This window comes from Phoenix dactylifera, chromosome 5, assembly GCF_051530095.1.
Source record: "Phoenix dactylifera cultivar Ajwa chromosome 5, Ajwa_hap1_PhDact_Kaust_v1.1, whole genome shotgun sequence".
In the NCBI taxonomy this organism is placed as follows: Eukaryota; Viridiplantae; Streptophyta; class Magnoliopsida; order Arecales; family Arecaceae; genus Phoenix; species Phoenix dactylifera.
In genome coordinates this window covers 24,927,056-25,068,622 of record NC_143194.1, presented here as the reverse complement: position 1 = coordinate 25,068,622, position 141,567 = coordinate 24,927,056, and the positions used below count along the sequence as shown (strand labels likewise).

Here is a 141,567-nt window from a genome sequence, read left to right as displayed (position 1 = left end):
TAGGAATGTAAATGCCACTACATTCCCTTTTGTTTTATGTTATAAACCACCTTTAATTTTAGGCAAATATATATTCAAGTTCCGAAACCAACTCAACAAAAGCTTACAAGGAAAGTTTTTTACTAGCTATGCCAAAATTATCTAACTTCTGACAGGAGCGGTCCAATGTATTTGGAGGGCTAAGGCTGTTTTGTCTTTGAGGCCTTTCCTGCAGTGGGCCGGCCTAAGATGAACTCACAGGGGGGTATTTTTCTTTTCCATCTTGTCTTTAAGGCCTTTTCTGCTTTGGGCCTTCTTTGAGCTGGGATCTTAGGCGACCGTCTAAGTCGCCTAAGGATTAGGCCAACCTCCTTCTGACGTACATAAAAAAAGAAAAATCAGCATAATACCTGTAAATCCTTTGAAAAAAAAGCCAGCTCTCTTCTCCTTCTCCTTCTCCTTGGAGAAAAGAAACCCTAGCTCGTTCAGCCAAGCTTCCAAGACTCCACGGTCGGAAAAGCTTTGGTAATGAGCCATTATGACCAGATTAAGCCAACTTCAGAGCCAAGGTTTGATGATGAAATCAAGTTTGGATTGATCCACTCTTCGATCTTCTCGAAAACTAGCCCATACTCATGGTTTCTCATAAGTTGGCCGAGACCGGGTGCGGCACCTCCAACTCTCCAAGCAAGGGATCAAATTGGCAGCACAGGTGGGCTGCACTTAATTGCCCAAGAATTTCTTGGCTAATTGTTAGACTTAAAAGCAAGTCGAGGACACAATGGGCGTTACAGTATACCGCGAATTTGTGATCAAAATGTAAAGAAGGGAACGTAGATTTATCCCTGTTCGGACCAAAGAATGCGACTGCATCCATTGACCCATTTAAATACAAAGCTTATTAAAAAAAAACATAAAATTAATTGGTAGACAAAATGCATGCAAACAAAAACTGCATGTCCGCGTGGAAGTGAAATCCTTTGAATTTGGTGCTTCAAATGCTAGAATTCGGAAATATTTCGATGTATTTTAAGGTCCGACATGCTATGGTTTGTGGAAAAGGATGCATATCTTCCATAAGTTAAGACAGAAAGAATATATATATATATATATATATATATATATATATATATATATATATATATATATATATATATATATATATATATATATTATGTGTGTGTGTGTGTGTGTGTGTGAGAGAGAGAGAGAGAGAGAGAGAGAGCCCCCATCGTGCACGTCTAAAAACTATGGAAGACTCTCTCCCATAGCGTAACTCCAACTGTCAATTTTATGGCTATATAAAATTTAGACGCCCATTGTCATACTTATTCTATAACTGTCAATAGGCAACATCAATTTATTCACTTATCAAACAATTAAGTCTTGTCGGATCCATCTGCAACGTGCTCTAAGCTCGCATAAGCTGTAGCCATAGCTCGGCATTCAAAAGACAACCATAGGTTTGGTTCTGACGAATAAGCATGCAATTTGGGTTGGTGTCATCCTGAGCCTATCTACCCATCCCATTCATCGGTTAGAATTAGGTTGAGATCTTATAAATTTGAGCTGGACTTGAGCTCAAAAATCCCAATTTAATCCTAAGTCGAGCTAGGTTAGAATTGACCTTTAACCTAACACTTAATTGACTCAGCTCAACCCAACACTATATATAAATTATTGAATAAAATGTATATTAAATCTATATTTATGTTTTACATAGATTATTTGCATATTTTATATGACTCTCTCTCTCTCTCTAGTTTTATTAAATTATGTCTAAGCATGTTAATGAAATCAATTAATGATTGAAACCTTAGTCCAACAACTACCAATCCAACAAAAAATATTCCAAACATTTTTCATATCTAAAGTTTCTTTTTCAGCCCATTTAACCCGGTTCACAAGATCTAATCCGACCTGACTTGACTAACTTGATCCAACTCGAATTTTAGCTTAAAATGGGTTTGGATTGGGTACTTGGGTCACGGTTAGGAGGTATAAAGGGTCGGCTAGATTAGGATTTGCCCTTCGTCCAATCCAATCTTCAAGTGTCCGATTGCCACTTATGCATAGTGAGGGTCCAAGTTGTTTTCAACACAACGCTTGGAACCAAATTGTCAATTTACCAAGATTATCTATGACTTTCTGATAGTTCTATTTACTAGTTTACTGAGTTTGCTGTCAAAGTTGTGCTCATTAGGATCTAGAGGATTGTATTAGAAGACTCAAGGTGCTCGCTCTTGTCGATATTTCAAAATACGAACTTCCGCATATCAAGTATGTTAATGACAACATGCCCTATAGTTTGGCCTAGTAACCCTACCTTCAGTACCCTCCCTTTAATTTCTATGAACTTTTTGTGAGTAGCTTTTATTAAGAATTAATACATCAAATTATAAAACATGCCCACGTCAGAGTGAGGCATGCCAATCTGCAATGCATGAATCATTCTTGCAATACATGGGTCAATATTTGCAATATAACTTCGAATTAAAGAGGATACAAACTCTTCTTTCATTTTTATTTTTCTCTCTTACCGATCATTAAACCTCTTTTATGAATGTTAAACCCTTTTTATTTTTATTTTCCTATTTTTTCATTAACCTCACTTTTCTCCCTCCTTTTTTCTGGGGACTAAACGAGTTATTGGGCAGAAGTAGATCAAAGTCGCTTTTTTAAAACAAACTTCCATCGCCCCCTACTGTTTGGTCCATGAATACAAGTAATCGAAGTCAAAAGCAGATCAAAGTCGCTTTTCAAAATGAACCTCCATCCGCCCCCAACTTTGTGGCCCATAAATTTAAACAATCGAAGTCAGAAGTAGATCACAGTCGCTTTTTTAAAACAAACTTTTTTCCCATAAATATGAGCGATCGAAGTCGCTTTTGGCCTGAAATCCATTGTCCCACTTTTGACCAATTTGTACCAAAAAAATCTAGCTTTAGCGACTTTAATCCACTGCAAGCAAAATCAATTAAATGTGGCGAGAGAAGGAATGCTGACTTGATTACGATCACTACTCTCTTCGGTAACTTATTCTTTAGCGAGATTTTATGAATTTTTGCGGACTCATGTGGATTTACATACTTGATTCATCTTTGGTGTCTAATTTATGGATCTATGATTTGTCCCTACTCCCTAGCGTCAATGCTAGGGTTTACGTGGTTTCTTGGCTTGACTCACAAGTTTGGGTGTTGGATTTATAGAGAAATATTGAACGTGTGGTTTTCCTCTGTGATCTGAACTTGGTTTTGCTTCTGCTGGTCTCTCTCAGTTTTGGGGGAATGTAATATTGGGAGGTAGTTTGTTTTTTTCCCAACCTCCCATGGTAGATGGGGATTTCTCTTAATGTTGTGGAGAGAACTCTGTTTTGATGCGGGGAATGGCCTGGAATTTATTTGGTGTTACCGTCTTATCTCCATCAACCTAACTTAATATCCACTGGAGGCTTGCCCTGACATTTTTTTTTCCATAAAGAAAAGGCCGGACTTCATAAACTTCGATTAAATAGCACAAATCAACTATAGCCCTGCAGCAAAGTAGAAATAAAGGTTAATGGTTCAATGAATTCTGTTCAAAAAAAAAGTCAGTTTCTCAAATGCAAGAAGGTTAGGAAAATTATAACGTACTAGTTTTGGGTTGGTTTGAGTCTTAATCAGATATTTAATGATCTTTATCAAAGTCATATTTGGAATTGAAAGTATCGTTCAATCTAAGTCAATTTCTCATAAATACGACTTGGATTGGAATATTTTCAAATTGGTTAAAAATGAAAAGCAGGTCGATCTATATGCAACAAAACTTGGGACCCACGGATGCATATTAACATATAACATACTTGGCCATCAACATGTTGAATCTTTATACATTCAACTGCACCGCTCTTGTTATTTTATTTAAAAAAACTATGAATAATAATAGAGTCAAAAAAATTACCGAGTCCCTTGGTGTTTTAGCCTAGTCAGTCTGCGTAAGTCTTCTTCTTGGCTACATCAAATCTCACCTAAGTAGGTCGTGGACCGGATTGCTCCTAGGTTAAAAATCTAGACTAGGTAGATCGGGCGCCTAGGTTTTCAACAAGTTGGCCAAAATAAATCTGGCCTATGTTGAACAAATTGCATGCAATAATTTGGCATGCACGGGAAATTAATTAGTAGCTAGATTTGACTACCATATATCTAAGCAAGATCGAGCAAAGCACGGTTCAGCCTATCTTCAAATTTCACGTTCCGAATTATAACATACAATCGAAATACGAACATGCCTACAGCCAAAATAATATAGAGATGTATTTCTTTGATTACCGCGTCTGCAATTAGTTTGTCTCCTTCTCGATCACCGCCCACATTTTTTGAACTAGGGGAGCCTCTCTTCTTGCACCAACTTGCAGCAGGCCAAGGCGGAACTTCTGCTGCATCCAAATGTACGTCCGTTCACACGGATTTGGTCTGGTGTCTACGGTTTCTTCCCGTCCTAGGCATGGTAGGCTTGTCGGCCAAGTCCTTGCTGGAAAAGACCCACCTACAATGCTTCAAAAATTGTGATACTGTCGCTTCTCCATTCTTTATTTCAGAAGTAGTCCGACCCACTGGACACTCAATTTCTTTAATATCTTACTGTTAATAAAAAAAAAATTGTAGCTAAAAAGTTTGATTTTTATTAGCTACGATAGTATACTTGTATACACTTGATATGAAATCAATATCCTTTCATCAAAGAGATCAATATCTCAGCATCAAAAATAATGATAGAATCCATATAAAGAAAATTTCTATAAATATGTATATAGTTGATAAAATCAAGAAATAAGATTGCATGGTTCGTTATATTTTCCAAATTCAGTTGCATGGTTGGTCCACAAAAATAAGGAATGATTTTCATTATATGAGATTATATAGCCATCCCCATATGGAGTAGGGAATATTCCTCCAGGAGTCAGTTCCGGCTTTTAGATCATCTATTTCCATGGACTATAGCCTCGCACGCAGTTAGGTGAGAACGGTACGAGATGGATTGGAAAGTCATCACATGAGGCTATCGAATTATCAAAATTATCATGATGTTCCCTGGAAAATTTCAAACTCCGTATCACAAACGGCCCCACGGTAGAGCTAAAAGTTCGGCCAAACCACAGTCAGCAGCTGTTCCTTCGGGATTTACAGTACATCTGTGAACAAACGGTCGAACACTTGCATGACCATTTCTATGGGATACCGACATTCATGTTTGACGAATGTTAGAGGCAACAGCGCTCGCCGAAAGCCATCATCCTTATTTTACCAAAGAAGCCTTTGGGCTTTTGCGCATTGAGATGGACTCTTCCAATTCCGTGAGAGTTGCCTGCTAGGGTAACTACTAAGCATATCAATTATAACCCATGACTTTTAAAACTGTGTGCGGACGTGTATTTAGTCCCACATCGGTTATTCGATGGATAGATCTTGGATGCTTATACAGGATCAAGGAACCCAAATAATATCTTCCGACTAGTCATTTTGGGTGAGGTCATGAGTTGTTATAAATGGTATCAAAGCGGACCTGACCCATAACCAATGTGGACTAGGGGACATTGCAGCACGGATCCATTACGGCTGATCACGGGCTAATCGTGGTGTTTGTGATTAGATTTGAATAGATTTAAACCTTTAGCCTGACGAGAATGTCAGAACTTGAACGAGGGGAGTATGTGAGGATCCGTGCGGACGTGTGTTTAGTCCCACGTCGGTTATTTGCTGGATAGATCTTGGGTACTTATACAAGATCAAGGAACCCAAATAATACTTTCCGGCTAGCCATTTTGGGTGAGGTCCTGAGTTGTTACTTAAATAGTATCAGAGCGGACCCGACTCATAGCCTATGTGGACTAAGAAACGCTGCAGCACGAATCCATAGGGGCTGACCATGGGCCGATCGTGGTGTTTGTGATTAGATTTGAATGGATTTGAACCCTTAGCCTGATGAGGACATCAGGGCTTGAACGGAGGGAGTATGTGAGGACTCGTGCGGGTGTGTGTTTAATCTCACATCGGTTATTCGATGGGTAGATCTTGGGTACTTATACAGGATCAAGGAATCCAAATAATACCTTTCGGCTAGCTATTTTAAGCGAGGTCATAGGTTGTTACAAAAGCTATAGAAGAAAGATCTACGTCTAATGTGTGTTTAACATCTTCATGAACTCGAGCAATCACCACACCTGACCAGCAACAAGGAACTGTGATGGTGAAACATTTCTTGTCACCTAGTTTAATTAAGCTCCAAGTTGGTAGCATGCAGAGATCGAATTACATCGATCCAAATCTGAAGGCAGAGAAGATTTCAAAGTTGTAGTTAAAACATTGGATCATCAAATTTTTGTTTTAAAAAAGAAGCTCCTTCTGAAGTGATTTTTTTTTTATTATTTTAAATGGATGATGTGATCACAAAGACTCATATGCTACAAATATAAACACGCATGGAAACCTTTACAATCCCCTCCCCACACCTTGGGTTAGAGAGAGCTAGATGTCTCATCTCTTTTTTAATCTTATCAAAAAAATTTTGTACCCCTAACGGAATAAAATTATCCTTAATCACAACCTGACATGCATCAAACTTGTCAAGATCTAACAAATAGCAGTATTCAGAGACGTAAAACATGAACAGGCTTGGTCTGGTCCACACTTGGCCGACATAAGCCATCAGATGCGTGACTTGCGCTTTGAGTGGCCCCAGGAAAACTGCTTGGCCACAATAATTATTCTAGTCCCATCATCAGAAACTATGAATTTTAGTTTTAACAGCTCGAGCACAATAATTACATTATTCTTAATTTTGTTTAGTGTATTTTTTTCGACCTACGTACTTAGGAGTATATCATACGAAATGACACATTGTATTTGGAACCCAAGCTTAGCAGAGCGTAGTTGATGCTGGAATCAGTCCGTCTACACTGTGGGTTGGGTTGAGCGTACGAAGGCCGGCCGGCCCGGCCCAGGTCAATGTACGTGGTTAAGAGCATGCATACAAGAAAACGACAGGCGCAGCAGGTTATGACGAGTCCACCGTCATCCCCGCTGACGCCTTTTTCCTGCCCATCGGTCGCTACTTGAACGCTATTACCTATTAATAGGTGCTTAAAGTAGGGTGAGGACCAGCGATAACTTTTGATATCTAAAAAGCAGCTCTTGCACCAAATGTTAAGGTGCATTTTAAGAAGTCAGCCTTTTATCCATTAACTTTGACATAATTTATATATCTGGGTTTTCTTAGCTGATTCAGTTCCTGGAAGAAACATTCTAAACCCTACAGGCTTATCTGGGATAATTATATGACCGACTAGGCCAAAGTTACGCGAGGAAGGTTTATCCATCATTTGAGTTCTTCTAGATGGCGACATCCGGATGATCAAACCGAGTTCATATTAGAACTTTCGATCGGTTGGATTTGGATTGCCGATTTGCAGACCCCAAATTCAGTTTATACTCGAGTTTTGTCAAAAGATGAATCCGGGCATCATCCACCTTATTGATTCAACAAAACTTCTCATATGAAATTGGGCGAAAATAAATCCAAATATGAACCTAATTAAATCTGAATAAACGAATTACTTAATTAGATGAATATGATATGTAAGAAAATAATAATTAAACAGCATACAGACTAAATAAAGAACGTATTCTGCATAAGATTTAATTAACAAGCACAAATAAACTATTATGATCAGCCGCACATAATAAAAATTGATATTAAAAACAAATTAGTTTCTCAAATTCAAGAGGTATTGTGCTTTGCGATTGGTTTGGGTTCGGATCTGGTACCATATTATTCCTATTCTATTCATATTCAAAATATAACCTAATTTAAATAACTATAACGCAGATTGGAGTGTGTTTCTAGATTGAAAGCGGGTCAATCTAATCCACTTGCGACCCATCGACATCGATTCACGTACGCCACATCCATAGATCCATCGAACCCGATCAAAAAGACGGAACGCTAGGCGACACCTCTTTTCTTTAATTTATTATTTAAGTTCCCGTGGCGAAAGGCCTAGTTAGCTGCCAACTTCTGACAGGTTAGGCAAGACACCCGACTTACTTTTGGCATGGCGATCAAGTTTGGATAAGTCCGTATCTTTGCCGACCTAAAAGCCAGCCTACTGCCCGAAGATCCTCATCTTCGAACTTTCTAGAGTTTAACTTTATTGAGAGTATTCCCCACGGCCCATACAGAGTCAGGGTGGGATTTGTGGCCAAAAATTCTAGTTTTAAATTGGGGGCAGCTGAAAATAGGCGTATCTATGATGCCTTGATTGCTGAAGTAGAGCCGAAGGCTACATAAAAGAGTATCATCTATGTAAGAGATATTTTGAGAGCGGACGGCATCCAGTTTGAGGAAGACTCAGGCGATGGTTGGCTAAATGCAGAAAGAACAAATGACAAGAGAAAAGTAATTGGTTGGGCCGCCTTTCAAGTTGACTATGCGTATCAGAAGACACGAATATGGTGGTTGACTAGGTTGCTTTCTTTTTTTCTTTTTTTTTTTGGTAAAAAACGGCTACTCATTCATATAGATCTAACATGAGTACAGCCTGCCATGTCCGTAGAAATAAAAGACAACAGAGAAGAAGGAGCGTCTACAGTAGACGTCCACAAAACATCCCCGAAATGCCGGGCCACAAAAGAGGCGACCCAGTCTGCGGCCCTGTTCGCCTCTCTAAATACATGACCAATCTGGAAACCGACCATCATCTGAGCCATCCTCCGAGTCTCCCGAATGAGGGGGTGACCGTCGCCGTACCTGTCCATCCCCCGGATCCAATCGATCACCACCGCAGAGTCTCCCTCGAGGAACACTCGCTCGGCGCCAAGGACCTGCCTGGCATAGGATAATCCCTCCCAAGCAGCCCGTAGCTCCGCACCAACAACTGTAATCCCAGGTGTCCGACGCCCACCAGCAACCACCAATCTACCACTGTGATCCCTAATCACAAAGCCGACCCCTCCAGTCAAACCGTCTAGTGACCTACTGCCATCGAAGTTTACTTTGAGATAGCCAAGGGGTGGGGGTACCCAAGAGACAGTAACAAAAAGGGGCGCTGAAACAGCGTAAGGAGAACCCCAGGTGTCCCTGGCCATCCCAGAAGAAAACTCAGTGGCAGTCACCATAACCTCCCTCGCATGTCGTGCCGCTCTGTCCACCACCATCCTCGGAAGCCCCCGCCTCCCCTCAAATATGCCTACGTTCCTATCCAACCAAATGTGATAAGACAGGTACGCCCTCATAATCCCCTCTCCTGCCAACCTGGGCCTACACATGGAATCTCTCAGCATCCGCAGCAGATCCTGCGTCGAGACTACCGCATCAATCAAGGGAACCGAAGAACACTGCCATATCTGTCGAGCTCTAGGGCACAGTAGGAGAACATGCTCAATGGTCTCTACGATATCACCACACGTCTCACAAAACTGAGATACCCCCATACCACGCCGAGCAAGCAAACTCCTCGTCGGGAGACATCCCCAAGCCACCTTCCAGATGAAAAGTGCCACCCGTGGGTGAATCCGTAATCTCCATATCCACCCTCCCACGATCTGTCGCGCTGGCGTCCTGCAGAACAACGCACAAAGATCCCTGGCCCTCACCCGCGACCGCCCCGTCGGAGTCCAAAGCAGCCTATCCGACACCCCTCCAGAGGGAATTGGCAAGGCCAAAATCAACTCCGCCAACTACTCACCAAACACCTCCCTGATCAACCCCACCCTCCAATGACTCCCCTCAGAATCCAGCAGATCCCTGACCCTGCACCCAGCTAGTCTCGCAGAGTCCACCATGGTCGGCATACGACATATCGGCCAATCAGTCACCCAGCTATCCTCCAGCACATCTATCGAGTGCCCGTCACCAATCACCCATCTGATCTCCGGAAGCACCACCATAGCCCTGGCACACATCACTCGCCATATCGGAGAGTGGTGACGCTCCATCCGCCCCCCAGGCACCAAGACACCATATTTGGCCCTCATCAATGAGGACCACATACTCTCTGGCTCAAGCACAAATCTGGCTGCATGCCTCGCCGCTAACACCTCCCGTCTCGTCATCAAAGACTGCACTCCCAGCCCCCCGGCACTGGTCGGCTGGCAAACACTCTCCCAGGCCACCAAGTGGATCCCGCCTCTGCCGCTCCTCCTCCCCCAGATAAACTCCCTGAACAACTGCTCAAGGGACCTCAAGACTGACACCGGAATATCGACGTGGGATAGAAGATAAATAGGAACAGATGAAAGTACAGAACGCACCAGTACGATCCTCCCCATCATAGACAATGAATGAGACTGCCAGCCCTCCAGCCTGCGTCTGACTCTAGTCACAAGGGACACACAGTCCCTAATCCTCAGACGTCGGCCACATAAAGGTACCCCCAAATAAGACATCAGGCCCCCCTGTTCTCCCACTCCTAGAACCTCCAGTATAGGTTGCTTTCTTCATTGTTCAGCATTTTAGTAGTTGTTTGGGAGATAGATTTGAGCTCCTTTTTTTTTTTTCTTTTTCATCTTATTATATTTTCTGGCTTGTATGGGTGTATTTGTACTACAGTTATATGATGTATCTATATTATCAAAAAAAAAAAAAAAAAAAACAGCCTACGGGCGTTAGAGACAAAGATCAACGTCGCCTTTGGGTGTTCAAACCCATGGTTTTGCACGAGTTGGCAGAAACCAGGTGCGGCATCGTCAGCCAAGGAGAGAAATTGGCAGCCCAACACACGGGCTAACCTTCTCTGCAAGTGGATGACACTATGGTCCACGTGGGCTGCAAAATACCACAATTTCTGACCCCAAATCATCTTGTTCCCCAGGAACGTACTGTCGACATGTCTGAGTCCGGGGAATGAGACCCATTTTTACTCAAGCTTGCATGGCGAACATTGAATTGATGGTCGCAATACATGCAAAAGGAAACTATGTATGGCATTCCGGCCCCAGGAATTTTGCACACATATATTTGGCATCCGTACATGTCTCGGTGTATTTTATGGTCCTACTTGCTAGCCTCGATGGAAAGGCACGCAATCAGTATGGATGGAAACAAAAGCATCCAATAGATTTATATCATCGGTCGGCCACATTTACATTACAATATATATTTGTTGATTCCATTTAAGGGATAGCCGGATAGCGGATTCGGAACAGTCTCTCATGAAGTAATCAAGTTTTGTAGGGTTCATGTCACAACCTAGGATCTCACATAAAATAGCTAGCTAGAAGGTTATTATTTGGTTCCTTGATCCTATATAAGTACCCAAAATTCACCCAGCGAATAACCGATATAAAACTAAACACACGTCCGTACAGGTCTTCACATACTTCTCTCGTTCAAGCTCTGACGTCCTCGTCAGGCTAAGAGTTTAAATCCATTCAAACCTAATCACAAACACCACGATTGGCCTGTGGTCAGCTCCAATAGAACCGTGCTGTAGTGTCCTATAATCCACATGGATTATAAGTTAGGTCCGCTCTGATACAATTTGTAACAACTCAGGACTTCACCCAAAATGACTAGCCGGAAGATATTTATTTGGTTCCTTGATACTATATAAGTACTCAAGATCCATCCAATGAATAACCGATGTGGGACTAAACATACGCCTGCACGGGTCTTTATAGTCCATAAGTAGCATCGGCCACGTCTGATTAAGCTGAAGTAGGTTCTCACTATCACAAATATTGTTTTATGAGGTCATGCTGACATTCCATAATTTGAGCTACCCCCATAATAAGGGGGCCAATGAAGATGTATCTTAAGTACCAACAAAAAGAATATGGTCTTGTAATGTGATCTAGCAAGTACATAGCAGCCTTACTTTCATCTTACCATGTTTAACCACAGTGGAATCATATGATCACTGTTCTATCGGTCTTGGCAAATTGTCATGACGTTACTAAACCACTGAGGAATGGCATCTCTATGTCTCTCTTTTTTCCTTTTTTTTTTTTCAATTCTGGAGTCATCCTTTTGAATTATCATCTTGTGATTTTGTAAAATACGTCTTATATGAAAGAATAGATGCCCCACAAGTCAATCGCAAATTTATATTACCAAGGATTTTTCTTTGATTTTCCAAATCATATATGTGACATTTGATTATAAATAAAGGCATTGTGCTTCATCATATGCTATTTCTTATATTTGTGATGAACCCCTTAGATTAGGGCAATAGTTTTAGGGCTATGATGAGATTATACTAGTGTGACCTAAAACCCTAAAATCCTAATCTTAAAGATTCCTAGTCGTTGGTACATTGAGTTGGGGATCAATGCTACCGGCAAGACTGGCACATCTAATGTATGCTCGATGCAGAGGGTGATTGATCTCACAATCACTTGTGTGGAGACACTAATACAAAGATGTAGGTGTTCATTAGAGAAATGAATTCACTAAATTGACCTGTCAAGAGAATATCTTATGGAGTCTTACTTATATGTCTAAAGATGATTCTCTTAGTGGGAGTTGTGCAACTAATCCTTTGACCTAAGATCACCATGGTATCTTATGCACATGAATCCATATTTTAGTTTATTCTTATTCATGACAATATGTTGTGCACGGGGTCTTCCGAATATGGTGAATTGTGTACGAAGGTTATGAGTAGGTCGACAAGGAATCAATCACTTCTAGTAAGAGAATACCGCATCCTATTTATTCTAATCATATGATAATTCAGAAAATCTTTGATCAAAGTGGAATGAAAATTATAAAGAGGTTCTAATATTTCATTATTCGAATTATCATTAAAAGATTGAGAGAAACATGAATTTGTAATTGATTTTGACATAGATCCATACTCATATACATATTTGGGATGCAGTTTGATTGAAAGATTGAATTACACGGTAACTTGCCATTGAAGGGTATATTTGGTATTTCTACCAAATTTCATATCTTCCGGATAGACATGATACATTGCTAGATGTCAATCTTGTCCTGCAGGTTTGATCAAATTAAAGAGTTTAATTTGATCAACAATTAGAAAGAATTCTAATTGTTAAATTCGGGTTCGCGTATTTTTGGAGCTAAATCGATTAGAAGAGTTCTAATCAAGTTAGTTCAACTTGCACCCACACCTACTGCTAGCTAAATATGGAACCAAATGGGTCGTACATAAAAAAACTGATCAAGAGTCTAATTAGATTAGATCATGTTTGCAAGATGAATATGCTAGCACGTGTTGCAAACCTTAGCTCCTGATTCGACTTGGATTCAAATCTCATTCGAATTGGATTCGAATTTGATTCTTGATTAATCTAATTTGATTAGATCATATCCTAATATGGGTTAGCCAACAGTTGGCACCTAATTGGCTTGGTTTGAGTCTAATTGGATTAGATTTGATAAATCATTCATTTTTGACTGTTAGATCTTCATCTACCGTTGGATGAAGACATAATGGTGAGTTGATTTGAACCCAATAGGATTGGGTTAGATAGGGTCTTTAATCATGACCATTTGATCTTCATCAGCCATTGGATGAAGACATAATAGGATCATGATGAGGCGCCTTGGATTGGAGCCCTTGGATCATCATCAAACCGTTGGATGATGACATAACTCCCCTCTTTGATGGCGCCTTTAATCTTGGCCATTGGATCATGTGATGATGCATCAAAAGGAGGGAATGATGGCGTGATGGGCTGATGGCGTGAGGATGATGGCGTGAAAGGAGAAGAGCGCTTGAATTAAAAGAGCGTATCATGAAAGCGTCTCTAGGTGGATAAGGATGAAATAACTAACTCCTTATCATGATACGTCTCTCTTTCTTTATAGCGCCCCATCCTAGATACGCCTCCTCATATGAGATGCTCCCCTTTGGATCATGCATCCCTTGATGGATGAATGGATGGGATGCAAGCATCCCCACGCCTATTATAAATAGGCTTGTGCTTCCGGTGAATTCCAATAAACCGGAACTCTAGAATTTCAACTCTCTCTCTTATTCCTTCTTTCTTACAAGACTTTTTTCTTTCTAACATCTCTCTCTTAGGTTGTCCTAAGCCAAGACAAGAAGGTCTTCTTTAGGACAAATAGCTTAGAAGGAGATTTAGAAAAAGGAAGAAAATTAGAAAGGAAGGAAAGCAAGATAAATCGGAACTCTAGAATTTGAACTCTCTCTCTTATCCCTTCTTTCTTACAAGACTTTTTTCTTTCTAACATCTCTCTCTTAGGTTGTCCTAAGCCAAGACAAGGAGGTCTTCTTTAGGACAAATAGCTTAGAAGGAGATTTAGAAAAAGGAAAAAAATTAGAAAGGAAGGAAAGCAAGCCATTAGAGTTCTTTGGAAGAATTCTGCATCAAGGATCAAGTTCTTTGGAGCTAGAGTCTTGAACCCAGTTTCCGTGTGGATCAACGTTGGAGGGTGAACATTTGGGCACCTAGTGAAAATTCTGCATATTGGATTAATGTTGGAGGTATTCTTCTATTTTTGTATTTAATATTATATTATTTGATTGTTACCATTAAGGTGATCATGGCTTAATAGGGTTTAATATAAAGAAATTTTATTAAGAAATTTTAAAATTTCTAGCTTCCGCTGCCCCTAAATGACATGATAAAACCCTACATTATAGTGGTATCTTTTTTTTTGTTTTTACTTTTAAGTTGTCAACTCATGATTTTTAGTTGATCTCCCATGAGGCATTTTGCAAGAGGTCGATCCTGTTTCGATATAAATGATTACTTAATATATAACAATATTTTTAATACTAAAGATATAGAATAAAATATGATAAATGTGACAAATAATATTTACTCTCTGAAAAAAAATAAAAAAGGGTTAAAATTCTTATTAGTGGTGGAAAGGATAGTCAAATAAAAAGAAATAAAGATACAATTTTAACAAATAAAAGAAAGAAAAGAAATTTTCTAATAGAAAAAGTAAAACATAAATAATATGAAATAGTTAAAAATAGAGAACATAATGAAAAATATTTGTTTAATTATGAAATAGGAAAAGAACCAAATTTAAGTAGCACAGGAGACCTAAAATGTCAATCTACCGAAATACAAAAATGAAGTATAAAATCAAAATTTATTAAACACAAAATATTTTTTAGCAAACAAATACAAGATATTTAAAATATAGATGATTGGTAAAATATTTCATAAAAAGAAAAATAATACATAAATTAGCAAAACAAAAAATATCGAATAAGGATTGTGTAAAAAACTAGGGAAGAAAAGGATTGAGACATTATAGAAATACCAAGGCGGTGGTTTGGGTTATGTAGGTAAAGAGGCTCGAGCCTCATAATACTGAAAGAGAGAGGGAGAGAGAGAGGATAAGAATTGATAGCACTCGAACAATCTTTCAAGGTAGAGAGAGAGATGGTTGTAAATGAAGAAATAAATCTTTCTTCCACCTTTATCTATATAGTTAATTTCTTTTTAATAAAGTTTTATATGAATAATTAATTGATATTCCATCTGAAGTCTAATTTGATGAGCCAAGAATCTCCCAAGATATTTTAGACAATAAGCCTTAAAAATTATAATTGGTTAGTTCTTCTAATGGCAGACGCTTGAAATCCTCCGCAGGCTTCATACTAATGACCTGTGATCACGAACCATTGACCTAGTCAAGATCCAATCAAGATATGGACAGATGGACACTGTAACAACTTTACTGCATGCCTGTACTGCACTGTCGGTCGCTGGTATTCTCGTACGACCTTTAACAGTTCTTTCTTTTTATTTCCTCCGGCTCTCCTCTCTCTAATTTGTCAATAATTCCTTTTATAGAGGGCATTGTGCAACGTACGACTTGACCTCTTTTGGCATCTACTTTAGCAGTCGGTTCTTTTTTAACTTGGATTCACTGCTTAGATAGATCGTGTCTCGCCTAGCGAATCTCGCGCTTCCAATTCCAAGTTATGATGTGTTGCACCACCCGGCCAAACTCAAGTCCCAGCGAATGCACCAAAAGGTCACTTTTCTCAAAGACCTTTAGCAATAAAAAAAAACGGAGGAGGCTGATCCCAGTGTCCGACCCAAACAGCTGGCATTGGATTCCTTTGATTGAATGTTTTCAGACCTGCCTCACTCTCCGCAATGTAAATTCATTTTTATAACCAGATCTATCCAAATGTAAACAAAAATTTAAACATTTAGCTAATATTTATATCTATATTTATCTTTATAAAAAATAAATATAAAAATAAATCGATAACTATTTAATCTATATTTAAATATTTAATTTTATAAAGTACTGATAGTTTTTTAAAAATAAATAATTATATTAAAATATTATTAATTTGATTTACCATCCATATATATTTGATTCTGTAACCATAAAATTTAATTATCTGATTTATATTCATAGTTTGGATATTTGATTTATATTCGAATTTATTTAAAACAAATATTAATATAAATTTTTATGATTCAATTGGCGTCTGTATTTATATTCGTATTTATTAAGTAAAATAAATATAGATATGGATATATCAGTATTCAATACGGTCTGATTTTAGCCTTATTAATTCATTTATTTTTATTAATTGTTAAAAAAATGCTCTTTGGGTCAGCAGGGCCTTCAAGCATCCGAAATACGCTAGGGTTGTAAATGACATAGCGTTTTAAATTAATATATTCTTTAATTTTAATATCTTATTGCGATTTTTGCAATTAAGTATATATATATATATATATAAAATAAAATATTGCGATACTAGCTTACCACCATCAACTCGCATCCAATTCTGCCATTAAAATGACCTCATTGAAATAACTTGGAAATTTCAAAAATGATATAAAAAAATTATCAATAATGAGCCAAAAAAAAAGGAATAAATGAAGTTAAATGAGAAATAAAAAGCTTTTTTCGGTATCTTCCTCCCGAGGAGCCCACGGTGAACGACTCCCCCAACAATGCTCTCGTACGTGGCGGCACCGGTCCGAAGCCACCATCTCTGTCGACTTCCCCAATCGGGAGCCAGCTTCCGATGGCTCCAAAGAGGCAGCAGGAGGCAGCGCAAGAAGGACGCGCGGCGCCTCCGCAGCGACAGCGGCTGGCGGGGACCTGCCGGTGATCCTGAAGCAGTAGCGACAAAGATCCATGGGCTCATGCTCTGTGGGCAACGACGACTCCATCCGAGCGTCCAGATCTAAGAACCCCGCATCGGCGTCGGATAACGCCGCCACCCGAGAGCCCACGACAGAAGGGGACGATGAACGGTCGTGACTTTATTATTTTTGATTCGATTTTAGGAGCATTTTTTTTTGAATTTTTTTGTTGAAATGATGGTGAGTGGTCCCATGCTTTGAGATCGGACTATCTGAACTGAACTTGTAATAAGAACCAAAAGTTTTCGTTCTTTCGGATGGATCGATTTTGTATTATTTTTTATGTGCCATTTCCTGTAGACGCTTGCTCAAATATTAGCTTCAAAATGACAAAAGCTAATCTTGTAGTAATGTTAGAAGAGAGTTTAACTTGGAAGAAGGAAGATGTGGAGGGGGAGGGAGTTGGGAGGGGGGTTTGCATAGTAATAGACCTTAGTTGATAGAAAGAATATTTGTCGGCCTAACCTCGAATTATACCGAAGTTCCTGATATCGGTATTCATCGAGGTACCTAGCCTCGGTATTTGACTGAAGTACCATGTGCCACCAAGGTGGTAGCCCAGTTGGAACGGAGCGTTTGCTTCCAACCAAGTGGTTCCAGGTTCGAAACGCGCGGACGTCGATTAAATTCGGGGACCGGATGCCCCACGCCTGGACACGGGGTCTGGAAGCGCTACTGGCCGGCTGGTAGCCTGGGTGATGCCAGGTGTGACGTACTCATACGGAGGGTCGGGTCGGGTAACCGAGCCGGCCCACGGGTGGGGAGGGTATGAGTAAAATAGGTCGGGGTGCCCAACACACGACTCGGTCTACCCGCATCGAACATGATTATTAGTAGACGATTAATACACACAACTATGATTCTGATGATAGTTACGCTACCTCGGCCATAATTGCACGGCATAATTATCACTACATGCATAATATGAAAAGTCGTTACTGTGCACTTATTATACGACAAGTCATTATCGTGCAGTTATCATACCCTCTGATAATTATCAATAGATATGTTTTTTTTCACTTCTTGTGCCTCTCTAAAAAAAACTCTCATTCTTCCACCATTTCTTTAGAATTTGACTAACTTGAGCATTAGAAAATTCGTATCGAAAATTTTTCTGCGTAGTAATAGATCTTAGTTGATAGGAAGAATATTTGTCAACCTAACCTCGAATTATACTGAAGTTTTTGATATCGGTATTCATCGAGGTACCTAGCCTTGGTATTTGACTGGAGTATAATCTTGTTCCAGTTAAGCAGGAAAGAAACACCACGTCTCTTAAAAATCATTAGTAGATGATTAATATGCACAACCATGATTCCGATGATAGTTACGCTAGCTCGGCCATAATTAGTAGATGATTAATACACACAACCATGATTCCGATGATAGTTACGCTAGCTCGGCCATAATTGTACAACACAATTATCACCATATACATAATGTGGAAAGTTGTTACTATGCAGTTATTGTACAACAAGTCATTATCGTGCGGTTATCGTACCCTCTGACAATTATTGGCAGGTATGTTTTTTTTTATTCATTTCTTGGCCACTCTAAAAAAAACTCTCATTCTTCCACCGTTTCTTTAGAATTCGACTAACTTGAGCATTAGAAAATTCCAACCAATTTTTTTTTTTCCTGTAGTAATAGACCTTAGTTGATAGGAAGAATATTTGTTAATCTAACCTCGAATTATACCGAAGTTCCTGATATCCGTATTCATCGAGGTACCTAGCCTCGATATTTAACTGGAGTATAATCCTGCTCCAGTTAAGCAGGAAAGAAACACTACATGTCTTTTAAAAATTATTAGTAGACGATTAATACACACAACTATGATTCTGACTCTGACGACAGTTACGCTACCTCGGCCATAATTGCATTTCACAATTATCACCACAAGCATAATATGGAAAATCATTACTATGCAATTATTGTACGAGAAGTCATTATTGTGCAGTTAATGTACCTACTGGCAATTATCGGCAGGTATGTTTTTTTATTTACTTTTTGTGCCATTCTAAAAAAATTCTCTCATTCTTCCACCGTTTCTTTAGAATTCGACTAATTTAGGCATTAGAAAATTCCTACGGAAAAATTTTCGATAAGAAAACTGCGTTTTAGGTCGGATTTGCATTGAGAAGAACAATCATCTACATATCCACCATTCGCCAGTTCAAAATTTTTCCCGGTCAAAGATACAGCGGTTGCCTTGGGATGCCATCGGCAACATTAGTTACACAAGGTCGTTCGTTGGGCGCAGGAGTAAAACCCTTCTCTTTTTTTGCTAATGTGAGTAAAACCCTTTTCACTCCGTACCAACAAACGTGACTTCTTCCCAACTATGAAAACGTTGTTTATACGGAAAAGAGGGCCACGAAAACGCTGCCAGCCGCGGTACCACAGTTGCGAAAGCGAGTTTTCATGGTCCAAGGTTATAAATGTGTGGGATTTAGCGAGATCGTATTATTCCCAGGGACCACGAGTGTTCTTCGTTTTTCGGGTGCGTTCGTCTTCGGTTAGCTAGAGTACCATAGAATTGGATTTGGCTGATCTATCTCCCAGTATTTCAGTGCAAGTGTGACGTATGCGTTGTGCGAACAAAAAAAATTAAATCAGAACTTTACATTTTGACGTGGAGGAACTCTAAACTAACACGAGAGCAAAGAAATAACCTTGATTTAAACTTGAAAATCAAGGTTAATGAACATTTAAGGTGGTCGACAACTATATATGTCTATTAAATCAGTTGGTCGATAGGTATCTCTTTAATTTCCAAGGGCTTGCCTTTGAAGAAGGTTTATGGTTCAAATTAATCTTGGGAGTTGCTTTTGAGTGGTGCCTTGTTGAGGATTATTTGTGCGTTTTCATTCTCTTCGACATGATGCCGCACAACTTTTAGAGCTCGAGACAGTCGCTTGTCTGGTTTCTTGCCAACCTCGATCGTCTCTCTCTCTCTCTCTCTCTCATTCACACCAAATGCGAATAGAGGCATAATTCCTCTCAGAACCGTTCAATTTGTTTATCAATGATACCATATGATGAGAGCGTACTTACTAAAGAAAAGAAAAGAAAAGATCGAGTAGAAGCTTTCAGTGGTCATAGGACTTCGGTGGAAGGGCCACATCAGGTCGGCTCTATATATGCATGTTTCGCCTCTTGCATGTGCTTAGCACGTAGGCACATGACTGTTTAAGAAGTGATCATAGTCTTCTTCAGCCAACTTGCAGCTAATTATTAAGTGATTAATTTATCTTGGTTTTTGTACTATAATATATATATATCTTGAAGGCTAACATCGCTTCGCAGTGCAAGTGTTGTTAAAAATGGGGGCTACGTGGTTTGACCAATGTCCATAGGCTGATGATGTTGCTTTGATGTCCCAACCAGCAATGGAAAGGACTATATTTAATGCAGTCGGTTACTACAATGCTTACGAAATATATTCTACGTGTTAAGCAACCTTTCCAAAGATAGCCGATGGTAAATATGCTTTATATCTCTAGATGCACCTAGGGATTCTCGAGATCTATGATGAAAATTATATTATAAAGCTCATGCAAGATTTAATAGGAGACTCGGTCATTCATTTCCTGGTGGAAAGCCTTCTATTGTCAATGGTCCTTTTAAAGCAGACAATCCCTCCCGTAGAGTTGAAAACGTGGGGCAAACTAATAGAATTTAAAAAAAGAATATGGCTGCGAAGACTTTTGACCAGCCAGCTACTAAGCAACTTAGGCCATGCACACTGCCTCCTCCAAGTTGCACCTCATTGACCTAGCCCAACCAACTACTTGTATTATTTCGTAGCTAGTTTGTCATTAAAATAAAGTATTTAGGGGAAACAAAACCATGTGTCGCAACTTGCGACCTCAAAACCTGGGCCGTTCTTTTTTGTCCCCTAGCTCCCAGTTTCCCTCGTGCTATAGTTTAATAGCCGTTCCTACCAAGTGTTAATTGATAGATGTTATACTTGACCAACACTACCGCTATGCGCCTTATAACAATCAAAAATGGATTAATTTCCCATCGCCTTAGCTGGCTCATGAGGTGATCAGGCTCATGCTAAAAATTCTTTGATGCCCTAATGTGCGATTTAAGCCTCTCCAACACGGTTAGTTCACCAGATTTGCATTGAAAATTTGCTGGTAGCTAGTTTTCCAACTATTGGGCATGCGGTCAGAATGTAGAGTTTATATATATGTGTTTCCAACGCATTAATTTTGCCAGGAATACCGCATTACGTACATGCTGATCATTGATATCCCGATTGTCTGGGGATTACGTAATCTCCCTCTTCAACGTTTGAGTCGTTTAGTTTTGATAGCATTTTTTATTTCTCTCTTAATTATTTGTGTCTACAAGCGCACACACACACAAAGAGAGAGAGAGAGAGTAGACACAAGCACACCAAAGTTTTATTGAACCGGAATGGATTTTTGATAACTTGAAAAAGATGAATAGAATGTTTTTTTCAGTTTAATATCTGATGACAAGGGAAAACATGATTCTGCTTTTGAATCTATATATGCATTCATTCAGGCCCATGTAGATCTCTGTCCTTAATTAGTACCAAACCAAAATATCAGTCAGCTTTAGGTTATTTGTTCTTGATTTCCTTGTACCCTCTCACCTGCTGAGATCTCTACATATGATAGCAGAATCCTTTAATTGGCGAATTTTGTTAAAGAATCTTAGATTTGGAGCGACACAGCAATAAGTCGTTATGGATTCAATTACAAGTACAACAGTACCAGCTGCTTAGCCTGCCAATAGAAGTTTCTTGGTGTGATAGCACCAGGAAGAAGGAAATAGCCTTTAAACTCATTCTAGATCACAATTAAAGGATTCAAGGTAACTGCGTGCTATCGTACCGTTGCTACCGCAAAGGTTCATCTTTTTCCCCAACTGTTACACAATGTACACTTGCATGATATTAGAGTACGTATTACAATGTATACACAGAGCTAGGGACGGGATAATAACTTCCTCTTTAAGTAAAGCAAGACAATTGCAGTACTACAAAGCTCCTATGCATTGCTTCTTAAGGAACTGTTCCGGTGGGAACAGCTCCATCTCTCTCACCCTCTTCCCTTCCGCACCACCATCATTACCACCACCAGCAGCACCACAACCCACCGGAGTTCTGAAAATGTTAACCCCAAATAACCTCACGACCTGCACATGCGCCACCGGCCGACCAGCGAAAGCCGCCGCCGCCGCCGCCTCTCGCGGCTTCCAATCGATATAAAGCTGCTTCTCCGGCCCCCTCGACCGCCAGAAAGTAACCACGTCCCCAGCTTTCAAGCTCTTCTCCTTCACAAACCGGCTCCATCCTTTGGTCAGCACGTAGCTCTGGCTACTATTCCAGTAGGAGTAGCGAAACCTCCACACCTTCCCGCTCACGTCCTCAAAGTTGAGCAGCATGCCGGCGCTGCCGCTGCCGATCTCCATGGGGAAGTGCTTCTCAGCGTGCTGCTTCGGTATGACCAGCCGGTTCAGCTTCCCCACATCGCTCGGCGTCACAACCTTATCGAATAATATGTCGCGATCTGACACCGACAAGCTCCGCGGGCTTCTCTTGCCGACGATGCTCCCGATGGCCTTTCCAGCGCGCTTGCTCTGCCGGAGCTCGTCGCAGAAGGTGTGCTTGCGCAGCATGTCGACGATCTCCGCCTTGGAGTGGGCGGCGAGGAAGGCAAGCTCCGCTGCGCCGTCGTCGTCGTTCTCCGAGAGGGGAGTGAAGTTGGTGACGGCGTCGCGGCCGCGGAAGCGCTGGGCAGCGACGTCGTAGGCGCGGGCGGCGTCGGCCTCCTCGGGGAACGTGCCGAGCCACACGCGCTGGTGCTTCTCGTAGATCTGGGCCCCCCACCGGCCGTTGGGCTGCGGGACCACGCCCTTGTACTGGGAGGAGGGCAGCTTTCGTGACTCGGCCTCGACGCCGGTCTCCGGTGTCGGGTCAAGCACGACGCTGCAGGCGCCGCTGCCCATGCGGTGCAGCGTCGCCGGCGCGGGCGTCCGTCTCTTCCCGGACTCGTTCGACAGTTCCTCGACGCAGCTGCGGTCCATGGATGAAAATTTTTCTTGAGATGGAAGAGAGATTGGGTTGGAATACGTATAGAGAGAGAGAGAGAGAGAGAGAGAGAGAGAGAGGAGGAGGAGAAACCAAGGGCAGGGGGTTTGAGCTCGCTTTGGTTGTAGACTTGGAGAAGTGTGGCTTGTGGTTAGTACATTTTATGGGGTTCATGGGTCAACCGGAGGGGTGGTGGAAACCGGGGGGGAAGATTCACGGAAAGGGGAGGTGGCCTCCGATCCATGGGTTTGGAAGTGTGGGATAGGGTTGATTTAGATATGGGTGAGGGCAATGAGAGTGGGACCCCAGAGGGGCAAGTTGGTGAGGAGAGGGGATTCACATGATGTGTGGACCTAACTTCATTTGTGAATGCATCCCCCCTGGGCCTTGGGGCTGCTGATACGAGTGACCCCGACACGGCTTTCTCTGTTGCTGCCGAGTACGTGCTTTAATAATTAGGTAGGAATACCATTAAGTGCAAATAAATTATATAATATTGATGCAACACTAATTATACGGCATTTTGCTCTGCTGGATTTTAATGGTTCGGCTATGGTGTTGTGGGGTAACCCTACGGGAGGGTTCCCCACCTCTCCCCCAACTCCCCCGCCCGAAGGGCATGGCTCTCGGGACCGTTCGTGGTGAATCGCCTTCTTGGACTTTCTGTCGGCAAAGAAATATCTTCCCGTAGGTTACATATTTTCGCATTACATCTTCTGAAATTCTACTCTACATAATGTTTCTGATAAACTTTTTCTGAAAAGAAAAGAAACAGTTATCACATGAAAAATATAAAGGTGGGCAAGGAAGATAATGATCAATAGGCAGGCAACACAAATTTCAGCATAAGATGAAATATATATGCTGAGAATATTGATCATCATGAGATAGTAATATCGAAATATTTCAAATTAAAATTATTGAAAATCAAATCGACAATTGAAAAAAGTGTTGGATGCAAGAGATTTGCACATTGTGGTTCTGGGATTTGGATCCTCTCAAGCTTAGAGAGCAGAACTCAAGAGATTGGTCTCAGAACCATGGCTATCTTTTGTTACACGACAACTATCATGCACCAGGGTGAAAAATGGGCCTTGCTGTACTTCAGGAAGGTTCTGAACTCGTGATCTTTTCACATGGGATGAGGCTTTTGGTAAAACATGGAGGTGCAAGTGGGTCAGGCAGGCCGACGCTAAAATCCAACCCAACTTAGACTTGATTTATACTCATGGTTACTCGTAGTCCAGGCATCGGATCCAAATTAGGACAGGAGATCCAACCAAGTTGGTTGTCGATTGCACTAAACTGAATCCAAGCTATTCAAACTTGAGTCAAGCTAATTTTACTTGTACAAATTTAGTTCATAAATCTTGATCTAGGTTTAAAAACTCAAATCTAATATGGACCTAACCTAAAAGGAGATTCGACCCGACTCAAACCTATCAAACAATAAGTAAATCTAAGTCAAAAACTTAACATAACTCTAATTATGGTTGGACATAATCTAGAACAAGCAAGATGTGAAACTGAATATGAAAAAGAAAAGATAACTCAAATAGGCTTATCTAGCATTAATGTTCAATTTCATATGCATATTTCCCATTCTCTTGCTTGTAATAAAGCCTCTCTATTGTCGGTTCTACTAGCAAACGAGAATGAAAGGTTTGCATAGATCATTGACCTTGCTCACTTGGCCTCATGATGAAAGTTGATTATCGCCCATTTTGGAAAGAGCCATGCATCCTGAGGCCAGATGTCAAAAGGATTGGATTTGCAGCAAGTGAAAATTTATACTACCTTTTCGTATGGACCCAACCTACCATCTCATGCTCGATGGAGATACAAATTCTAAATGCAGCAAACAACCTAATCATCCATAACTTTGTAAACTCAATCAATTTCATTTAAAATATGATCAAACTATTCCCGTCAAACCTATGGCTAATAATACCCGCAATTCATTGTGAATAGGATAAGTGACTCAGAGAGAGATCCTATCACTCCCAAGGTTGCAAAGAACGAGAAATATAAATTTTGATAAAGAAGAAAAGGGGAAACCCAAGCACAACTCTCTCTCTCTCTCTCTGTGGGGAAACAAGAGGAAGCCTAGCTTATCCAGGTGAACATAGGTTAAAATCCATGTTATTAGTATCCAAAATCTAGCGACTTCACCAACTCAACCTTCTAGCAGCCCTAGCACAAACAAAATCTTATAAACAGATTTATTAGGATTTCTAGGCATCTATAGAGTGAAGCCATGAATGCTTTTAATTCCTTAACCCCCGTACGCTCCTCCCTCCCCCCTTCTCACTCTAGTTTTCCTCACACTCCCATTAACCTCAGTCCCAACGACTTTACCCCACCACCTTTAGACCCATCAATGTCACTGCAACCCCCTCACTATCCGCCTATTCCCCTCTTCTCTAGGTCGGGTTTCCACACTGTTCCGTGTAATCTTAGCCAACAAGTCTCATCTCCTCCTTAAAAGTTCAACTTTGTTGATCAGCCAGAAGCTCAGTGGTGAACCATGTAAAACTGACCTCAAGCTCTTATTGAAAAAGAGCCACCTGACCTCACCCTTGAGAATACATTTCAATTTCTGTAAGTATGCGACCTTTCACAACAAACAGAGAAGAATCAGAACTGTCAAAGTCTCGCAAAAATCTCAACAAAAATTATAATGTATGATGGAATTTAATCATATTCAATATATTACTTCCATTAACGCCCGGAGCGATCGCAGTCACAGGTGGAGTCAACTCTAGCATATAAATAGTCAAATCTCAACAAGAGGGATCCATGGAGAATCTAGGAAAGTAGTGTGCTCCACCTGATGAGAGGTTTTATGAAACCAGTTATAATTTTCACTCAAGCTAACAGAAACACAATATACAGTTACAATGCCCACACTTGGTCCTGTCCAACCATTTAGCCCTCTTCTCCAAACTCCTTGGTGAATCTCTCGTGCACTTCAAGGTCAGCTTTGCTGACTGTAGGTCTCTGCCTGGCCAGTACTTTATCGAAGTCTGTCCTCGCTATTGGTGGTGGAAGAATCTGTTCAATCACTCAGGAAGAAAAACATCAAACAACTATTTAATCATAAGAGCCAGGGGGCATTTGCCTGAAAAAGCACCGTGGGTTGAGGTTTTCAGTGCACCTTAGAAGCAAGACCTTTTGTAGCAAGATCCTGCATTGTGGTCTGTACAGCTCCAGGTTGTTTTGGTCCACATGGCATCCACATACCATCGGGGGTCTCAATGAAAAACATGGCATCTTGAGTTTTGCGGACCGGTTCAAAGAGTACATCCTTGACCTGTTGGTGAAAAGCAGGTCAAAACTAATATTCGGAATTGCTTATGGATGGGGACCAACTCCTCGCAGAAAATTCTTAAAGGCCATTGGGAACTGTTCCTACTTACACAAACAGAAATATCTGAACCCGAAAAACCTTCTGTTCGGCGAGCCAAGTTCTCAAAATCACTTTCCCTCAAGTTGTGAGGGGTATCTCCCAGATGTACCTGTATAATCCAAAAAAATGAAAAAAAAAGGATCACATGAAGTTACCGGAGGAGGACTTGTAATGTGAAATTCACCTCAGAATGAAATATGAGATTAAAATAAAAAGTGGTTCCCAACATTAGGCAGGACTAGCCTTTAGCCTCGTATCTACAATACCTTGAACATATGCTGCCTAGCTTTCAGGTCAGGAAGAGGAATGTAAATCCGCTTGTCAAAACGCCGTCGAATAGCCTATAATTCACAACAAGAAGTGATACTATAAAACAGCTGTGGTAACCCTAAAGAAATTCATAAGCGACCAAATTTGGCAGTTGAGCTTAAAAGATTAACTAAGGTTTCACACAACCTGATCCAAAGCACATGGAGTATTTGTGGCAGCAAGAACAAGAACTTTCTGGTCATTGTTTCCTACACCCTGGAAGACTAAGGGATTCAGTAAGTAGCAGAAAACCAATGACTAGCATAATGACTCAACCATATTTTACATTGCATTGTAATATGACAGTTCTAACATACTTGAATATGAATACAAATATTAACAAGTGAAATAAAAACAACTCTGCACACATCATTTATCACCTACAAGGCAGATGATAAGTGAATTTGTCAATTTATCAGAGTCATCAGGGCCAATTCATATTACTCTTTTAACAAAGGCCCATATACAACAAGCTGTTAGGTTCGAGCATAGGAAATACTGATATGACATATGTACATTTCACAAGTGAACGCGAAGAGAACATACAAATATTTGATCCAAAAAAGATTTGTCCACTGTAATGCTTGTCATGTCAAAGAAGCTAAAAAGTCAAAATAAGTGAAAACAATTACATTGTGACAACCTAAGGCTGAAAACAGATAGAATACCGGTATACTCATATTTGTATCTACATTTTTCAACGAATATGGATATGAAGATGGGATATTAAAGGGATACCAGAATCAGTAACCATTTTTGTTTTATATGGATATGGATACAAATTGATATTGAGCATATGCATATTCACTATGAATAGATAAGAATATAAGTTGGCTATTATTTATATCCATATTTTTCTATACTAACACAAATATAAGCCAGATATCGTTTGGAGCTAAACTGAATTTTTAGCATAATTCAGTAATGAAAACTAACATCAATTATATAATCGTAAAGGACAAGCAAAGAATTCACTATGCAGATCATACACGATACACAGGTAAACAAGGATTTATGGTTACTAAACCAACATGAAGATCGACTTGGTCAAAGATCAAAACACTAGTTCGACCGGATTGTTTTAAAATATTAAATATCAAAATTTAATAAGAATAAAAATATAATACGAAAATATTATTACTTTTTTGCATCAAATATGATTATGACTATTTAATTTTAGCATAGATAGCAATAATAATGAATTATCTATTCTTAGAGAGCTTGCAAGAAAAAATATATATGAATATAGAAATACATAGAAGTAAATTTTAAATATTTCTAACAATAAGTTTTGAAATCATCATAAAAAATGAAATAAAATATGATCATTTTTCATTTTTATCAAAGAAAAATATTTTTTAATAAAAAAATTAATGATTAAAATATGAAATATCATAATATACATCAAATAATTATTTAGTGACCTGAATACTTGTGGATAAGTTGCATAAGATATGAATGTATGTTGTAACCTGGTGGTTGGAGCTTACAATTCAATGTAGAGATCACTGGGTTGAATCCTGGGTTATATAGTTTATATCCGGATTTGGATTTGAAAAGAATTTAATCCAAATTCAGATCCAGAACCGCCAAAATTTGTAAATAAACATCCGAGTTCAGATCCAGATCCCGGTCGGATATCAAAATTTCTATCCGAATCCAATCCACTTCGGATATGGAAACTAATGTAGTCAGATAAAATCTGACCCATGTTCAATAACTGAGAACAGCTGCTTTAAGAGTTTCCTAAAAGTTTCAACATATTTTTTCTTGTGCATCTGTGCTTGCTTTTCTAGGCATCTCTCGCATTGTTAAAAAAGAAATATTTTTCCAACAAGCCCTGACCCCACCTTCCAAATAAAATTAAGAATACTCCTTTCCCATGCATATGCATTGCACGTGCAGGACTCTAGTTTTGATAATGCATGAGGTGTTAACAACCATGGAAGTTAGTTAACATACACAATTGAATAACAACCAATGCCCAAAAAGGATGTCTGAATATCTTTGTCCTAATAAGTAATTGGAGTTGGGGTCTAAAAATTATATACAATTCTTAATGACTTATGTGATTAATATGTCAAAAAAAAATCCAAAGGGAAGATCTTCTCAACAGATTGTTTCTGATTGATGATCCTTCTAATCAATAGACACAGGGTGACACAATCTTTCACCTAAAGTTTGCCTGAAATTTCTCATCATACAATATCCTATCTAACTTTTTAACATGATCCTAAATCTTGATCACTTAATTTACTAACCTTGATTACAGATGCAAATTGCATCCATCTACGCTGGAGGTCAAGGTTGAGCAAATTTTCATGCCAATAACCTTGCAACATAAAAGGTAGCACTGGAATGTAAACCCTCCCTGATGTCTGCTTGTTAAAATTAGTGTTATTGCTTCCAGTGAGAGATAGCAATTTCAGCTGCATTAGTATGAAAGAACGAATTTTTGCACTTTCAACTTGATAAAATTTCAGTTAGCAATTGTACCAATGTCATTACTGGTTGAGCTTATTTATAAAATTAATTAATTAATTAATTACTTAAAAATGGGAGTGACACAAGTTGATGAGAAATGATTTAACTCAACCAATATTTCTTTCCTCACATTGTTACAGCTGCCAATAGTCTTGCCAATGAGCTTGCTAGACCAATGTCCGTAGAAGCTTTCTCTATGTCAGATACTTACAATTGATCTTTCATTCAATAATCTCTTCCTTATCAACTAATTATAGCTCAGTTATGAATTATTCAAAATTAATTAGAGAACCTGCCAAAATATGCATAGCTACATTCTAGACAAAATTCTGTTGATGCTAAATCAAAAGCTCAGTATTAATCCAAGCAACAGATGACCACAGTCACAAAAAATATTTAGTCTTCAGCTAAAACTAAACTGAACTGTTAATTGAAGCCATCCATGGCCTAGAACCTAGGCTAGTAGATAATGAGTCACTTAAGGTTCAGTGCGATTACTAATAATTTATGAACTAAAAAGTACAATTCTTTACTACGATGGCATAACTTATGACTATACATCTCACAGATGTAGGAAGTATGAGAAAAGTTAGAAAGCTCACACAATAAAAATAATATCATGAAACAGCAGATACAAACAGATCATTCATTATTAGAATGATGGAGTTACTATTGAAGCCTTGAAGGGTTTTGTCCCCAAAATATATGGAAGTCAGCTAGATAGTTTCCAAGAATTAAAAAAATCTCCCATGACCATAGAGAAGCAAACAAATCTATAGACTTCTTTATAATACGATAAATATAGTCAAAAAACACTGATGACATACTCCAGAATACCAAGGCTCTGATGTGATGTAATTATGAATTTTACCAATAAATTTTATTATCTTACATTCTATCTCAAAATTACAAATTTAAAGAATATGAGCTGAGCTAGTACATCTAGTTTGTATTTCTAATCTTGGATGACAGTAGACATGCTTGGCCCATAGATAACAGATTTCACTGAGTCTTACAAATAAAATTATTTAGCTGCACATCTCCATATTCCCAGAACCATTTACATGAAAACAAAAATGTTTCAATCTGGGATTAGAAATTCCAGATAGCTAGGCAGAGTTGAATAAATGAAATTGGCTTCAATCCTGCATTCCTCTTTATATGCAAAACCCAACCACTACTTAGCCTATGTTTCTACAGAGCACTTATTAATAGCAGAGCACACATGCATCTAAAGCATGTTCATGCAACATGATATCAGATGAAAAAGGTGAAGATTATACTTCAGTAGAATGTCTATGCAAACTCAAGTACTCATTCCTCTTGTGCAGATAGCCTCATTTCATGCTAACAACATAGAAACTACATTACACAACAAACTTGATAACATCAATACCACAAAATAACATTAATTTAATTAATTTTACAAATGGCACAACTTGAAGTGGATGTTATAATATCCAGGGCATATCATTGTTCTCATATTACCTGCATCTGGACTAGAAGTTCAGTCTTAATCCTCCGAGAAGCTTCACTTTCATTGCCTTCTCCACGCTGACCACATAAGGAATCAATTTCATCTATGAAGATAATGGAAGGAGCATTTTCACGAGCCATTTGAAAAAGGTTTGAGACTAGCTTTTCACTTTCACCCATCCACTTTGAAACTAGATCTGATGAAGATATACTGCAGCATATTATTCAGCATTTGTCAATTAACCTCCTGAGTGAAGACAGTTTGAGCATTACATTAAGGAGCATCTAACCACAAATAAATAAAGTACAGATATCTAAATATTTGTTAAACTACAAAAATGCCTACAACTCAATGCTTCACAAGATAAATCTGCATTCCATAATAGGCCCAAACATACACTTAAAATTACTGTATGTACGTGCCAATCATGTAGTTATTATTCATTAATGCACGATGAGATACATTTGAGCGGATGCATATGTATCTTACAATTCCATACACACAAGCACTAGCTAGTCAACCTGATGGATCTATACTTGGCCTGGATGATGATGCAAGAGCTCTCCTGCAGGTCAAGCAGAAAGCAATTAAAATCTAAGACATAGGTTTAAGTTTTAATAAGCACAACATAGACCGAGCCTACAGAGTCATCAACTTCAACTTGCCAGGTCATCAACCAGATCTTTGAAATCATCATTATGTTCAACATGAGTCAACTCTAACAGGCGCAACCTTGGTCTAGATGTGCCCAAAGAAACCATGACAACAGCAAAACCATACAATAATTCGATAAGCATGCAGCATGTCGGGCACTTTGATGTTTTACATCTCATGTGCTACCTTACTGCAAAATCTTCCTTCCGATAAAACCCCAATGTTTATTTTCTTGAGCATGCAAAATCTACCTTATCATTATTGTGCAGCAGATTGGGGCTTGGTTTTTGCTTTGGTCTGCTTGGTACATAACCATTCTGGTGCAATATGAAGCAGCAAACCCATTAAAGATCCAACATACACCAATTCCACCAGATGTTTATTTTATTGAGCATGCAAGCTAGTTATTGTGCTGCAGACTGAGGCTTGGTTTTTGCTTCGATCTGCTTGGTTGGCCATTCTGGCGCAATGTGAAGCAGCAACCCCAGTAAAGATTCAACATACACCAATTCTGAGTACAACAGGACTTGGTTCAACTCATTGAAAGTTTAACCAATCCATCCTGCTAGCATCTTGCATGTGGTTGTCAGTGCAAGGAGCATCAACCCTTTGAGCCAGGTTATCATAGGTTGTGTCTAGGACTAATGACCACCAGCATATCAAACAGGACTAACCCAGGACTCATGTTTATAGCACATCAAGCTTTAGCGCAACTAGAAAACAAGTCCACAAAATTTGAATGCAAGCTCACATTGCACGCTTCTCACAAGAAAAAGTTCATGTTGCATACAAACTGGCAATTGAGGTGCAAGTGAAGTAAAGCATCACATATTTAGCACAAGAGTGTAGGACATCTGCTGGCCTCAGAACCTGATAGAGGTCTGAATGTTTACAAGCTTGATGCACGAGAATACCTATGTTGAAGGCCTATCATGCGTTAAGAGGTCGGACGAGTACAAGATGTGAGCCTAACTAAGCTGCACACAACAATTGCCAAACATGGCATAGCTTTATTGAGTGCCTCAAGCCATATTCACTGACAATTCAAATGTTACAAATTTACTAATTTCTTGGGATACTTACTCTAATGCGGTTGCACTTCAGAGAATCTAGCACAAATTCAAGAGCTAGTTCCATAAAGCTTAAGGAACATAGGTGGGCAGATTTATTTATAGTGGAAACACAACCTTGATCGCTAATTGCATGTATAGCCAGCCACATTTGGTGATACCACAACAATCCAACTTCAAATATAATAGTTATTAACAGGACAATTACCTCGACATGAACTATCAGCTTAGAATTATAGCAAACTCCCAAGGACTCGCAAGAGGAAACCTAAGCTGAGGCCATCAGGGATAACATCAAGGAGGACTTCCAAAAAGGGATCACAAAGCAAAACTATACAAATGACAAATTACTTTGGCAATTTAAATTTGGGAGTAAGCCAAAATTACCCAAAGGGGCCTTTTGCTAATAATGTTGCATGACACCAACACAAGAAAGCCAACAAGAATGGTAATGTTGTGATCCCTGACTTCAACCACAAAGCAAAAAGACGGATTTGTCTGCAAATATAATAGTGAGCTCTAGGTCACAACAACCACATCTCTTTAGAATTATTTAACTTGATTCCAACACTAATGCCACAATATCTGTCATGATAGAGCTTGCCAAAAGCTGATTAGCTATGAATTATGACAATGGACCATATTGCTAAAGGAAGTCATTGACAAAAAAAGAAAAGAATTCTTGCATTTATAGGCAAGACCATGGCCACATGCAGTCCATGCTTTTAATATAAGCAAGAACTTGGCACTTAGAGATCAAATGAACATATGCATTTTTGCAAGCAAATTGAGTCAAACAAGATGATAATTATTCAAAAAAAACTGGAAAAGCATACTCATTAAAGTCAGTTAAAATGGGATGTGCAAATGTAATAATAATTACAACTTTCTGTCTCTAAATGATGTATGGCATGGTAAACTAGAGCATCTTATCTACAAGGTATCAAAGAAAAAGGTTTTGGTATAAATAGACTGTTGAGAGTGATGTGTCTACAATTTATCCAAGTCATACTCTAAGGACATCAAGGCATAGTTATTACATGATTTTCATGCACCAGATGTTGATAAGTTCAAGGATAAGAGAAAAGCAATATTTAGTCACACTTGTCATTGACTTCTGAATTTCTAATGTCTTAGTCATAAATAATTAGATAAATATAAACACTACATAATTAAAAAGGAAAAAAATCATTGACCCCATATAATTCAAACATGGATAACAAACTAGAAAACTCTCTCAACACTGAAAGTCCAGAGAAATTGATTAGAAGACTTCTGCATGAAGCACAATATTGTGCATGGTATTAATCCACCATGATCCCCCTAATTTAAAAATGCAACAAGTTTTTTTTTCCTCCCTTTGTTCAACTAAATTCAAAACACTATGGGCAACTAGGCAAATCTAAATTTTGTTACTTGTACTAAAAGTTTGCCACTCTCAAGTAGCTGTCTTCAAACAAAACAAGCATGTTTGTTCAATGTAATAGGGATGCCATATTAATGCATACACTAAGTTTATGAATTTTGTTCCAAAAATACTTTGATTGACATTTCTATAGGGGCTCCAGCTTAAACCACAACAACTATCTTAGGCATTAGATGAAAGATACTCGGGTTTAATAGCCACAGAGATCTTCAGCTGAAATTTCCACACAATATTCACCCCAGAAAACAGCAGCTTTCTTTGGATCAATCTCTATGATTTTCTTTTTTAATATTTGCCACAGATTGAGTACTTGGAGGAAAGTGTATGCATTTTCTGTTAACTATGAATTTACTGTCCCTGAAATTACAGGCATCTAGTTAATTCACAGCAAGATGGGAGGATATGTACTCATCTTTAGGGGGTGGGGACATGACTATTACAGGGTCATGGTCATTGAGGTGACAAAGGCAACATCCACCAATTGATATCCATCATCAACTACTCAGTTATCCAAAAGTTGAAATATAAACTTCATTCATGTTTCCACTAAGCATAAATGAATGATGTGGGAGTGGATTTTGTAGTCTGCATCATGTCTTTCTACTGTTGTAGTAAATTGAAATACAAAACTATGCCTAGGATCTACTTATGTGATTCATAGCCTTTACTAAATGTTGAATTTCATTTAATTCTCCTGAAGAGTCTTTGTTTAAATCTATAGCTGGAAAGTAGATGGTTGCAGGTTGATATCTGTGAATCTACTTTAATTTTTTAAACTTTTTCTTGGGCAGCTACAGTATTAGATACACCAAAATAAGATCTCACAAGTTCTACATACTTGCCAATATATCCAAAAGAATCAACTTTTTCTAGCCGAAGACACTTCCAGCCTGGGTTGATAATTGTTCCAACAAAATGAACATGAATATTAATACTACATACATGTTCATATATAGCATCAACAAAATGAATTTTACGACATGAAGCAATAAGAAACTAGTAACTGCTGGAAAAAAAAAAACTTAAAAAAGCAACCATGTAGCCTAAAGGAGAGAACAAAAAGGAAAAGAGGCCCGTATAACAGCAATCATCAATTAGAGCATTTTCAGCTGGCTGAGACTCTATGAAAAGCAGCACAGGTTCTCCTTCCACCACAAAGAAGAGAAAAGTGAAGACAATTGACTACAACTTCTCACACAAATTATCAAGACAAACATAGAGACTTGAACTCTAATACAGGTCCTCATACTTTAGTTAATCATCATACTTAAACAACTTATGAAAATTGATATACAAAACTTCCACAAATAAAATTTGTTTATGAATGACATCTCAATAGGAAATTTTAGCAATAAAATGAATGTCTTCCAAGAGGAAGTTATGAGAACAATTAGAATGACAAAAAAAAAAGTAAATTTTTTGAGCCACTCCCACAAGAAGTAGGGGACTCGTGACTATGAAGTGAAAAACCTTGTCGAGAAGTTTAGCTCCTCCAAAAGCTTCTATTGAACCTAGAATTTCAGAAAGAGAACAAAGTAACAAATGATATAAAACTACGAATGCACCCATGTTATATCTTTTCTTTGAAAGGCATTGGACAGACAAAATCAAGACAATATATATCTTGATCTATAAACACAAATACAAGGTAAGAGTACCTACCAAAATCAAATTGATAATATGAAATCCATGACTAACTGCAGCATACAACCACAGAAGTTCTAAAGTGGTGTTTGGTTGTGCAATGAATAGGGAGGATATCTTCTAAAATGGGGGGCTATCCCCTAAATTCTTGTCAAACACCCAAAAAAATTGGGATTATACTGAGCCGTGGAGTATATCCCACCACCACATTATAAGTCTTTTCCACCAATATAGTGCAGTATAGACTTATCCTTATTCCCTTCAATTGCCATTTTTCCCTTATCCACTCTAATAAACACTCAAAAAAACAAAACGACAATTTTGTCTTTGCGACGAAGCTCAATGAACGTTAAATGCAGCTAATTCTCTCCATTATTCCCTGCACTTATTCTTCAACCAAACATCAAAACATGCTTAATCTGCAAAATAAGCCTATTCCTTCAACAGTGCAAGGGATATCCCTCCCCCCACTTATTCTACAACCAAACACCACCTAAGAGCATACAAACAAGAAATAAAAGCAACAATGATCAAAGTCAGAAAAGTGATTGACTGAAAAGCCAAGCCGTGTAAATGCAATAATACTTGGAAATAAAAGTTAAGGTTCAGATGGCATGTAACATCCCAGAAACAGATAATATCAGGTGTTGAAAAAAAATACAACCACCATAATAGATGCTATTTTCTTAGATCTCTGGAAATGATAAGTGTTAGGCTAGACAAACAACCTGAAGAAAGTTGAATCTGCCTCTGTTGCAACAGCCTTGGCCAAGTATGACTTTCCAGTTCCCGGCGGACCATACAAAAGAAATGCCCTCCATGGCCTTCGCTTTCCTAAGAATTTCGTAAAAGAAAAAAGACATGCTATCTGATTAGCTGAAAAGTATACATATTCTATCAAACAGTTTGATAGGTAACTTGTCAACTGCATACTGAAATAAGAAGAAATAAAATCAATTGTAAAGGATGTAGAGAAGTGAGATACTAAATTCACAAAAAATAAAGCAACAAAATTATATGGTTTAAGCACTGAAGAAGTAGGCATTCAAATTAAGAGTCAGAAATATGAAAGGGTTTCTGCATGATCCATACTAACATGTTAACATGGAAGATGACAAATACGATTTCAAACATCAAGTTCTGCACAGTAGTTTCTTCCCTGTCCGACATACTGATTTTGAACCATGGAATGCCGTACCGGCCCGTACCGGCCCGTACCGGCCGGTACGTACCGGTCCGGCCGTGGACCGGTACCGGAACGGATAAAAAACCGGTATTTCCCGGTTTTTTATCCGAACCGGCCGGCATGGGTGCGTACCGGCCGGTTCGGGCCCGTACCGGCCGGTTCGGAGCCCGTACCGGCCGGTACCGGCCTCGTACGCACCGGTACGATTTTTTTTTTTTTAGAACCACAGCGCCGCGCGCTGTGGTTTTTGAAACCACCGCGTACCGGCCGGTACGGGACTGGTACCAGCCGGTACGTACCGGACCGGACCGGTACCGTACCGGTCCGGCCGGCCACCGGTACACCGACCGGTACCGGTACGGCGGACCTTGTTTTGAACAAATCCAAAAACAGGGCTCTAGGTAGGAAAACTTTGCTCCTCATAATCCCACTTTTGCTAACCTTGATATCCATATGTTGCAATTAAATTTGGATCTTCACATAAAATTATCGATCTTTTTTTTTCTTAACATTAGCTAAATTTCTAACTCCAATATGAAAAACTAGACAAGCATAAAAGCCTTGCTATAACTCTTGAAATAAATCAAGTTAATATACCAATAAGGCTGTCAAATGAACAAACTGTTTATGCACAGGTTCATGTTTGGCTCATAATTCAGCTTGATACCAGCTCGTCCCATTAACAAACAAGCTAAACAAGAGCCGGAATTTTGAGCTCGAGAACTAAATGAGATGAACAAGAGCTAGTCCTAGCTCATTCTCTTCATGCCAAAAAGCTTATAATATAGACAAATCAATTATGCAGTCATTTCCCTGAGTACATTATAATCATTAGATCAAAATTTAAAGGCAGAGATCAATTGGATAGTTCTCAAGATGCCACAATCCACACATGAGCTCCTCTTTCTCTCAAACAGTTCACAGCAGCTGTTGTACCCTTCTATTTCCCTCCAGCCCTCCGTGACTCCAGTCTCTGCGTAGCCCTCTCTTCCCTCCCTTGCCTCCAGACTCCACACCATGACTCAATCTCTTTCTCCACGAAATCATCTCCCTCACCATGGAAGCCCACATTCCTTGATGCTGGCCTTTAGATCCTCTGTTTATCTTTGCGATTGTCCCAGACTTGAGGGTGGCAAGATCAACCTGTGGAAGTTTGATATAGTGAAGGAGCTGTTTTATCCTCTTCCCACCACCCTTTCTCCATGATATTCTTCCCGACATCTACTGCCTCATTCGTGTTTGGCTTGTTTTCACCCTTATGTGCCGATATAAAAAGACCCACAAATGGCATGATAAGATAACAGCATTTCCCACTAATTTATAGAACTCTAGAGCTAAGAGTCATTAATAGATGCCTTTGATAGTTCTAGTTTAACACGTGTGCATGCATTCAACAAATTTATCATACCAACTAAATTCATGCAAACAATCCCAGAATTCAACAAAATCATAGCATATTTCAATTACTCTACACCCATTTGCAGTATCATGGGAAGCTCGTGTACTGCTATAACTATGGGAAGGTCATGCACTGCTATAACTGTGGAAATCTTACACACAATGGCTTAACTTGATTCTTACACTTTGGTCCATCAAAATGCCAAATTTTGCCATTATCATGCCTTCTAACCCTTCTATGAATAATGTCAAATTTTGCCATTATCATATATGTGTATCATGCCTTCTAACCCTGTTATGAACGTGCATGCGTGCGTGAGAGCGAGAGAGAGCAAATTAATAGGGAAGAGCAAGCAAGGCTATCAAGATGGTTGGATTCAAAGTATTATAGAGTTTATTTTAACACCAGACCAATGATTTCATTTCCCATTTAACCAGTTAGATAATTATATAGCCACTAAAAAGGGGAAATTGAAACATACCAGTAAAGAATTGAGGGAATTTGACGGGCAAGATGACAGCCTCCTGCAAGGCCTGCTTGGCGCTCTCAAGCCCCGCGACATCGCTCCACTTTACGTTGGGCTTCTCCGTGATGATCGCCGAGGTGAGCCCCGCCCTGAGCTTGGACTGCTCCGGATCCTCTCCATCCCCACCGCTGTTCTCGTCCTTGGGCTTGGTCCTGGGCCTGGTGGCCACGGCGGCGTCCCCGTTGGCGGCCGGTCCGGGGCCGCCCTCGTCGAGCACGGCCCGGATCTCCTCGGCGCGGCGGAGGTACTCGGTGAACTTCTGGGTGATGGCCTCCTTGATCTTGGGGTTCTTTTCATATTTGAGGTGGGTCCGGAAGTACTCGAGGGCGTTCATGTAGAGGGGGAACGCCTTGACGTACTTCCCGGCATTGTCCTCCTGGACCGCCTGCTTCACGTACTCGATCGCCTGCTCCTTGAAATTGCTATACATCTTCTCTCCCTCTCCTCTTCCCGATCCAAACGCATGCGCTCAATTGCCCAGTCGATGGGCGAAACCCCCCCCCCCCCCCCCCCCCCAAAAAAAAAAAAAAAATGAAAGGAAATCAACCAGTCTTTGTTCCCCGATCGCGATAAGGAATCGAAACCCTCGATCGGAGAGGAGATCGATGGGAGAATTAGGGTTTTTTTGAATGGGAATGGGGGTTTCGTAGGGTTTGACGAGGGGAGAAAAGAGGGGAAGAAGGGAGAAGAGAGGAGAACAGGGGAAGAGAGAGGCGGTGGGGGTACGTCTAGATTGAAGGTGGGCGGATGGGAAATTCTCAGGTGAATCAAGATTCGGTTACCGCGTTATGAAAGCCACGCGAGATATATTTACGCATAACATTTATATGCGGCCAGAAAAAATAAACGATACTGGGCTCACGTTGTACGTCACGTTCATATAGAAACAATATGCGGATGCCGGTACCAAAAAAATATGAAGATGAAAGCCAAATGAAAATCAGTCGGCGCATAAAATGCTTTTGCTGACATGCTTCTACAAAAACAATTATGCGGAATGGGCATCTGGAACCATAGGGTGCATAAAATTCTTATGCAAGGAGTATCTATATAGAAACATTATGCGGATGCCGGTACCAAAACCAATGACGCATAATATTCTTATGGGGCTAAAATAGGCGTAGACGATATAATATCGGAACACTCGAACCGGAAGCGATGTACGCAAAATGAGAATCATTGGGCGCATAAAACTTCTTATGCGAGGAACGTTGTCCACATAGAAAAAATATGCAGACACTAGGCGCTGAAACCAGGGACGCATGACATCACTACGAGATTTCGTCCGCATAGAACATTATATGGATACAGAACGTGGGATCCATAAATTCTTATGCGGGAGAAAAATCTGCATATAAAATATAATATGCGGACCCTTCGACCTGAGCCAACGTGCGCATAAAAGTTATATACGGTTTCCCGTGCGCACAGAAACTAATATGCAGACATCACAACATAAAAACTTTATGCGGGCGAAATATGCATAGGAAAAAAAAAGAGGACACCGGGCAAAATATCAGTCGCGTGCATAAAATTCTTATGCTCCCTTACGTCCACATAGAAAGTGTATGCGGAGAGGTTCTTGGAATCCATTGGGCGCATAAACATTCTTATGCAAGGAAAAAATGTCCACATAGACAAAATATGCAGACACAAGGAGCCTGAACCCATGGGACGCACAAAATGTTTATGTGAATCGTCCGCATAGAAATAGTATGAGGGTACGTGGCAGACGCCGACTTGCGCATAAATGTTATATGCGGTGTATGTCTGCATAGAAAGAACTATGCGGACATAGAAGTATAACACTTTTACTCACATAAAATGCTTATGCTCCCTTAGATCCACATAGAAAAGGTAATGAAAAAATTTCCGCATAGAAAAATATACAGAGACTAAGGCAGCTGTAATGCGTGGGGTGCATAAAATCTTATGCGGATTTCGTCCGCATAGAAACAAACATAAGGACATCCTTGGTAATTTTTCGCGTATAAAATTCTTATACGGACACAATCGGCATAGAATACGTAATATGCGGACATCTGAACCCTGAAGTCCCGACGCGCGTAAAATTCCTATGCGGAAGCAAGTCCGCATAGTAACAATATGGGAACGTCCGGGTATGAGGTTCACGATTGGGGATGAGGAGCTTCCACGGTTGCAGCGCCGGCAGCACCTCCGCCCACCACGCCACCATCCTAAACTCGGGCAGGCACTGCCGGGGATCTCAATGACAGAGAGCTCCTCATAGTCTTCCGCCGCCGCGGGTTCCTCGTATCCCCCATCCCTATATTTAGGTCGCCGGCGACCCCATCCAGAGATCTTTCTCTACAGCACCTTCTTCGGCTTCCTTCCTCCGACTCCAATGCAGCGGGCGGAATATGGTTCTGGTGCCCTAACGCTTTCAGTGAGCCAAAAATCTGGTTAGGTTTCTAAATATTGAAATGCCGTAGATCATCCTGTTTATATTTAACGCCATGTGTTCTGCATTTGGAGGATGACGTATAGATATGTTGACACCAATGACAACTCATCATTCTTATTAAATATAACGAGAGGTCAACTACATAAATCTAGATCTGGTCTGCTGCTTCATAAATCTTTTTCTGATTACCGCTGTATCTTGAGAAAAACCTGGAACCTTAGGTTTCTTATAAAATATATTTTTTTCTTCTGATTTTGTGTGATATCGAAATTATCTAAAACTGTTAAAAACCTTTCCCAAACAGCAACTTTCATAAAATTCTGCAGATATTTTGGAAAATATTTTTACTAAAACTACATGACCAAACAGTACTTTAAGGTTGCTGATAAAAGTACTGCTGATCAGTATGATCATCTACTAGCCTCTCAACACTGCAAGTCGGTTGTAGGAGTTACCTATAGAGATGAGGCTTCAGATGTCACCATTGTAAATCAGCTGGAATCAAGAGTTCAAAGTTACTAGAAGGATCTTCTTCTCCAAATCTTGTCAATTAATCCATGTAGTGAGAATTTTGAATTGGAGATATAAATTATTTATCAATGAACCCATAATTTTCTATTCTAGTTAATATTTAACAACGTCAGTAACTTTGCTTCATCATATTGGACCAAAAAGATGTTTAATTATTTTATGTAATTGTAGATCTCTTAAAAGCTCTAATTACAATTGAAGTTTCTTGAGGAAAGAAAACTTTGTCCAGAATCTTAAGAAAAATAGTTCGGTGGCTTTATTTCCTAATATTAACTAGAGTAAAGTCCGCGCATAAACAATATGATCGGTTATAGAATCAAAGTTTTACACTATGAATCTTTGTTCTGCTAATTCTTAACCTTCTCAATCTTCTCAATATCATTTTTGTGCTTTTGGAGCTGACTTCAATGAAGTTTTGTGCTTCTCTTTCAATCAGATCTAATAGTTTCAAAGTCCACTGACTTGGCTTGGACCTGTATTTCAATTTGTCATCCATCAGCTGTTTGAATTCTAACACTCTAATAAGGATATGGTTGTATGCTGTATTTGTTTTATCACATGGCTTTACCATATATTAGAGTTTTACAGAACTATATTTTGTGTTTTTTACTGTCCAACTTGATTGAAGCCTATTTTATTTGCACAGTTAGTGTTGGTTCTTGTTCAGACAATCCCGGTAATTTCGTGCTTAACTTCTTTAACTTGTGGAAATGGCAAAGGTTGCGAGCTTGATGTTATAGTAACTAAATCTTTACCTTTCATCATTAACCATTATCACAGTAATACGTAATCAAATTCTACAACTTTCCATGCAGAAAATTTATACAAGATGATAATGAAGGAGATGGAAGATGTGTCTCTTGTATTTCATATATCTCCTACTCAGCATGGGATTTGATCTTTCTTACAGAGATTGTAGCTTCACTCTTGAGATGGCTAAGACATATGGCAGTTTGGCTGCGGCGAAATGCTACTCCTCAGTCCTGTTTAACCTTTTCGGAACTCTGCAATATCTCTCAGTTAGGCTAACCGCAAGCCTTCGGAACCAACCAGAATTGGATTTCTAGAGCATGCACTACTTGTCGATTTTTGAGGTCGTCATGGGTTTAATTACTTGTTATTGAGATGCTTTATTGGCGTTCAGCTATATTGTTGAACTAGGGTTAGTATTTTCAGGTATGTGTTCCAGGTCCTAGATACCATATGTCATATTTTGTGTTCTGGTTTTTGGTTCATCTTATCTATTACTTAGATCTCGACATATATGATTTGATGTTTCGTGGAATGCTTATATACATTTGATATTACATATTTTAAATTATTGAATGATGCTTTTCTTTTTCAATTTTAGTCCTAAGCATGTTCGCCGTATTGGTCCGAATTGGGTGGTATGGAGTATACCGTACTATACCAGTTCGGTATCGGTACCCGGTACGGATGGCATACTGATATTTGGTATATCAAAAAAAATTCCGTACCATACCGTACTGACACCGTACTAGTGTAGCACCGGTAGAAGTCCGATATCGAGATAATGAACCTTGGTCCTAAAAGTGCATATCCTATGTATCTAAGTTGGTTCTCTTTTTTAACCCATACATATTATATACTTGTGGAATCTCAAGTTGAAACTTTACAACTTCCCTGCTGCACACATTTTCTTAGGGGAAACCAATCAGTGGTCCACTACTGATCACAGTATCAATAGTCTGGTCCACTACTTATCCAATAGAATTAAGGGCCCGTTTGGTCCTAGAAATATGATTCCTGGAAAGAAGATTCTTAGGGCTCGTTTAGTTCGCGGGAAGCATTTTTCCTCCTAGGAATACGATTCCTGGAAAACATATTCCTAGGAAGAGGATGCCTAGGAAAGTACTTTTAGCATGTTTGGTTGACCATAGAAAAATGATAAATTTTCAAAATGCTTATATTTGGTTGACCATCCACTTTCCTGAGAAAGTTATGTATAATTCCTATTATACCCTTAATAAAAATTAGGTCTTTAATGCATCTTTAATGCTGAAGGGCTTTTTTGGGGAAAAAAATTAAAAATGGAGTGATTCCTGCCTCATGGAAAAGAAATTTTCCCATGTTTCTCATGGAAAAGACTTTTCCATGAAATGTGGGAATCATATTCCCATGGGAATACAACTTTCCTATCTCTCTTCTTTGAAAACTCTAACTAAATAAGAAGCATCTCATTACTTTCCCGTTGACCACACTTTCTTCCCTTCTTTTCCAGCGAACCAAACGAGCTCTTAGGAAGAGAATGCTTGGGAATGTACTTTTGGCATGTTTGGTTAAACATGGAAAAGTGACAGATTTTTAGAGAGCTTATGTTTGGTTGACCATCCACTTTTCTGAAAAATATATATATAATTCCTTTTATACCCTTAATAAAAATTAGGTCTTTAGTGTCTTTTTAATACTGAAAGGCTTTTTTGGAAAAAAATAAAGATGGAGTGATTCCCGCCTCATGGGAAAGACTTTCCTATAAAATGTGGGAATCATATTTCCATGAGAATACAACTTTTCCAACTCTCTCCTTTGAAAACTCCAACCAAACAAGAAGCATCTCATTACTTTTCCGTTGACCACATTTTTTCCCCTTCTTTTTCCGTAAACCAAATGAGCCTTAAAGGATTTCGCCATGGCTTTTGCCATGAGTTGCATCTATACTAGGGCCGTGTAATCTTCCTGGTTATTTTTGTTTGGTTGGTAGGGGAGACTGATAATTATTATTCTGTTAAAAATAAATGGCTGTAGGTCAGTCCAACCAACCAAATAAGTTTATTGGATAATAAGATTCCTTATCTTGATAATACCTATTAGCATATGACACTTCAGTTTCAGGTAGTGCAACAAGTTGACACAATCGCCCATGAGGTCGAAAAACTTATGAGAGGAGAGTGGGGAGGTTATAGCTAAGAGCCTCTCTACCAAAGTCTGTTCTAAGTTGACATGATTGCCGGCAAACTTTAACCTCCTTTCGCAGCCCCAAGTTCTTTAAATCAGTTTGATAGAACAACACCTTTACCATCCAATAGCAGCTGGATCAAACTTTTCTTGGTGCTAACCATACACCCTCATGAATACTGCTTGTTCTTCTAGCATAAACATCAGGATCTTAGCCTTTCAACCTTGTATACAGGACCAGTATCCTGGAAAATTGCTGTTGCTGCGGCCATGGCCAAATCTATCCACATCTCTCCAGCGATTCCATGGAAATATTCATCACCTTGCTATTTCTCTTCTTGAATCCCCAACTGCATAGCAAAAGAAACCTTTGCCTTTTGTTGTGGGGTAGAACTGTAGAAAGAGAGGCCAAAAGGCTTGGAAGCTACACAATCTTGCAACACAAGCAGGCTGATATTAAAGGAGCTTAGCTCCCTTAAAGCAGACTAAATCCAACTCTTTCTATCTCAAGTTGATCAGATTACTTGTACATCCACTTACTGGAGGTTTGCAAGTTCTGCTAAAGCTTCTTACCGGTCGAAGATTCTTACAGTACTCTTTGAATCATTTTCCTGCACCGCCTTTGTTCGATATAGCAATTAAGCCGTCTGCTTCCAAACTATTAATATAGTGTTGCATACTTGCATTAACTTCCCAGTCTTCAGCCGATGAAAATATTCAGGAGTTGAATCTTCTCTGATCCGTTTACATCTTGCCCCCAGTTCTGGTGCTTCCATGAGGTTCTGTCTTGCCATGTTAATGCATTTATTCTGATTGGTATTTCTAAGTTTTTTTTCCCCACATGAACTAGTTAAAATTAATGAAAAATAAATGGAAAATTCACTCAAGAAGCACCATGGTCTAGTCTGGGTGGTGTAACCGTTAAATTATCAGCCTGCAGTTTATTAGGTCGCGCAGCATATGACAATTAATCTCCATGTCTGACCCAAAGAAAACATTCATTACAGCAAGCATGAGTCCACAAAGATCCAATAACAAGATATCGTGAGACGAGGTCAAGAACCTTGACAGAGGAATTGTTAAACAAGGTTACAATGATTCTGGAACATTCATAAAGTAGACCAAATCATACAGCACTTGCAATGATATATAACCAGTTGACTGCTTTTTTCTTAACATTTTTTGCGCTGAATTTAAATTCACAAAGGGACATGAGAATTGATACCTAGTTAATGAGGTAGTGAAATATAAAGATTTTTCTTTGCAGGAAAACTTGACTTGAAGATTCAGCCTGATTTAACTGTTTTATTGTTATATGTGTTCTAGAAAAATAAGAGGACAGATTTTCTTTAAAATTGTGCAGAGCATGTAAAACTGGGTATTATAATATAGGTTCAAAAGTTCACATCTTTTATCAATTTTTGTTAACATGCAGAAATCATTCTGTGTTCCAGATAGGCACATTATGTGATTGAAGGATGTTGACTTGGTCACCCTGGGAAACTCTCTCTCTCTCTCTCTCTCTCTCTCTCTCTCTCTCTCTCTCTATATATATATATATATATATATATATATATATATATATATATATATATGCTTATGAGCTGTCAACCTCCGAATCAATATCGTCTCTATCCTCTGCCTGAGAATTTTGGTTCATCATAAACCTCAAACAATCACCCTCTTCAAGCTCCCATTGCTGCTTCAGTTCATCGATGGCTTTGGATGCAGCAGCTGCAACAGCAGGGTTGCTATCTTGGGCCAGTCTCTATGTAAAGAACCAAAAAACGTCATTAGTTTTTTTCCTTGATGTCGCATATAGAAATAATAAGCACTTACTTGTAATGCCCCCATGCCAGCATTTCCAAGAATCCACATGGATGGGGCTGCTGCTAGTGCATTTGCTAGAGCTTGCCTACAAATAAATAACATGCACATGAATGTCAGTCATTGCAACTTATCCTCAAGAATTAAGGCTTTGGTTGCATCCTTTCTTTTTCTTTCATCAATGAAATGGTGGTGATTTTGTCACCTTCGATTAAACAAAAGGGAAGAAGAAAGCCAATGACACGTATAGGTAAAAATTTTGTATTAAGAAGCAAATTTCTATCTAACAAGATCAAGGTAAACTGCAATGGTTGTAGTATAGTGATATTCTGTTTCTGCAAAACATGTATTAAATTATTTTGAATAGTAATTTGGTCATATATTTGTCAACATATTTTATATTTATGGTTAGAATAAAATTCAGACAACCAAACTTTGCGAGGAACCTAAAGTTAATGAATATAGTGAGAGTTGAACTTTACTGTTATGTTACAAGGTATGAAAATCTTTATTGTTTGCATTTTATGTGCAATGAAATTGCTAATTGCACCAATAGTTGCTCCTCATGTTTCATAGGTGAACTCCAAAGCAAACAAAGTAACAGATTGCTAATTATACTAATGCTATGGCAAGGAAAGACATTTACTAGAATACAATTGCACCTATCTTTTAATATTTTATAGCATTCATGATAAATAAGTAGTGAACTACTTGTTGTTCTCTGGCATCATTGAGGTAATACAGACAAACTGACAGACACTGGATAAAATTTCACACATGGCTTTCATATGATTTGTAACTTACACATCAAATATTAAGATGTGCCTGTATAATTTCCAAGGCAAACTTTTCCAAAACCATTATATCAAGGCAAATTATTTATTATCTAACATTAAATCATCATAAAGAACTTTACCAGAATACAACTGTGCAGTAATCTATCTTTAGTATTTTAAAACATCTGCAAATTAAAATATGGTGAACTCTTTGCTCTTCTCTGGTCTGAACTCCAAACAGAATGTGAAATAACTGACCCTGGATAAAGTTTGGAGAGTTATTCTCATGGGGGTTTGAACTATCTTATGTATCTTGTATTTGGAAAGTACAAGTTGTAGTTCAGTATATATTTCCAGACTAAGGATATCATGGAAAAGTTGTTACGATGCGATATTAAATGAAAAGAAAGGACAATTAATCCTGTTGGCTGAGAAGTTTTAGAATTATGGATCTTTGTGTTTTCACATATCCAATTATTCAATCAAAACAGATGACAGGAGGATGACTTTTGATTGATTGATTGATTTAAGGATAATAGCCCCATAAAAGTAAAAAGCAACATACCTTGTATTAACATCAGGAGAACTTGAACATTCAGCCAACAATGAGACACTACCCTTCCCATCCATTGCATCAAGATCAATAAGAGTTGCTACTAGCAATTCAAGCTTCCAGTATGAAAACCAAAATCGAGAAAATAAGCAAACGAAGAAACTACAAACAAAACATAAATATTGGCCATATTAGAAAAAATCACAGGAATGCACCTCCTCAGGATTGGTGTAGTCAATCCCATCTGCTTCAGACAAGGCAGATGCCATGCTCCAGTATGCTTCCTAAATATCAATGAGAGAAGCATGTTCACTGTGAATTTAATATAATAAATCAAATAAACAATGAACACATTAAACTAGAAGACACCTCTATGGCAGTAATACGATCAGTAGAGACCTCCCTGGCAAAGAGATCAAGAGCTTTTCCATTCTTCTCGAGTGTAATAAAACCCATCATATCATTAACAGAGAAAGAACCTTGCTTTGGAGGCCTAGAAAATGTAATTTCATCTTTTAAGTAATAAATAGTATATACACAGCAGATATGCCAAGGAGAGCAAGGAGAGACTGCGAAACCTTTCATCACAAAGAAGTATAAATTCATTCCAAGTCATGAATTAGAGTCTACTTGGCCTTGGAATATAATTTTTTAACACAGATAAAACCCAAGAAGTCAAAGAGCTTACCGCTGGTGTAACTTGTTCACCATCATGTCATGGATGTTCCTAACAAACTGCAATGCCCCCGACCCCCCACGCCCCGAAAGAAAAGGTTAATGCATAATCTAAAGAAACTTACTATTTCTAAGTATTCAATACAATATTTACTGAATGGGTTTTGATTTTGAAAAGTGCCTTAAGATTTTTGGGCATATGGATATCATAGACATCTTCCTCCTAAGCTTGGAACCAAAATTTGCTATTAATTATATGAAAATAATTGCAACTCTAAGGTTTCCAACTTAAAGGTTGAACAAATAATGCTGGTCTATGTGGACCATATCAAGTATATAATAACGGCAATCAACAATAACAACAAATGAAGCACCAACAGTTAGAAAGTATTAGTAATATATATTAGATAACATCTCTGCTAAAACTTGAATGTTAAAGCCATCAGTTGATGCTAAATTGGGCATGATATGGACCATTGAATGCTAATAACTGACTCCAGCACTAAATCATCATATTGGATCTACTAGAATCAGACTATGTCTTCTACCTTCAGAGCCATAAATGCATCTTCCATGGCACGTCGCCTGACAACAAAGTCAGCTCGCCGCAAGTCAGCCTGGCAATAGATTAAAAATTGTTGAGCAATGCACACAAATCAAGTGCCAATGATTGTGAGCTCAGTTGCTTGGCACCTCTCCCCTAAGGGTTTGCCCTTGGAGGAGGTCCAAGGTTTAACTCCTGAGTACTGTTCAAAAAAAAAAAAAGAAGAAGAAAAGCACACAGATCAAAAAAAAAAAGAAAAGCACACTGATTAAATTATCATTAGTAAAAAAAGTTGATGGTAGTTACTTACTTTGCAACAATATGAGCGCATACCAATACTTGGTATGCCAAACCAGGTACCATATTGGTCGTACTGATACTGTAATAGAATAATACCGGTATAGGATCCAGTATCGAGACAGCGAACTTTGGTTAGGACTCTAGCTAAAAAGATTTGTATATGCATGCCAAGCTTATTAATGGTACTCCTGAATCGAGATGACATTCACTGAAGGTAAATTGACAGTCTTATAACCATGTTTGCTTTAATTCTGAAGGATGTTGTCAAATTTATTTCTCCAGTATACTGGTCCTGCATTTGGTGTAGGTACTTGGGTCGTTCATTTAGGTCTTCAATATTATGCAGCATAATTTCGATTACTGTTCAAGATAATCACCATGTAGCACACTTCATTTGGGTCTAATCTACTTTCCTATACTGGTTAATCATATTTAAAATGATAAACAATTGGTTTTGCGGACCTTAAGTAATCATTTCATAGCAAGCACCTGCAGCAGGCAGGCCACAGTTTCCAAATGCAGTACTTGACTGCCACCTTCTTGGAAGTTGGAACTACATTTGACATGAATGCTTGGCTGGGAACCTATTATATTTCATCTATACTTTCCATTGTGACTACCAGCAACATTGGTGTATATATATTATTGATATCATTCCTTTGATTATTTGTATAGTGGTTTGCTGTAACAGCAATATTAACTCCACCATTAATTATATTATTAGTATATATGGCTATTACTATTGTTAGTGGATTGATGTGAGTGGATCCATGTGTTAAATTGTACGTAGAGCATGGAGGAACACACACTCATATAGTGGGAGGTGTCTCACCATCCTGGTGATCTGATCACACATTTCAACTTTTGTGTTTGATTACACTTCCGAGTTATTGCCTAAAGAAAAGTGTGTCACATGATTGCTTCCTTCTGCAAGCTTTCCAAGTATCAAGGCATCAGAGCTTGTCCAAAACAACTTCTCTGTCTTTGACTTATATTGGGCATTTTGAGTAATCATCCAGTCTCTTGAACTTCCGATGTATCAAAGAGATCATACTGCCTGCCATTCATAATCTTCATCAGCCAATGTCAACCACTGGATTGCTGACATAACTGATTGTATGGTTAATAATCTTCTTGGTGCTTTGTTTTCTCCTCTTATAGCCAAACAGAAATGAGTTGTCATTGCTGACATAACTGATTGTATGGTTAATAATCTTTTTAGTGTTTTGTTTTCTCATCTAGTCAAACAGAACTGAGATTGTGCCCATATTTTCTGCAGAATCACTGGTGTTTTTTGTTGCATATACAGTAACCAGAAAGCTTGTCGGAGCCAGATTTCCCTAGTTTGCTGGCCTCCTGCTCTCAAATTGGAATGGAGGGTTTTCCTGTAAATCTCTCAGCCTTTTCTTCTCTTGTTTAGAAGATTATACAAGTAAATGAGATTTTTGATCTCTTTCCTTGCCACTTGAAATATTCCATGCTGCTTCTTTGTCAAATTCCATATGTGCTTCTATCACATTTGAATAAGGGATTAGCAAGCAAAGCTATTTTGTAAGTTTGTATCAACATTTTACATATTCAAAGAAAATGTTTTTGATCAAATATACCAAGATTTCCTTCATTTACCTGGAAAAATCTGTAATTGTAGTATTATAACTTTCACTACTAGTTCCCAGATGTGATGAGCATGTAATAATATATCTTGATAGTACGTTTGCCACTCGCTATTTGTTGTTATTATTGGGGGAACATGCAGGTTGGATCATCTTGAGTCACCTGGTTCCAGATCATTTCCAGTTGAGATCATGAATTTTCATCTGTGGGCAAGTCTGTCGCTGGCAGTTGTTGGCTCCGGTCAGAGTCAAGACTATGGTGTGGTATAGGAGGCTGACTGTACCCAATCTAATTCATTACTACCCCGAACTTAACACTTGGACAAAACTGAATGAAGAAAAGGATTCATATAGAAGCCCAAAATTGTGGAAACAAATCAATTTCACATGGAATGAGCCACTTTTCTTGCTGAATAATTTGACAAACTTCTCTTTGATGCTTTTAAGGAAAACTTACTTAACTAATGGAGCATTACAAGCAATTATGTGTAAAAAAGAAATAGCTAAACTCATTTCACATGGTTGGAATCTTCTCATGCAGAAAATTGTCGGATACGGCACTTGGGATTACTTGTCTATACTGGGTTAGAATAACATATATTTGGAGGACCCATAATGCATTTTCCGTGTCAAGAGATTCGTCTAAATGTGTCGTAGAGAAGGCTCCTCACTAGCTTGCACACCTATGAAGCGCCCACTTAGGCTTGCTAACCCAAATGTGTGAGCATATGGAGCAACTAATGATGTTACAAATATTTACTTCATAATTATAAAGTTTTATCTACTTAAATGAATATTACAAGCACCTTTGAAGTAGAACATCAAGTCCAACATCTTCCACGAGAACAAGTAGTTAATGGATATCACCCTCTAGTAAACTTTAAATTTTATGAGCTCTTCAGTTTTTATTAACTAGCTTGACCAAGTTGAAATGTTTATCACCTAACTAACTAAAATGTATATCACCTAACTAACTTGGAATTATGGTCCCCTCACTTTTGAATATATAATCTTTGATCATTAGAAAATGGTTTTCTTTTTCTCGTAAAAGCTACTCATTTGGATTTATAAGTAAATCCTAACTTTGCAACTATATGAGTGATTGATATTCCCTTCAATTAACCAAGTGCCAGCTATACATACCTTGATCATTTTATCAGTTAACTCGTTCTGCAAAATGGTTGGACAGCAAACAGCATTAAAAAAACATAGCAAACTTTTTTCAACTTTTCCAGGCATTCATTAGAAAGAATATGGATTGTTTTTGTCCTTACATTGATGACCATGCCCGATACAAACCCACATAGCCAATGACATGTTGTAAAGATCACCCTTCTCAGTTAACTTGGTTTCAGTTTATCAGTAAATAATGTAGGTTATCTAAGCATAAATTCTTAAACGAGTGACGTAACAAAATTGAGTCGCTTAGCAGGTAGTAAGGATTTGAATCATCAAAAAGAAACAAATGTAACATTTAAAATGGTACCTCTAGGGCCCCATCACTCCAATGCTGATCAGCTGCTCTCTTCAATTTAGACTGAGCTTTATCCTTTAAGATCTGCATGTGATATACGAAGGCAAAAGTTGCTTGCATGTAGACCATAAAAATTGTATTTAGTTCCAAATTTAGTACATACTGTGGCTATATGGTGCAAACGAGCAGCTTTTTTCTTCACATCATGGTCAATCTTCTCGGTATCCTCCCTTGCACGAGCTTCCAAGCATCATTCATATTTAAGATTTCAAACTAAATTTGTAACGAAAAACTCGAAGAAACTAAGGTCGAAAATCATAGCTAGGACTATTAACTGTAAACAGTTTGACTTTCAGAAATGTACCATCAAGCTTCAGAAATCCCAATCCAAGAACTGCAACATCCTGGCGTGCACGATTATTCAGCCTTGTTATCCCACTGGAAGCATGATCGTTGTTTAAATTTATGTACACATGCCAAATGTAAAGATGCATAACATTAAGAAAACATGAAAGAACAATACTGAAAGCAACCTATAACATATCATTAGAAGATTCAGCATGTTCTGTGCACATGAATTAAGTTAATGTGCACCTATCTTATTTCAAGGTTGTAAGTACTGATTCATATGTTCAGGTGTACAATCCGGCCCCATATGACACCAGCACAACAAAGGCTCAATAAGCGCCCATATCAATACATGGTGGGGTGTTATCCCGACTCCAACAATACACCATGTGCATGAATGGGTCTGTACCATACTGCAACGGTCCCTACCAGTAAGGCACTAGTGTAGAGTCTAGTACCAAGACTTGAATCATTGTCTTACTTAACACAGCATCTAAAATGACCAAACTACTAATTCATGATTTGTGATATAATGAGTGAATAAAGAAAGGAACTAGTCATGGAAACCTCTAGATTCACAAGGTCTTTTGGAAGATTATTATGTGTTTATTTTATTTTGGCAGAGAATTGGACGTAGAACCTAAGTTAAAGTTACTTGTTCAATGGAAGCTCTAGATAGAGATGCTAGAGCAAAGCTGCACAGTAGTTGGCATATTGTGGAGAAGACTATGATCTGAATTCCTATTCGAAAGGAAAATGATTGATGAACAACAAATGAAGCTATTTTATTATAATTTTGAATAATACCGTGAAAGCAAGATAATGTCATTGCGTGCCCTTTCATTTACAAACTTTGCATCATTGTAGACAAATTTACAAGCTTCAGCTAAGCCTCGAGAGGAGTATCTAGAAATGCTTCCAGGCATGACGTGATGATCACACGATTGAGGAGCATTCCCTCCAGCTTGCTCACCTTCAAGCTGACCGCTGCGACAAGAAAGAGATTGACTGTTTTTTAAACCAATATATAATCTTAAGAGCAATGACACATTTACCAATTATATGGAAGGAATTAGATCTCCAATAGTTGTAGAGTGTGTCAAGCTAGGAGAAATATCTTTGCCAAACAATCCTTCAATTAAGTTCTCTTAGATGTGTTCATAATGCAATGCATACACACGTAGGGTTGAAAAAGAGACTTTTGCATCCATCAGAAAATTCAAAAGAGGTTGCAAAATGAAAATCTAAGCCATCATATGTGATCTACAAGGTCTAAAATGCCAAATAAGAAGTCATATTTTGGAGAACATTTGCCTCTATATCAAATTCTTCCATGCTAATAGTCCTAATGGCACCACACAATTGTTTGATTTTGAGATGACTTGATGTCTAAACAAAGAGTCTGTACGAGTTACAACCGTTGATTAAAGCCATTTTAAACCACATGGAACATATAGAATAGTTTAAATTTTCATGGTGCAATCCCCATCTTTGAATTTAGCAGTCCGTCAAAAAACCCTCGCTTCCACCCTGTTCATGTGTATATGCAAACACAGTGCTTATATGTAAATGCAATCATATTTATCCAAAGAAAGAAGGTTCTCCAATGAACAGATGATCAGTTTCATGATATTATTCATTCTCAATGGAACTTTTTTTTGGTGACTTTAAGTAAAACAAAAAATTCTGCATACATAGTGCTTAAGTGAATTTTAAGAGATAGTGTTTCTACACGACTTTCTTTGGTCCAGAATATCTTTAGTTAATGTGAATGTCTAAGTCAAATTGCTAAGAGGCTGTAATTTGTTAGTCAAGTTGGAACATACATGAAAGAAGTCCAGGATCCTTTGTAAACATGTATTCAAGTTATTGTTTTCGTAACAACCTAGGATCTAACCCAAAAGAAATAGCCAGGAGGTGTTCTTTGGCCCTATATAAGTACCCAATATCTACTCAGTGCGTAGCTATTGTAAGACTAAACACACATTTGCACAAGTCCTCACATACTTGATACTCCTCCCATTTAAGACCTAGCGTTTCGCCAGGTTAAGGATCCAAATCTATTAAAATTCAATTACAAATATCACAAATCTAATCATAAATATCACGGTTAGCCCGTAGTCAATCCAAATGGGCCTGTGCCGCAATATCCCCTAGTCTATATGAAACATGGGCCAAATTTGCTCTGATACCATTTATAATAATCTCAGGACCTCACCTAAAAAAAACTAGCTGGAACTCCCAGATTTGTTCTAGACCAAGATCCACCGTACCGACCGTACCAGTAGATACCGATACTGGTATGGTTCCGATTCGTATCGGTTTAAACGGGTACCGAACCAATACCTTTCCGCGCCACCCCCCCCCGGTTCGTACCGGCGTAAACCGGTACCGAACCGGTACCTTTCCGCGCATATGCGCCGCCCCTCTCCATTAAATGCCACTCTGTGGCATTAAATATCCCGCGAGGGCTCGCAGTTCCCGCGAACCAGGGAGCCACGCATGCTCACGGTTCCCAGCTTGCGGGCGCCGTTCCCTGTGCAGGGAACCGCGCACAAGCATGGTTCCCAGCGCGGGGGGCGCCCGGGCGTGCTGCTGCACTTGGGCCGGTGCGAACCGGCCTGGTTCGCACCGGTACACAGTGTAAATTAGCTAGTTCCGGCCCTATAGGGGCCGGAACCGTTTTTTCCAGCCGAACCGTACCAACTGGGGCCGGTACCAGTACGGTATACGTTGAACCCGCCTAAATCGGCCGGTTCAGCAGACCATGTTCTACACAAAGTTGAGAATGAGTAATCCAGTCTGCATAACAAGTTTGCATTGTGGGTTTACTGATTTCTGAAAACTGTTCTTATTCAATGTATTAAGAGCATTTATCCTTGATCTCAGTGTTACCTAGAAATTTGGCACAAGCAGCATGTTAAGTGTTCCACAATTTCTGGACTTTGACCTCCAAAGCCCAAATAGAGACAACCGAGATAACTATATCTAAAATAATGTACATAATGTGTATATATACATATGCTTGGATTCGTAGATAGGAAAGTTGCTGCAGCAGATGGGAGTACGGTTGTAAGGAAGTGAAACCCTTTAAAACTTAGAATAAGGTAGCACTTAAAGTGGTACAAGAGTGACTTCTTCAAGAGATTCCAAAGCAACACACTAGGTATATATTTCCATGTAGTACATGCATTTGTGTGTACATGTATATCACAAATAAGATTGCTTGACTAGTTCACAGTAGTTTATATAAAAAACTATCTTTCACATATGTATTACTAAATAAAAAGATAAGAAGGGCCAGCCACTTTACAAGAAGTCAAGACGCTTCAAATAAGTATCATTCTTGCCCCTTTCGCATGTTATAGAAATCACTAAGTGCCAAATTTCCTGCCAACACTATCTTTCTAACCTCTTTACAAACTTTTTTACTTTTAAGCTTCAATGGTATGGAGAGGGTGAGCCTGGCATAATGGAAAAGTTGCTTTATTGTGACCTGGAAGTCATGGGTTTGAAACACGGAAATAGCCTCTACAAGCAGGGGTAAGGCTGCATACATCTAATCCTCTCCGGTCTCCAAAACGGTGGGAGCCTCATCCACTAGGCTACCTTTTTTGTGCTTCAGCAGAATGCCTTGTTATTTCCACCTTACAGCGAAGTTATCTTATTGATTGACCAGTGGACCTCCAAGTGAAGAAAACTATTTCCTTCAGACATCCCAAGAGGTAGAACCTCTACTTACAATATTGTAAGACATTCTGCCATTGGTAACAAGCCACCTTATGCTTGGAAGCTTTTAGCTCTCACTACTCTTGTTTAGTATACTTAATGCACACATTCATGATTGACCACTAGGCCTTTTGGATAATTTTATGGCTCTGAAGCTAATAAATCTGAAGACATGACCTTTACATCAGATCCAGATTGTTAAATCCAGTTCTACATAAATTCATGTTGAGTGTATGAAGGGATTAGTCAACTTTCAGTCAAACTGACGAAGACGGTAGATATTAAACAGTACACATCATTACTGTGTTAAAGAATAGTGATGAAGCTTTCTGTTGCAAAATCAAAAAGATTTTTGCAGAGATATAAATCAAATGTGAAATTTTCAAATAACCTGTGCTGTTGTCATGCTTTTTCATCATCAAAAATATGTACCACTTTTGTTAGATCTGCCAAATCAAATATATTACTTTCTGGCGGTTGCCACATGACCAAGCAACAGTTGTCTGAAATACTAGGATGCAATATCTTGATTATTTTGTGAGCATTAAATATCTTTCTTTTCATTACTAGACAATTCAGATTAAAATCAAATTATCAGCTTTGTTGATGGATAACATTGAAAATAAAGATTGCCAATAAAGAATTCTAATCCAGGTGAATACATAACAAGGTGGAATACCATGAGTCACAACTGCTGTTGCTTCAAAATTTAATTTGTTCTCCTAGGTTTATTATGATGCCAGTCAATAAGCTTGACTAAGCTTTCATATATTATTAATTCTTTTACATATATAAGCTGTGTAAAGGAAACAACATGGACTTCAACATTTGTACTCTCATTACTTTCAGAATATGAAGTTACCTTGTACCATCCTAATGACAACAATAAATGGTTGATTAGTAGAGGAGGACAATAAGTCATACCTAGAAACATCTGTGTAATCTTCAGAGTTCCTTAGACATTGTTCAGCTTCACTGCTACGAGTACCAGCAGAACAGCATAAAACTATATGTTTTCTGGAGAGCATGTAAGAATAGGGCTTTCCATCGATGTTCCAAAAACTTTCAGAAGAGACAAGTCTCGCACTGAAATAATGTCCTTTACTTGATTTCCTCAACTCAACTTTTTGGCTCATAGGATTGGATCCAATATGATGTATTGATTTTGAAAATGAACATAAAAATCCACATTGCTCAGTAAAACTGGCCCTATCAATAGCTACTGCACCACCAGAAGTCTTGCTAGCCATAAGTGCCACTAGTTGCATGCAGATAATACACAAATAAATAAATCAGGCATTTCCAATGTTTCAGAATAGAGTTTATGTCCAAGTTAATATTTGCAACCAGATTCTTTTTACTGCATTCAAACTTCATATTCCATGCTTAGCCTGAAAAAGACAAAAATCATTGGTCATATCTTTCAAGTTTTTCTGGAAAATGAAACAGATATGAACATATAACATATGTATAGAGTGCAAAAGCATAAAGGGCTTGTTAGTTCCGTCGTTAGTTTTAGGGAGACAGAATTGTCAAAAACCCCTACTGCATTCACTATTTCCTTCAAAGAAGTGATTCTGTTGGAAGCTTGGTCTAGATGAAAGAGAAATCAGATAATCACCGAAGATGATCGCCTTTACTATTACCTAATCTGTAAATAGTTCAGTTTTTTTTATACAGTTGTACATGCATCAAAAATCAAAACTATTGCATATAACATAATATTAAGCATAAAAACTGCTGATATTTATGTGGGGTTTCCTTTAAAGAGTTAACACAATATATCGAAGCATTTAGATAGCATGTGTTTTGTAAAAATGTTGCATCTACAAAAACAGCTACAAAGACATTTACATGTTTCAGCAATATAACATGAAGATATTAGATGCAACTGTTCATTTCTGAACACAGTATGATTTTTTTACCATACATGGAAAATCCTTTTTTCTTGCCACCTAATTGGCAGGAACAGCGCTCAAGGTAGCCCACTGTCTAGAAAGCATGTCATTATAGAAGTTCCTGGAAGCACCAGTCACCTTCTTCGATAGCAGAAAATGTAGATCAGGAGATATCAGCCTTCATGATTCCCACAATCTCTAAGTCAAGCCCAAACTAGCCTATGATTTCATGGGACAACTCGTTCAATCAAGTGAAGATGTGCACTATTAAGAATTACCTTGTATTCGAATAGTCTATGACACCAAACACAGAACCATCTCTGCATAACCAACAAAGTTGGTTCACAGAGATTTCTCCAAAACTAGTTTCCTGAGACCTAAATAATTATAGCCTGAAGGGAAATCTTACTTTGCTCAAGCTTTTATCAAGATCTGCTTCGAACTTTACTTCAATCATGACCTCTATTTGCAACTCTGGCCACTATCATCTAATGAGGACACATTATGAGCCATGACATGATATCTAATTCAAGAAATATGTTGTCAGGCTTATCTTTTCAAATACATGTTCGCCATCCAGATCGCTGCTTTGGAGGATGAAATCAAGCAAATAATGTGCTTGTACTTATGTTCAGACATGATCTGTCTCTTTGATCTCTCTAATAAGAGACTACACTCAATATAATAGTTCTTATTTGTATTACTTTGTGTTCTGTTATAGAGGATTCCTTGATCCTGCTAGAAATATGCCCATTTTAGCAAATTTAAACCTCAAAAAAGTCATCTCAATTTTGAAAATCTATCGAATCGTTACCCTAAAAAAATTCTAGAACAACAAAAATAAAGTCTTATAATAGTAGCGTGACCATGGACAATGTGAAGCCAGTTCCATAATTAGATGCATACAAAAGAGTCTTTCATGCAAAAGCTGCAATACATAGTAGTGAAGTAGAACAGTAAGAATCCAAAAAAATATAGAGAGAGTAACTCCAGACCTCAAAAACGAAAGATCTCCCTCGACAACAACAAAAAATACGGAGCGAATTTGTGACGCCATCATCCTTCGAAGTTGTCAGTGTATCTACGGCTTCGCGTAAACTAAAATTAATTAATAAAGAAGGAAGCGTGGCTCACTTATATTCATGACACAAATTCTAATTCCTATTCGACAAATTTTGCTGGATGGCCTTCAAACAGCCAGAATTTCCATCGCATTTTACGAACATGGTCGAATTTAAAATATCTCGGCACTATTTAGCATGAGATTGACCAGGAGTGAGGACAGAATACGCATATATGGGCAGTGATTTTAGGATCTACCTTCTTAGAGCACGAGAAAGAGTTGAGGGAGAGGGAAAAGGGAGACGCCTGGCCGAAGTATAGGAAAGGGGAATGAATAGTGAGGCGTGGATGGAAAAGTTTTGGCGAGAGAGAGAGAGGGAGGGAGAGAGAGATTGGGAGGGAAGCAGGGCCACAAGTTCGGCATGCGGCCCCGCGCGTGCCACCGGTCTATGGGTTGCGACGGGCATCCGAATACCTCCCACTTTTCTCGCTGCCACGGTCCGGCATCCTCGGCCACTAATGCCACACGGCAGGACCGGTAGAATTTGGTTCACACAATTCTCTTGAACCGGACCTGAATCTATTTTTTGAGTCAGATTTCAATCTTGGCTCCCATTCCAATATTTTCATCAAGATCTGAGTCGATGAATTGGAAAATGGTTGTCAAATGTTCTTTCGTCCAATCAGAAGGAACTATTTTGGTGGGAATGAACCTCAAACTATTAGTAGGTCGGCAGCTATTAATATGATATTGCCTATCTGATTAGTAGCATCTATTTTTCGGTATAATGCAATCAAGCCTACCTACGTTTCCAAACAAAAGCTCCGTGCCATATCACAATGGGGGATAAATTCTCCGGCCAGCTTCTGTGACACATGTAGAACTTCTTCACCAAAATTGGCCCCTTTTTTTTTCCTTTTACGTTACTTTATTTTACATATTTATTTGCTTATTTTTGGATATGTAGGGTGGGGGTGGGAAACCGTTCTTTGAAGGTGGGGTGATGATGACACTACGGCTAATAGATAGGAATTTATAATTCGACCTATTAATTCAATTCGTGAATCATCTGCTTTAAAAAGATTAGGGTTTAACATAAATGAGTTTGGGTCGTAAGTAGGTCAACTTGTTTAACATGTTTATTAAATGGGTTGAATTTAAGTTTAAATCTTTGACTTGTTTAACTCATTTTGATTCGTTTAATAATTGGGTCAGATTTTGATCCGGTCTATTTAACCTGTTTAAAATCTGTTTAATCTGTTTAAAACCTGCTTAACCTGTTTCTGATCTGTTTAACTCAACCCGCTTAATCTGTTTATCCAGTTTAAATTCATCTAATCTGTTAAAAATCTGTCAAACTCGATTAACCTAACTTGACCTATTTAATACATGGGTTAGTGGGTTGGGTTGAGTTACATATTTAATAAACAGATCGGATACAAATTTAAAATTTTAATCCATTTAATAAATAGGTAGGATTTGGGATATCTTTCTTTTCCTCATTTTTCTCTGGATGAAGACCATTTGTCTTCTCCCTTTAGGTCTTTGGCGGATTCTTTTGATATTTGTTCTTTCTATAAGCTGTGGGCAAATAAAATCTCTCACTAGCCTCTCCATACCACATAAAAGGAAAGACGGGAAAAAATAAAGGAAAGCCGGAAGCCACAGCTTTTCTATCTCAAGACAGAAAATATCTCGTCCGTCGGTCGGCCCCAGCATGGAAGATTGGCACTCTCCCCCAGCGCAACGCTGTCCACATATATTAGACGGAAAATAGGGAGTTAAATACCCCGCAAACTCTCGAAGGCCAATTCTATTTCCTTCCCTAGTTCCAACCCACAACCACAAGCCACGACTCGAGAATTCCAGTTGCAGTGAAATGATGCCTCTAGTTGTTTCATTGTTCCCTTGGTGTCACCAGCACTCCCTTTTGATCATCTCCTTCCTCCTCCCCCTGTTCTTCTTCTTCTTGCTGCCGTTCTTCTTAGGCCAAAACAAGGTTATGCAATCAGAAAGGAGAAAGCTGACCTCGCTTCCCACCCCGCCGAGGCTTCCTGTGCTCGGCAGCCTCCACCAGCTCGGCTCCGCTGCGCATCGCTCCTTGCGATCACTCTCCGAGAAGTATGGCCCTGTGATGCTCATGTACTTTGGCTGCGTCCCCACCGTCATCGTCTCCTCAGCTGAAGCAGCTCATGAGGTCATGAAGACGCGCGACCTCGCCTTTGCAAGCAGGCCAAAGTCGAGCATGGCCGACAGGCTTTTATACAATTCCCACGATGTCGCCTTCTCACCCTATAGTGAGTATTGGCGGCAGGTGAGGCGAATTTGTGTCCTCCACCTTCTCAGCCTCAAGAGGGTGCAGTCATTTCGCTCTGTTAGAGAAGAGGAAGTGGTGCTAATGATCGATAACATTCGCTGCGCCGCCTCCAACATGCAACCTGTGAACCCTAGCAAGTTGATATCCACCTTAACCAGCGACATAGTCTGCAGAGTAGCTTTCGGGAGGAAGTACTCTAAGGAAGAAGATGGCGGTAATACGTTCCGAGAAATGCTTAGGGAGACGCTAGAATTGCTTGGAACGTTTCCTGTGGGGGACTTCATTCCACGGTTGCGCTGGGTTGATTGGTTGAGAGGACTGGATGCAAGGGTGAGAAACACCGCCAAACAAATAGATTGTTTCACTGAGAAAATAATAGAGGCCCATCTGCATGTTAAGAATGATGGAAGTGATGATCACAGGGACATCTGCGACTTCATCGATGTTCTGCTTTCCCTCGACAATGATAAGAATGACGGTTCCGGCATTTCCCTCGGCAGGGACAGTATCAAGGCTGTTACTTTGGTAAGCCCACTGTGTCTCCTCTTTGTTGCCCTGGCTAACGTATTTGAAAATTTTAGCAGTGGTAGTCCACAATTCAATATCTTTATGTTGACAGGATATGTTTGCTGGTGGCACTGACACGACATACACCGTGATCGAATGGGTGATGGCGGAGCTTGTCAGGCACCCGAAAGACATGAAAAGAGTGCAAGAGGAAGTGAGAAAGGTAGTTGGATTAAAAGAGAAGATAGAAGAGGAATTGCTAGGTGAGATGCACTACTTGAAGGCAGTGATTAAAGAGGTTTTAAGGTTGGACACACCAGTTCCTTTACTGGTTCCCCGGGAATCAATCGAAGATACCAAGTTGCAGGGCTATGACATTCCAGCAGGGACTAGAGTCATGATCAATGCTTGGGCAATTGCAAGGGATCCCAGATCATGGGAGAGGGCCGAGGAATTTTGGCCTGATAGGTTTATGAACAGTTCCTTTGATTTCAGAGGGCAGGACTTCCAATTTATACCATTTGGTGCTGGCCGGAGAGGCTGTCCTGGCATTGCCTTTTCGATCCCCGTCGTCGAGCTCGCTCTCGCCAATTTGTTGCATCATTTTGATTGGGAGTTGCCTGATGGGATGAAAGAAGAGTCACTGGATATGAGTGAATCTGCTGGAATTACTTCACGTAAGAAAGTGAATCTGATTCTTGTGGCAAAACCTCGAATTATTTAAGTCAGTATAAACTACTCTACTTTACAGTACTGTACTTTCTTTTGGCAGTCTGCTAGGTATGTTTGAAGTTCTATGTTTACGAAGACCCATGTCGCATTTATGGCAAAGACTAAACTATTATCTATAAATATATCTGTTGTCCACATACACGATGCCGCTGAGATTCAGATTGGAAATTCTTTATTTGGGAACGGCGATCATGTTTTGTTTGGTAGGAGAAATCTGATACCTATTTACAAAATAGACACAGACCTGAAATAGGCTATGCTAACCATCTTATCCGTACTTTTTTTTCAGGCATAAGCAAGTTCATATCTATGCTAGAATAACCATATGGCCATTCTTTACATCATTTTTTTTTTGCTCGTTCTAGATTGTACTCATAATTTTAATTTTATATTATTAATTATATTATAAAAATATCTAATATAATATGATAATCAATATTGTGATTGTATATCTGAATATATTGTGTATGTACTTGACAATAAGTAAATAACCACTACATATTCATAATTTTCCTTATGTATACAAATACTAAATAATATGATAATCCATACTATACATATTTAAGAATAAACAAAATATTAATATCATTAAACATGAGAATAAAATAGTATAATATTATCGATGGTGTTAATAATAACTACTACATAATTATCATAGTAATATTTAAGAGAGTATTATTATAGTATATATATATTTATAGTTTATATATATATAGTATTTATTATGACATAATATTAACATAATATATTTAATATTATCATTATGTTCAAATATTTATATTACAAAACAAAATACCATAAAGGAATATTAATATTACAATAACATAATATTTATATCATATTTTTTAATAGTGTAATATATTCTACTACAATACTATAAAATATTATTATTTGATATTAATATTGTATTCAAGATATTATTATAATAAAATTATTATATAATAATATTATACTCAAATACTAATATTTACTATTGATGTTATCTCTATATTCCTGGCCCTTCTCCTCTTAAAAATTGGTTGAAAAAAGAGGAAGGGGGAAGGGGACCTTTCCTATCTTACTTCTCTTTGCAATTTTTTGCTTTTTTACCTTTTTGATGTCCAACATCTCTCTCAGTTTCGAGTATTTACAATAGAGTATTATGTTAAGGGATTTGACCCGTTTCTTTCTATCACATACAAATTGATATGCATTACAAAGAATGAGACTACATATGTTTTTTAAATCTTTGGCCATTATAATTGCGGCAATAAATAATTATGTACTATCTTCTATCAAGAAAAAGGAAATCGCTTGTCATACATGTGTAACATGTTATATCAAGATTCAAGAGATATACTCGGTCAAAATTTTTTTCTAAAATATAAATTTTCATTTTAACCGGCCTAGTTGCAGGCTCAAGTATTGTTATATCGCCTCAATTGGTGCATGAATCAAATCTTTTAGAGCAAGATAGGGCATTATAGAACTCGAAAAGTTACTCGATTCAAAAGAAAATATCCAAATTGAATGGCATACAATGTAGTTATAACTTTCGGATATTTAAATAAGCAATGTAGCTTCTGATGCAATGGATATTGCTCTTGGATGCTAACCTACTCGAGGTGGCTTGGTATGTAGTGGGTCTATTAATGATTCTTCTAGGTCATATAAGTTAGGGCCTCAGAGATGAAAAAAGATCTTTCAACAACCAAAATGTGGTGTCACGATGCAGATCAATTGAAGTCATCAATTCTTGTTCCTTGTAAGTTGCAAAGGCCAATTTCCTAGCCAATTGTGTTGAAATGGATCACACAACTCCATGTAAACTAAAACAAGGAGCATTAGTTATATGAGAAAGTAACAACAACGATGGTTGTGTGGTGGAGGCTTGATGGTAGTGGAGACATTTTAGTGAAGACGGTCAGAACATTAAGGGTGGTAGTTGTGGTCACAGCAATGACAATGATGATAAAAATAGTGTTTATGATAATGGTAAAAAATAATTTTTTTATTCTTCAAAATCATGAAAGCAAGAATTTCTTACTGTTATTTTTCAAAAAATAATAAGAAAAATCTTAAAAATAAAAATAAAAGCAATAACATGACATATTTTTCTCCTGTGTTTTTTGTGATTTTACTTTTGAAAATAAAAATACGCTTTTTAAGTTTTGAAAGAATTAGTAGAGAGAAGGGAAGGGAGGGGGTGGGGTTGGTTGGCGGGGCCATGAGAAGTTGGGAGCGAAGTTGGGCCGTGAGTTCAAAAGTGCCGCCAGAATCAATTAGGTGGCGAGGTTCCAGTTATGGGAGCAAAAAAGGAACCAAACAGCGGTGGACAATTGGAAACAAAGGGAACCAACTCGCTCACGTTGGTTTGGTTCGCAAAATTCTCTTGACTCGGATGTTGAAGCCAAACTCCAGTCTTGGCTGGCATTTCAATATTTAGGTGGAGATCCATACTGGTGAATTGAAATTAACAGTCAAATGTTCTTTATTCCAATAATTAAAAAAAAAATCTTAGTGGAGATAAATCTCAATTTATTAGTAGCTCACCGAGGTGATCCATGTTTAAGATTGGTCACCGATACCGTCCTCCACAAGGCTGTGAGTTCAATAGTTCCCCATGTGCATGCAGTATACTGTGGTCTTTAGGGATTTGACCACATTGCATGGACGGTATGCAATCGACCCCATCACGTTACTAAGAGTGCGGCTTCAAATAAGTTCTCAAAGAAGAATGAGCTAATTTCTCCAACAAATCATTATGTGTGGTGTGTGCATGTAAGGTTGATTAGTAGTGGTTTTAACAAGGCAAGATATAAATGTTAGAATAAGGATCTTCTGCTGTGACCATTAAGAGATGGATGGCCGCCAAATATCTAAAGACGTGTGTTGTTTGATCGCCGTTCATCTTAGGCTCTTAGCACAGACTATACCATATAGGATCTTGATTGTATATATTCTGTTTCTTTAGATTTTGCAGCCTACACACATGATACTTCTATTCTCGTGCTGTATGTGAGAATTCGCATGGACGTGTATTTAGTTTCTGTTATGTACTCATACGTAATTCCTCTTGAATGATATCATGGCCATCCATTCTTGTGTGTTTTACCATCACGCATCTACATCACCAATGTAAGTTTTTTCCTTGGAGATACCATTGCTGAAATACGCGTGTTCCGAGAGAGATTTCTTGGCAGGCTGGCTAAAATTTTGTAGCTGGTAGCTGTTTACACCATTATGTATGGTGGAAACTTTACTTCCCGGGGCGTCTTGCACGGTGACTTTGGGCCATCGAATTCGAATTCTTTGCGGCAGGGAGGGCGCGGAAGCTACCGTTTAACGAATGCAATGCAAGCAAGGTGGCTTGCTTGCTCTCCGCCTACCGCGGCGTTGGCGGCAAGGAAGGAGGCATTGACTAGACCATGCACGAAGTACAACAGGCATTCGGGAAGCGCATGTTTATCTATCACAGAGACAGACGGTTGCAGCTCGTTATGGGAATCCAACTGATTGCGCCGCGTGTCATACAAGGCGTGCAGCCCTTACGAAACAACGACTTTTTTTTTCTTCAACATCAACTTACACCAGCCAGGCATGGGTGCAACCAACAAAATCAGAAAAAAAAAAAGATGACAAAGATGTTGGGGCACTGATGCACCCTGGTTCCAGATGAATCCTCCTAAGTGATGGGCTGCAAATGAGGCTACTCAATCGGCTGCACTATTCGCCTCCCTATAGACGTAAGTGGCTCACGAGAGATTATCCTCGCCTAAGAGTCTACGAACATAACAAAATAGCAAGCTCGAACTCTCACCAAGACCCCTACCCTGAATCTACTTTATCACCGTCGCCGAGTCTCCCTCAAGCAGGATGCGGTCCACACCCGCCTCGCATAGGTGACGCCCTCCCATGCAACCCAACGACTCTTCGAGATGGATGTTATCACCACACAACGAGATATACCTTCACCACATCATGTGGAAAAATATCGAGTCCCTTTGCTTTTTTTTTTTTTTTGCTTAAAACGAAAAGGGGAAGGGGGGAGGAAGGGACAAGCCCACCCCTGCGTAGCAGCCCCCACTGCCCCCCCCCCGCCAGGAGAATGTTCGATGCGGGCAGAAATGACCGTGTGTTGGGCACCCCGGCTGGTTTTACTCATACCTTCCCCACCCGTGGCCCGGCTCGGTTACCCCTCTGGGCTTCGGCACGAATACCACGTGTGAGTACGTCACATCTGGCACCACCGAGGCTACAAGCGGAGCGATACGCTCTTCCAGACCCTGTATTCGAGCAGGGAGCATCTAGTCTCCACAATTTAATCGACACCTGTGCGTTTTGAACTCGGAACTACTTGGTTGGAAGTAAGGCCATGCTCCCACTAGGCTACCACCTCAGTGGTAGTCCCTTTGCTATTTAGCCACAGATTTTTTACCTCAAAATCAGAGAAGAGCCAAAGAGCCGTTTGGAATATTTCCGCTGGCGCCACGCCGACCACGTATACTCCAACAAAAATCATTTGGCGTGCCAACCACATGTATCAGAACAAAAATCATTTGACGCAGGTGGGATTTTCTATTTTATTATATATTTTTTTAGTGAGTATCTTAAAAAAAATCTAAAAGTTATAGATTCTTTGAATTATCAGTTTTATGATTTAAAAAATAATATATGCTAAGTAAATTAATTATTTAGCAAATCAATATATATATTTCGATAAATTAGTATATAATTTCTAGAATATATTATTTATTGTAGTCAAATGATATACACTTAGCAAATTAGTCATTTAGCGACTCAAGATACTTTCAAACAAATTAGTATACAATATTTAGAAAATCATATTTACCAATACAAACTACATAGCCGGTGATACACACTCATCGATTTTTTGATACATACTATAAGCTTATCTGATACATATCTAGCAGTGATCAAATATACACTTTTAAGTAAATCGATATACAATTTTTAGAATATATATTTTATTAATATATACTATATGGTCAGATGATACATACTAAATAATTTATTATTTTATATTTATTTTTTTAAAAAAATTGTAAGAATGATGGGTAGTAAAAATTTTAATCTTATTTAATTTTTAGTTTTTTGCTTTTCACATGGGTGCCAGAAAAAAATATGGCAAAATAAGAGACCAGTTCTATAAAATATTCTATAGTACTGCCTGTATAATTTTTGTTCCACGTATCAGACCCCACCATCCCCCCCGGCCAAGCTGTCCAAGACCAATGCGATTTCCTAGTCCCAAAGGACAAGGTAGAGTTGCAGGCTTCCAACCGCCGCAAAAATGGTGTCTCTACTCGTTCCATTTCTCCATCGGTTTCACCAGTACTCCCTTTGGATCAACTCCTTCCTCATCTCCTTTTTGGTGCTCTGTTTTTTCTTCTCCGGCCAAAACAAAGCTCTGCAATCAAAGAGGAGGAAACTCACATCGCTTCCGTCCTCGACAAGGCTTCCTGTCGCCGATATAAATTTCTATTTTCTGAGATTCTGTTGCTCAAGTACACGGCTCAAGTGAAATTTCTCAATTAGCAGCTAAAATTTTTAGTGCTGGGTGAGCGCTCATAAATTCCTCCATGTATGGTGGAAACTCTATTTTCCATTGTGCACATGAGGCGTCATTCATGGTGGACACTGAAACACCATGTTTGAGCTGCGGTGCACAGGTTTGCCTGTTGTGTCACCATTCAGCAGGCCCATGCGTTTAGAAAAGGAGAGGGCTTCCTGTCACAACCCCGCCTACGTGGAACACGTGAGGCACTCAGTACCCACGTAGGGGCCATATGAGAAGGGAATACAGGCTCTCCTATTAGATATTGTCCGATTTTGGAGCCCACATGCGGGCACATGCGCCACATAGATCCCACCCCAGTTTTGTTTTCTATCCAAAACGCATTGCAGGATTTGGAGACACCCGCCTCATATGCTCAGGCTCTAGAACAAGCACACGCGCACACGCGCCGCTTAGACCCCTCTCCGATTTTGTTTTTTTTATTCAAAACGCGTATGCAGGATTTGGAAACACCCGCTTCATATGCCCAGACTCTGGACGAGTCTAGCCGATATGGGATCTTTAATTCACCCACCCTCGGACTAGAGCCGTCGTCCTTACATGGGGACCACATGAAAGAGGAACACGGGGCTTCCCTGCCAGATATTGTTCGGTTATGAGGCTCCCACGCACTGCTCAGACCCCTCTCCGGTTTTGTTTTCTACCCAAAATGCGTCTACAGGATTTGGAGACACCCGCCTTATATGCCCAGATTCTGGAACGGGTCTAGCCGATGTGGAATCTTTCGCTTCCTTTTCTCTTATTTTATTCTGGATAAAAGCCTATTTGTCCTCTTTTGGATCTTTACCTTATCCTTTTCATATTTGTTCATTCTATAAACTTTCGGGTCAAATGAAATCTCTCACTGGCCTCTCCATACGGCATAGAAGGAAAGATGGAAAATTCAGGCACGGCTTGCCTATCCCAAGTCAGAAAAAATCCAGAAGCTTTAGGCGTAGGGAAGCTTGGCATTCTCCACCAGCGCAGCGCCGTTCACATATATTAGACGGAAAATAGGGAGTTAAATAGCCCGCTAACTCGAGGGCCAATTCCATTTCCTAGTTCCAACCCACAAGCCACGACTCGAGACTTCCCGTTGCAGTGAAATGATGCCTCTAGTTGTTTCATTGTTCCCTTGGTTTCACCAGTACGCCCTTTTGATCATCCCCTTCCTCCTCCCCTTGTTGGTGTTCTGTTTTTTCTTCTACGGCCAAAAGAAGGCTCTGCAATCAAAGAGAAGAAAGCTTACATCGCTTCCCTCCCCGCCAAGGCTTCCCGTCTTGGGCAACCTCCATCAGCTCGGCTCCCTCGCGCATCGCTCCTTGCAATCGCTCTCCGAGAAGTATGGCCCTCTGATGCTCTTCCACTTCGGCCGCATCCCCACCGTCATCGTCTCCTCACCTCAAGCAGCTCAGGAAGTCATGAAGGCCCAAGACCTTGTCTTTGCGAGTAGGCCAAAGTCGAGCATGGCTGACAGGCTTTTATACCATTCTCATGACGTTGCCTTCTCACCCTACGGCGACTACTGGCGGCAGGTGAGGCGAATCTGCGTCGTCCACCTACTCAGCCTCAGGAGGGTGCAATCATTTCAGTTGGTTAGAGAAGAAGAGGTAGCGGTAATGATTGATAGCATTCGTCGCGCCGCCTCTAGCACGCAACCTGTGAATCTTAGCAAGTTGATATCTAGCCTCACCTACGACGTAATCTGCAGAGTGGCATTTGGGAGGAAGTACTCCGAGAAGGAGGGTGGTGAGAACGGCGTCCGGGAAATGCTTAGAGAGTTCACGGCGCTGCTGGGAACGTTCCCTACGAGGGACTTCATTCCATGGCTGGGTTGGGTTGATTGGTTGAGAGGCTTGGATGCAAGGGTAAGGAACACCTCCAAACAGATAGACTGTTTGATCGAGAAAGTAATAGAGGACCATCTCCATGTTAAGAATGATGGAAGGGATGTTTATAAGGACAGCGGCGACTTCGTCGATGTTCTGCTCTCCCTCGACAATGACAAGGATGACAGCATCGGCAGTTCTCTCGGCAAGGACAGCATCAAGGCTCTTATTATGGTAAGCCCACTCTGCCTTACTTTGTCCATAATTCCTCAAGAAAAGAAGAAAAATTAGTAGTAGGAGTTCATAATCCAACATTTTTATTTTGACAGGATATGTTTGCTGCTGGTACTGACACGACATACACGGTGATAGAATGGGTGATGGCAGAGCTTGTCAGACACCCGAAAGACATGAAAAGAGTGCAAGAGGAAGTAGGAAAGGTGGTTGGATTAAAAGAGAACATAGAAGAGGAATTACTCGATGAGATGAACTACCTGAAGGCAGTGATTAAAGAGTCTCTGAGGTTGCACCCGCCAATTTCTTTACTAGTTCCCCGGGAATCCATCGAAGATACCCAGCTGCAAGGCTATGACATCCCAGCAGGGACTAGAGTCATGATCAATGCTTGGGCAATTGCGAGGGATCCCAGATCATGGGAGAGGGCCGAGGAATTTTGGCCTGATAGGTTTTTGAACAGTTCTGTGGATTTCAAAGGGCAGGACTTCCAATTTATACCATTTGGTGCTGGCCGGAGAGGCTGCCCTGGCATTGGTTTTGCGATCTCCACCATCGAGCTTGCTCTTGCCAATTTACTGCATCATTTTGATTGGGAGTTGCCCAATGGGATGATAGAGGAGTCACTGGATATGACTGAATCAGCTGGACTTACTGCACACAAGAAATTGAATCTGATTCTTGCGGCAAAACCTCGAATCCTTTAAGTCAGTTAAACTGTATTTCTCTATGCTGTATTTTCATTTGGCATTTTATTGATTACATTTCGATCATGGGTTCCATGTTTCGCATTGTATAGAAAAGAACGACTAAACGTTGCATGAAGCATGGCTATGGTATATAATGGACTTGTTATCTATTATTAGAGAGAAAATGCTGAACTTATTATCTGCAAATATTTTTTAGATCCGGTGCTTGTGGATACATGATGCTGGTGGGATTCAGATCGAAAAACTTTTTCAGAGAAATATTGGTATTGTTTAGATTGGAAAATTATAGGTGCTTATTTGTATAAATATTGGTATTGTTTAGATTGGAAAATTATAGGTACCTTTATGTTTGATTTTATATATTTTAAATTTATCTAGTCCGTATGTAGGATGCCGTAAAGCCTTCTCTATTTGAACCTATCGAAAGTTTAATTACACTAGTCCTTATATGCACAAATGTTTGAAGAAATGGATGTTGCTACATTTACTCAATAATCTCCACATAGGTATCACGCATGGCTTATAGGTAGTTTACTATAGGCTGAAATGACGGCTTTACATTTAACACTTTAGAAAAATGTGATTTCAACAATTTTCGGTGAGAATTTGGTGGAGAAGAAGCATTTTCCTAAAGAAATACTTAAATTTCTGGAAAAGGTAGTACTGGTAAAAAGATTTACATGAGCTAATTACTAGGTTATAGTATTAAATGAAGCTGGAAAATAAATTTAGGAAGAGATAGAAAAACCAACAAATTGCGAGATCTACAAAATAGTTACATGAGTTATGGTGCATCCTCGATCTAATTTTTGTCATCATTTCTCTAATATTTTTAAAAAGTTCAACAACAATGTCAGTACTCTATAATCTCACAAATCTCATAGCACAATAAGGATGATGCTTAAGTGCATGGCCGGTTAATTTATCACATGCTCCTCTCATGTAGTCCCTCTCCTCTTCGTTGCAATGAGCATATCTCCTCTCTCAAACATCTTACAATACTGCCTTCTCTTCTATGCCTTTACCAAACCTCCTTTTTGCCAACTTTGATGGTTTAGAAAAAACATAATTGAACAAATTTCAATGAGATTTTAAGAGAACCAAAGAAGTTTCCTAAAGAAATATTTATTATCCAAAAAAGAAATACTTGTAAAAAGATTTACATAAGATAATTACTAGCTGATGTCATGAAATGAAGTTGGAAAATAAACTTATGAAAGATAGGGACAAAACAACATATTGTGAGATCTATAAAATGCTTACATAACTTCTAGGACATTATCAAATCCAATGTTTGTCACTAATTCTCTATTGTTTCGAAAAGGACAATGACATGGTAAGTACCATATAATCTCATGAATCTTACATGCATAGTAAAGGTAGTGGTTAAGTGGATAGTCCATTAATTCATCACCTACCACTCCCTCCCATCTAGTCCCTTTCCTTTGCTATGCACTGCCATACCTCCTCTCCCATGCATTGTCAAACCTCCTATCGTATGCCTTGTCATACCTTCTCCTTGTCGACTTTAAGATTATTTTTGGCTAGCTAAATCCCTATTCTATTCTGGTTTCTTTTTTATCTTCACACGTCCCTCGTATTTATACTCTTCTCATTTAGAAACTTTTGTTTGTTGAAGTTTTTCTTTATTTATATAAATCGTTTATATGTATCAACTTACAAAAATTGATGTTACGAGTAATGGTAATCAATTGATGCTATTTTTTTTTTCTTTATTTTCATCATATATGATGGCTTATAATTACTATATACCATAACTATCATTATCTATATAAGGAAAAAAATTTAACCTAAGGCTTGATCAGACAAATAAGAAATTTTTTTGTTATCAATGATTAAATAGTGTCCTTGAAGTGAACCATGTATTTTTACTTAAACCAGCTAGGATTTGTAGTTAAATAATGAAGGCATACTTGGATCAATCATGATTCACTTGAATTTCATGATTTTCTCGACCCTCCGGTTAGAAAATGAGAAGAAAATTATATTGGATGCTTGGATCATGGTTACTAGTACATTTGCTTTGTGTCTAGGTTTATAATTCATATATTATTTGGTTAGGACTTTACAAACATAGAGGGTCATATTTTTGTCTTCTTGATATATAGATTAAATCCCATCACAATACATGATTTTTTAATTATAGATATTTTTAATTATGTAAATCATCATAAATAGTATGGATGTCTAATTTAAATGATTAGTTATTAATTTCGGAGCTCAGAGGAATAGATATTTTTTTCTCTTAAAAGAGCCGTCCATCTTAATAGAAAAAAAATCCAATTTTATTAAATTTAAATTAATCATTAATTATAATTTATATCACTGAGAGCCTATTTGATTGTTTTTATTGGATTAGGCTGGAAATCCTATATAATTTATAGATTGGCCATTCGTTTAAGTATAGCCAAGCAAATTCCATCCAATCCAAAGTGCAAAGGAAGATTTTTTTAAAAAATATTTTTTTTTTAAGTTCAAAAATTAAAACCTGGATAGGTTTTTAGGAAATAAAAATTAGGTAAGCCAATAAATCTGATGAATTTTCAGCTCAACCTTCTATATATATATATATATATATATATATATATATATAAGTAGTAGCTATTTTGTACCTCGGAGGTTCTGCAGCCAGGCCAGTGAGAGAGGCTGAAAGGGGAAGCAGAGATGGCGTCGCGTCGGTGGGCTTACTTCCGAATAATGACAGGCACCGTCCTTGGTGGAATCCTCGGCTTCTACGTCATGCACCGCGTCGAGACCAGCTACAAGGCAGCCCTTCTCTTTCTCGCTTTCCTTTCAGTCCTTCCTAAATTGATGGCTTTCTTGGATTTCTATACAGAGAGAAATAGACTTCTTCATTAACCTTCTTAAATATCGTGGGTTCTTCTGGTCCAGGAGAAGATGAAGGAGAGATTGATCAAGTACGAGAACGAAATGAAGAAGAGGGGACAGCTTGAACAACAAAAGGATCAGTCAGAGCTCTTATCGGACTCTTAAACCTTTCCCAACGCTCAAATTCCTATGTCTCTTTCAATTTTAAGCATGCCTAATTTTCCCCCATAAGTTTTGGGGGATTTCAGGATCCAGCGGTATCAAGATTTAAGGTAACTTCTGCTTGTAAGCCCGTGTATTTGGCATGGGGCAGGAAATTTAAATATTTGAGTATTTGCTTTTGATTTCTTTTTGTTTTGTTTTCATGGTTTGGTTTACTTGGTTGTATGTGCCGCCCAGAGGATTAAGTGGAGTAGGAGCCGATTTTTTGGGCCTTCAGACCTAGTGACAAACATGTGGTGGGTGCTTCAAGTTACTTCTCGATCAGAGCTATCGATAGGAAATAAAATGTTGTTGTAAAAATTTGAGAACTGTTGAATCTGGGGTTGATGGTTTCTGTTTCTGTTTATAGGAAGCCGTATTGACATGGGGAGCATTTTCTGCTTATGTTGGAATAAATCCTCTTGCCTGCAGTGACTCATACTTGGCAGGTTCGTGACATTGTGCACCTACTGAAACCACTTAGAGATTTAGGCTTGCAAATATTTCTTGCAGCCAACCCTCAACTCGTAGACCACTTGTTTGAGGTTATGTCTTCAAGTCCCTCCATTTCCCTCCTTAGTAGGAAAATGAGATCATCTATAGTGTTAGTTTAACAAGGAAAAAACAAAAGAAGTAAGGTGTAGAGGGGACAAGGAAGGGGCTGCATATGGCGATCTTAAATCCGTGCCATAAGTTTTGTGGATTTATTCTTAGCTAACGTAAATGTGGAGCAACAGAATGACTGGAATCCCATTGACGTTTAATTTTCCCTTAAAAAAATAAAATAAGCTATGATAAGCCTTAGGAGCTTCACTATTAAAGTATGTTGCATAATGCCGTAATCTGATTCAATCTACATTATCTAATCAGATCCAAAATATAGAAGAATCTTTACTTTCTCTTCAATCTTATGTCAATGTTCCTCATGCACAACTTGGAAAAGTTCAACTGAATTTGATGACAACCAAAACAAGACTTTTCAGTTGATTTTCATATTTCATGCATGGAGATATACTTTTCTTTCTTACAGTTACATCTAAAATAAAATAATAATTAAACTTTACATTTTTGCCTCGTAAAAGAAGAAGGATAAAAAGCAATATCAGTAATTGCCTGGTTTTCATAATTCATGGCCATTAATTTATCAAACCTGAAATACCATCTATTCCATAGCATTGTGCCATAATCGCTTATTCCATCAGAACCTTTACCTTGTTTTCAATCTTATAACTACATCTGCCCCCCATGTTCCCTATTTTCACTCCTATAAGTGATTAAACTACCTTCAACAAATGAACAAGAATTTTCTAGTTGATCTTACATATGAAGGTCTTATTCAACATGGATTAATTCTTGATGTTATGAGGACAAGTCACCTAGATACGATATTAGTGCACCTTTAAGGTGACTTGGAATTCAACAAATTGCATCCCAATGTGGAGCTTCGAGAGTATGAGAATTCAGTAAACTAACCATAAGAGCTTTATTTGGTTGAGTGGTCATTAGGTAGATGACTGTAAGTTTCATCAGTTGAAGCTGGTTGGTTTTATTGATAATGTCCAAGTATGGTGGAATATTCATAACTAGTGTCTAGATTACCATTTGAATAATTAAATTCAGCAGAAGATTCAGGCTCATCTTGATATCAAGAGCATTTCTATATTCAGCCAGGGGAAGGTCATAGTCTATTGACAAGGATCTATTTTTGTATACATGTATTTGTAGGAGCATCTCTGGTTGGTCTTCAGATGTGCTAATGGTCCAAAACGGATTATCCTTTATGTACTTCCCAGTTCTCATGAAGACGAGATTCCTGCGGTATAACATATTTAGAGATAGGTTTTCTAAGGTGAAGATTTTAGAGATTTGTCTATCATGTCAGTTGCATACAAGATGAGCCTGAAGATGTTGGAGTTAGCATTAGAAGCTTTAGAGATGGTAGTTATGTATATTTGGAAATGTCTGGACATTGTGGGATTGGTAAATGTATTTGACTGTCTCAGCTACAGGTTTTTCCACTAATATATCAAACTTTGTTATACAAGTGCCCGTAGAGATCATGAGTTCTGGGAACCATTTGTGGGTTGTGCTGGAAGACAATCTGGTTTCATTGAAGGTGAATTTGTTTCTTGGAGATAATGACCCCCAAATTTTAGGTTAGTAACACCTTTGTTTTTGGAAAGATCTTAAGAAAGCAATATTCTCTTAGGCATTATTGAATACCACTAAGATGTTTCTAGGTAATGATTTGACTCCACCTCATTTTGGAAGCTAATCTAATAGTTGTCTACATGTAACATCCAGGAGGACCTGCTCTCAGTTTTGGTATCTTTGAGACTGCTTCAATAATAATGACTGCTGATAGAAGATTTGAACAGCATAGGGCACCCGTGTCAGTGAATTTTGTGGCTGACAATATGGTGGATTGATTGGAGGTTGCTGCTCATGGTAAATAAGTGAATCATTACTGTGCTGCTCATGGTAAATAAGTGATAAATATTAAATATTGATTCAACTTGATCCATACTTTTCTTTTTATGCGCTCATGGAAATTGTAGGATGAGTCTTTTTTGACTGGGTTAACCTTGGGGTGATGTAGAGCAGAACTACAGTTTTAGGACGAGGCATCACATGCCAACCATGAATCAAAAGAATTTTGAGGTTTATGCATAATGGACTAAAGGCTTACTTGAGAGCTTGGTGGTAGAGGTCTTTCTTGGTAGAGATTTAATCTTTGTGCTCGTTTCTTGGATACATATTTTCACTGCAAACCTATCTGAAAGATATCTGATTTAATCTCTGTTTTGGATGCCTTTTTCATTTTTTTTCCTGGTTGTCTTGAAATGGAGCTCCTGTGGCAAGTTAAAGATGTCGGTGAGGGCGGATCTATTCGTTTTTGCCTGATGTATGATATTTCTGTGTTTCACCTTCTAAAACCAGGGAAATGAACTTCAGGACATCCATTGAACCTTAAATTGTACTGGTCATATGGAAATTCTTGAAAGACAAACGTGTCTTAATTTGCTTTTGTTTTTAACATTGTTTGATACCACAAGGAAAAGTTTGTCCAGATATTGATGCGAATAAGTTAGATATTCTATCTGTATCTTATTTGAAATGTATAAATTTGTTTGCAGACTTGGATTCATTTCTATATAGTTTCCAATACATGTCATTCCTTTCTACCACGAGCAAATGTTGGCAGAGAAACACTTGTATTTTTCCTGAAGAGAATCACAAAGTTTGGCTTTTTACTCGTGAGGAATAAGAACAAACTCTGGGTTTTTTGCTTCTCTTCAAGCCACCAGAGCTTCAATAACAATACAGTCAGGACATTGTAAGACCTACAACTTAATGTTCTAGATTTAAATGGCATCAGGTCTCAAACATAAATCTTGATGTATCATCATAATAGCATTTGGCTATGCAACTCCAATTGGCATGATTCTGGATGCTCTAAAAAGCACTTTTCAAGGGCGTTTTTTTGCAATTTATTGATAACCTCAAAGTTATCCGCTTGTAGCTTCTGCACCCTTGCATGCCAAATGGTCCCAATCTTGCTGGTTTGCACCTGCACTAGAGATCTTAAGCAGTATCAGTCTTGACAGACGATTACAACATTTGATGGAATTAAATTTGGGAACTCCAAACCGTAAGTTGTGCAGGACCTTACTTGATGGAATTATCAAACTTGGAAGCTATGATTAAAAAAGATCATCAGGGAAAGCCTGGAATTCATTATTAATATCCTGCAAATCATCATGGAAATGACTATGGATCGGTACATCAATCAAACTATGCCACATACTTGCATGCCCCTCAATCAATCAATTTGAAAACATACTTAAAAGAGCTCCAAACAATTTAAAAACGAGAAGTAGGGAAATGGTCAAAGACTTTGGGTGAGACATCGGCATTGTTAGGGTGTGATCTCCCAACCACTACCTCTCTACCTCGTCGCCTTCGCCACACCATCCAAGCCTTGCTGCCTGCCCCATACCATCACTGCCTTCAATATTGCCCATGCTATATTGCTGGTGCCGCCATCACCGCTGCACTGTTGTAGCCATTGTCGCCACTTTTATCATATTATTGCCATCCTGGCTGCCTCCATCATGTCACAGCTGCTACTACCTCTTTCGCAACCATCAATATATTTATATTTTAAAATAATTAACTATATCAAATATATTTATATTTAAAAGTTAAATAAAAAATATAATTTTATTTTTTTATATTTTAAAAATAGAAAAAATGGAAGTGTTGCTGTTGGGAATCGGTCTGTCTTAGACGTCGAGCAAGTGTTGTGACGGTGCTGGAGGACTCAGTGATTGGCTGCTTTGATTGTATTCGGTTGAGACTTGAGGCAGATGACTGTTGTTGAAATTTTGGTCCGGTGGCCGTGCTCCGTCTTGAAACAGCACAAACGAAGAAGTTCTCTTGGCGGAGGGTATCCGGTGGAGATCCTCTGATGCCTAAGTCAGAATGATGCTTAGAGAACAGAATAAAATTTTTTGGGGTCTGTCAGGGCGTCCGAGTGCTTACTTGGAAGATCTCCCAAGAAGTTGGTTGTATAGGCGAAGATGAGAACCTATCACTTTGGAATTCAGGCACGTGGGTCGGACGGGATGGGCTAGTCTCTGCACATTCCAGGGGCGTAAAGGTTTCGCATTTGGATCGCGCTTGTATGTTAAGTCGGAGGGATTTCATAGATCGTCTAGGATCTCGGCTAGGATATCGCAGCTATAAAGAGTTTTCAAAATTCGAACCTGCACTTTTGGGCGCACTACATGGCTGCACCGGTTGATGGTGTGCCGGCTTCACGGCGAATTTTGGTTGGACGGCCTTCTGAGAGCTGTGACCGTTCCCATGCACATCACAAAATAATTCCAAACTTCTTGCAGTCGATCTTCGACAATGCATGAAATAGGCAGATCGCCTAGCTCGCGATGGCGATTTTAGACGGTCTTCTTCGTTGGTCCCTTTGTTTCTCTAGTACAAGACAAGTATCCGGCGGACAAAAGCCAGCACTGATGGTTTTCGCGACACCGACGGTGGCCCCACGACCATTTCGGGGGGTGGGACCCACAAGCGTCTACCTCTGCGATGGGATTGGATCGCGGATCGCCTGCGGATAAGGGGCGAGCCACCAGATTCGCGGTCCCTTTCCTTCTTGCGGTCTCATGGCACTCTTTTAGCCCAACCACTACTTTCTTTCCGAAGAAAGAAAAGAAACGAGCGGACGAAGCAAGTACGAGATGGTCATTCTCGCTAAAACCCAGTTAAAAGCTTCTGCTGCTAATTATTAGTTCTTAGCAAGTGAATTGGTGAGCCAAGCTGGTCTGGTTAATTTTGTTGTATTCCATGTTTTTCCCCCGCTTTTTGTATTTATTTGTAGTTTATCTCCATATTTTGCAAGTGGTGACTCTCTCTCTTGTTGTTCTGATGATCAGCCAGTTGTTCTTCCTTGCACCTTCTCTGTGTTTAGGTTGATTTGGTATGTTTAGGTGAGTGGCCAGGACTGCCGGAGAACCTTGATGGGGTACTGCTCCTACTCGTGAATTCAAGTCTCTAAAGAGACTTATGAATCGGTAAATTAAGTTTATGATCCATTAGAATGCAGAACATATGCTGTAAGGACACAAGCACAGACATAAGGTAGACCAGGGCTTTTATTACGACTATTTCAGGTTGTAATGAAACTTGGTGGTTTGGAGTATGATCATGCCTGGAGTGGATTGATGATTTGAACGTGTGGTTCCTTAAGATAATCCACCAAGCATAATAATACAAAGGAAGGAAAAGAATCGGGTAAATAAAAGAAGCTTTTTGTAAGTGATTGGGGGAAATCCTGTAGCTTAAACTGAAAAGGAAAGGCATGTGCTGAATCTTTCTTTCAGTATGCGTCAAAAATTGTTGAATATTATACATGGACATTTAGAATGATCTGTTATCCTCAAAACTTATAAATTTGTTGAAAAAGGTTGTCTTTTATTATAAAGAAGAAGGTCATTCAATTGTATAGAGTTGTCAAGATTGGTTCAGACTGATTAATTTTAGCGAGTAATATTCCACTTTATGCTATATTGTTATTAACTATGAAAATGTGGATGTTTGCATGTAATGAAAGATGAATAAACTATCCGTTTGTTACCATGATTTTAAGAAGGCACAGCAAAGCAGTTATGGCTTACATAAAACCTTTCATTCTCCTTGTAAATTATGTATGCAGATCTGGGTAGATTCTGTGGCTTCAGTGCAAACTTAGATAGACCACAAACATTCATGGAGATCTTGGTTACTGATATCATCATCATGTTGGCTATTTCAGATACATAATGGCTATGCTTTCCATATGTTCAATAATGTCCTGTAAAGACCAGGTTTATCCTACTGGGAAAGTGATGGGACAGAATGAAAGAGGATTGGCAGACCATCATCTTTCTGTTCATATGGCATGCAAATGTTTTTCACCTTCTCTAGTTAATGAGACCGGCAGAAGATGGAATGTCTTACACCATGCTTCTGAGTTAACTTTGAAAGGAAAGAAACAACAAAGAGTTGGTGCATATTGCCTGTTTCATAATTGGTCTGTTCCATTTCAGAATTCTCTAGAAATACCTTTTCCCAAGGTCTATAATACAAACAGCCATGAGAACAAATCTAGTTCAGGACACGTATATCAGAGAGACCAATCCTGTTATGATTCTTCTGCATTAGAAGCATGTAATACTGAGAGGCAACTGAAGGCACTGGATTCTTATTTTAGCAAGCTCGGTGATGACATGGTTGAGCAGCTTAGCTCTTGCATGTCTACAAGCAACCCTGACACTCTGTCTGATGAAAAGGAATATAGGAAGGTGTCTTCTTCTCAATGTGAAGGCAAAATGACAGACGTGATTGAAGCAAGTGGTGGTTACAAAACAAGGATTGGATTGAGTTTGTTAAAGAACTACTTTTCCAAACTAAACACTGGTAATTTTTTGTGCAATTTGTCATGTACTTATGGACATCTTATAGAGCAATTATTAAGAACTTGGAAATTGAAGCACATATTTATGATATGCTGCTAATGCATACTTTCATCTTTTTAACTGACTTAGTTATTCATCATGTCGTGGTTGACTTTATAAATCCTTCATTATCACTTTTCCTACTAAAAAATAAATCCTTGGTGTAGTTCTCACGTTTCCTTTCTTAATACCATCATCTACTTCGCAAGGATTCTTTCTTCTGAAGATGGAACCTTCCTCACATGTTCATGCTCTTCTCCTAATTAAGCTTAGCTATTGTTCTTAATCATTATTTTATTACTGTACGTTCTACTAGCGCTATTCTATTTTTCAAATTTACTCAATTCTTAACTTACTGCTTCCTATTTAACCACATTCTGTTTGTGTAGGAATTTTTTTCTTCTTCTACTAGGTAATCTTGAGATAGGCTGCACTATGTGTGCAGTCATATTTGCATGTATGTATAAACTTTAATTCCTTGTGGGATGTGTGGAATCTGTCATAAGGCATCTTAAGTAAACAGGTTCTTGTTTTAAAATTAACTGCTAGAAAAATGTTCAATATCTCATAACTATCCATATGGTTTTGGAAGGCAATGATTTGCTAAAAAGATTTGTCCTTGCTTATATGAAATAGATAACCAAGAGTAATGCTATGGGGACCTGCTTTGCACACACAAAAAGTTCTTCCTTCCATATTGCACGAGGGGACCGCTGTGTCTCGCAGAATTTGTTTCAATACACTGCAGTGGATGAATGATGAAATGCCAAGCCAGCATTATGTGGGCCTGAGAAAATTTTTATGTGCTTTATAGCAAACATCATAACAAACTCCAAGATTATAGGGAGACAAATTTTATCCGAATTTACTAATCCCCTACCCCATTTTCACTGAACATAAACATGAAGGGGAAATGTATATACTGAGCCAAATCTAGAAGTTTATTTATTTATTTTTATCTGGGGTGTTGGGTGTTTCAATTGCATAACCCATGAAACATCTGACAGTTCTCTTCATAAATCATCATGATTGAGAATTATTTGAACCCTGCAGATACAGAGAAGAAATTTGATCTAATATATTTACAATCTTTAATGAACCGATTATGCTAAACCAAATCCTAGTTTTAAGAGGAACGAGGTGTTCACAACGGAAGGATGTGAGTTCATACTAATAGAAATGCCACTGTGTTCTTCATGCTATCCAGTGTGATTCATCTATAGATCTTTGTTATCCCTTAGTGTATGTCGTGCCAAGGCTTCTGCAATTTCTTTTTGTTGTTATTAATCAGATGTTTGCCTGATATATGTATCTTAATTTTTTTCTCGTCCAGTAATTATTTTGATAAAAATAACTGACTCATAATACTTTCTCTTCTAACAGAAATTGACACAAGGAAAAGTACTTCTATTTCTGATGAAGAAGCATCAGCAGGAAATTCTATGAGACCGCCAGACTCCAGTATTGGGGAATATAATGAAAAGAAAAGCATGATTGAAAAACCAGATGTTTATAAGCATTATGAGAGTATGGACAATCGAACTGATCCAGGGATGTTTGGCAACGAGAATATCGAAGGCCTACAGACAAATGACGAAGCTTCTGACTTGTATCTAATGTGTGTCCTTTTGCCAAATTTTTGCTTATATTTGATGCTAGTTTTCTTCTGAAGATTTAATTCAGCTTTGAGATGTATATTATAGAATAAACGAACTGAGGTAACACAGCTCTTGCACATAATAAATATGGTAGATAGCAATGTTTCAAATACTGCCAGAATGGGACGGTATGAATGGTACTGTAATGTTCCAGCAGCTTTCTGGCACCGGCATACAGTGTGTTACTGTGTCGGAATGGGACTGTGTCAATACCTGGTACCATAACATTCTAGTAAAAAACTGGTACAGGATCCGGTGCTGGTATCTGACCTATGAATTGTTCAAGGTTTTCCACTGGCAGTGTTTCTGGTCTGATGTATTTTGTTTTCTTTTTCCCCCACCTCATTCCACTAGCATTCTTCCTAAACTTTCTTTCATTGTGGTTCTATATATAGATGATGGCAGAACATATTCAGATAGTTTTCAATTTACTGGCTGACAAAGATTTGTTCGATGAATGCAGAAGTTTATTGGCTGGAATAAATATTGCAGTTTTCTTATTTGAGATAGCAAGTCCAATTAGGAACTCGGATGTAGAGCAGTTGTCACTCCCTCTGATCTATGGGGCAAAGATAAATAAATTAATCCTTCTCGGGGAGTGGTGGAGACTACTGACACCAATGTTTCTGGTACAATTTTGAATTGGCTCATGCTCCTTAATCTGCGTCATGAACTTTTATACTTAACATACTGCTTTTATGTTTTATGTATTTGATTGTGTCTTTGTTATTGCTGCAAGGCTGTATTCGTGACAAAATTTTCCCATGGATATCTTAGTAATATTTATTATCTAGCTAGGTTTCCTGCAAATTTTAACGGATATGATGGAGTTCCATTGACCTAATATGATTTTTTGAATTAAAATGCACGGTTGCAATGAAACAAGGACGAAGATTCGCACTGCAGTAACAGTTCTTGTTTATTTTAGATTGAATGCAAACATTTTTGCAGCTTTCAGCGAGTTGGGATAATAACTAAATATAGGTAATGAGATTTGTTGAGGAAGGAGAGTTTTCATATGGTGTGAACTGTGAAACCTTGTGAAGTAGCCAGAGAGCTGGTTGGATTTTAAAATTTTTAGCAAGATGGTGATATCAACTTAAGAAAAGATCGTTATATGCTTATTATGCTTGTGAAATGTCAACATTTTCGTAGTTTAGACATCAGCTCAGTTCTTGCAATTATGGAAGTTATACCTACAGTGTTCCTATGTTAGTCAGAACTTCTGAAAAAACAACCCTGAAAAAAGTTAAACCATGGTGCTTCAGCATAAATTATAGGCCCATTAGAGCCTTTCCAGGCCATGCAAATGGCAAACGTGTATCCCTCACAAGTCATCAGTCCAATGGCACTGCAGGTTGGGCTGCAAGTACTGCAGCTGATCATGGGGAAGAATGCAATTGGATGTTCTCGTTCCCATCGAACTTCTGGACCTTGTTCTAGCTAATAGTGGCAGTTTAATTTTTCAAAGAGTAATGTAGCACCTCTTATGTAACCCAAAAAAAAAGAAAGAGCCTTCATCATTTTTTTTTTTGTGGGTCAGACTGAACTCACAAATATTAATAAGTCACTGAGAGACCTATAGAGGTAGCCTTATCTTAATAAGATCTACTAGTGTTTTATATAATGTTCACCATCTAGAATTTCCAGTATTACTTGCTAAAGGTATGTATAGTGGACACCTGTCCAGCATCCTAGTGTGGCAGGATGGCATTTCACTTCTTTCTGAGGGTGAATCTCAAGCACTAATCTTGACTTCAACTCTTACACAAGATCGGATTACCAAACTTGACTTTCATGTGGAAGAGGAAGTGAGTTTGGCATCCCTATCTGTCTCACTGCAGGATAAGTAGGCAAGGTACCCTGCAATATTGTTTGGTGGGACAGACAATTAGCTAATAAAAAATCTATGTCTTGAATTAGATACAACTGTTATTAAATTTTAATAAACTTGTATTTTTTTGTGGCCTAGTGATCAATAAAAATCTTGTTAAAGAGAGAAATTGTCTGAAATTGGGCACAGTAACTCCTAGATCCTAATCACTTCTAGGTTTGTTCTAGACTTCAACTCAGAGAGAGAGTGAGATTGCTCAGACTGTTAATTTAACATGCTTTGGGAACTGGACTTGCCTCAAGTATACTTCAAATAGCTCTAGAAACCACTAGAATCCAAAATACACAAGAATAGAGATAAACAGTACTAGGATTGACATAGGTCCTCCGAAAGAGCCTCTGGTTTGCTGCGGTTTCTACTTAAAATATGAGTTGGTGAGTGACACAGGAGTCTTTACAACGTTACCATAACCACCATTGGCCATAAAAATATCCAAGTTTGAGTTTTCCATGAGCCATACTTGCTCTAGAGGGACTAATCATAGTTTTTGGGAGTGTATGAGTCAATTAGCTGTGCTTTATATTAAAGTTGTTCAAATTGAGGACATAGTGGTGAAGGACTAACTTAGATGGTAAGGGTTAGTATAATAGTCATTTGAGGAGAACCCATCAAGTAGAGGAACTCAAATTTCTTTTGGAAAAGCAAGAAAGAGATGCAAGGATGCACTTAATGTCAACAGGAATTGCCAGGAAGAATCTAAAAAAGAAAACTTGCAATTTCAGTGGGTATAGCTCACTAGAAATGATTGATGAAGATATATCTATATAATCCACACTAAATATTTGGATAGGCCTAATCAAGGTCCGCCGTACCGGTACCGGTCGGCGTACCGGTACCGGTCGGCGTACCGGTCCGAACCGGTCCCGTACCGGTTCTTCAACAATAAATTACCGGTACCGGATTTCACGCTGATCCGGTACCAGTCCCAGGCCAGACCGGTACGTACCGGCCCATACCGGCCGGTACGGCAGACCATGGGCCTAATCACTATGTTTATGGCTTACCTTGCCAGGAGTCCAATGGCTGTGATATTGACTAGCTTTGCCAAGTTATCATATTCGCTGTAATCATATATTTCTTGATCTCACCATCTAATTAAAATTTGTCTACCCATTCTGATGTATTTTTAATATTCATTAGTTTTGAATTTCATTTTTCTGTTACCCAACACCAGTATCATATGGATTACAGTAATATCCACAATGGATCATTTTTTTTTTTTTGGCAGCATTCAGGATTTCTTCATGTTGCTCTTGGTTGTTGGGTGCTTCTTACTTTTGGGCCTGAAGTTTGTCGAGCGTATGGCCCATGTACCTTTCTCCTGATATATATACTTGGAGGAATTTGTGGCAATTTTACGAGTTTTATCCACACTCCAGAGCTAACTGTTTGTGGGACAGTAAGTTCAACAATACCTTACCTCACTATTGCGCTATGATTATGTTAAAGTGAATTTGACACCTCTTTGCCAATATCTACTGTCTATATCTCATATGCAAGCTCTAATTGCAAAGACTCCTGTAAGTAATCCCCTTCCTTTTGTGATAAAATAATTAGTTATGTATCTTAAGAACAAATAATAGTTTGCAAACCTCCTCCTCCTCCTCCTCCTCTGCCTTTGTGATGAAACAATTACTCATGTATCTTAAGCACAAAAGTTAGCTACCAAACCACCTACTCCTTTTGTGATAAAACAATTACTCATTAGTCATGTATCTTAAGCACAAACAATAGTTTGCAATCATGAGAGAAAAAAAGGGGGCTTTGAGGTACTGTTGACAATTGCCCTCATCCTCTTGTCATAAAACAATTAGTCATGCATCCTAAGAACAAATAATAATCTGCAAGCATGAGAGAGGAAACTGGCATTTGAAGTTCATTGTTGACAAATGATTCTTTTTGTGAGCTTCTATGAAAAATCATATTGCAATTGGATTTTCATTACTGAATTTTGGACCCATCTAAAAAAATTAAAGAGGCATTGCGGGCTGGTTACTTTGGCAGGGTCCAAATGGTCATTCACCCACTTAAAATATTCACTTACTGATTTGACTCTATTGTTAGAACATGTCTTGTGAAGTTTTCACTCAAGATCTGATTTGCTTGCCACATCAGACTTCACATTCAAAAGGCATACCTTTATTTTTTTTAATTGATATGATCAGCAGAAGATATAAACCATATCATATGGCTCTACATTTTGAATAAACATAAAATTAATTCTGTAAGATCTCTAGTCCGATTCTAGCTCTACACCTAAAATAAGGTTTGTTAATCCTGCTACCATATGAAGGGTTTGACATTGGCTTGCAGAGCACCACCTTTTCAAGTCAAATAAGCCATTATATATGTAGAGATTATATTCTGGAACTGACCAGCTGTAATATGAATTTCTATCCATGCATATTCTGACATATGATTCTGTACGGGAAATGCCGATATAAAATGTTACATTATCAATTTCTATTGAATTGGTATCCATTTCAAGGAAGTTTTGCTGATAGACTTAATTGAATGATGTTTTTCCCATCATCGGTTGCCCAACCAGTTAGGCATAATGTGCAAGGTCCTGCGAGGTGCATTAAGATATGTAACACGGGGAAAAGTGGAGTAGAAAGGAAGGGAAAGGTTAATTATGTCAAGCTAGAGCGAAGTGCAGTGTGATCACTCACTCTGTCTGGTTTTGTTAAAATGAGATGTGTAGTGATGAAGTATCCTAGATGTAATGTGTTGCTATTTGTTTTAAAGCAATTATGGTGCGGGCGGGTCTCTCTCTCTCTCTCTGGAAAAAAAAAATCACTCCTCTGCAGGCAAGTTTGTTTGTGCGATACTGTGGTGGGCGAGGTTCAATAGCATTTTTCCTCAGGAGTGCAGTTGCTATTTCTTTCAGAACACCAAATGAATATTTATTAAATTCAAACTATGGTGTTGTTCATATAACCAATTTTGCTGATGCCAGGGTCCGGTATTTGCCGTAATTGGAGCTTGGCTTGTCTATCAAACCCAAAATAAAGAAGCAACTGACAAGGAGGTTTCAGAAAGTATGTTCTGGAAGGCAGTGATTGCCACAGCTCTGAGCTTTGTCTTGAGCAGCTTTGGGAGAATTGACGACTGGTTAGCTGCTATCCCTTTTGCATTATACTTCCCATCCAGTTTTCTTTTTGATTGCATTTGTTATGGTTAAACCAATTACCTATGGTGATTATAAATCCTTCTGCAGGACACATCTTGGGGCTGTCATTTCAGGCGTTGTTTTTGGCTGTTTCACATGTCCAGGCTTGGAATTGGATGATTCATCTTCGAAAAATGGGCAGAAGGAGGGAATTGCTCTTGTGCAAAGAAAGTCTGATCCGTGCAAATCACTGATTACTTTCACCATTTTTGTACTTGTATTAGCTTCCTTGGTTTTCTTTTATGAACCAGAGCTTGAGATGCTGGAAGTTGATGGCATCGTGTAGGAGTGTGCTGGTTTGGATGGTTGTATTGATACACAGGCGGGTGATTTTTAGGTGGTCATTGTCATAATGCAGCATTAGTCCTCTTAATAGTCTTATGAGGTCGTATCAGTGTTCTCCAAAGAACGGAGTACAGTGAACTTAAATCTCTTTTTGAGCAAAAGAATGAACTTATTTCGGTTTGAAGCATTGCATGGTAATGGTTTAAGAATGAACAAAAAGTGGATCCAGGCTAACTAAGTACTATAAGATATGTATCAAGAATCCTAAGTGATACAGGGCATAAAGGAGGTGGGGGTTAGGTTTAATTAGTTGAATCAGTTCGGGCTGACTTGCTTGTCATGTGAGAGTTGCATGGGCATGGCACCGAGTGATAGCTTTGAGTGGTGTTATCGGTCGACTAACCTATGATTCATGTGGGCTAAAAGATTCTGCAACATAATTCTTTTTGAGACCTTAGCCATGAGCCATCCATGATGTTTATGATTATAATTATGATTGAAATTTTTATCCTACTCAGAATGTTTTGATTTAAACAAGGAAGAGTATGTTAGGATTCGTGTGCATGTGTGTTTGAGTTCCATACTAGTTGTGCGTCGATAAGGTCCGATGATCTCAATTAACAACTTTTGAGTAGATTTTTTTTTGATGAAGTTTTGAACCGCTATAAATGGTATTAAAGATGACTCGGCCTATATCCATGCATAACTAGAGAAAACAAAATCATTACAAATGGTGTCATGATTAACCCGACTCATGATCCATTTATGATGAGGACTTTGCAATCTAGGATGGTGCATGAAGCGATCATGGTATTTGTGATTTCAGCCCCATATTGACCTATTATGATGATTGTGGTTTCGGTCCCACATGGACTGTGCTGCCGAATTCATAATTCCTCTAATCACAAATATGTCCCATATTGCAATCAATTGCTGTTGTCTATATATTAATTATTACATTAATATTATTTTTTAGTAATACTATGATAATCATCATATTAATGTCAATTAGAGTCAAATGATTAATGCGATTCATCGACCATCGTTTCTTTACGTTCAACAAAACAACACCACAGGTTGATTCATTACATGCTCGATAAGATTACTTAAAATAACAAAAATATGTATCATCTATTGCTTCGTATTATTTACAACTGCTGCAAATAAACTTGTACTTTCCAGAAGTGTTTTGAGGTCCAAATCAGTCTAAGTCCCCTTCTCAACATAATCGTCAATTTGAGTGATGTCAAGAATTATTTCCAATCCGCTTGCTCGCAAAAACCTGCGACAGTTTAAGGAAACATCAATCGATTAGGAGATCTTTGGACGCAAACTATGCTTTTGAAATCATAAAAGGCAACGAACCTGTCTCGAAAAACTTTTGCCATGGCTCGACAGCCACCTATAACCGAAGATTGCATATTTATCGCAATGTCTGGGTTATGAACACTCTGACGAAGGTGTATCCAACCATGCTGCCCGTGCACCTCATCTGAAACTCTTGCCCTGCCATTGACATGTTCGACAATATTGGAGGACTTAATTGAAAAAAGAACAGGTAAAATGTTATTAAAGTCTCTGTTTGTTATAATTTTTTATGAACCTTTTCAGTTTTCCTGTAATAACTAGTTGAAGAACTAGTGATGAAGTGATACCTGTACATATGTGCATCAATGGCAGCTGGTATATCATTAGAATCAGCAAGGCATCCGTCGCTCACCCAACAATCTCCACAGGTATCAAGCTCCCATCCTTGAAGGTGGCCCCACTACAACCCATAGAAAGATTTCTTTCAGAAAAAGAGTGGTGAACTTGTACTCTGTTGCAGATTGCACTGATTTTGCATTGAGAGATTATTTGAACTTGTACTCTGTTGGAAGGAGCAAATAGAAGGGGTAGGGTTGCACCTCAATGTACTTCATGAAGGTCTCGACTGCTTCGGCGCCCTTCTCCTTGGCATACTTGGGTTGGGTCAGAATGTTCATCCTAAGCTCCACCGACTCCTCGGGTTCTTCAAGTTCTTTGAGGAGACTGCCGATTCCTTCATCCAATCCGGCCAATTTCATACGGACCATCTCAATTATAATTTTTACCACCAAGTATGCCCCTGCAAATGATTAAAACCTCATCGATATAATTACAAAAGATCACAATAACCTATATCGTCCATAATATTTTTTTATTATTATAATTATATATTAATTTATATTATTTTTTTATTAGCATGATCTTGTTAGAGCGATTTTAAGAATCACATAACAATTTGTATCAATTAGTAATATTTTTTATTATTAATGTGATCCTATATCAGCCTATATTATATTTTTTATATAGGATCTGTATACAAATACACACACATGACGGAATAGAGTAATAAAATTATTTTTTATTATTATTTTATTTTTCATTTTTTCTGCAAATATTTTAGCTGTTTTTTAAAACCGGGTTAGGTAATAATTAGATAATAAAACTCCCGGTGAAAACAAAAATTACTGCGGGCGATCTAGATATGCAAAGGCAGAGGATGGTTTAATTTGTGCAGTACACGAAATACTTTAAGTGTCGTTGTATGATAAGGTATCCAGCAGTGGCCAATTCGTATGATATCTTCATATTCGTGCACGGCAAGCCTGCAGTAATTGGAGCAATGGCAGTACGACTCTCAAAGTTGACTCTCCTACCATCGTCGAGGAAGTGATTCTCTTTGAGGGCGGCGTGGCCGGTGGTCTCCATCATGAGGTGCGTCTCCACGCCGTCCCGGTTGAGATGAACCCCCTTGTCGATGACGTTCCGGTACCCCACCCGGTAGAGGCAGTGGTGTCCCCCTCTCGCCGTGATGAATCGTGTGAGCGCCGCGCTGGTCCTCGCGTCCGTCACCACCGTCGTCCCTGGGTGCTCCGTCAGCACGATCGCCGCCATCAGCGCGATCAGACGGTCGCCGTTGATGGTGGTGCCGCTCGAGTCGACCACCCCGCTGCGGTCGACGTCCGTGTCGAAGACGATGCCGAGGTCGGCGCCGTGCTCGAGGACGGCGGCGCGGGTGAGGGACATGGCGATTCGGTCCTCCGGGTTGGGGATGTGGTTGGGGAACATGCCGTCCGGCTCCAGGTGCAGGCTGCCGAAGGTATCCGCGCCCAGCTTGTCCAGGACGTTCCACGTGAAGAAGCCGCCGGAGCCGTTTCCGGCGTTCACTATCACCTGCAGCAGTTTCGTGATCAGAAGGTTGATGAGGAGCAGAGCAAATGAGGGAGATTCCCCAATGCATCGATCCCACCTTGAATCCCTTGAGAGGGGTGTGGTAATGAGAAGGATGGTTAATCCGCTGCATGATGATCGTGCGTAGGTGCTGTGCATAAGCACTCATAAAATTCACTCGAGTCGCCGCCGGTGTCATGCCGCCGCCTCCTCCTCCTCCTCCGAGCTCCATCTTTCTAGCCGTGTACTTCCGGGCAGCTCTCTCGCAAATCTCCTCCACGTCGCTCGAGCTCAGCCCTCCTTTCCTTGTGAAGAACTTGAGCCCGTTCCGAGTGTACGGCAGGTGCGACGCTGTCATCTGCAATCACCATCAACCACCATTGCCATCACCACTCATCAACAAGAAAATGCAACGTCCAACCGCACACCAAACTAGAAAAATACCATAATGGAGGCATCGTAGGCAAAGCCAGGCAAAACAGTGCTCATGAAGCATGCCGGAGTCGTCGCCAGGCCCATGTCGAACACCATGCACCCAGCTCTCGCCAGCCCGGCAAATACTGCTGCTCCAAGCCTTGGCCCCGATATGCGAGGGTCTCGGCCGACCGACACCCGGATCTTTTCATCCTGTCCTTGCTCCTTTCTTGAGTTCTCTGATATCCACTCTCCAAAGCTCTCTGCAATGGCCTCGACTGCCTGCGGTGTGAGGTCCACCGTGCGTCCCTTCTCACCTTCGAGTGCAACGCCACGCACATCAGATCCATTCTGTAGTCTTCTAATTCGATCGCCTTCTTCGTCTGTGCCGACGACTCCGATGCTCCGGTCCGTGCTGGTCGGCGATTCCAGCCGGCCAGCTGCAGCCTTCTGAGTTCGTCCACTTGGGTACTTGAATACATTAACACTCCTGGGCGTATTCGCCGGTGACGGAAAGATATTTCTCCAGGAGTTGCATCGAGGAGTTGGCAGTGAAGTGGAGGGAGCAGCTGTGGCCGCCATTCGCTATCCTTGGGGGAATTGAGTGGAAGCCAGGTCTCGGCCAAGAAGTCAGCGATATCTCTCCGCTGGATGTGAGCCAACCAGTAACGTAGGCTATATATAACACGCGTATCCTTTTTTTAAATTTTTTTGGCACAATGTGTGTATCTCCTTTGCGCGCGCACAAAAAAAAATCTCTCTGCTCAAATCTATATCACGCATGCACCCATTGTTTGATATTTTCTTTCCTGGATAGATGTCCCGAGGTTCTGAGCTGATCTTTTTGTTGTTGTTCGTCGGGATGCAGAGAGATAAGAGTTAGAGACGGCCAGAGTGATGTGCTTTCTGAGGTTGAAATTCAGAGCAGAGAGATAAGAGTAAGAGAGAAAGGAGACAAAAGAGGAATATTTGACCAGTCCAGAACTGGCTTCCTGTTCTGTCTCGAGATGTGTGAGACATGAGAAAACGTAGAAGCCTTTGGTCCGTCCAGTGCACCATCTTACGCACCTCAAGATGCGAACGCAAGATCATCCATCAATTAGAAACACATTTGTTCCCCCAGCAAGAATGGAGACAATCCGTCATCGCTCGCCAAAGAGCAATGGAGGGGAAAGTGGGAGAGGGGTTGGCCACGGCAACTGATAATAATGTGAGATTTTTTTTTGTTGCCCACGGCCACCAATGTACATTAAAAAGCCGAAAGTATGGGGCCCTCCACTTTTTTTTTTTTTAATTTAATACAAGGGTGGCTGACACCCCTACGGATGTAAATGTGGTTTACAAAGCCAGAAACCAAAAGGGTATGTACTCAAGGGCTCCCGCATATACACGTAGTTCATCCAGACGAACCTTTTAAAATGATGAGCAGCAAAGGCAGCAACCCAGTCAACGACACTGTTTGCCTTCCTGAAAACATGCATGGCCTGGTAGGAGTCACACTCTCCTAGTAGGCTACAAATATCGTGTAGTAGCGGCCTCTCCTTAGCAGCGCCTCCTCGACCCTGGATCCACTCGATCACTGTGGTCGAGTTCCCCTCGAGGAGAATGCTGTTCGCACCTAGCACTCGTTTCGCATAAGAACACCCTCCCATGCAGCTCTGAGCTCGGCACACACAACGGACGCATCAAAAATTCGTCGTCCCCTGCTGCCGCTAGTTTGGTGTCGTAGTCTCTGATGACGAAGCCCACACCTCCGCAGGTGCCTTCCTCGCCTTCATACCCGCATTCATACCCACAGTATGTGAGCCGCCGTTGCATCAAAAATAATAATAATAATAATAATAATAATAAAGGACCACCCATCAATCGTGCCTACCCTTGCAGTGAAGGTGCATCGGAAAGATGGCGTGCCAACATTGCCCTGCGTGCATGCTCCCCTAGGTCCAAAATAATTGTACATCAAATCTATTTTGCCAAAATTAAGCAATTGTCATCATATTAATAATAAAGCCCCCTACTAATTTACCATGCACAGATAAATCCACCTGCATTTCCTCTTGGCGTCGTGAGAGCTAGTGCATCAGTAGTACCGAGTATCAACACTCCATAACTCGTGCAATCAAGGCCTGCTTTCCAGGAAACTCCTTGTTATTTCATATTGTGACAGAAGGCATTACAAACACAGCACACAGTGGATAACCACAGAGAGAGACGCATATAAGCAGAAAACACAACCAACTCATATCACACAAAATACGATTACGCACAGAAGCAAGAGGCAGCACCACCATTTGTGAAGACTACTTTTGCTGCAGAGATGAGGGGATCAAAAACTGTGGAAGAATGTCCATTTTTTAGCATAGTCCATCCCTACATTTATTTTCTCAGCTTGCTCTCAATTATTGCAACAGTGCCAGCTATAACTAAAAACAATCCACCCAACAGTCAAACACATTGTTTCAAATTAAGAGAGATTCTAATGCAGGTTAAGGAGAAAAAAGAGTGAAAAAGCAAAAAGAAATTGGCTACATGCAAAGAGTTGCATTACAACGGCACCTCATACACAAGACTCAAGCTTCCATTATAGATAGATATATCTGAAGTCAGCTGTTACCTTCTCATGCATCTAATCCTGATATACAAATATACAGCACACACATCCCTTACAAGGCTGTTTTAACATATCCTAACCAAGCTAAGAGCAAATGCTGTCCATAACATTACAAGTTCGCCTGATATCGGATAGAAACTTATAAGCCCCTCGCACCTGGAATGCTGATCCATTGCAGCTGCAGCTCAACTTCACCACATTCCACATTTCTGAGTCTTAGGACGAGATCTTGAATGACCTTTCCATCTGACCAGTAGATCAGACTCTCCTCGGCTAAGCAATTTTGCCTGTTAGGTCTGACCTTAGTTATAATGGTGCCATTTGGAACACCTTCAGGATCCATCCTCACAGCCTCCAGAAATGGTTGGATGTCAAACTCCGCATCGCCCATGGGATCATCAAAGCTGAATGTGTCCTTATCATACACTTGCTGGATCGCATTAAAAGAAGATGAGGGATGATAATCTTTAATAATTCATATCATGAATGCAGTGATCACATTCATGGTAACAGTGATAACCGAAAAACAACAAAACAATAACCACATATATATTGGGCAAACACGCAGGAGTATCACCATATAGCATTATGTATGCTCCTAATTTGAGTTATTTTTCACAGAATTAAAACTAAAAAAGAGGCATGCAACCCAACTTCAGCCCTTTTTAAGCTAAGAAGTCCAGCCAGCAAATAAATTTCAATTTTTACCTCCGTAACGAGGTTGAGAGAAATAGTATATCTTCTGCCTTAATCAATTAATGCTGGCAAAACCAGAGGACAATCAAATTGAAGGGTCAACTCCAAACCACTACTGCCAATTATACTCGATAGAAACAGTTATTCTCTTATTTTGATGAATTAAGGAGGATCGGAAATTAAATCAGTTCTTATTTCCTGGAAATTAAATTAGTTATTCTTTGTTCAAGAAAATGGTGCCTAATACCAGTTTTCTACCTCAAGGAATTTGGGCAGATCTCTGCCAGGAGAATGAGGAAGAAGCAGTGAAGGTTTATCCGTATGATTCAAGGATCATGACTTGGTGGTAGATTTTAAGTAGGAAATATGAGAGAGAGAGAGAGAGAGAGAGAGAGAGAGAGAGAGCACTTCACCAGTAATATTAAGCATCGCTGATAACAAGTAGGTATCAATATCACCATAGACTAGATATCTCACTAAATTTTATATATGTGCCTAGATGTTTAGCAGTTCTTGAATTGAATATGAAGATTAAGAAGTGTAAAAAACAGCCACAAAGATTCATATAAATTCCTGCTACTTTTGCAACTTGTTTGTCCCTGGCATTTTATAAATGATTTCTTCCATTTACTTAAGTGCTATACTATTTCTACTATACCTTGTTTTGAATGTTTGGTGTTTTTATGGCTGGCTGTTATTGGATTGTGCTGTATCACACATTGTAAATAAATGGTATCAAACGATACACCACAATTGGCCATACCAAGTTATACAGGCCATGCCGAAGCATACAGTTTAATACTCTTTGTTGATTCCGTGCATGATGCAGTTGCTTACCATATCGGCCAGTCATAGAAACCCCAAACTTACAAACAAGGCAAAGTCAGAACAGCATAGCACCTAAGTAAGTGGAAGAAATCATCTATAAAATGTCAGATACAAACAAGTTGCAAAAGTAGTAGGGACTTACATCAATCTTTGTGGTTGTTGAGACTTCTGAACTATATGAAATCACAAATAGGACAAACCTCCTTAAATAACAATACTTCAATTTTAAAAGGGCTTGATGGAAAAAAAACCATTTAATTACTTGCAAGAAGTTCTAGATTATAATGAAGTATCAAAGCTTTTAAGAGAGACTCTGATCATCTGAATAATAATGCAATATGCGAAACCAATGCAAAATGCCAACCTTTAATCCATTCACTTCTTCCAGAATTTTATGCATGTTAACCTACATATGTTAATATAACTCTTGATTTTAAGTTTTCTATTAAGATATCACAACTTCAATGCAATTATAACCTACTAAAATGCTCAAAAATAATGTTTGCTAAGAATGTCTTTATTCATGACCTAATTAATAAAGGCTATACTACTGAGTTAGCACAGACAAAATTAGAAGTCAAATCTTCACTAATATGAATAAGCAGATTTACAAGTTGGTGGCAATAAATGGATGCCATTGCCATATTTGCACAGACCAAAGATATATCAGATATTGCTAGATGGTGACTGCTGGATTGGCATTCTGACCATCTAATCTAGATATGAGAACAACTATCTACCCAACCAAGATCCACTTGGTTATGAGGACATACTTCCTCAAAAAAAAAAAGTACATGATAACTCATTCCATATATCTAAGCAATGAAGGTTGTTTTCCTCGAAAATAACATCTGATATCACAATTGCATGGCAATGAAGTGCTCCAACACTTCTCTGGCCACATTATAGATGACCTATCCTCCTCATCATATAAAAGGTGCCTAGCAGTACTAGGTAGGAAAGATACATACAAGCCTGACTGGAGGAGGAGGATCTTCGACAGAAAGAGTTAACTCTTCATTCCACACTGGATTGGTATTTTTTTGAATTGTTCGAGTCTTCAGTTTCTGCAGAAGGAACAATGGTTCAGACTTCAGAAGGAAAGGGAAGCTGAAACTAAAAGTAGAAAGACAGCTAACAGTAAAAAGTCAGAATAGATTGGACATGATAAACAATTACATTTTTATAACTGTGAACAAGAACATACAAATTATTATAGTTTTGATAAAATAAGGAAACAAGCAAGTCGAAGTAAATCTAAATGAAGTCTACTGTCTCATGACATTTTATAAGAAATCCTGTAGTTTTAAAATAAAAGTTCTGCCAATGAATGCATGAGATAATACAGATCTGCGTGCATGCAACAGTAATGACTACCACTTTTTGAAAGCACAAGTTTGATCTCTATCCAATATATCACTTTCCCAGATCTCTTAAAAATAACAAAGAATCACCGTGCATGACATGTATAGCAATGATTACTTGAGGCATTTTTCATGCAGACAACTCACAACCGCAACATTAAAATCCAAGAGGAGCTGATAGATACAGATCAAAATCAAATATTCCCTATACAAAAATATTTGAATTTTCTAACATGGTTGCCTGACAAAGCAAATCTCCTAGCAGATTTCACTCTGAGGGAAACATGATTCCCAAACTGAATTTAAATTGGAAGAAAACAATATGGAAAACATATTTTATATTTCAGATAAAAACATTTAAACTGAGAGGGGGACTGCAGGGGGGAGGGGGTTGGTCAGCTGGAGGTTGTTGACATAAAATCCTACAGTATCATGGAAAAATTCTGAGCGCCAGCCAAGAGGTTCTGTTAGCCATAGAAACATGAAACATGAGAAATTTGATTTACATTTTTTTCTTGTATACAGACTGAAGACGAGCCATCTTTACCTTCTGTATGAAACAAATATTTATGCTTTAACTTTAAAGTAGATAAAGAGTATCTTCAAGTGGAAAGTGTCCATATGGTTCAATTAAAGAGAATAATCAATCATAAGAGAATTTGTTCTCAGCAAATCAATTGAAAAACCATTACAATTTCAAGCTTCCAGAGTATCAAGATCTTATTTACAGGAGCATCTATATTAGGCTTTGATCTAAAAGGCCTTGCAGACAAGGTATGATCATCTTAATCTTATAAGGCTGGTGATTTGCTTGCCATTCTTGTATCATTTTTACCTTGGGTTTCATAAATCATGTAGATCAAGTGCTTTATGGCTCGTGTTTTTTTTTTTTTTTTTAACATCAGAGTTTTGCATAAGATCATGCAGATCTTGTATAAGAGCCTACATAGCCAGAATCTTGGACTTGTGCTCCAGAATCTCTCCTAAACCTGTGCATTATGTGACTTAATAGGGGAATTTCGACATGCGCATAAGTTCTTAGTTATCACTTCATGATTAGGTTCTAAAGAGTCGAACAAGCTGACATGGACAAGTGATTCCCCCTTCCTTCCTCCTTCTCCAAGATCCTCACGTGCCTCATGCGCGCGGGAACCACCATGCATTTAGTGCTCCTTTTGCTTCTTTTTTCCCCTTTTAACTTGAGCGATGAATTTCGCATCATTTACAGCTTTTGTTCTAGTTTTCTGTGGGCCATCAGAGGGCCGTAAGAGTTGTATAAGTTGTATTTTGATACCGTAGCTTCAGAAACTTATGCAGATCCCCAACCACCTCTCGCATCAACAAGTAATCAAGTATAGATCATGACGTGTAACACATTAGATTCACCACTGGAGCTGAAAAGCAAGCAGATCCCAAAGTCTCTTAGCTAATTTTTTATAAACCATGACGAACTGTTTGGTTAGAATTCTCGATCCGTCATTTCTATTTCGCTTCTTAAAAGAAAAGGGATCACCAAATCAGAAGACATACAACAGAGATATTTGCTAGAAACATAGAAATCTTAAGAAAACAAAGAGAGGGGAAGGAAAAAAAAACAATAAAGAACGGGGTAAGGGAGCAACCTGTCTGCCCATCCGGAGGACGACATAGGGATCGCTGCTCCGGACGTCCCGGACGGCGAGGTTCACCCCTTTCTGCACCCGTACTCTCAGCAGCCCAAGCAAATGCTCCACCATTGCCTCCTCTTCCTCTCTTTCTCTACCTCTCTTGCCCTTCTCTCCCTCTCTCTCATATCCCCTGTGGTTACTTCTATTTGTTTTATATAGAAGGGAGAAAGAAGAGTAGAGCGAGACGAGGTCCAGCTTCGAGAACACCCCCACACTGCCGTCTTAGGTACGTCATTAAGAAGAGGCGAGGCGTTACTAACTAAGCTTCGATTACGACAATCCGAAGGAAATTGAGGTAGACCGCCCAATCTCGAAACTGGGGGAATATGGCCACATTTTGCCTTTCAGCGGGGTAGTGTAACAGCTCAGAACCTCATCAACTAAAGACACGTCTGTACGGATTCTTATATACTCGTTTCGTTCAAGTTCATTCAAATATAATTACAAACACTACGATTGGCCCGCGTTCAACCCCAATAAATTCATATTGCAGTGTCCTCTAGTCCACATAAACTATGAGCCAAATCTATTCTGATATCATTTGTAACAATGCAGAAGCTCACCCAAAATGGCTAACTAAGAGATATTATTTGGATTCCATTGAACTACCTAAGATGTATCTGACAAATAATCAATATGAAACTAAATGCACGCTCACATACATAATCTTTCCTCAAACTCGTTTGTGAGTGCTGGAAGCTTTGGCCGGGAAATTAATGCGGATTGGCGCCGCAGGGACCGGCTTGTGGGGTGAACTGGCAAACAACCGTCTTGTACCAAAACAATGGATAGAAGTTGAAAGCAACAAAGCAAGGACTGGTGGTTGCAGGCCTGTCTGCTGGGTGGGCCATATTCATCATAGACTCTGAGATTCATTTCACTCTAGATTCATGATGGTTCTTATCCACCAAAAGAGAAATTATTATCTACACTATATGCACCACATAGCCGTACATATAGCTAATAACAAATGCTAATTCTTATGGTTCCATTTATCAAGTGCATATCCCAATGTATCACCATAAGAATCAATGGCTGTAATTGACTGCATGCAGCAATAATTTTTTAATTTTAGAGAAAAAATTATTTTACCACAATATATACATGGCTTTGATTCTCGCTGTATCTCTATGTGTCCCAATCCAGAGTTTAAAATTTCAATCTATGATAATTATAGATACCTGGGATAAGATTATCGAATAACATAAGGTTTGTTCTGTCCATTTGATACCTCGGGATATTATTATTAAATAGCAGGTGACGATTTCTTTAAAATTTAAAATCGTGATACTCTGTCAAATACCTGTTGTAATATATATGACCTTAAGCCAATAATATATACTTGAAAGTGTGATTATTCTTTATTTTTAATATTTCATGAAAGGACGTTGAAAGCTTACCACAGTTTTAAACAATGATATATTTACATTTCCGCATGCCATGAGATCATGAACGATCTCCTAGAGTAATCTACCTCCACCAGTTGCCATGAGTGATCAATTCTTTCGCATCATCTCATAAAGCTTAATAATTCCCTTGGACTTGGTTCCCTATGGGTTAAAAGTCGTCGTATAGTTTGAGTTGATCTACTCTGAGCTCCTTAGCAAGCTTTAGTCTGATCACCAAAATTTCATACTCGACTTCATTATTTGAGATTAGAAATCCAAATTGAAATACATACTCAAATGATTTTTCTTCCAAACTCACCAATATTAGCTATGCTCCGCTTCCAATCGGAAGCTCCATTCTCCAGCAAATGAGTGGGGCTTGATGGTTTCTTTTTGTGACCTATTCTTCAATCATTGCTATAAAGGGCTACATCCTGTGCCATGGCTCTTCTGGATCGAACTACTTCTATACATTTTATAATATCACATGTAGTTATCCCTAAGCAATTACATGGGCTTAAAAATAGTTTCTTCTCGGCAGTACTTAGATTGTTGCGATGGTAGACGGCGATCAAGACAAAGCTCGGGCAAACACCGATGAACTACAACCAGAGGCTATGACTTTTGATGGAGGTAAATTACAATTTTTTTTTTAAGATTTATATTTATTATACTTATATCCAGCTAAATTAATGATATTAGTGATACCGTTTACCCATGTAAAATAGGTTTATTCTATCAATAAGTATTCCACCAACAAATCTTTTCAAAAAAGTATTTCACCAACAAAAATAAATTCCTCGTGATGTTGGGATATTATTACTGACACCAAACAAAAGAAACTAATCAAGCATGAGGTGGCACGTAATACATGTAATATGTTCGAGTGTAATTCTTTCCCAATACATGCAATGCACTCGAGCAAGAATAACATACTTGCGGGCAATCCTACGCAAGGACAAAATTCTCAGATCCAACGCAAATCTCATCTCTTGCCGTTAAAAATTCTGCCCAAGGACACCTACGGCATATGGCTTCCATCAGCCTCAAAGTACGGGATTGATCCTTTTAATATTCTTTCTCAGCGGACGGACTTCATATGCCTCTTTTATAAAATATTGCAGATAGGTATAAATAAACTAGAAAGTTTAATCGTCATCTACATAGTAGTCCAAGGCAGTGACGTGTGTAAAAACGCAGTCCAAGACCTCCTCGACCATCCGAAGCTAACCACATCACGTATTGTAAAATGACCGTTGCAGTCCGACGTGGCCGCGAGGTTCGGGTCACAGCGCCGCTAGGTTCGAGGAGGTTAGGGTGTCGACAAATAGACTTTCAGATTTTTTTTTTTATTTTTCCAGTCATGGTCAACTACGATTAATCGTTGACGGAGCAACGGTCTAAATTGGTTGATGTGTTCAATTTTTATTAAACTAGCCAACAGCTATTGCTATAGACCAAATCTACTTTATAATTTCTCGTTGCATAAAAGTGAATGAAAAAAAAAAGCATGGTGATGAAAAGCGGACCGAGTGCAACCCATGAGTTAGCACCCAGCACGTACTGTAGTGACATGCGAATGCAACGCAATACGGGAACGATGGAATGGTCTTATATCGTGGGATAGCGCGACCAACGGTGAGCAATAATGCTAACAACCCATTCCTAAAAATGAAACATTGTCAAGGAAAATTGATGGGGCGACCAATGGTAAGAGCCTGTGGCATAAAAATCTGCGACTGACTGGATCGCCTCCTATGCTATCCACCACTCCAAAACAATTTTTTAAACTTGGCATACAATTGTTTCTTCACCACTGAATCGTCTTCTTTCTCTTAACTTTGCTGGTTGTGTTTATGCAAGATTAGTATGAGCAGCCGATGTACCAAAAAAAAAAAAGACCTGCGACGGCGACAACAGCGACTTAGATATTGATGGGCAGCGAGTTAGTAAGGGTCTGCGGTGGCGGTGGTGGTGGCCACTGGTGGGCGGTGAGATTTCTGGTAGGCCATTGCCAGCTTTCAAACAAATCAAAAGCATAATTTTTGATTTCCATGTCATACAAGGCCTTCGTTATTGGGAAGCAAAAACCAGCTGCCCTTTGCACTAAGACGAGCAATTCCTAAAAGTTATTCCTAAGCAACTACATGGGCCTAAAAATAAAAGGAAAAAAAAGGAAAAAAAATCAATTTACAAAGGACCTTAATTATGCATTCCAATCTTGTCTTGAAAATCGATCAATCATGAATTATTTTGAGCAGGAAGAAATATCCAAGCATAGGGAAGGGATGCAACAAAACAAAACATGGGTTAGGCTTGCTTAATTTATCCACCAACTTGGCTCGCTAATTCAAAACCAGCCCTCCTCTAAAGCTTTCAACCAGGCATAACGTAGATGGATTTGGCTTGGTACGTGGATGGACTGACTGAGAAACATGGATTGCGGTTTAGGTTGGGGGAATTTAGTATAACGTCTTATGTTTAGATTTGGGTGTAGTAAACTTGCCCAAACCTTGAATTCAGAGCTCGAACAATTTTCATGTGAGAAAAATTTTCAAGTTCAACAGCCAACTAGAGTTGCTTGCATGTTCTGAATCTGAGGATCGTATCCTCTGCTAATTGCAAAGCTAGCTCCGCACGCACGCCATCCTCGTGGATATCTAGTCAAAAATTTTCCATTCAGGAGCAAAGGAAACTAGCGAAGGGTCTAAAAAGAAAATTTCGTAAACTTCTCATTGATTTTCCAATTTAAATGAAATTTAGTATTTAGTGCGTGCATGTCTGGTCGGAAAAATGGAGAGTCCGGTGGAGTCTCAGTGAACACAAGAATCTCAAAAAAATTCTTAAATATGAAATATTATAAAATGGAGAAAAAGTATGGTTGGCAAACGGCAGGGGCCTGAATTGAAGTTCTCGTATATGTCGAAATTACATAGGGACAGACACTTTTAATGGAAGGGGACAAAACAGAAGAAGAAAATGGAGTTACAAGAAATATGGATTCACAAGTATGGGATCCGTTGGACTGTTGAGTAGAATTGGAATTAGGTTGGAGACAAAGCTGTGCGGGCCTATGGTTAAAAGAATGCGGGCTTAAGAGAGACCCGTATTGTTCCTATCATATAGTAGTGCCAATATCTTGTTCAAAATATCAAGCGATACGACAAATATACTTTGAATTATTTCTCTCCTTTTTGTCTCATTTCTACTATTATGATGTGAAATATAGTATATATGCTCCCTGTATACAAACTACTACTTTACTTCGAAGCAAAGTTTGTTATCTCAATACCGAACTCCGTAGTAGTATTATGTCGGTATGATATGATATGAATCTTTTTTGACGTACCGAGTGTCGTTATGCCACTTATATCGGATACCGGAACCAAATTGGTACTATAGAATATGTTTCGTATCATTCAGTGTAAGTCAGTATGGCGTATTTTGCTTTCAAGTATGAATTAATTAGGATAAAACCATTTATGAACCTAACAGAAGAAGCCTCTTAATTAAAAAGGGCATATCCTAATATAACTAGAAAAAACCTATTTCTGAACTTAGTCTTCCTCCCACCCATCCGCATGATGCGGCTAAGATAGATGATGCATCAGGAGTCGTGCGCACAAATCTTGGCAGCCGATGACGTACGTCCGGCCGACGGGGCCCAGCCAGTTCGCCAGCTGCGTGCGTGTCCAGAAATTCGAGAAAGCGCGAGAAGACGGAAAGGGGTGGGGAGGCCAACTGGATACCACAAACGCGCTCGGTGGCCGCTCTCCACCTCCAAATCGGCCTGCGGATATTCCGTGGTTCATATCTCAACCCCTCCTCCCTATCAGGAAGGCACCTCGCAGTGTTGGGGTAACCCTGATTTCATCCACTTCAAGCCCACTCCCCCCCTTCTCCTCCTCTAAGCTAAAACGGTAAAATCTCTTTAACAATCATTTCTTGAAGCTTGTTGCTGGCTTCTGCATGCATTGATTATTGTCTTTGGGATAGGGTTGTATGTGTGATTGTTCTTTTGTTTTATGGGAGAAGGTTCTCCTGTTCTTGTGATGTAACCTGCGACCCCAATGTGGTTGTTGAAATGCCGAACCGCATATCGACTCACAAGGAGGCATTTTGCTATTTACTATTGTCCACGAGTATTTATTTATTTGGCTCTTAGCCGGGTCATATTTGCGTTCGCTTTGATCGAGTCTCCTAATACGGCTTTATCTCTCATTACCTATTTGACGTGGTCGGTAGTTTTACTTGGATTATTTTTTCTCGGGCAGCGACTTGGCCTATGGTGGTTGTACTTTATTGCAGCTATGAATATGCCTGATGTTTACAGTACCTTGTTTAGTTTTAAATCAAGTCTGGAACTGGGGGTGCCGGCTTTCCTTATAAAATCGTCTGATGTCATTGATGCTGCGGAAACAAAAAGAGGAAAAAGAAGAAATTTAAAATTAAAAACTATTCTAGTGCCGGGTCTGGTGCTTACAATACTGCATTAGTTTCATAATATGAAAGAACATTGAGAAAAGAACTTAAAAAAAATTAGAAGTAACTATTTTGTAATTAAAACAAAAAGTGAATGCAGGGGGCGCCGCGCCACCCAAGTGCCGATACTGGCCTGGCACAGATGGGCACTTAAACCCATGTCTGGCAGAGTCGCTCCACTGATATCATATTCATTTCATGATATAGAAAAAAGGGGCTTAGTAGTCTGGTTCCATGAATACTGCCATGATCATGTGGGTATGCTTAAGTTTCTTCCTTAATTAATAATATACAAACAATGTGCAATTAAGTGATTAGTATGTGTCTTGAAACTATTTCCAAAGTTGTTTTTCACTTTGGTTTGACTTATTTAAGACTATACATTGCATCAAAGGCATTCAGTACTGGCTTTTACTGTTAGGTTCTAATATCCTACAATAGCAGTGGCCAACATATGATTAACATATGTGTGTGTGTGTTATGGGTGATCATTGTAATGTTGGGAGACTAAACTTGATAATCAGTGGATTTTGGCTGTTGTCAATAGACAGAATGTTTTCTCATGGGATGAAATTAGGCATCATAAATTCTTCTTTATACAGATGAAATATTTAAGGATAAGTAAAATGACGTTGAGATCAGCAATGACATAAATTTTTATCTGACTTAAGAAGCTCTTAAACAATAATCAGCAGGGTCTGACATCCCATACCCTTAAAGCACATTTATTTTGAAGCAAGTTCACCTTCCAAACATATGCTTTGCTTCAATATTCTCATGCCTTATTCTCCAAGTAAAGCTTATATGTACCATGACAATATTCTTCCTACCAAAATTTTGCATTTGAGTGCATATAGTATGCTAACATGTATAAAAAACTCATCCTTCACATTTACTGCAAGGTAAAAAAAAATCAGAGAGTAATGTATCTGCCTATTATCGATGATTTTCAAGTGGAGATTAAGAGTTATGACATGTGGCTCACATGAATTTCTTCTTTCTCTCTAAGATATGACACAATATGAGACAGGATTCTTAGCAATGAAATATATGGGCATGAGATATGCCAAAGGATTGTAGGATCATAAACTGTGTTGTTGCTACAGTAAGCTAGTCATCTTTTCATTTTTTTGTGTTGAATCAGTTTTCTTATTAAAATTTGGCTTTACTTCATGCTTGCCCATTGCTCTATATCATTTTTGGTGTAATGTGTCTTCTGAACAAATTTGTTGATTTTTATGTAAAATGCCTCCTGTATTTGTTTCAACAATAATATTATTCTGAATGTTGATTTGTGTTACTATTTCAGTTGTGTTGTTGCTGTAGGGGGTATAGCATGGCATGCTTAAAGACCAGTGTTATAAGGTAACTTCTTCAATGGTAAAAAAGATCACGGTTTTATGCTGATTTCTCTTGTGTTATTTTTTCAATTAAGCAATTCAGTTAAGATTAGATATTTGATCTCCCAGACAGAACATTACAATTAGTTAATGCAACTGAAATAGAGTTATTGGCACTGCATGTGTTGTTTCGCAGGATAATACGCTGCCTCCATTCTTAGCTATCTGCTAAAATGACGTATCTTTCGATCTTTTAAAACCAGTTTAAGATTTCTGTTCAATTACCATTGTTATCCTTTCTTATAGCTAGCATATTTATGTTGATTTATCATTTTTTTTCTGCTTCTTAACTTCTTACCATCTCTTCCTGAATAATTAGATTAGTTATGTAACAATTCTACTCTATTTTGTCGTAACATGGTGGGACTTTTTTGGTGTTTAAGGAAGCTGGATTCTGGACATTGTTCTGTTATTCCAAGTTATGTCTCATCTGATGGACTATGGCCACAAAGGTTAGCTTACAAACATTGTGCTTCTGTAAGTTCTGCACAACAATGTAAGTTCATTAGTGTGATATATCCCACTCACCCACTGTTTCGGAGACATTCATCTTGGAGAGTCTTAGCTGCACCTATTAGCTTGGATGAAGAGCCTTCCTCATTGTCGGAGGGAGAGAACTTCGATGGTACCAGTGAAATTGTTTCAAAAGATGCATCTGAAATGCTCCTTCCACAAAAATTGAAGTCTGATGAGGTAATACTTCATAAATAAACTTTTACTTCTACCTATTCTCCTTCCTGCATACCAACACCTGCACTTAAATGGATATGGTTTTAACTTTTAACTATCGTATCCTTATTCTAGCTTTAACCTTCATTATTCAGCATTTCAGCTTACATTAAGCCTATAACTTAACAGGCACCTATTGGATTTATGAACAGTGCTTTTATCTCCTAATACTTTTTTTTTTAACATTTAAAGTTAAGTTTTAGATATCTGTAGAACAGAAATTGGGGTAAGATCCCGTGTCAAATCATTTTATTGAGAATATGAAATGTCTTGAATGACCAATGAAACAAGAGAGGAGCTAGAATACAACATATATCCTGCAAGAAAGCTGATAGAGTGCAGGCAACAACAAATAGATGGAATGAGGGCTTTTTTTTTGTGATTATCAGAGGGCTTGCGATTTAACATAGAAGATAGAGTGAAGTCTGAACAGCAACTTCTCAGTTTCTAATTCATGATTCCTAGGCTTCAATGTTTCTTATGTTGATATTGGTAATGGACAATACAAAACTTCAAAACCTTCTCATTAAGAAAAAGAAAAATTTAAGCCAAGGTATTGATATTGAGTTAAGGGAGTGAGACCTTGGTGACTATCTCTTCCATTGCTATATTAATTGATTATCCAGGTTAACATAATGCATAATTATCATGTTCACAATTTTTTCAGCCAGAAGTCAATTCTCCTAAAAATTAAAAAGGGCACATTGCAAAATTGTTTTTGATATTTTAAGTACTATTTTTGCTTCATAACAATTAGAAACAATCCTATAATTTATTAATAACTTCAAAAATATTTGAAATGCGGTCTTTTATAATCTATATTCATCTGTCATCCTAGTTAAATAAGTCTATTTCACTTGTAAAGGTACATTGATTATAGCCTCTTAGAATACTTTCTTCTCTCACCCTCAATAATTTCCTCTGTAGAATATCATTGCGTTAATAAAGCTCTCGATCGTAAGATCCCAAATTTATAGCCCTGTGATTTAGAGCATATTAATGGAATGGGCTGTTCTAGCAATTCAAAACTCCATCTAGAGCAATATCTTCCCCATCGAGGAAATCCCCCCATGACAGGTAGTTATAGGTTAGTCCACTCTTCTCTTTAGTTGTAATTATTTTATTTGTTCTCAGAGGCGTTACATCTTCAAATCAATTAGATTATGAATATTACTTGGGTGAATATTATTGGTTTCTCTTGTTATGTAGGTAGGCTGTTGTTACATCACATGCTAACTTCAATGAATTAGCAGTACACCATGGAAAGTGAAATTGGATCTGACAACTAACAGCATAGAAGCCTTACTGGTGAGAGACAAATGAAGATGAACCCAACAGTCTAGAATAGCATGATAGGAGTAGCACCGAAAAAAATAGAGAATTTAGTTAACTGAGAAATGAAAACATGGAGCAATTTATTGATTTTTCCAAGTCTTTCTTCAAGTACTGGTACCTGAGTATTTTTTGAATGATTTTAGGTCTCATGCAGTCCTTAAAATTCTATAAGTTTTACTAGTCTTTTGGTAGCTCAAGTGGTTGGAGCATTTCTGAGAAGAAAACAAACAACATTAACAATCATCAAGTTTGAATCCTACTTTGAGAGACATGCTGATGCAACTAATAGCAGCATGCTTGCTGATGTTAGTTGCATTGATGATTGCACTTGTTTTGACTACAGTCTATTAAAGCTTCTTTGAGAAGAAAAAAAACAACATTAACAATCATCAAGTTTGAATCCTACTTTGAGAGACATGCTGATGCAACTAATAATAGCATGCTTGCTGATGTTAGTTGCATTGATGATTGCACTTGTTTTGACTACAGTCTAATAAAGCTTCTTAGTCAAACAACACTGCACAATTTCTAATGCGACTGATATATGCTATCTTTTGCTGTGAATACCTATTCATGAGCGATGCCACCCAGATCTCTTGAGAATGCTATTCAATCCTGGGCAACCAACAGTGTAGAACCATCTCTGTTAAGCTTGAGCCACTCTTTAATATGAATGAAGAAAATCAAGGAACTCATTTTTAAATAACAGGGCTGAAAATGCAGCCAAATGATCAAGTATTCTTGCCTTGATACTGGAGTTTGTAATTTAGAAGAATAACTAACGTAGATGCACTAACACATTTAATTGGGTAGTTATCACATATACGTGCTTTTGAAACTCCTCAATCTTTACTCTAGCAAGGAGTATAACTGGGCATTCTTTTACAAATGAAAGTTTCAATTAAGTTGGTTGTGGCATTCTGGCATCCAATATTGTTTTGAGATTTGACATTAACTGCCTTTACTAATTATATGTAGATTTTAAATAGCACTTTTAGGTTCTTCATAAGCATATTTATAAAATTTTATTTAATAACATATTTTAGGTTTCATTGCAGTTAAAATCACTGCTATCTGATGCTGAAAGGCAGAAACTTACAAGGAAACTCAGCGAAGCTAATCAATATAACAGATTTCTCAAACGACAGGTTTAAATGAATAATTGATTTGTTTATTATTTGATGCATTTACATCAATGCAAACTTCTGCTTTCCCAGTTTTATACTTCCAAATAATGTTTGACGTGTATGTCTAAATTCTAAACTTTCTTGTTACATGTCAGTTACTTAGATTCATAGCAAAACATCTGTAATATTTGAAATCTTAAATTTTGACTCTGAAAGTGACATTATATTTTTGTCTACATGTGTTGTTTTATGTTAGAATGCTTCTATTAGTATCTTTGTAATCATAAAAATCATGATGGAAGGCTCTTTCTACATAACAGCTGTTTCAACGTAGAATGTCCAAAATACTATCCTTCCACTTCGGCAATTTTACTGTAAATTTGATCTATGACATGTTATTTAAGTTTAAATTCCTTGGTATGGTTTAGTTTCCTTGCAAATGTGATTCAACTCTGTTCCCTCCAATTAGCATTCCATGATCAAAACACTGGTTTGATTCTACATTTTGAATATAAACAACATATTCTGCCCCTTAGGCTGTTCTTACATTGTAGGGTCAAAAGTTTCTTAAAAAGAACTTACACTATTGAGGCGTAAGATTTTGACTTGATGCAAATTTTAAATCAGGGCATTCAACTACATATATATACTTAAAAGAGTAAAACCATATGAGCAGAACATTGGACTGTGTTTTCATGCATAGAACCTTGTTTGAACTATATGACTTAGTGTGAAGAAATCAATGCTATCTGATTACCTATCAAAATTATGAGCTGTGATTATGCTTGAGAATGCAGCACAACCATCGATGTGTAGCATGAACTTTGGGAAACCATTACGGTGATGGATTGAAGAATGCAAGAAGGCGGCAAGGTGCATATTTGCTGCCTCTGGAAAGTGTTGGTCCTCTTGGACATTAGACTCTGGGTACCCATCAATGTCCCTCCACTTTCTTTGCCATCCAAATAATCATAATGTCTCGGTTAGTTTGGAAAATGATTTTTCTAACCTCAAAATCTCTATTTTTGGTGGGAAACTTGAAGAGCTAGGTGCCTATTTCGGAAAGCCATGGAAACAAAGCTATCCTAGGTTTATAGGCCAAATGTAAAGGGGAGAGAATGAGTCCTTTTTTGCTTCCTAGTTTTAACTCCCTTTATTTTCATCTTCTTTGACCTCTTTAATGAGAATTGTTGATTTCTGACTAATCTTAGGAATTAGAGAGCTTTATGCCACTTTTCTCTGGATTCTGAGTCTACATGAAGTAGACACTTCCCCTTCCATTGTCTTATTAACTGAGGCTCCATTTATGGAGGGTCTTCGAGGCTGCAATCTGTCTCCTCCTCTCAAAGCTGGCCATTTCAATTTTGGTTGGCAAGAATCCTAATCTAGTTATTTGCGCCTAATCACTTAATGGGTCTTCTTTTGTTGACATCATTATGCATCTGTAATGCACTCTATATGAGTCCCTTTCTTCTCTGACTATTCCATTTTTTTCCTTTTCTCTTCCTTTATCTCTTCAATTCCCTTTTCCCCCCTGTTCTACATGACTAGTAGTGCTTGACATGCCAGTTGAAAGATGTACTGGGTGATCAGAAATATTAGCTTTCTTGGACAACAGTCCCCTAAGACCTTGATTACATGTTGCTGTTATTTCACTGTACTTAGTATGTAGTTAATGGTTCTTTAGAGAACTTACATCAAGTGCTTACTGAAAAATTTGCACCTGTTTATCGGTTTGCTCCTCATGCAAACCTAGTGGGGCCTTGAGTCTTCTTTTAAATAACTTAATTTATTTTCTGTTGGAATATGTTGTTTGCACCTAAGTTGATTGAATTAGAGTTGCTGTAGGGGTGAACTTGTGCTCTGGAGTGGCAAAGCAGTACCTGAGAAAAAAAAAGGACTTTTTTTGGGGTGGTGGGGTGGGGGGTGGGCTCAAAAAGCATGCATATAAAAAGTAACTTCTAGACAAAGAATATTTAAGATCTGCTTATTTGGCGGTCAAGTTTTCTTTATAATTCAAATGAGACATAATTCATTGAGTGGGATAATTACAAGACAAGAATTAGCTTGATAACAATTAAACTAGTTTCCTTTTGGTATCTATCATTGGCATATTAGATTTTTGGTCCAAAGGGAGATTATAAGAGTCAAATAGAGGGTAGAAGTGGGAGCAAGATCTCAAAATGTTTTTGTCATTCCCAATAAAAACTTTGAGCTACTAAGATTTGTGCCATCGTTATTCACTTATTTCGGTCAAAGACTATTCTAGTTAAGTTTGATCCAAAACTTGTTTGGAAAGTTAGATTACATTTATTTTCCTTTTTGGAATTTTTGTTCCTATGAATGAACATCTTAATTGCCAAAATAAGGTGCTGCTATAGTTGTGGCTATAGAATCTATTCTGTCGTTATTCACATGAGTTGGTAGTTAAGATTCATAAACTGCAAGTATATTTCTTGTTGGTTGATTTTAAGTTGGCCTATTACAACCACATGCCAAAAGTGATCTCTTTTGTCCTATCTTGATGTAAAACCAGTACTTTCTAATTCATTGTGCACTACTGTATAAAAGATTAACTACCCAAGGTGCTTCTTTAGTGTTTTACCTTGATGGACACCTTAATAACTGCAATGTCTTCATATGCTACAGTCGCAAATAAAAGAGGATGCACTGGTCAAGTTCAAAAGTGAACTTGCTGTCTTGGAACTTGAACTTCAGGCTAGTACTTCTATTACTCTTTCAAGCTAGTATTTTGATATTTTCCAAGCATATTTCTTATCCTGCTGCTTCTAGCATTCTCTGAATGAGCTCTTGTGATCTTGTCAAGGGTTTTTTTTTTTAAACGAAACACAACCATTATTATTGTTATTATTTTGAACGAAACACAACCATTATTTTGATCCACTTTAGGATGTTGTTCTTGCAGGTATCATCCATAGCAATAGCAATTGTTTTTGTGCATTCAAAATAGAGGCCTTGCATTAGATGTAGTGGTTCCTGTGTCAGTTGGCCATTTAAGGTCCATTCTCAATGTTTGCATGATATGCTTTATTTATACATTTTTTGTGTTTTGCTGATCACATTTATTTTGCAATTGTCTAACATTGTCAAGTATCAAATATTTCTAGATGCTAAGTCTTAGGATATTTTCCTTCTCCTCGAAGTCATATATATACAAAAAATATTTCCATGGTAATATGGTTAATCCTTTTCGACAAATCTGGTAAACACTGATGTTATTATTATGGGCCATGATGTATCCCATGAAGAAGCAATATATTGGAGGCAGAATAGTTAATTATGGAAGCTTGGAAATCTAGTAATCACCAAACAGAATTCTGTTTGACAAGTTGTTGCTTGTTCTCAATGCATAGGTATTTTTAGTATGAGATGATGATGAAGTAAAAGGTGGTTGGACTATAAAGTGTGCACAAAGAGAGGGATAAACCCATTTCAAATCCATTCAGTCTAGGTCTGTTTCAGCAATGAGTCCATGTTTTCATAGAAGAACCCTTGTATGGTTTGGAGAAAACAGATTGGCCCAAACCTAAAGCAACAGAACAGTGTGATAAACTACAACCATAAGATGATATGTGTTGATGACACTGGATATAGGCAAGTACTTGTTACACATCCTATCTCATCCTATCTATTGGATTGGTAATCCTGTAGATGGCAGGTACAGTACAACATGACATGATGAGGATTTGCATTATAAACCCTGACCTTGACAACCTTTAGTGCATCTATGAGATGGCAGTTAGAATTGTAACAACTACTTGTGGAGATAATAGGCTCTAGTAGTGGGCCTTTACTAGAGGCAAACTTGTTGCCTCACCTATTCATACCTGCTAAAAATGAATCAGCATCTGAAATTTAGTGAAGAAAAGGGAACTGGTGAAATAAAAAAAAAGAGAAATGAAAGTGTTGAATGTAATTGGAAATAAAGACCAAGAAGTCCCCTAAGCAAAAGATTTCAAAAATCATGACTTACCTCTGTTTTCCTCTTCTCTCTCATTTTTTAATTACATGTGATGGTTTCCTTAGTACCTTACTTCTGTAATACTGACAAATGGATTTTTTTTGGTTGTTGGGGGAGAGGGGGGTGGTGGAGAGAGAGGGGGGGTGGGGGTGTTGAGAATGTTCATATACAACTGTAGCAACATTGATGAAGTGGAGGTGCACCTTTTTCCCTAGAATGCAAATGGTAAAGTCAATCAAAATAAGATAACACTAGATATTCAGAACATGGTTACAAGATGAGTGATGCAATGGCAGGTATGCTGAGGTGAATATTGGCAGAGTATAAAGGTTAGAGTTATAAATAGGTGTAAAAGAACATTGAATTATGGCACCTGTAGAAGCAAATCATGGGAGAGCCATTCATGTGGTATGGCCATGTAGGCATTCACTCCAATCTTGTAAGACAATTCCTGTGAGGAGATCATCACAAATTAAGGTTAGGTTTCAGGACGAGGACAAGCAAAGAAGTTATTGGTCGTGCTAAAGGCTTCTAGCTCAAAAATTTAGGCATTGTGTGCATTGCCATGCTGACATTTGGCACATGCCAGAATGCCGTGGGCATGGTTCCAGTTGAACTGGCATGGTTTGGCATGCGTAGGCATGGGCATTCTTTTTAAATTAGGGTAACTTTAACTTCTTTACAGTGTTGCTAAGAGTTTTTCTTGCATTAAAATGATAATTTAAAACTGTATATAGTGTCATATAATCTGAAATAAAAGGATGTACTTTTTCCAGAAACGAATAAAATCATGTATGTGTTGAATATTGTGCAGGGTATCATTTAAGCCAGCATGACATCCTAAGGATAGTGTAGCTATGTTAGAACTACATATAAAAATAGTATAACAATATTAAAACTATTGTGTACATATATTTCTAGCTAAATTGCTCCAGTATAACTGTTGTATAAAATTATCACTATAGTATAGCGTGAAAATAAATACCCTCTCAGTTCTCGACAGCCAACAAACAGCCTCCTACTCCCTTTCCAAGGCAACAAAATGGTGAAAACCAAAAAAGAAAAAGAAACTTTTCAGTTTGATAGAGGTTGGTATTGAGCCATGGAAACCATATCGAGTTGGCAAGCGACGCTACACCATGTGCCAAAGAAGCATGCCCCATTCTGGCCATGGCATGGAATAACATATGCTCTTGGTGGTACAGATTGGAAAGATGGGCACTTAAAACCTTGACCCAATTGGCCTTTGAAAACCAGTGGTGAAGTAGGATCTATCTATTGAAGATAAGACATGTTCTTTTATGTAAAGGTGATTTCTAACTTTAAGCCATAGGCAATGTAGGATTGACAAAATTATGGTTCCTACATTTGTATACTACATCCGAGTGACATCATATATAATCATCAGCATCCCTGCAGTAAAGATAGAACCATTAACAAATTTTAGTAGAAGCTGCTTGTCAATAATCTAAAATGGACCCCATGGTGAGGTTACAGTTTACCAATTGCTGGTTCACAATTCAGCATTCTAAAACACCTAATATTTCTCAATAGTGCATGTGCATGTAGTGTAATATCAGTTGTTATCATAATAAGTAAAGCTCCTACACTTGATGATTTATCAGTAGCATACTTTCTATTGATAGGCTTTGGTCGGCCTGGCAGAAGAGGTAGCTAATTCTGGAGTCCAACTTGGTTCGAGAAAGATTAATGGAAAATATATCCAATCCCATCTTCTCTCTAGATTGGAAGGTAATTTTTATTCTCCATGCACATGGATTTACGTTGTGGTTCTACTTCTGTTTGTGTATTGTTGTCTATTTTTTTATACAACTGGATTTCTGTGTAAGAATGGATTGAGAAAGATTAGCTGGTTCATCCCACCAGTATGGACTTTATAATTATATTAATTTCTTAATAAGTTGAGGACCTAACAGAAAAAAAATGAAAGGAAGAGGTTATATAGGCATTAGACATGTTAGATACATGAGGTCATACTCGAAATCTTAACTTTGAGGATTAGTGCGATTCTTGAATATGTTAGCTCCTTGCCAAGAAGAACTTGTAACCTATATGGCAAGAAGATACATACATATTGTGTATTGAAAAGAAAGATGTAGCATCATAATGTCAGGAAGATAGTATCAGGAAGATCATTTTGGGAATTAATGCAAAAATGCAAAGGTGAGAACACCACAAGTGGGGAAAATAGCAAGTTAACAAGATGTACAATAATATATTATATAGATACAGACCTTTAACACCTACTATCAAACTCATTATGGGTCACACATTGAGAGTTGGCCGAGTGCCAGATAGTAGGAGACTTGATGAGAAAGTCCACAATCTAAAGTCCAGAATGTAGATGCTGCAAAGCGAGCATGTGAGCAGTGTAATGTAGATGAAACTACTAGTAGTCAGTCTTGGTATGCTTGGTCTACTTGTGAAACACTGGTTGGTTGGGGATCTGAATAGCTTTCCAGCTATCGAAATGGGGGGCTGTGAATTGATAATCACCACCATGTCAATAAGATATCATGGCTAGACAATCTCAACAATGATGTCAACCATAGTAGTAGTGCTCTGCCTAAATTAACACAATTTCCTTTATCTTGGCTTGCTTAGGAGTTGAGAGTCAGCATTAAAGATGCAATAGCCTGTGGGCATGACATTCTGTAACATCATTGTTCTCAAAACTGAAATGAAACAGGAGGGAGTCATGCACATATGGTAGTGCTTTGTTGACAATAAAGGATCCAAAAGCTGAAGAATGATGAATGGTAGGAGCAGCATAAACTGGCTAACCATGTGCACTGCATAGGCAATACCAGGCTGCAATATTATAAGTCAAAACAAGGCTATCGGCAGGATGCCAATAATTGGTGATGCCAGTCAATCCTCACCATCTTTAGGCTGAAACTTCTAGTGAAGCTCAATGGGGGTGGGTGTAAACCTAACACAGTCAAGCTTGGATAAGTGATGGGATTGACGACATACTTCTAAATAACAGATAGCCATAGGAATGCCTCATGACTAAGAAAATCAGTAACATGCCCAAGAGCCTTCATCTTATAATGGTCTTAAAGATGCTGCCTGACAAACTAAAAGTGAGAATCATCTCATTCAAATAAAGAAGTATATTACAACCTTGAGAAAAAATAGAAATGAACATACGTATGTGAGTGAAACTAGTTAGCAATTTAGCATAGCCACTTGCAATTAATTCATGTAATGAAGCCATTCATGCCTATGTTCAGCACCAATCATCTGCCTGCCAGTACTATTTTACACATGACTAAAATTATAAAGTGTTACATTGCACTTGGTTGATAGACAAAATTCTCAGAACAAGTTTAGGAACCGAAGAATGAAAGCAAGAAAAAAAGCAGCTAGATGGATTAGATTATGGGGCTAAGAGTGCTACTATGATGTAGGTATGAAAACTTCATCTATAAAGAACTAGAGAGGAGATATTTTGGAAAAGTATTAGGAATCTATATGTTATGCAGATGATCACCCAAAGAACTCACTAATGCATAGAGGAACAAGTTGTGGGCGTAAGAGTAGGAATGGCACATTGATGTCAATGGTGAAGGCAGATCGATCTGATCTATCAACTGGGACTCATGTATAGTTTTTTGTATGATGTTCATTGCCCTCAGTGTAGAAAGATCCATGCCAACAATTTAACCCCACATGTAACAGCATCATGCAGATACAAAAAATATTTGGTCCCCATGATCCCATCTAGTTTCACATCAACACTGTCAAGAAGCTCCACTCTGGTTATGAAGTGCGAGAGGCAAAATAGGCCAAAAGATGAGCAAAATAAGAAAAACAAAAGGATATGTGGAAATAGATGGAGAAAGAAGAGATAGGAGTAATGGGGATATATTGAATAGTGAAAAAGGAGAATGGAAGGCTCCTCTTGTGCACAGGAGGAGAATCTTCGTCGACACAGTTCTGCATTACTCATGAATGTACTGGAGCAGATTTGGTGGAAAGCAGGAGTGAGAAATACAGCAGAAATAAATCTCATTTGGGCGATAGCCCACATATTTACATAAATACAGGGAGGTTACTCATTTGATGAAAATAACACAGATGAATAAACAGGATATCTCCAAAATAATGATTTTTTTGTTTTGTAGGTAGTTTAGATGTACATCGTATCCAGTGGTTCGAATCTTCATTTTGGAACCCCCATCTTCAAATTTCACTTGACCGAATTTCATCTCAAATCTGCTTGACCTTGTTGTAGTCTCTTTCTCTTTCTCAAACACGCATACACCTATATACAGGCAAACACACACAGAAAGATATACACGTGATAGAAGTATATGCATATTTATATACATTTAGACACAAGCACATATACCTTTCATAGCTTGAGTTACTCCTTTTGATTCATTTGGCTTTATCAATTTTTGACCATTTATTTTTCCTTTCACATGTAGCTGTCCATGAAAAAGTAAAGGAACAGATAAAGGATGTTGATTTGTTGAAGTTTGAGGAAATTACCTTGTTCTGGATTGGCATGGCTGAGGTATATTTTTTATAAAAAAGAGCAAAATTCATAACAACTGAGAAAGAATGCAGTTATTTTACTTTATTGCATGATCTTGTAGTCGTGTATGAGTCCTTTGGCAGTTGGTCTTGTTGATGTAATTTTGAACTCCCATAAAATACAGATTGCAAAACTGTGCAAATTAAACCAATTCATGGGACAATTCCATATAAAATAAATGTGTGAACAACCTCTTTGCATCGGAATCTCTTAAACTTTCTTCTCCATGCACCCTTTTTCCCTTTGCGCATTTCTTAGTGATGACTTGTTTGAAAACCTGCAAAATCTCATATGCACACACATCAGCAAATTGTGGCATCGGAATTCATAGAACTGCAAGCCTTTAAGCCTAGTTCACTCTAGTGCAGGATGCAAATCATGAGTCTGATTTGCCAGTAGATGCAAATTGTGAACAGCAAAACTAGAAGTCAGACAAATTAACTAGTGAATAAGACATGTAGTACTGCAGTTGACAGATCTCTTTATAATTAATTCTTATTTCAATTACTTTCCTTTGGACTACCAGAGTGTGCAAGTAATGGGCTCGTTCGATGGTTGGACTCAAGGAGAGGAGATGTCACCAGAATATTCTGGTGATTATGCCAGATTTTCCACTACCCTGAAACTTAGACCTGGCAGGTACATGATGCTGGTAGACTGTTATAACCCATGATGAGTGCTCTTTAACACACTCTTCTCTTTGGAATGAAGGTACGAGATCAAGTTCTTGGTGAACGGAGAGTGGCAGTTATCACCAGAACTTCCAACAGTTGGTGAGGGTATGATGCAAAACAATTTGTTAGTTGTGGAATAAGTGCAATGTTGGTACAAAATTACCAAATAATCCTCAATTTTGCATGTACCATGGAAGGGCTGTTGGTAAAAAGCACATCAGGTGAGTGCTAAGTCATATTGTTCCCATGCTGTAAATATACTGCTAGGATCATGTCAGGTATTACCAGATATGCAGTGAATCTGTACTTCAAATTTACTATGGACTTTGATGCTATAAATGTGTGTTTTTTTCTTCCCTCCATTCATCATATCCTTAATGACACTCTCCTTCCTTTTCCTCGACATTAAGATAATGGGCTCATTTCAATTGCCCTCCAGATTATTTGGGCAAGCAAGCCAGAATTGTATTATTCATTCATAGACCAGTGATTTCAGGTACTTATCTATAGAAAAGCTAAATGATATTTGTCGGTTCCAACATTGTTGAATGTCTCTACGCAAGTGTCAGGGTTATTTGCAGGATATATCAAGGTTTTTTTGTTTTTTTTGCCCTTCTTTGAGGTTTCTTTACGCAAAAACTTTTTGTTAGAAACGAAAGGGGGCTTCTGAAATTGGCAACCTCATCGGCCTCGCAGAAGACATGCAAGAGGTGCGAGAGAATCCCCTGTAATTGGCCACTGTGAGGGTGAGCAAGCAACCCATAAGTTGAGTCTAACCATGCGACTTGAGGCAGGCCTGGGGACACTGCATCTGTACTTTATTGCACTCCTGAAAGGTGCGTTAACTGCAGTCCGCTCACTAGCTACGATCTTTGTGTGGCTGCTTCATATTGGTGTGTGAAATTTTAACTAGAACCACCTCACTGGAAACTAATGGGCAATGTTCACGGTTTGCACTCCCTATGGCGAATGGCAATCGATGGCAAACTAGCATCTTTATGTCTTTTAACATCTTGGGGAAACTTGATGGCCGGACAAAATGCCGTTTGCTATCAGCTTTGCGTCGTAGTTCCTCGCTTTTTATCTAAGAAAACAAAGGAACTTTTTTCGTCAACGCTGGGGCAGCCTGCAACAAGTTCTCATGGCTACTTGAGCACTACTACGGCACGACATGCGCTGGTGGCTACTGGCTAGGCATCTTTTCGGACGTCAATGTTACGAAACTGGAGCGACTTGTATCATGTTTTGCTCTCTAGCCGTCCTACCACGTAAGCAACTTCAGTTCTTTCAGCGATATCTTTTTCCTCGCAAAAAGCTAAGAACCAGCGCCTACCACTGCTTTGGGTGGTTGTTTAATTCTGCCAACTTGTTTGAAAATATATGCAATACCTTGATGGCATACCTTACATTTAAGCATTTTTGTGTTTCAAGTTTCCAGAGGACTCTTGAAATGTAATGCTTGCTGATATAATATGGGGGGGGGGGGGGGGGGGGTTCGCCTCGACCAAGCTCGGGGTGCCTATGCCCCGACCGGTTCGCCTCGACCAAGCTCGGGGTGCCTATGCCCCGACCCTTGAGCTTGAGGCGCTCCACTGAGCACACCTCGAAATCCGGAAAGCCGAGCTACTCCCAGCACCCGTCAAGCCGACCTCGTCAAACGCATGGCGCGACCTTTTAACGAGCTCGGCCTCGCCAATGACCGCACCCTTGTGCGCGCCTATGTCCATCTGCGTGGCCGTACTTTGCAAAACTACCATGTCACGTCTCCATATCCAATCTTCAACAGTCAGACGACATCTTAACCACTCCGGCCATATCCTGCCGTGACTGTCAACACCCTACCGTTCTCAAGAACGGGCAGTACTACACGCCACTAGCCAACCTAAACGGCTCAGAGCCACACCTCCTCATGATGAGGACTGACAGTGCCTCTGCCACCTGAGTCACTCCACCGAAACTATAAATAGCTTAGTCAGGTAACTTCAAAGGGACTTTTTAGGCTGGACCAAATCTACCCCACTCTAACTTGATCGTCGGAGGGCTTTCACCGGAAACACCGGTGAGGTTTTGTACAGATCTGCGGTCGTCGCACAGGAGGTGGCTCCCGTCTTCTCCTTTCAATCACCAGCGGCTCCTTCAACTCCACCGGCGTGGTCACCCTCGGGCCAAATTTGAACCACAACAATAGCCTTTGTTACTTGTAAGTCAAATTAGCATGAAATCATGGGTATTAATAGTAAAGATGTTATTTCACAAACAATTTATCGATTATTAGATATCTTTTTTTTATTCTTTTTGTATATTTAAAAGGTATTGGCATTAAAATTATCTTCCATCTATAACGCATTGCCATTTTCAAATTAACCAATTAAATCGTTAAGTGATAACACTTGGGAAATCGGTTCCCAGTGCCGAGCTGAGAGCTGTATGGAAGGGCCTTCGATATACACGGCGAGTGTTGCAGACTCGCTCCATTATTATGGAAGGCGACTCGGCCACTATTATAGGATGGATCCAGGAGGGTTCGAGGGTGTCGGGGTGGGACCATCCCCTACTCCAAGATATTTGGGCCATGGGTAGAGATGGGGACGCGTTCCTGGCCAGGCATGTTTATAGGGAGAGGCTAATGGGGCCGCTGATTGCCACCAAGGTGGTAGCCTAGTGGTACTGGGCAGCAATTCTAACCATAAGGTCCCAAGTTCGAATCGCTGCGGCGACGATTAAATTGTGGACCGAAGCTCATTACTTTGGCCACTGCTTGGACTTGTGGTGTAGGACCGCTCTTGAACCGCTAGTAGCCGGGGTGGTGCCAAGTGTGACGTACTCATACGTGGGACTTGAGCCAGAGCTCAGAGGAGTAGCTGAGCCGGGCCTACGGGTGGGGAGGGTATGAGTAAAACCGGTCGGGGTGCCCAACACACGGCCATTTCTGCCCGCATCAAACATTCTCCTGGCGGGGCGGGGGCCCAGTGGGGGCTGCTACGCGGGGGTGGGCTTGTCCCTTCCTCCCCCCTACCCCTTTTCTTTAGCAAAAAAAAAAAAAAAAAAAATCTTGAGAAATCGCAGATCTCTTTAAATCATATTCAAATTCATAGTTCACTCCACAAAAGCGCCCATAAATCGTTCAGTGAAAGCTAAGGAATTCAAAGACCCTAATCTTAACTCGAGAGGAATTTTGCTGGAGACGCAGCAGGTGGGCCGGGAAACTTTTAATTCGACCTCTCTACTGGTTGCTGTGATAACATTCGGGAAAAACAAGGACATCATCTAGAGACCAATTATAAGGATAGCCAGGGATGGATTTCTGATACCTGGTGATGCATTATATTCCAGGCAGCATTTGATCTGATACATCAAAATGGTGGCCTCGCATTTCTCTACAGGAGAATTCGGGATCTGGCAGGTGTCAGCTCAAGATTTTGAAGGCTTTTGCAGCATAATACCATTGGCACATAGGGAGGCTAATGATTTTTATATCTGGTTAGGAAGTCAGGCATTCTGTTTCTCTGCACTAGTTGAAAAAAAAAAAACAAAAAAACAAAAGAGTCTGGAAATATTGGACGCAGACTTAAATTTAATAGTCTCAGCTCAATTACAATAACGACATTAGCTCAAGCACCTAATAAGACTAAATACTGGTCTTCAGAAACGAATGAATTTGTATGGATTTTGAATTCTTATGAAATGTGAAACTTGTTCCTGTAAAATAGTTAGGCATTCCCATAATTGTATTTGCATGCACTTCAATTCTCATGAAGTGAAAGGAACTGATGGGCTGCCTCATCTTTGTTCTCAAATAAAATAAGATACGAGTCTTCAGACTTCAGAGCAACCACATGATAATGCTAAGAATAACCAGAACACTTCCACTGATAAACAGAATTTTCATCATCAATAATATATTCTAATCAGGAGTCATAACCGTATGGAAACCCGTACTAGCATAAACTTAACTAACAAGTATCTTGGGATGGATTGCATCTGTTCTGGAATTTGGTCGGCAGATAAGATATGAACATTATGTTGCCTATGTTGCTTATTCTTCCTATAGGAATTATGGGTTCTGGCTAACTGTGCCTTTCATATTGTTACTCATTTATCCAAACATCTCCAATTTATTTGTATATGACTTTCTCCCTCCTACGTCCTACAAAGAATAAACCACATACAAAAGACAGCAAGATTCAGATGTCATACCCAACATCCAAACATAAATCTGATGCTCAATGCATCCATAATCATGCAAATGCCTTCCCAGATGCTCGATATGATATTAGTACTTCACTACTCCAGGTCCTACTGCTCTACAAATGCGATAACCATTGAAATTCAAAAGATCCAGGAACAACGAATACTTTGACACAACTTCAAACCAAGCACAATGATGTATCTAAATGTTTCCACATTTAAAAGCAGATATGTAATAAGCAAAACCTATGGTTATTTTCCATTTTGTCATGTCAAAACCTATATGTGCCTGGGGACACATCTAACAACATTACGGATACCTTCAAGCAAGCAAATAGAAATTCACTGGTGGATCAAACGATATTTGTGACCTTGACACAGTATGCATGATACAGTAAAGAGAACCAAGCTGATACTTTGCCTGGTCTAGTTATCATAATTACATATATATAGTTTCCATTTTTAGCAAAAGATTTACAAAATAATGTGCATGGTCACTTATCATATTCCTAGAAATCACCCATGATAATGTGACACTAGGAGATTTGCACAATAAATATAAAAAGCCATGTAGAAAATTAGTTAGGAGAAAAACATAAGCACCACACCTTTTCCAAGCCACCAAATGCCTAAGGTTATCTAATGATGTATTATTTTCATTCTTCAAAAATTTTATGTGCTTGCCTTCCAACAGTTAAGTTTCACCATCCTCCAAAAATGTTCAACTTATCTTTCTTTCCTCATCGTGCCCATCAATTTTATGATTCTCTGACAGGGTTTAATGTGAACCATATCCGTATAAGAAGATGACCAAACTGATAACAACCATCACAGATGTCATGATAATGCTGATGCAGATAAGCATTCACCAAGTCATATTAGAATTTCTTCTCTTTGGTACAGCATGATATCAAAGTTTTGAATATCAACAGAATCATCTTGCCATGATTGGAAAATTATTCTAGGTAGTTGGAAAAGCCCTTAGGGGATCCTTTTCTGTGTGACAAGTAGCTGATCAACATCATCATGGAACCGTGTTTTTATAAATTCCAAGCTTTCATCATTCCACAAACTTCTCATTTTATGAAACATGCAACTACCACTTTGGCCTATCTGATTCGTTACAACATATTTGATGGAATACCCTCCCTTGACTATGAGATATAAGTTTCCAGATTGTATTTGAAGCCACCAACTATCTTAGATGAGATGTTCTCCCCTGTATTACAGAATACTGGGGCTAATCTGAAACACCCTAATTCTTTATTATAGGCTAATGCCGCTAATCTGAAGCAATCTAACTCTTTATTATAGTCATTATTAACTATTCAAAAAAACATCCTCATCTTTTATAATCACATTTTCTCTTAAGCCCTTACTTTGCTAACATGCACTCTTTAGCGTGTGGCGCTCTTATGTAAATGATTTGGTGCCTTTTTATAATCTCAAATTTTTGAATTTTAATGGTATTTCCTGATAAGGAAACACTTGAAAAGTCCATATCCACTTCAAGCACCTTATTGTCATCGTAAAAAAGACATCCCCTTACATCTCTCTGCCCCTTACATAATGGTTTCATGGTAGTGAAAGCAACATGTTTATGAAATTTATTTAAAATGCACACGCATTTTCATTATTCCTATTTGACCAATTTTCAGTTGTTGATTTTCATTTTTTTAGGTGGGATCTTTTTGGGGGTGGGGTGGGGTGGGGTGGGGTGGGGGGCGAGGGGCAAAGCAGAATTTTTTTTGATAATAACGGCCAATTTAGTCATGCCAGCTTGATTAAATGAGATAATTTCATGCATTAGTGCCCTACAGTGACAAAAGATGGTTTTATGAAAGATATGATGCCATAATAGTAATAGACCATGTGTCAACCATCAAAGATTTATGATAATGATTATTAGATTGATTATTCTAACACTAAAAGCAGCATGATAATGGTAGAAAACCTGCAGAAAATAAAAAGAATGGACTAATCCTGGTAAGATAGTTACCATCAATTTTTATCATGCCAAAAAGCACGAGGAGACAACAGGTCTGACTAATATTTCTTATGAACAACCGATCAACCAGGACCACTAGATAACTGCTGGATACTTGATTAGAGTCCAAAACATGAACAAACATATTAGCGTAAAGAAAAGAATGTAAACTTTAGAGCTTGTAGGTGCAGCAGATAGAAACCCCAAAAGAACAAATTTTTAGGCCTTCACTGTGACATTCTACAAAGCATCATGTAACCCCATCTAAACCAAATCACAAAACTTTCACCTCAACTACTGTTAGCACAGTTCCTCTGAAATAACAAGCAATGATATCTCAAAGCAAAGCTGACCAAAGAGTAAAGCCCGAAACATTTGCCAAAAAATAACATCTTCAAAACAGTAACAGTAGAAAACAGCCTTTTTCATCTTCAAGACAAATGAAGAAAACAAAGAACTAGAGACTCGAGCTTCCAAATCACAATCGAAACTTATTATCATCTCAAACAAAAAGACCCAACCGACTCAATGTAAACAAATAAAATAACATCGCAGACCCAAGAAAATCTAGCGAAAATTAGATAGAAAGAGTCACTCCTGCCGCTTCTGCTCTCATGCCTCCATCTAGCAGAGCATTATTTCAAACTAACCTCCAATAGGAGAAAGTGAGGCAGCAAGGATGACAGAAAAGCCTTCATCTTTCAGTGAGAAGAAGAGATCCCAAAGCCGAGGGACTTGTTAAGCCAGGTCTTCCAGCTCCCGCTCCCTTTCCTGCCAAGCACCTCGGAAGCAGGCTCATCCACCACCCTCTGCTTCTTGCACAGCACAAAGTTCCTCGTGCCACGAAAGTCGATCGCCTCCAAGGGGTTCAAAGCTGCCAATCCAGCAGAAAAGAACAACATCAGATCAATGATAAAACCCCAAATAGAGGGACGAAAGCATCAAGAAAGAATGTCGAGGCGACGCCATACCATCAGATCCAGAATTGGCGCAGTAGAGAAGGAAGTTGTTGAAATCGGAGCCGAGGACGGGGAGGCGGCCCTCCCGAGCGTAGGATTTGAGGGCGGTGTGGATGACGTTGGTGACCAGCTCCCCATCGTTCACGAGGAAACGGAGAGGGCCGGCGCTGCCCAGAACGTTGACGGTGATGAGGAATCGGGTGTTGGCACCACCCCGATCGCCTCCTCCTCGCTGCTGGTTCTTCCCGAGCTTGATCTGGAAGGACGGAGCGACGTGACCCATTGTCGCCGGCGGCGGCAATCAATCAATCAAAAAAAATAAAAGGAATCGGATCTGATTTTGCTTGTTGGGAGAAAAGATGGATGAGCGCGATCAATCGGCGGTGGGGAAGGGGTGGATGGAGGGATCGAGGCCCAGGCAGCGATAGTGCCAGCCCTGCATGCAGGAGCCGAACGAGAAAGAGGAAGCCGAGGAGGACAGATGAACGCGTGCGCTGGTCGCCCTCTTCTTCGACGACGATGACGACGACGAGAAGGGCGAGGGGGATGTCAGGTAATCGCTCACCATTCACAAGAAAATACCCAAGGCTTGGATGAAGAGAGGAAATCGAAACAGCGATGGAGAGGGAGGAGGAGAGGAAGTAGAACAAGACTCGGAGCGAAGAGATAGAGACCGAGTTGGGGTGGGAATTGGTTCAGAGGTATATACAAAGGAGGAGACTCCATCAGTCCGCGTCGGGTATACGCACGGCCGTTGCGCAGATCTATCTACTCGCGAGATTGTCGCGTGTTTTGATTTCGTTTATTCTCTTAACAATCTTATTGTTACACGCCGCTACGGTAATCAGATTCGTAGATTCCCGAATAATCTCAATTTTTCGGAATCCCATCGTATCGTTGCGGGCTACTGCGTGCAGGTCCCGGAGATGCCGCAAGCACGGAGCCGTCTTCTTCGATTTTTTCCCCTCTCTTTCTGGCCACGAACCTCGTGCATCTTGTTTTTTTACCAAGCACGTAAAGAAGGCTTTTTTATCGACAAATTCTTGACGCAAACGGGTTGGGACGCTAAAAGCCTAAAACCCATAGGTCCATGGTACTCTCTACCCTAGATTCCTATAGTAAATAATAAAATTCCAAAGAAAGGAGGATGGAATGATTGAATGTGACTAAAAAAGGATCAAATTAAATTGTTCACGAGGTACACCCAGTTTTTTTTTTTTTTTTTTCAAAATGCATGCACGCGGGGAGCATGATTTGGATGCTTAGATGGTGGAGGCACATGGACCAAAAATGGGCTTAATGGAAGTCAATTCGGATGCTGTGTGTTCTGCGAAATATAGAAATATAATGTTAATTTATAACGGAACATATGATAAACGAAATAATTGAGCTTAGAGTGCAAGTGAAAAATTGTAACGATATATATTTGCTATGCATGCAGATAATCTAAGGAGGGTTAGGAAATCAAATATGGGCTGAGTTCGTCTAATTATGAAAAGTGGAATTAGCTAACTGTGCTAATTGATATGGTTGAGATATAGTGCAATGTCATCACTTCGATTGCTCGGCCTAATTGTATTGTTAAAATATGTGACAAATGCAAAAGTAAATCAAAAGTGAAAATTTCATTGAGCTTAAAGCGTTCAAGGATTAATATGCAATGTGATAGAGAAGAGAGATCATCAAGGCAATCAAAATTCACATGTATCCTTTCCAAGAAGCCAATTTCCTTGCAAAAGGCTGCTGATAAATCATACTTTCATAAGCGGAAATGTACCGGATGAAGTTAGATTTTCATATATGAGGGGTATCTAGAACCAATAAACCTACAAACTGCTAATAATAATTGAAAGAAAGCCATATAGTTGATACGATTTTTTAAACAGAATAAGGGTGTATTTGCATGGCTTATTTGTACCACTATTTATTATAGTAGTAAGGCTGTAAGGATGCTTGCATGGGTCATATTTATAATTTTCTCATATTGCTTAAGGCTTTTGTTTGAGAGTTGCATGAGATGGTAGCAAAATATAAATTACAGGAAACATAAAGAGTGTGATTGATCAAGTATAAATTAATCATGCATCTAACAACCGTTGAACGAAGCTCCCAATCTCAACCTACCTATGCATTCTCATGGACTAGCTTATTTCTATTGAATACCACCTAGCTAGGATTGCCCCGTGAAGCTGCGGATAGCACCAAGAGGAGCTTGATTGGGCCTTCAAAGCCTGGCTAGTGTTAGGCAGACTTCTATGTGTCTGGATCTATAGAGCTTAGAGCAGCCCCACAATGCCGACCATGACAAGATTGGAAACCAGAGAGCAAGTTAAAATTAGGTCAAATTAATCATTGAACATAAAAGTTGCTTCATGCAACCACCAAGATTGATTCAGACTATCACACTCCTGTAGTTTATTGTGCTAGACAGGGGAGTCAAATGAGAGCTGCAGAAGTTTGGCTCAATTTCATGTTAGGTGATATTATAATTTATTATTTACAGACTTGACCTATACACATTAGAGTAAACTAATTAATCCATACCCATATATTGGTTCTACTCGTAGAACCTATACACATTAGACTTGACTCCCTGGAATTTACCTTACTCTAACTCAAGATGCCTATTTGATCCCTATTAATATGGTCCATCTTTAGACTACGTAATATCGCCAACCTAAGCTGGTCCAACTAAGGTTTTGTTCGGTCCGTGCTTTCTACTGCGGCCGATCGAGACATCTCTCATCCACTTCCGGCGACATAAATCTTTGGACACGAGATAAATCTTTGGACAGATATCCACGTGGCCACATGTGGGAACTCCACGTAAACCGGCGAGCTACTTCCCTCGATCAGTTCCCCCGGCGTAATATACCAATATCCAATCCCAGTGGTTGCTGACTAAACTGGCCGGCCATGGTGGGTGTGGGAAGGTGACCAACCTGGGAATGTAGGAACCCCTCGTTGAAGTTGAGCTGCTAAATAATCTATGCTCCATCCATCAAGTGGTACTGTAGCATCCAATCCTTCACACGATTCTCTCTCTTTTTCCCCCATGGAACCCGTTCTTTCTTCGCCTGTTTTAACGCGAGCCGATGCCCTTTCTTTGTAAAATATTAAGGTAAAGCGTATTGTCAATTTGTTAGAGGGAGAGAAAAGAAAAGAGTAAAGAGAAGGAAGAAAGAATACCTCCTCCTCTTCTCTTTATCAAAATTCCCTACCCTCAAGCAAAGCTAAGTGGCACCGGGGAGCACCAGCGGCAGCTTTGTCTATTTTCTTCCTTTATGCTTGGACTCTACCATCATAGCATCCTTCTTCTTCTCTCTCTTACTTTATACTTGGAGTTGGGGGTGTTGAGACAGGTCGGTGGGGAGAGATCTGGGACGTCCGGGTGATGGGCTGCTCCCAAAGTATTATTGGCGGCGGCAGCTGCATTGAGTGTGAAGATGTGAATAACAGCCGAAAACACGGCCGGAGAGGCGGCGAAGCGGCGGCGGCGGCTTCCACCATTTCCCGGGCTTCGCCATCGCCGTCACCCGAGCTCGTAAATGTGAGGGCGTCATGTAGAAAGATGGCGTGGAGTCTCCGTCTGATGCTCTCCAGGGCAAGTACGATAAGGCGGCGGCGAAGGCGAAGGAGAGGGGAGATGGATGATGAGTGTGGTGGTTCGGAGAACAACAAGTTGTGGCTGCTAGCAGATGCCCCAGAAGAGGCGGAGGCGGAGGCGGAGGCGGAGGAGGACCCGCAGTCGGTGCACTCGTCGTTTCGGTTCAGCTTTGGCTCGCAGGCGGAGGCCGCCGTGGAGCTCTCCGGGTCTGCCGCCACGGTGCTGCTCCTGGTGAATTTGGAAGATGAGGGGGAGGGCGCGGGGGATACCCCGGCCCGCGAGCGGCAGGAATGGCAGAGACTGGAGTCGCTGGAGAGGAGCATCTCGCCGGTCGCCGGAGCGCTGGCGAGGTTCAGCTACGCCGAGATCCGGTCGGCCACCGGGGGCTTCGCCAGAGGTATCAACTTATTTCTAATTATTTGTTCGCACGGTTATAATGGATTTGTAGGACCTCTGGAAGAAATGTGACTTTTTTGGTGGGATCTGGGGATTTGTTCTGGTAGGAAGGGAGCTGGGGAGGGGGGCGCTGAGCCGGGTGTACAAGGGGAGGATTGGGGTGGGGAGGAGGGCGGTGGCGATAAAGAGGGTGGGGGGGCAGGACCGGGAGAGCGCCAAGGCCTTCTGCCGGGAGCTGATGATAGCCGGCTCCCTTCACAACTACAACATCGTCCCTCTGCTAGGTTTTTGCGTCGACAAGGAGGGCCTGTTTCTTGTGTACAAGTATGTCTCCGGTGGAAGCCTCGATCACCACCTCCATTGCCATGGTACTCTTTTTTACTTTTCTTTTCAATGCTGATTTAATTACTTTGTAGTGTAGATTTAAATGTATGTGTATCAATCCAATTACTCCAATTTTAGCTAATTTTGGTGATCGGAATTGGGCACGCAGAGAAGAAAGGGAGGGGGAAGGTGTTGCCATGGGACGTGAGGTACAAGGTAGCGATGGGGGTGGCGCGGGCGGTGGAGTACCTGCACTATGGCGCCGACAAGTGCGTCGTTCATAGGGACATCAAGCCATCCAACATCCTCCTCTCCTCTAACAAAACTCCGAAAGTGAGAACTACCCTTCTCTTTGTCATCTCTCTCTTTCTCCCCTCCCATATTTCCCTTCCCTTTGGCTGCTTGTTGCCTTTGTCACCTTTTCTTTTCTTTTCTTTAAAACAATTTGTTTCCATCATCATATGACCAGCACAAGCTTGGTTTCTTCGGTCAAGTTGATTCCGCGGTGGGCCAGTTAAGCACCCACTCTTCCCCCCTGCATAGGAAAAGAATGCTAGCCAGTCAACCTCACAGTATGCATGATGTTGAAATGCTACTGCCTGATCAACTGCCCATTCCTACCAATGAATCATATGATGATGCACATCATATAGATAGATGCATTCTTTCATTTGTTCTCCAAGTAACCTAAAATTGGTTAAGTGAAAGAAAGAAAAAGCAAAAGATGTAGGGTTTTGGAGAAAGGTCGTGTCTGGTCCATCGTAACAAACGTCGTCTGTGAGTGTAATCTTACAGCATAGGTGGGGTTCTGAGTAAGGTTATGTGTGGACCACTCGTAACCAAGAAACATCATGAGCTTAATGTTGCTAGTTTGTTTTGAACCAAAAATATCTTCTGCTTGTGTTTATTGGCAGCTGTGTGACTTTGGATTGGCTACGTGGATTCACGGACCCTCTCTACCCTTCCTCTGCAAGTCTGTCAAAGGAACTTTTGGGTGAGAACTCAGAAGTGATTTAATCATCTGATTTTTATTGTTAAGGAAATCTAATTCTGATATGGTTTCCTTTTTATTGTGGTTGCAATTTCAGCTATCTAGCTCCCGAGTACTTTCAACATGGTAAGCTGTCAGATAAAACTGATGTTTATGCATTTGGGGTGTTACTCCTGGAGCTAATTACGGGGCGGAAAGCAATTGACCGAAGTAGGCCCCAGGGAGAGGAGAACTTAGTTTTGTGGGTAAGCAGTCATAATAATTTATTTTTTACTCTGTTGATTTTGCTGCTAAAATTCTCCAAACTATATAATGGGCTTATTGATATAAAAGGTTTGTTACTCTCAGATGTCTGCAATTGAAGTACTTGTGCTAAGAATATCGGTAGACCTGCCTGTCATCTTATTCTTCTATCCTCCAGCCCCCATTTCATCTTCATTTGCCAAAAGATTGCTGGTCTAGGTAGCCAATAATAAGAAGTTAATTATAGGAAGAAAAGATTGCTGGTTGTCATATGGTCATGGATGGTGCATGGTACTACATCTGTATCAGTTGGTATATGCCAAAAACCAACATGTTGGACCATACTTTCTTGATATGCATTATGGACCTGCCTCTAACCCCATTGCCCTGAGTGGCGAGTATAAGCACTAGACAAGTATTTCTGGATGTACAAGAAACAGTGCTTGGCATAATATGGGTGGCCTACTACTAAATCGGACTTATAGAGTAGCTTAACCAGGGTTGTTGTGTTAGGTTTCTATTGGCAGGAAAAGGAAATCTTTTAAAGAGTACTGATGCCTGTCTTCAGTTTATAAGAAAAAGAAATGAGAACATGGAAAACAGGATAGTTGGTTTAGCATAAACTTTAAGGTTATATCTGACTTGTCTACACAGGCATCTATTATGGCCACTAGGGTTGTTGGTAATCAGTAGCTTGTTTGAGTTAACATTTTTTTTAAGAATAAAGTTGACACGTCAACTAAAATGCACTAGCCCGCTAGCTGCTATTTAGGGATGCATGTTATCCAATTACTAGGTCCTAGTTTTATATTAATTATTCTTATTTTTTCTCAATGCATGATACAACTAGCTAGAATTAGTACTTAGCTCAACCTAGAGTGACCAAGCAAATTAGATCAACATTTCTAGCACCTAGTTTTAATAATGAATAGCAATGAAACTAGCCACAAAGGGTGATGAATTGCGTGTAGAGCCTCTAGTCGGCTAGATTCCACGATATTAGCTGGTCACCTTTAACCGCCTAAGAGTTGTTGGCCCTCCTTGGAACAGAGGGGAATGCCCTTATTCCCTTCTCCTCAACAATATTGGTTAAGGCATGTAAAACCTGCATGGAAATCTTGCAGGCATTACTTGCACCTGAACCACCCCTACTTTTGGTGCACCATCTATTGGGAGGAAGCAGGTTTCCAACACTATTTCTCTTGTGGGTCCTTTAAAAATAAAATGCAGATAATGCCTGCTATATATACATATAAACTTGTCAAGGTAATTATTGAAAAAAAGTTTAATGGCAGAATATCAACTTATGCAATGTTGAGTCGATGGGACTTTCTATTCTAAGATTTTCTTGTGATGATGGACATCATTAAATATCAAAGTTTCTATTGAATTTGTCCATGCATTTGTAAGGTACTACATTTGATCGCTGACAATTACAATCTTATTATGTGGAAATGTTCATTTATAAAAAAAATCCATTAGCATCTTCTCTTCATTTGGTACCTATGTTCCACTAAATCTATCAAATAAAGAAATAAAAGAACATATTGAGGAAAAAAATGTTATCTAACAAGTTTTATGAATTAGGGTTCGAAAAAACTTATCCTTTGATGTACTAATTGCATCTGCGAGGGATCTTTGTTTGTAGGTTAATTATGTTATTTGCTTTGGCTTGTTAATCTATCATAAATATTTCATAGATCTATGTTTTTTTGAACATTTTAGAAACATGAATAATGGAGGATTGAATGCTGCTTATTTTGGTTTTATTACTTTTGTTGTTGTTGAAATCAAATAGTGATTAATGCTTCAGTTAACACTATGTATAAGGAAAATATCTTAACATGCAATCAACTTAATAGGCATAAAGCCTTGCCCAAAGCATAAAAAGATCAAAAAAGGGCAAGCTCTTTGAAGGAACATAATCATCATCCAAATGTCATTTCTATATAGATTAGATAATCAAGACTTAGTAGTGGAATATCACATATAATTACTTCACCAATCATATCCGATACATATGCTACCATACCATGTGATAAGAATCACAAAAATGGGATACAGTCAGAATATCTTAGCATCAGTGTGTCAAATTTGTTTGAATTCTTATTATCTTGTGTTTCCTGATTTGAATTGTTCTCTCTCTCTCTCTCACCCCTCCCTCCTTCCCTCCCTCTCTCACTCTCCATGGCCTTGTGACTGCACAGAATTTGCACCAATCTGAGATAAAAGCCCTCTTCCAATCCTCTCCTAAACCAACCATTCCCACCAAGCCATTTCCTCATGGGCAAGTTCGATGCGTCCCTTCCCTCACTGGCAAACACACCATGTCTACACCATGCCCAGCACTAATTCCCAATGAGGGGCTAATGCATTTCATCTTTGTCCCAGACTCCCAGTTGTTGCATCTAAATGCTTAAATACACTTTATTTTGATTTTGTGATGCTGTAGTAACACCATAGGCCCCAAGTTAATTGGTATTCTAAACCCTTACATCCTTATCCAAACTAAGAATGATGGCGATACATTGTTATCTTAGTTGTTCTTGCAACATTCTTATTGCTATTTTTAAGGTCGGATTTTGGCAAAAGGTTTTCAGAGACAGATTAGGGGTACCTACACATCTGATGGCTTTTTTTGGGGAAGTAGGATGGGAGTATCGGATGACATAATAACCATAACCTTCAACATGATGGTTAATATTATTTTGTAGTTTTAGTAGGAGATAACAAAATACTTTAGATTGCAAGTATCTCACAAATGACATCTTTAAAGGGTTGACAGTTCAAGTAGCTTATTGTAACAATTTCCCTTTGAGAATTTAGGTTTCTGACAATTACCAAAAAGCACAATTTTAGATGGTTTTTGTGCATATCTCAATATCTGATTAGCCAATTTCTAGTTTATTATATCCAAAACTCTTTTATTTGTGAAGTCTTAAGTGCCTTTGTCCCACTTGTTTCTTGTTATCTCCATGCTTAGACATCTTCACGCAGCAGTCATGGAGATATGACCATCAAGATTACCCTAATACTGCTAGATTTTATATGTAATTTTCTACTGCCATAAGCATTCTGCATGAAAGGCCAGGAAGATTGCCTGGTGAATCTGAAAAACTGAAATTATCATAGATGTCATCATACCGCTGCTGAATATCTACATCAATTTTGCGTGCTGACGAGCATGTAACTTTTGGCAGGCAAAGCCACTCCTGCAGCAGGGTGAAGGAGCAGTGGAGAAATTGGTCGATCCAAGGTTAAATCCCAGCTCATATCGTTGGAATGAGATGATCCGGATGATTTGTGCAGCCACTGCTTGTATTAACAGTGATGAATCAGGAAGGCCAAGCATTGATCAGGTGATTGGAATGTTGCAAGGAGAAGACACTTGTGGCGACTGGTCAATTTTCACTGGTAATGGTTGCCTTGCAGGATATGGTTCTCAGTCACACGATCCATTGGAAAAGATTGATATGAGAGGCCATCTAGCGCTGGCCATGCTGGGGGTTTCTGACACTGAGGAAGATGACTTGTACTGTCGATGAATCACTTTAGCAACCTCAAGTTTCTGTACTCTTACTCTTTATTTACCTGTTTTCCTTTCTTTATTTCTTTCTCTTTTTTTTCCCTTGCTGAGACCTTAAATTAGCCTGTTCACCGATTGTCTTCCTTTTTGGTTCGGTAAATCAAGTTGTATATATGTTGTTGGCAAAGGAAACAAAATATTTTGTCCACATGTGAAATTTATGACAAAGCATTGTTCTATAAACAAAAGCATTGTTGTTGTGTTGGGGGCCACATAGTTGCTCTAATCTTCTCTTCTGAGGAACTGTACAAGTAGCATAATGCCAATCATTGTCTCAGAGTCTCTTTTTGATGGCGATTTTTTCAGTTGTGCACGCAAGAATTAAAACATGAACAAGCTAAGCTCTTTTGAGGAACCATTTTAACGTTCAACAGAAAATATTAATTTTGTGGTTCAAAGTTTAACTGACATCTAGTTCCCTAGGATAGTTGATAAATCCATGGTGAAAGGTGGAACTTAGCTTGGCAAGCAGCCAAATTTCATTATAACAGGTGCAATTCTTCAGATACGGCAAAGATAAACACCACCAAGTGTTAATAGTTTACAACACATGGATATTTTAATCTAGTCTATAATTTTGATATATGATTCAGGAAATATTTGATGATTCCAAATAGATTTGTTGAAGAATTATTGGGTCAAGAAAAAAAAAAAGGTGAAAATAGTTTGAAAAAGGAAATAATAATAAAATTATTATTGCTACGAATATATCCATTCAAAGGGGGAAAAAAATTAAAGGTTAAAAGAAAATGAAAATCCGAGGATCCACCGCCACACGATATATGCCGACTCACTAGTAAGGGGGACAGTGACAGTTTTTAACGCCCTAACCCGATCTCTCTGCCGCTCTCCTTTCCCCTCCTGCGACGAACCAAGCGACCCCTCCTCCTCCACTCTCTCATCTTCCCGTCCCTCCCTAACTCCCCAACGCCATGAAGCGCCCCGCCGACGATCGGGACCGCAAGCTCCCCGCCGCCGCCGAGGTGAAGCCCGTCTTCATCTCCAAGGCCGAGCGCCAGCGCCTCGCGCTCCAGCGCCGCGAGGAGGAGGTCGCCGAGCAGCGCCGCCGCGCCCAAGACCTCCTACACAACCAAATCCACCGCCCCTCCTCCTCCAACTACAAGCCCGACCCCCCCTCCTTCGCCTCCGACACTAACCACCGCGACCGAGACCGGGACCGGGACCGAGACCGGGACCGCCGCGCCCGCGACCGCGACCGCGACCGCGACCGGGAGGAGGAGGCCCGGAGCCGCGAGCGCGCCCGCCTCGAGAAGCAGGCGGAGAGGGAGCGGGAGAAGGAGCTGGAGGCCATCAAGGAACAATACTTGGGGTTCAAGAAGCCCAAGAAAAGGGTCATCAGGCCCAGTGAGAAGTTCCGCTTCTCTTTCGACTGGGAGAACACCGAGGACACCTCCCTCGACATGAACACCCTCTACCAGAACCCTCACGAGGCCCGCCTCCTCTTCGGCCGCGGCTTCCTCGCTGGTATTGACCGCCGCGAGCAGAAGAAGCTCGCCGCGCGCCACGAGAAGGAGACCCGCGACGAGATCCGCCGCAAGGAGGGCGTCGAGGAGCGCCCCGAGGAGGCCGCGGCCCAGCGCGAGAAGGAGGCTGCTGCAGAGCTCTACGACGCCTTCGACATGCGCGTCGACCGCCACTGGACCGAGAAGAAGCTCGAGGAGATGACGGAGCGCGACTGGCGTATATTCCGCGAGGATTTCAATATGTCCTACAAGGGCTCTCGTATCCCTCGCCCGATGCGCAGCTGGGCCGAGAGCAAGCTCAGCCCTGAGCTCCTGAAGGCTGTGGAGAAGGCCGGCTACAAAACACCGTCCCCCATCCAGATGGCTGCCATCCCTCTCGGTATTCAGCAGCGCGATGTGATCGGGGTTGCTGAGACCGGGTCTGGGAAGACAGCGGCCTTTATCCTCCCCATGCTCACATATATCACGAAGCTGCCGCCCATAAGCGAGGAGAACGAGGCCGAGGGGCCCTATGCGGTGGTGATGGCACCTACTCGTGAGCTTGCGCAGCAGATTGAGGATGAGACGGTGAAGTTTGCTCATTATATGGGGATCAAGGTTGCCTCGATTGTCGGGGGTCAGTCAATTGAGGAGCAGGGTTTTAAGCTGAGGCAGGGGTGCGAGGTTGTGATTGCCACTCCTGGGCGTCTTCTGGATTGTTTGGAACGACGATATGCTGTCCTCAACCAGTGCAACTATGTTGTTCTCGACGAAGCTGATCGGATGATTGACATGGGTTTTGAGCCGCAAGTTGTTGGTGTCTTGGACGCAATGCCTTCCAGCAATCTGAAGCCTGAGAATGAGGATGAGGAGCTTGATGAGAAGAGAATCTACCGGACGACTTACATGTTTAGTGCAACCATGCCCCCAGCTGTGGAGCGCCTCGCTAGGAAGTACCTGAGGAACCCTGTTGTCGTGACAATTGGCACAGCAGGGAAGGCCACTGATCTCATCACTCAGCATGTGATCATGGTGAAAGAGTCAGAGAAGATGCCCAGGCTTCGAAGGCTGCTCGGTGACCTTGGTGACAAGACAACCATTGTGTTCTGCAACACCAAAAAGACTGTGGATGCAAAGGCCAAAGACTTGGACAGACTGGGTTATAGGGTGACGACAGTCCATGGAGGGAAGTCACAGGAGCAACGAGAGATCAGCCTGGAGGGATTCAGGAACAGGCGGTTCAATGTTCTTGTAGCAACAGATGTGCTAGGGCGTGGGATTGATATTCCTGATGTTGCTCATGTTATCAACTATGACATGCCAACACATGTTGAGATGTACACTCATCGCATTGGAAGGACAGGGCGTGCTGGAAAGACAGGAGTGGCGACGACGTTTTTGACTCCTGAAGACTTTGCAGTTTTCTATGATCTGAAACAGATACTGATCCAGAGCAACAGTCCGGTGCCACCAGAGCTGGCCAGACATGAGGCATCGAAGTTCAAGCCAGGAACCATTCCAGATAGACCTCCAAAGCGGAATGAAACAGTTTTTGTTCATTGATGGAAATGGGACTCTGGATCTTGATGATGAACCAAATACCAGATTGGGCGTTCAGGATCTAATGATACCATTTTTCTTGCTTTTATGGCCAGTTCACGGCTCTCCTTTTGATCGGGAGAAGGCATTTAAAATTGCATGAGTCCCAAGGTGCATTTATTCTGTCTTGATTATAAGAAAGTAGGATTTTTTTTTTTTTTATCTATTCTGTGATAGGAGATTTGGAAATGCTATATGGCTCATGGATATTTTCTTGTTAAAATATTTTCAATTTATTCGAAGCATATATATGCCAGTAATATGGGCACGTGTGTATTTAGGAATGATTTGAACCCAATCTCTGATAAGAGTTTGGGTAATGTTATGTAAATTGTACATATTGTCCTATTAGAAGAATTTTGCATTGTTCCAATTATCTTTATTCCAGGCCACTTTTTTTCTTCGGAAAAAAATGGTTGCATCCTTGCTCTGTCTCTGTGGAGCTATCAAGTGTACCCTTCACTTTGGTGAACAAATGAGTATCTGCCAACTTACATGCACTTCTTTTGGTTATTGGTAAGTAAACATATTCGTATTGGTGCAATTTAGTTCTGGGCACTTTATGAAACTATTGTGGCCTTTCATTGTCAAAAAGTGGAAGGACTTACAGCATAGGCTTTCTTCTCATTCTCATTCTCATTCTCTTGTCCATGTGTGATTAATTGTATTTCTAATCACAGATATAGGAAATTTTTAATTTTATTTATAATCTTATTTCTAATCATCGATATAGGAAATTTTCTTGACTCACACAATAGTTAACTATTATAGTTTATGCTGTTTTCCATGCAAGTACAAGTTCCATTCCTTTTATGATTATTTCGTTCTTTCTGTTGGAAAGGCTGAGATATAATCTATAATATAACCATCTACTCTCCAGTTTATTTGCTCTTTAAGTAGTTAGGAGTTTGAGTGTGATGAAAATTTTGAATTGTGATTAGTAACCTATAATCATTTAAAAAGTGCATGCTAAGGTTTGAAGAAAGCCATTGTTTCTTCTTGTTAAATTGCTCTTATTTTACATGAAAGAAATTGTTACCATGAGAAAGATAATGTTATGGCTCTTTTGCATATACTACTGCAGAATCAGAACAACTGATTTTCCCTGTGATTTTAAGATAGTAAATATTACGGTTGAGCTTATGCTACTAGATAGTTGAATGTAATTACAAGGTTAAGGAAAGCCTTATGAGTAATTGAGAGTCAGAAATTTTGTGAAGTATAATTTCCCAAGATCTTGACATGTGTCTTTCTGATTACCTTTATTAGAACCAAAGACATCATCTAATGAATCCTTTTGTTCTCTTAATCTTACTAACTTATCGTACATTTTAGACTTTGGTAATAGAACCTCTAAATGTGATGGGATGTTCTTCATGAATTTATGTTTAGTTTTAACATGTAATCCACATACTTATAACTGAACTCTTGATATCTTTTTAGCTTTTCCCCCAGTGATCCAAAGGGCTAGTAGATTGTTGGAAAGTCTATAAATAAATTGGAGCTGAACTTGGATTCTTTGGTTATGCTAGACAACTAGGATAATTAACTTATGCTTTTAACCATACAAGTCACATCTCTAATTTCTATTGCATATATGCAATAGAATTGTTGGGGAATTTTTCACGTGTACAAGGAGATTATTGGTTTGGATTAGATTAATTTAGCAACAATTTGATAAGGGGACGAATTATCTTATCAATATTTTGTAAGAACTTTGGTTGTACTTAGTAAACATTTATCAAAGTTAATCTGCCATTGGAACTTCAGTTAGCTTTGTAGTAATCAATTGGTAGTCATTCATATTGGCAACCTAAACCCCAAACATTGCCATTTGGATTCTTACTTGTACTTTCACCATTATGATCTGTGAGGTGCAACTTCATTACTTTTGTGATTATCCATATCTGATTTGGAGATAGGTTACTTTAGCCAAGTTTTGCTAATTGGACAATTTTTAGTATTATTTGAGAATGAAGCCACAGAATATGGGCAAAAAAGTGAGAGTGATGTTATTTCATTGGATATGCCTATATTATCTGAAGAAGGTGATCGATCAAAGGAATCTATGTTGACATAAGTCAGGAGGGAAGAAAGGTCAAGTGAGAATTCTCCTTTTTCCATTGAAAAGAGAAGCAAATTTATTTTCTCCTCCCTTTATCTCCTTGTAGTAACCATGTTGTCCCACCCTCATCATTCTCTGATCACACCCTTCATCTCCTCAATTCTAAGGTTATTCCTAATCCTTTCGTGCTTCAATACTCAGACTATATCTACCCATGAAACCTCTCCATCCCCGCATTTCCTCTAATCATCCCTAACTTCGTGTTATCAATTACTTAACTAAGGCCTCATGCAATCTCTCCAATCACATTGTTCATGGTCTCCATGACACCTCTCAGACTTATCACAACCATCGCTCAAGTTGTAGTATGATAAATTCTTAAACTTTGCATCTTCTGACCGCTCATGGCTATTTGATCACATATTTCTTTTAGGGGAATAAACGTCCCTAAGACTTCCTTCTGTAAATTAGTCCTATAATGGAGATAGGAATTCCAGCTGTCTGATCCTTGCTCTCTGATAATGGGGATGGTTGTCCATCCAAAACCCCAGATCATAGCATTCACAGGCCTTTACCACATCAATCAAGTTAATCACAACCCCATGATCTCATCATAATATGCGATTTGAAGAACTTTGATGTGAAGGGGTTGAATTATTCATGGAATCTTTGGATTTACAAAAGCTTCTTGCCTTCTTGGCAACTCTTTCCTTTTGGTTTGGCCTCTTTTCTTCCTTTGTTGAAAAGAGAAGAGAGAAGAGAAATGTCAATGGAAGAAGGGCCAAATGCATTTTTGTTATCCGACTGGTGTTAATGTTTTCATGTATTAGTTATTTCAAAAGAACTTTTTAAATAGAGTTTTTAATAAATCTACTTGCCAAGATTGCAAACCTGATGTCATAACCCTTCCATCGACCCATCCTGTGATCCCTGTAGGTCAGAGGTAGGATGTGTGCTGCTGTTCTTTATCTCATTACTGATGATCAAGGAAACATTCTATCAAAAGGGATTCAAAAATGTTACCTTGTGCCTCAACTTCCTGTATAGTGAATTTAGATTCTTCACTACTACCTTCATATCTTGTTGCTAATGTTGTTCACTTCTTTGGGCATATTCTGGGGGTGTAGTCCTTGTTTTTAAGTTGGAAACAGCCAAAAATAGACTAGCCATTGGTATGCAATTGGAGTTTTTAGGGTTATGGTAATTGGTTGCAGGCTGTCAAGTAGTTGATTTCCCTTGCAACTTCTCTTCAACTAGAAATACCACTTGAATACCGGACAGTTCAACCTGGAAATTCTACTATATCATCCTGTATGATTGCCTAAAGC

The 141,567-nt window shown here is 39.3% G+C and overlaps 13 protein-coding genes and 2 long non-coding RNA genes across 28 annotated transcripts; 9 read left to right on the top strand and 6 right to left on the bottom strand.

The window, feature by feature from the left end:
• Positions 1 to 21,896: 21,896 nt before the first annotated feature.
• Positions 21,897 to 23,656, bottom strand: LOC103714002 (AP2/ERF and B3 domain-containing transcription repressor RAV2-like). The gene has a single exon (XM_008801094.5). The coding sequence runs from the start codon at positions 23,151 to 23,153 to the stop codon at positions 22,104 to 22,106; it is 1,050 nt and encodes a 349-aa protein (XP_008799316.3). The 5' UTR covers positions 23,154 to 23,656; the 3' UTR covers positions 21,897 to 22,103.
• Positions 23,657 to 25,822: 2,166 nt separating this feature from the next.
• On the bottom strand, positions 25,823 to 39,521 carry LOC103714003 (protein SUPPRESSOR OF K(+) TRANSPORT GROWTH DEFECT 1). Its single transcript, XM_008801095.6, has 8 exons — positions 38,697 to 39,521; positions 36,359 to 36,464; positions 30,848 to 31,046; positions 27,023 to 27,091; positions 26,833 to 26,907; positions 26,577 to 26,675; positions 26,315 to 26,470; positions 25,823 to 26,211 (listed from the first exon to the last, which is right to left on the bottom strand). Exons 1-8 carry the CDS (start codon positions 39,169 to 39,171, stop codon positions 26,086 to 26,088), a joined length of 1,305 nt encoding a protein of 434 aa, XP_008799317.3. The 5' UTR covers positions 39,172 to 39,521; the 3' UTR covers positions 25,823 to 26,085.
• A 1,130-nt stretch (positions 39,522 to 40,651) lies between these two features.
• On the top strand, positions 40,652 to 42,960 carry LOC149753504 (uncharacterized). The gene is made up of 2 exons (XR_016395587.1): positions 40,652 to 41,164; positions 42,513 to 42,960. It is a non-coding gene; the product is annotated as an uncharacterized LOC149753504 (long non-coding RNA).
• Positions 42,961 to 45,956: 2,996 nt separating this feature from the next.
• LOC103714004 (senescence-associated family protein) lies at positions 45,957 to 59,828 on the bottom strand. Of its 4 annotated transcripts, none has more exons than XM_008801100.6 (14): positions 59,671 to 59,816; positions 59,346 to 59,437; positions 57,377 to 57,843; positions 53,531 to 53,710; positions 52,740 to 52,813; positions 52,539 to 52,615; positions 52,388 to 52,459; positions 48,993 to 49,061; positions 48,458 to 48,504; positions 48,139 to 48,262; positions 47,985 to 48,053; positions 47,782 to 47,885; positions 46,453 to 46,528; positions 45,957 to 46,381 (listed from the first exon to the last, which is right to left on the bottom strand). In XM_008801100.6, the coding sequence occupies exons 3-14, from the start codon at positions 57,718 to 57,720 to the stop codon at positions 46,211 to 46,213; spliced, it is 1,407 nt and encodes a 468-aa protein (XP_008799322.4). In that variant the 5' UTR covers positions 57,721 to 57,843; positions 59,346 to 59,437; positions 59,671 to 59,816; the 3' UTR covers positions 45,957 to 46,210. The 4 variants fall into 4 exon arrangements, with proteins under 4 accessions (XP_008799322.4, XP_026663062.4, XP_038984736.3 ...); XM_026807261.4 differs by having other exon boundaries at positions 59,346 to 59,431; positions 59,671 to 59,810; XM_039128808.3 differs by lacking the exon at positions 59,346 to 59,437 and having other exon boundaries at positions 59,671 to 59,828.
• A 1,377-nt stretch (positions 59,829 to 61,205) lies between these two features.
• On the top strand, positions 61,206 to 63,106 carry LOC103714005 (cytochrome P450 71A1-like). The gene is made up of 2 exons (XM_008801103.5): positions 61,206 to 62,255; positions 62,350 to 63,106. The coding sequence occupies exons 1-2, from the start codon at positions 61,293 to 61,295 to the stop codon at positions 62,959 to 62,961; spliced, it is 1,575 nt and encodes a 524-aa protein (XP_008799325.4). The 5' UTR covers positions 61,206 to 61,292; the 3' UTR covers positions 62,962 to 63,106.
• A 6,352-nt stretch (positions 63,107 to 69,458) lies between these two features.
• Positions 69,459 to 71,414, top strand: LOC103699063 (cytochrome P450 71A1-like). Its single transcript, XM_008781106.6, has 2 exons — positions 69,459 to 70,589; positions 70,685 to 71,414. Exons 1-2 carry the CDS (start codon positions 69,633 to 69,635, stop codon positions 71,294 to 71,296), a joined length of 1,569 nt encoding a protein of 522 aa, XP_008779328.5. The 5' UTR covers positions 69,459 to 69,632; the 3' UTR covers positions 71,297 to 71,414.
• A 2,504-nt stretch (positions 71,415 to 73,918) lies between these two features.
• On the top strand, positions 73,919 to 74,501 carry LOC103721406 (ATP-dependent helicase/nuclease subunit). The gene is made up of 2 exons (XM_088721982.2): positions 73,919 to 74,089; positions 74,216 to 74,501. Exons 1-2 carry the CDS (start codon positions 73,985 to 73,987, stop codon positions 74,312 to 74,314), a joined length of 204 nt encoding a protein of 67 aa, XP_088578108.1. The 5' UTR covers positions 73,919 to 73,984; the 3' UTR covers positions 74,315 to 74,501.
• Positions 74,502 to 79,521: 5,020 nt separating this feature from the next.
• LOC103721405 (Rhomboid-related intramembrane serine protease family protein) lies at positions 79,522 to 88,559 on the top strand. 6 transcript variants are annotated; one of them, XM_088721981.2, is made up of 8 exons: positions 79,569 to 79,677; positions 79,804 to 79,892; positions 80,583 to 81,325; positions 82,747 to 82,981; positions 83,485 to 83,650; positions 86,144 to 86,314; positions 87,875 to 88,029; positions 88,136 to 88,559. In XM_088721981.2, the coding sequence occupies exons 3-8, from the start codon at positions 80,689 to 80,691 to the stop codon at positions 88,371 to 88,373; spliced, it is 1,602 nt and encodes a 533-aa protein (XP_088578107.1). In that variant the 5' UTR covers positions 79,569 to 79,677; positions 79,804 to 79,892; positions 80,583 to 80,688; the 3' UTR covers positions 88,374 to 88,559. The 6 variants fall into 6 exon arrangements, with proteins under 6 accessions (XP_017701747.1, XP_008809824.2, XP_088578107.1 ...); XM_088721978.2 differs by having other exon boundaries at positions 79,804 to 79,941; positions 80,682 to 81,325; XM_017846258.5 differs by lacking the exon at positions 79,804 to 79,892 and having other exon boundaries at positions 79,522 to 79,677.
• Positions 88,560 to 89,374: 815 nt separating this feature from the next.
• Positions 89,375 to 92,837, bottom strand: LOC103721410 (phosphoglucomutase, putative / glucose phosphomutase). The gene is made up of 7 exons (XM_008811608.5): positions 92,012 to 92,837; positions 91,647 to 91,925; positions 91,054 to 91,570; positions 90,280 to 90,479; positions 90,028 to 90,140; positions 89,738 to 89,878; positions 89,375 to 89,654 (listed from the first exon to the last, which is right to left on the bottom strand). Exons 1-7 carry the CDS (start codon positions 92,561 to 92,563, stop codon positions 89,579 to 89,581), a joined length of 1,878 nt encoding a protein of 625 aa, XP_008809830.4. The 5' UTR covers positions 92,564 to 92,837; the 3' UTR covers positions 89,375 to 89,578.
• Positions 92,838 to 94,484: 1,647 nt separating this feature from the next.
• Positions 94,485 to 99,369, bottom strand: LOC103721404 (GTPase activating protein 1-like). Its single transcript, XM_008811601.6, has 3 exons — positions 99,103 to 99,369; positions 97,088 to 97,183; positions 94,485 to 95,022 (listed from the first exon to the last, which is right to left on the bottom strand). Exons 1-3 carry the CDS (start codon positions 99,214 to 99,216, stop codon positions 94,732 to 94,734), a joined length of 501 nt encoding a protein of 166 aa, XP_008809823.1. The 5' UTR covers positions 99,217 to 99,369; the 3' UTR covers positions 94,485 to 94,731.
• A 4,726-nt stretch (positions 99,370 to 104,095) lies between these two features.
• On the top strand, positions 104,096 to 119,193 carry LOC103721403 (PROTEIN TARGETING TO STARCH (PTST)). 6 transcript variants are annotated; one of them, XM_089930758.1, is made up of 9 exons: positions 104,096 to 104,455; positions 106,344 to 106,382; positions 106,801 to 107,110; positions 109,540 to 109,629; positions 112,258 to 112,326; positions 115,237 to 115,342; positions 118,048 to 118,136; positions 118,684 to 118,796; positions 118,869 to 119,193. In XM_089930758.1, the coding sequence occupies exons 1-9, from the start codon at positions 104,175 to 104,177 to the stop codon at positions 118,969 to 118,971; spliced, it is 1,200 nt and encodes a 399-aa protein (XP_089786884.1). In that variant the 5' UTR covers positions 104,096 to 104,174; the 3' UTR covers positions 118,972 to 119,193. The 6 variants fall into 6 exon arrangements, with proteins under 6 accessions (XP_089786884.1, XP_026665952.4, XP_089786886.1 ...); XM_026810151.4 differs by having other exon boundaries at positions 104,160 to 104,455; positions 109,528 to 109,629; XM_089930762.1 differs by having other exon boundaries at positions 104,240 to 104,455; positions 106,327 to 106,382.
• Positions 119,194 to 119,267: 74 nt separating this feature from the next.
• Positions 119,268 to 119,667, top strand: LOC148703493 (uncharacterized). Its single transcript, XR_015987201.2, has 2 exons — positions 119,268 to 119,327; positions 119,454 to 119,667. It is a non-coding gene; the product is annotated as an uncharacterized LOC148703493 (long non-coding RNA).
• A 5,688-nt stretch (positions 119,668 to 125,355) lies between these two features.
• On the bottom strand, positions 125,356 to 126,966 carry LOC103721402 (uncharacterized). Its single transcript, XM_008811599.6, has 2 exons — positions 125,978 to 126,966; positions 125,356 to 125,880 (listed from the first exon to the last, which is right to left on the bottom strand). The coding sequence occupies exons 1-2, from the start codon at positions 126,246 to 126,248 to the stop codon at positions 125,708 to 125,710; spliced, it is 444 nt and encodes a 147-aa protein (XP_008809821.4). The 5' UTR covers positions 126,249 to 126,966; the 3' UTR covers positions 125,356 to 125,707.
• Positions 126,967 to 128,857: 1,891 nt separating this feature from the next.
• LOC103721400 (putative serine/threonine-protein kinase PBL21) lies at positions 128,858 to 135,300 on the top strand. The gene is made up of 6 exons (XM_008811597.6): positions 128,858 to 129,969; positions 130,076 to 130,336; positions 130,462 to 130,625; positions 131,207 to 131,286; positions 131,381 to 131,528; positions 134,727 to 135,300. Exons 1-6 carry the CDS (start codon positions 129,360 to 129,362, stop codon positions 135,069 to 135,071), a joined length of 1,608 nt encoding a protein of 535 aa, XP_008809819.4. The 5' UTR covers positions 128,858 to 129,359; the 3' UTR covers positions 135,072 to 135,300.
• A 605-nt stretch (positions 135,301 to 135,905) lies between these two features.
• On the top strand, positions 135,906 to 138,547 carry LOC103721399 (DEAD-box ATP-dependent RNA helicase 21-like). The gene has a single exon (XM_008811596.5). The coding sequence runs from the start codon at positions 136,045 to 136,047 to the stop codon at positions 138,136 to 138,138; it is 2,094 nt and encodes a 697-aa protein (XP_008809818.4). The 5' UTR covers positions 135,906 to 136,044; the 3' UTR covers positions 138,139 to 138,547.
• Positions 138,548 to 141,567: the final 3,020 nt, after the last annotated feature.

Excerpts from the sequence above, each read along its gene's own strand:
- LOC103714002 (XM_008801094.5), bottom strand. The coding sequence starts at position 23,153 with ATGGACCGCAGCTGCGTCGAGGAACTGTCGAACGAGTCCGGGAAGAGA.
- LOC103714003 (XM_008801095.6), bottom strand. The coding sequence starts at position 39,171 with ATGTATAGCAATTTCAAGGAGCAGGCGATCGAGTACGTGAAGCAGGCG. Across the intron at positions 26,908-27,022 it reads CTCCATGTGCTTTGGATCAG|GCTATTCGACGGCGTTTTGA; the intron begins GTTGTGTGAAAC and ends TGTGAATTATAG. Across the intron at positions 26,212-26,314 it reads CAAAAGGTCTTGCTTCTAAG|ATTCTTCCACCACCAATAGC; the intron begins GTGCACTGAAAA and ends GTGATTGAACAG.
- LOC103714004 (XM_039128808.3), bottom strand. The coding sequence starts at position 57,720 with ATGCAACTAGTGGCACTTATGGCTAGCAAGACTTCTGGTGGTGCAGTA. Across the intron at positions 48,054-48,138 it reads ATCGTATTACTGCCATAGAG|GAAGCATACTGGAGCATGGC; the intron begins GTGTCTTCTAGT and ends ATTGATATTTAG. Across the intron at positions 46,382-46,452 it reads CTGGCATGGGGGCATTACAA|AGACTGGCCCAAGATAGCAA; the intron begins GTAAGTGCTTAT and ends TTCTTTACATAG.
- LOC103714005 (XM_008801103.5), top strand. The coding sequence starts at position 61,293 with ATGATGCCTCTAGTTGTTTCATTGTTCCCTTGGTGTCACCAGCACTCC. Across the intron at positions 62,256-62,349 it reads GTATCAAGGCTGTTACTTTG|GATATGTTTGCTGGTGGCAC; the intron begins GTAAGCCCACTG and ends TTATGTTGACAG.
- LOC103699063 (XM_008781106.6), top strand. The coding sequence starts at position 69,633 with ATGATGCCTCTAGTTGTTTCATTGTTCCCTTGGTTTCACCAGTACGCC. Across the intron at positions 70,590-70,684 it reads GCATCAAGGCTCTTATTATG|GATATGTTTGCTGCTGGTAC; the intron begins GTAAGCCCACTC and ends TTATTTTGACAG.
- LOC103721406 (XM_088721982.2), top strand. The coding sequence starts at position 73,985 with ATGGCGTCGCGTCGGTGGGCTTACTTCCGAATAATGACAGGCACCGTC. Across the intron at positions 74,090-74,215 it reads TCGAGACCAGCTACAAGGCA|AAGATGAAGGAGAGATTGAT; the intron begins GCCCTTCTCTTT and ends CTGGTCCAGGAG.
- LOC103721405 (XM_088721978.2), top strand. Across the intron at positions 81,326-82,746 it reads CTTTTCCAAACTAAACACTG|AAATTGACACAAGGAAAAGT; the intron begins GTAATTTTTTGT and ends CTCTTCTAACAG. Across the intron at positions 82,982-83,484 it reads GCTTCTGACTTGTATCTAAT|AAGTTTATTGGCTGGAATAA; the intron begins GTGTGTCCTTTT and ends CGATGAATGCAG.
- LOC103721410 (XM_008811608.5), bottom strand. The coding sequence starts at position 92,563 with ATGGCGGCCACAGCTGCTCCCTCCACTTCACTGCCAACTCCTCGATGC. Across the intron at positions 91,926-92,011 it reads CCTACGATGCCTCCATTATG|ATGACAGCGTCGCACCTGCC; the intron begins GTATTTTTCTAG and ends TGGTGATTGCAG. Across the intron at positions 90,480-91,053 it reads GAATCACTTCCTCGACGATG|GGGCATACTTGGTGGTAAAA; the intron begins GTAGGAGAGTCA and ends AATCATTTGCAG.
- LOC103721404 (XM_008811601.6), bottom strand. The coding sequence starts at position 99,216 with ATGGTGGAGCATTTGCTTGGGCTGCTGAGAGTACGGGTGCAGAAAGGG. Across the intron at positions 97,184-99,102 it reads TCCTCCGGATGGGCAGACAG|AAACTGAAGACTCGAACAAT; the intron begins GTTGCTCCCTTA and ends TTCCTTCTGCAG. Across the intron at positions 95,023-97,087 it reads CTCCTCCTCCAGTCAGGCTT|CAAGTGTATGATAAGGACAC; the intron begins GTATGTATCTTT and ends AATGCGATCCAG.
- LOC103721403 (XM_026810151.4), top strand. The coding sequence starts at position 104,175 with ATGACGTACGTCCGGCCGACGGGGCCCAGCCAGTTCGCCAGCTGCGTG. Across the intron at positions 109,630-112,257 it reads ACAGATTTCTCAAACGACAG|TCGCAAATAAAAGAGGATGC; the intron begins GTTTAAATGAAT and ends CATATGCTACAG. Across the intron at positions 118,137-118,683 it reads TCTGGATTGGCATGGCTGAG|AGTGTGCAAGTAATGGGCTC; the intron begins GTATATTTTTTA and ends TTGGACTACCAG.
- LOC103721402 (XM_008811599.6), bottom strand. The coding sequence starts at position 126,248 with ATGGGTCACGTCGCTCCGTCCTTCCAGATCAAGCTCGGGAAGAACCAG. Across the intron at positions 125,881-125,977 it reads CGCCAATTCTGGATCTGATG|CTTTGAACCCCTTGGAGGCG; the intron begins GTATGGCGTCGC and ends CTGGATTGGCAG.
- LOC103721400 (XM_008811597.6), top strand. The coding sequence starts at position 129,360 with ATGGGCTGCTCCCAAAGTATTATTGGCGGCGGCAGCTGCATTGAGTGT. Across the intron at positions 130,337-130,461 it reads TCACCACCTCCATTGCCATG|AGAAGAAAGGGAGGGGGAAG; the intron begins GTACTCTTTTTT and ends TTGGGCACGCAG. Across the intron at positions 130,626-131,206 it reads CCTCTAACAAAACTCCGAAA|CTGTGTGACTTTGGATTGGC; the intron begins GTGAGAACTACC and ends GTTTATTGGCAG.
- LOC103721399 (XM_008811596.5), top strand. The coding sequence starts at position 136,045 with ATGAAGCGCCCCGCCGACGATCGGGACCGCAAGCTCCCCGCCGCCGCC.